Source organism: Mercenaria mercenaria, chromosome 11 (genome assembly GCF_021730395.1).
Source record: "Mercenaria mercenaria strain notata chromosome 11, MADL_Memer_1, whole genome shotgun sequence".
NCBI classification, from domain to species: domain Eukaryota; kingdom Metazoa; phylum Mollusca; class Bivalvia; order Venerida; family Veneridae; genus Mercenaria; species Mercenaria mercenaria.
Genome location: NC_069371.1, coordinates 44,011,081 through 44,132,982, shown reverse-complemented (window position 1 = coordinate 44,132,982; position 121,902 = coordinate 44,011,081). Strand labels below are relative to the sequence as shown.

The 121,902-nt window shown below is 34.9% G+C and overlaps 7 protein-coding genes and 1 pseudogene across 11 annotated transcripts; 6 read left to right on the top strand and 2 right to left on the bottom strand.

Annotated features, from left to right (window-relative positions):
* Nucleotides 1–10,663: 10,663 nt before the first annotated feature.
* On the bottom strand, nt 10,664–44,409 carry LOC123530719 (WAS/WASL-interacting protein family member 1-like). Of its 2 annotated transcripts, XM_045311474.2 has the most exons (8): nt 44,235–44,409; nt 36,961–37,159; nt 36,250–36,375; nt 34,900–34,986; nt 28,943–29,044; nt 24,113–25,042; nt 20,625–20,732; nt 10,664–18,681 (listed from the first exon to the last, which is right to left on the bottom strand). In XM_045311474.2, the coding sequence occupies exons 2-8, from the start codon at nt 37,136–37,138 to the stop codon at nt 18,644–18,646; spliced, it is 1,569 nt and encodes a 522-aa protein (XP_045167409.2). In that variant the 5' UTR covers nt 37,139–37,159; nt 44,235–44,409; the 3' UTR covers nt 10,664–18,643. The 2 variants fall into 2 exon arrangements, with proteins under 2 accessions (XP_045167409.2, XP_045167410.2); XM_045311475.2 differs by lacking the exon at nt 34,900–34,986.
* Nucleotides 44,410–45,318: 909 nt separating this feature from the next.
* LOC123531857 (BTB/POZ domain-containing protein 6-like) lies at nt 45,319–57,898 on the top strand. Of its 2 annotated transcripts, none has more exons than XM_053517301.1 (3): nt 45,319–45,948; nt 55,465–55,761; nt 56,478–57,898. In XM_053517301.1, the coding sequence occupies exons 2-3, from the start codon at nt 55,499–55,501 to the stop codon at nt 57,517–57,519; spliced, it is 1,305 nt and encodes a 434-aa protein (XP_053373276.1). In that variant the 5' UTR covers nt 45,319–45,948; nt 55,465–55,498; the 3' UTR covers nt 57,520–57,898. The 2 variants fall into 2 exon arrangements, with proteins under 2 accessions (XP_053373276.1, XP_053373277.1); XM_053517302.1 differs by lacking the exon at nt 45,319–45,948 and adding an exon at nt 53,503–53,583 and having other exon boundaries at nt 56,478–57,897.
* A 9,874-nt stretch (nt 57,899–67,772) lies between these two features.
* LOC128546554 (BTB/POZ domain-containing protein 6-like) lies at nt 67,773–69,033 on the top strand (annotated as a pseudogene).
* A 6,367-nt stretch (nt 69,034–75,400) lies between these two features.
* On the top strand, nt 75,401–79,914 carry LOC128546553 (BTB/POZ domain-containing protein 6-like). Its single transcript, XM_053517295.1, has 3 exons — nt 75,401–75,460; nt 77,296–77,567; nt 78,791–79,914. The coding sequence occupies exons 2-3, from the start codon at nt 77,317–77,319 to the stop codon at nt 79,833–79,835; spliced, it is 1,296 nt and encodes a 431-aa protein (XP_053373270.1). The 5' UTR covers nt 75,401–75,460; nt 77,296–77,316; the 3' UTR covers nt 79,836–79,914.
* A 6,702-nt stretch (nt 79,915–86,616) lies between these two features.
* LOC128546552 (BTB/POZ domain-containing protein 6-like) lies at nt 86,617–101,707 on the top strand. Of its 3 annotated transcripts, none has more exons than XM_053517292.1 (3): nt 86,617–86,675; nt 99,364–99,660; nt 100,217–101,707. In XM_053517292.1, the coding sequence occupies exons 2-3, from the start codon at nt 99,398–99,400 to the stop codon at nt 101,259–101,261; spliced, it is 1,308 nt and encodes a 435-aa protein (XP_053373267.1). In that variant the 5' UTR covers nt 86,617–86,675; nt 99,364–99,397; the 3' UTR covers nt 101,262–101,707. The 3 variants fall into 3 exon arrangements, with proteins under 3 accessions (XP_053373267.1, XP_053373269.1, XP_053373268.1); XM_053517294.1 differs by lacking the exons at nt 99,364–99,660; nt 100,217–101,707 and adding exons at nt 89,036–89,310; nt 92,424–95,278 and having other exon boundaries at nt 86,627–86,675; XM_053517293.1 differs by lacking the exon at nt 86,617–86,675 and adding an exon at nt 92,873–93,351.
* On the top strand, nt 92,868–93,479 carry LOC128546767 (BTB/POZ domain-containing protein 2-like). Its single transcript, XM_053518072.1, has one exon. It carries the CDS (start codon nt 92,868–92,870, stop codon nt 93,477–93,479), a length of 612 nt encoding a protein of 203 aa, XP_053374047.1.
* Nucleotides 101,708–105,669: 3,962 nt separating the features above from the next.
* On the bottom strand, nt 105,670–110,121 carry LOC128546765 (prostatic spermine-binding protein-like). Its single transcript, XM_053518071.1, has 2 exons — nt 109,804–110,121; nt 105,670–105,768 (listed from the first exon to the last, which is right to left on the bottom strand). Exons 1-2 carry the CDS (start codon nt 110,119–110,121, stop codon nt 105,670–105,672), a joined length of 417 nt encoding a protein of 138 aa, XP_053374046.1.
* Nucleotides 110,122–111,874: 1,753 nt separating this feature from the next.
* On the top strand, nt 111,875–120,256 carry LOC123532001 (BTB/POZ domain-containing protein 6-like). The gene is made up of 3 exons (XM_053517291.1): nt 111,875–112,006; nt 117,824–118,098; nt 118,521–120,256. The coding sequence occupies exons 2-3, from the start codon at nt 117,845–117,847 to the stop codon at nt 119,572–119,574; spliced, it is 1,308 nt and encodes a 435-aa protein (XP_053373266.1). The 5' UTR covers nt 111,875–112,006; nt 117,824–117,844; the 3' UTR covers nt 119,575–120,256.
* Nucleotides 120,257–121,902: the final 1,646 nt, after the last annotated feature.

Here is a 121,902-nt window from a genome sequence, read left to right as displayed (position 1 = left end):
CGAAAATGTTATCAATATTGTGATTTTTCCCTATGAAAACTTATGTGAAATCCAAATTTCTCATACAGGTCTAGCAAAAAATCACGTTCATGACCATATCATTTTTATTTGCCATATTTTCTAAGTATATTCTGAATATTTGGAAAATCAGGATTTAATAAAATTCTACTTTGTGAAAAAAAAATTTGATCTGAACGTGCAGAATTACCTTAATAAGTGTCATTAACAATATATTTGCATGACTGACTATTTGAGTTTAATTACGGTCCATCCTCCCTTTCAGACACAATGAAGCATATAAATGCCACGTAGAGTATAGACCACGAACATGCCCCTTATCATGTTCTTAAAGTGTGTTTTGGTTCTAATGTAGGGATATTGATTACCTCTCTGCAATTCCCAGAGAGTTTCGTCCAAAGAGCATGAATTTAGTAGCCAAATTGCAACTGTAAATATAGTGGCCAATGAGACCTAAACATACTCAAGTCCAGATGTAACAGTCTGTTTGGAAAGGCAAGCACTCGGACCGGACCGGACAAATGTTCCTAGCATAGACAATATAGCAGGAGTAGGAGAAGGTGAGCCACTCTGTTGATGGGCAATATATTTGCATTTCAGATTTAGTTGTTAAGTAACTGTCGGGGGGCAGAGTTATATGGGATGCTGTCATGAAAGGAGCGGCAATTACTGCATGTTTTATTTTCAGATTTAGCATTGCAGTGAATGCATGTTTTATTCTCAGATTTAAAATTGCAGTTATTTCATGTTTTATTCTCAGATTTAGAATTGCAGTTATTGCATTGCTATTCTCAGATGAAGTGTAAAATGAGCAAGATGTCATTTTGTACAGATGAATACAATGGGAATCTAATTTTTCTTGGATTCAATGGTCGTGTCTTTCTACAAAATTGAATTCTTGTGAAAAGAGAGCATTACTATTTATTCTCACTTTTATATCAAATTTGAAATCCATCAATTTTTCTCGCCATGAAATAACTTGTGTTAGGAAAAACTGGCTGTACAAAATTGTCCTCTCATTCTTGAAGTTCCATTACTTGGAGCAACTTTTATTATAAATATGTATTTTATGGTATTATACAGCTTTTGTGAGTACAATTAAACTGCCAGCTTTTGTTTGCTTTTGTTATCAGATACGATTTTCATTTTGAGAAATCTTGCCTCTTTTGTACCATGCTGTAGAGACCGTACCATAGCTCTTCGCATACTTTGATTTTTCAAACTAAAGTGATTTTTACAAGTGCACCGGTTACGATAAAAATGTAAACAACGGACTCTGTCTATGAAACTTTGAAATGAATGAATGACAGTCGATCTTAGTCATAATACTGATTGACAGTGAATGCTAATGACTCCATGTGTTGCAGAAAGGTATTTAGTTTGTAACTGTAATTTCCCATTAATTGAAATTCTCTCAAAACTGGTAAAATAATTACTTATATTTGGACAAATCTTATCGTCTTTGCCGTTCGGCAGCTGCAAAAAGGGCAAATATAAAATATTCAGTGTAAGTAATATTTCACTGGTACTGCCAGTTAGTAAGTTCATACTCTGAACAACACGTCAGAGGAATTTGGGCAGATTTGACCAATTATGACGTTGGCAGCATTAGATTATATTTTTTCTTTACACAAAAAATGCCGTTAGGTAACAAAGCGAATACGCCGATAATCCGGAGTTCACCGATTATTGTTCCTGTTCACGCAATGTAATCCAGCAATTAAACTGCATAGCTATTAGCTACTGCTGTTATAGGGAAGTGGTAGAGTGTCTTCCTTAGGTGTGAGAGGTCCTGGGTTCGAGTCCCAGTTAGAGCTTAAATATTTAGATTCTGCTTAAGCATAGTTCTTCTGTTAATAGACTGTTCCAGATGTTCTAAATTTTTAGCATACAGTATCATGGATCAGTATTTAGCAATCCAGATCAAAGTTGAATGTTAAATCAAATGCACCCAATTAGAAAATATTGACTATATTATGTCCCTTTGATGTTTACGCTCTCCATGTTCAAGAAGAGTTACATGTCCTTGATCACAAAATTTTCGTTATCATGAAAATATTAAATGCACATAACTCCGCACTTCTGGTTAAAATATTGTCTATATTTCTGTGTTTGAGAAATATATGGACATTTGTCTTCATTTCAAAGCTTTTTAACTTCAAACCTATGATTTGAAAAACTTAGGTACTATCTCTACATGCTGCCAAATTGTATAAAAAAAATGTAGGTTTATTTTTATTTTCCAGTTCAAAAAGGAATCCTTAGAAAATAACTAGAACAGTAAGCTCTGTTTCGGATATTTTATTAGCTCACCTGTCACAAAGTGACAAGGTGAGCTTTTGTGATCGCGCGGTGTCCGTCGTCCGTCGTCCGTCCGTCCGTCCGTCCGTAAACTTTTGCTTGTGACCACTCTAGAGGTCACATTTTTCATGGGATCTTTATGAAAGTTGGTCAGAATGTTCATCTTGATGATATCTAGGTCAAGTTCGAAACTGGGTCACGTGCCATCAAAAACTAGGTCAGTAGGTCTAAAAATAGAAAAACCTTGTGACCTTTCTAGAGGCCATAATTTTCAATGGATCTTCATGAAAATTGGTCAGAATGTTCATCTTGATGATATCTAGGTCAAGTTCGAAACTGGGTCACGTGCGGTCAAAAACTAGGTCAGTAGGTCTAAAAATAGAAAAACCTTGTGACCTCTCTAGAGGCCATATATTTCACAAGATCTTCATGAAAGTTGGTCAGAATGTTCACCTTGATGATATCTAGGTCAAGTTCGAAACTGGGTCACGTGCCTTCAAAAACTAGGTCAGTAGGTCAAATAATAGAAAAACCTTGTGACCTCTTTAAAGGCCATATTTTTCATGGGATCTGTATGAAAGTTGGTCTGAATGTTCATCTTGATGATTTCTAGGTCAAGTTCGAAACTGGGTCACGTGCCATCAAAAACTAGGTCAGTAGGTCTAAAAATAGAAAATCCTTGTGACCTTTCTAGAGGCCAAATATTTCACAAGATCTTCATGAAAATTGGTCAGAACGTTCACCTTGATGATATCTAGGTCAAGTTCGAAACTGGGTCACGTGCCATCAAAAACTAGGTCAGTAGGTCAAATAATAGAAAAACCTTGTGACCTCTCTAAAGGCCATATTTTTCATGGGATCTGTGTGAAAGTTGGTCTGAATGGTCATCTTGATGATATCTAGGTCAAGTTCGAAACTGGGTCACGTGCGGTTAAAAACTAGATCAGTAGGTCTAAAAATAGAAAAACCTTGTGACCTCTCTAGAGGCCATATATTTCATGAAATCTTCATGAAAATTTGTCAGAATGTTCACCTTGATGATATCTAAGTCAAGTTCGAAAGTGGGTCACCTGCCATCAAAAACTAGGTCAGTAGGTCAAATAATAGAGAAACCGTGTGACCTAACTAGAGGCCATATTTTCCATGGGATCTGTATGAAAGTTGGTCTGAATGTTCATCTTGATGATATCTAGGTCAAATTGGAAAGTGGGTCACGTGCAGTCAAAAACTAGGTCAGTAGGTCAAATAATAGAAAAACCTTGTGACCTTTCTAAAGGCCATATTTTTCAATGGATCTTCATGAAAGTTGGTCTGAATGTTCATCTTGATGATATCTAGGTCAAATTCGAAACAGGGTCATGTGCGGTCAAAAACTAGGTCAGTAGGTCTAAAAATAGAAAAACCTTGTGACCTTTCTAGAGGCCATACTTGTGAATGGATATTCATAAAAATTGGTCAGAATGTTCACCTTGATGATATCTAGGTCAAGTTCGAAAGTGGGTCACGTGCCTTCAAAAAGTAGGTCAGTAGGTCAAATAAAGAAAAAACGTTGTGACCTCTCTAAAGGCCATATTTTTCATGGGATCTGTATGAAAGTTGGTCTGAATGTTTATCTTGATGATATCTAGGTCAAGTTTGAAACTGGGTCAACTGCGATCAAAAACTAGGTCAGTAGGTCTTGAAATAGAAAAACCTTGTGACCTCTCTAGAGGCCATACCCTTGAATGGATCTGCATGAAAATTGGTCAGAATGTTCACCTTGATGATATCTAGGTCAAGTTTAAAACCGGGTCACGTGCCTTAAAAAACTAGGTCAATAGGTCAAATAATAGAAAAACCTTGTGACCTCTCTAGAGACCATATTTTTCAATGGATCTTCATGAAAATTGGTCAGAATTTTTATCTTTATAATATCTAGGTCAAGTTCAAAACTGGGTCACATGAGCTCAAAAACTAGGTCACTATGTCAAATAATAGAAAAAATGATGTCATACTCAAAACTGGATCATGTGGGAAGAGGTGAGCGATTCAGGACCATCATGGTCCTCTTGTTTTGATTCTAGTGAAATATCCAACTGACGTTTTATACGTTAACCTGCTAAACTTCTAAAATGGACTGGTCCATCATTCAGTTTTGGCAATACCATTATTTGAAGGGGTGTTTACTGAAAATTTACTGACTGAATAGCGAACAGTGTAGACCATGATTAGACTGCATGGATGTGCAGTCTGATCATGGTCTGCACTGGTTGCAGAGACAGAATCACTTGGTGCCAGCAGGTTAAAGGTTAATATTAGAATATGATATGTTGTTGTTACCATTGATCAGAGTATAGTAAATACTAGAGATTTCTGCCAAATATAAGTGTAAAGGTTTCATGAGATAAAAATGCATTTAGCCGAGATATTGTGACATTTTCCTGGTATACTCTTATTACACAGCTGTGTTTAGTATAAGTGTAACTAAAATATTTTGTAAGTGTTCAGTATTAGTGTTAATGTTTTGTAATGCTATCATTGGATTCTGTTTCTAAGTCTTTTTAATTTGCAGTTACAATTTACAGTATTTAGGCTGTTTTGTTTTTGTTTATTACTCCCTGATCGCCAGCCAAGGCCCAACATTTTACTCCAGCTTCTTTATCCTATTAAATATTTTGGCTAAATTGGAGCATATTCCGCCAGGCTACAGCTATAAGAAAGTAAGGTGTATGTTCTCTGTGATGATCAATTGAATAATTATGTGTATTGAGAAAGGGGATCGGGCAATGGGATATAGGAGACAGCAATGGGGAAGGAATCTTTAGTGGTACAAGGGAGAGAGCAAGAGAAGATGGTAGTGCAGCAATGTAGGAACAATGTCTTTTTGGTAGAGGTCTGGGTCCACTTTCGTCAATCTTTTAAGCCGGAAGCTTTGACTATAAAACGCTTGATATTCTTTTTGCTCTGTCATTGTTATAAAAGCACATACAGAAATGAAAGTTTGCTGCACGAATTTCTTTCTGAAGTATGCTGGACACGATTGATTCTTCATTGTTCGCCATTCAGGCAGTATCTTTTAGGTAGGCACCTCTTTAACAGTGAATGGTACTGTCGAAACTAGAGCATGGACAAGTTCATTCTAGAAATTTAGCAGAGTAAGGGTTAAATATATTCCTTTGTGAAATGACAAACAAATACAGCTAACAAAACATAAAGATAACATTTGTTGATTTCCATGCAAGACCTGTGCTTGCATTTATTTCCTCAAAATTTTCCATCAAAAAGCAAATTTTTTTTGCTATACTTCTGCTCAGATGTACTGAGGATTTGTTAGTGGTACTGTCCTAATTGAAAGATGGACAAGTTCATTATAGAGAAATTAGCAGGGTATAGGTTAAGTTTCAGACTTGATATGTCGATGAATATGGACTGTGTGTGACCTTGTTCATTATAGTCTTAGGGTTATATTGATGTAGTAGATTCAGGGGCTGGAGGAGGCAGGAACTACCGTATTAGTAAATCTAAGTCATACTAAATAGCCCAATGAAATCTAAAGATTTTTAATGTCATACATTCATTTTGGGGTTCGAAGTTTTTCTTAAAACTATGAATATATAAGCCATTTTAACTTTATTTTAAAGTTGGAAATTAATTTTTGTATTTTCACTGCCCATGGTCAAGATTTTTATAATTTGCTATTTATGAATACTCTATAATATGAGCCGTGCCATGGGAAAACCAACATAGTGGCTTTGCGACCAGCATGGATCCAGACCAGCCTGCGCATCCACGCAGTCTGGTCAGGATCCATGCTGTTCGCTTTCAAAGCCTATTGTAATTAGAGAAAGTTAGTGAACAGCATGGATCCTGACCAGACTGCGTGAATACGCAGGCTGGTCTGGATCCATGCTGGTCGCAAAGCCACTATGTTGGTTTTCCCATGGCACGGCTCATATTATTGTCTTCTGATTTGTTAGTATACTATGGTTTGAGAACACATTCAGATTAATTTCTGTGCCAAGTTTTGTATAACAATAAAGTGAATTGCGTCATTCTAGATCTTAAAAAGTGATGATTAAAAAGTTCTTCATTTTCAGGGTTATTTAATTTTAGCCGAGGAATGTTTTAAACTTTAGATAAAGTATTAAGCTGTAAGTTTTCTTTCTGTTGCACCTGCTAGATGAGGGCCCTGTATCGCTCACTTTACCCAGTTCTTGCCCTAGATAACGTATTAGTACATGTATATAATTTGGCCTAGATTTCATAGAGACAAACATTTTGATCATGTTTTATGTAAATGTCACCAGAATGGCTAATCAGTAAACTATGCTTAGGAGCAAATCTGTGTGATCTTGACAGAATTAAAAGTTTCATTTGCAAATGTTTGCATAGATTAGAGCAGACGTAGGCTTGTAGGTCTAAGGTCAAGGTCATTCTTGAGAAAAAATACATTTCATGTATGGTTCATAAATCTGTCATTTGTCAAGAAAAGTTAGCACTGCCATTTCTAAGATACCTTGCACATGAAATGGCCAAAATGGAAATAGAAGTCTTGAAGACAAAAATATACCTATTTTAGATACAGTCGAACTTAGTCCACCCTTAGCTCAAACAGGTCAGAGCCGGGCAAAATCCCTATATAATGAATATTTTGTGATGGTTCGAACTACCGGTAACTTGAACATTTTGCTGATCCTGTCAAGTTCGAGTAAACGAGGTTCGACTGTAATTTATACACATTATAAAGGCTCAATGTTCCCTAGTCAAAGAATGATTTACCTTCTCAAGAGATTTTTTTAAAAGCTACAAAAAATCGTATTACATAACCTTTAGTTATTTTGTGATATAATTAAACCTTTCTGTACAGGTTTTGTTATAAGTTGTTATATTGTTTATTTATTGTATTTTGTTATTTGTATTGTTTTATAGATATCTTCAGATGCTCAAATTATGATGATATTGTAAAGAGGAATTAGTAAATAAAGGAAAAACAGGAAAAATGCTGTTTCTTTTTTCATTGTATTAGAAGTGTGACGTGTATTAGAACTTCCTACAGATACCGTTGTATTATCTAAGATTTTATCTGGTCCAAAATTGAATACTGCTTTGGGTAATCTAAATATTGTAATTTACAAAACCAAGGTACAGCAAGTGTTTTGTTCCAACAACAAAAATGTACAGTGAGTGTTTTGTTCGAAGATACCAATGAGTGCTTTCTTCCAAGTTGCCGTGTTTTGTTCCAAGATACCAGTGAGTGCTTTGTTCCTAGGTACAGTGAGTGTTTTGTTCCAAGATACCAGTGAGTGCTTTCTTCCAAGTTACAGTGAGTGTTTTGTTCCAAGATACCAGTGAGTGCTTTCTTCCAAGTTACAGTGAGTGTTTTGTTCCAAGATACCAGTGAGTGCTTTCTTCCAAGTTACAGTGAGTTTTTTGTTCCAAGGTACTGCGACCTGGTGCTTTGTTCCTAGGTACAGTGAGTGTTTTGTTCGAAGATACCAGTGAGTGCTTTCTTCCAAGTTACAGTGAGTGTTTTGTTCCAAGGTACCAGTGGGTGCTTTCTTCCAAGTTACAGTGACTGTTTTGTTCCAAGATACCAGTAGGTGCTTTCTTCCAAGTTACAGTGAGTGTTTTCTTCCAAGTTACAGTGAGTGTTTTGTTCCAAGATACCAGTGGGTGCTTTCTTCCAAGTTACAGTGAGTGTTTTGTTCAAAGATACCAGTGAGTGCTTTCTTCCAAGTAACGGTGAGTGTTTTGTTCCAAGATACCAGTGGGTGCTTTCTTCCAAGTTACGGTGAGTGTTTTGTTCCAAGATACCAGTGAGTGCTTTCTTCCAAGTTACGGTGAGTGTTTTGTTCCAAGATACCAGTGGGTGCTTTCTTCCAAGTTACAGTGAGTGTTTTGCTCCAAGATACCAGTGGGTGCTTTCTTCCAAGTTACAGTGAGTGTTTTGTTCCAAGGTACTTCCACCTGGTGCTTTGTTCCTAGGTACAGTGAGTGTTCTGTTCCAAGGTACATGAGTGTTCTGTTTCAAGATACAGTGAGTGATCAGTAGTAAATTATAAAGAGATCAAAACATTACTTTCTGATGAGATCTTTTTAAAAGTCCCCGATACTGTAAAAGCACATATTTGCTCTGGGTCAAAGTTTTCCTAATTTGAAATTTTGAGTATGTCCATGACGTATAATATAGGGCCTCGTGAATATAGCGAAAATTAAACTCTAACAAAAAACTGGTCTTTAGTTTTACATAGACTTGTATAGGGGAAAAACTTTTAAAATTTTCTTGCCTGAAACTGCAAGGCCTAGGCTTTTGATATTTGTTATGTTGCATTGCTTTGTGGTCCTCTACCAAAATTGTTCAAATAATGCCCCTAGGTTGAAAAGAGGCTCTGCCCTGGTGTTTCCAAATTTAACATAGACACATGTATATAGGGAAAAAAAAAATCTTTTTGTCTGAATGTTGAAGGCCAAGGCCTTTTATATTTGGTATGTAGCATTGCCTAGTGGATCTCTAACAAGATTATTCAAATTATGCCCCTGGGGTGAAAAACAGGCCCTGCCCTGGAGGTCACTTGTTATATTAGTTATATAGGAAAAATTCTTCAAAAATTATCAGATCATATTTCTTAGACCTTTAAGTTATAATTACCTGATGACCCCAAGTGATTAGGTGTCACCTGACTTTGACCTTGACCTACTGACCTTTCTTGATTTTTAAAATACATTCTTGAAATTTGGATCACATGTACAGTTTTGCCCACCAGTCTTAAAACTGACTTTCATTGACCATGAATGTGACCTACTGACCTACTTTCTTAATATTTTAACATCAAGTTTGATATCTGAAACATGTAGCTCATGTTACTCAGGTAAGCTATCCAGGGTCGTCATGACCCTCTTGTTCAAAATTAGACGAGCAGTTTAGGTGTTCGAAGCTAGGTATTTCTGTTTTTACTTATGGCATCCAATGTATCTGGACAAATTGATATGATAAAATGACCTCAGTTATGGATCACTCAGGAAATGTTTGTTTGAAATTATTTGGAAATTGGACCAGCTGTACCCAAGATCCAATGGAATACAGACATAAAGGGTTAATAAATAAATGAGGGCCCTATATCCCTCACCTAACCTAGTTCTTACCCTAGATAACCTGGTACATGTGAGCCGTGCCATGAGAAAACCAACATAGTGGGTTTGCGACCAGCATGGATCCAGACCAGCCTGTGCATCAGCGCAGTCTGGTCAGGATCCATGCTGTTCGCTTATAAAGCCTATTTGAATTGGAGAAACTGTTAGCGAACAGCATGGATCATGACCAGACTGCACGGATGTGTAGGCTGTCTCGATCCATGCTGGTCGCAAACCCACTTTGTTGGTTTTCTCATGGCACGGCTCATGTACATAATTTGGACTAGATTTCATACAAACATTTTGACCATGTTTTATGTGAATCAAGTAGATCATTAACCAAGTTTTTCTATGACATAGTTCTAAAACCAGATGACCCAATTATCCTAGATTTTAAACACACAAATATTTTAACCGAGTCTAATCAAGATCAAGTAGAAAATGCACCCTTTTGAGTGTTAATGTCTTTTCTATGATTTGATTTAGTGGCCTAAGTTTTTTTGATGGACACTGGGTAATCACAATAAAAAAAGCTCTGCTGAAAATGCAAGCCTTCAAAGGAAACAACCTTTTCAAAAATTTGAAAGTGAACCGTCCAAGGAATAATCCTGCTTAGTTTGGTTGCAATTGGCATAGTGATACAAGAGATACTGCTTGAAACACACTCTCCATTTTGTGAAGATGGCACATAAAAAGTAACTTAGCATTGCACTTTATTCGCTCTGTAATGAAGGTCATTTCAAGGTAGACCAATGTATGTTGAAGTTATAAATTCTGTGAACTCAAATCATGTTGGAAAATTTTGTCAGTAGTGAAAGGTAACGTCAGATCAGAATATTGAAGACACAATAAAAATTTGAAAGCGTTTGACCCAGCAGTGTTTGTGTAACCTGCTTACATGCAAAACTTTTGAGACTGACACCGTCAATGACGAAAAGGTGACTACAATAGCTCTACTGTCTGAAACAAATTCAAAATGGTGCTTACAACTACTGTGGAATCATTTTTATTCGCTTAGGACGAATTTTCGCGTATTTCGTGCTAGGACCGATGCGCGAATTTAAGACCGCGCTATTATTATTGTTTTATTCTATTTTTTTCATTTCTAAAATTGAAAATGCGCGAATTAAAACCCGCGCGAAACAGTCTTTTTTCATGTTTGCGCGAAATTTCATGCCAGTGAATTTAATTGATTTCACAGTATATCACTCCAGCAAACAAACTAAACACAAACTCATTTATATTTACATTTTTATTAGCTTTCATTTATATACATATATCAAAGAATTAAAAAACAAAAAATTTCCATTTTAACAATCGGGCTGATAAGTCTACACACTATATTTGATACAAATAAATATTGGCGAGGCAATAGAATCTATATTTACACAGATAAGCTCAGGCTGTCTTGAAACTTGGCATAAATCTGATTAAAATATATCCGTAATTTAAAACCTAGGTACTAATATTTTCAATTCATCCAAGTTTCAATCCAGCCCGAAATTGGAATGGCTAAAATCCAGGCACAATACTACAAGCATGCATATATATGTAGATATATATATCACGTTAAAACATCCTCTACATATTATCGTAAGCAATTTAATAAAATACCGCTGCTAATTAAGCAAGCTGGCAGTATCTGATAAAAATTGTGTAACAGTTAGCTTCTCTAGTCCAAGTTTGATTTATTTAATGGAAGACAACTTGGTCATAATAAAAATAGGATATTTCTTTGTTTCAGTGTAAGATGAAACTATCGTTCACATCTGAACATCAGGCCCCGTGTTCACAAAACATATTCAGTCTCAGCTGAGTTTGATAACGAAACTTTATTTGTCATTTATATCTAAGTAGCATGTTTAAAATTAGATTTTAAGTTAATAACTATTTTCAAGTGACTAATTAGTACTGATGGTCAGTCTCATTTGGAATTTAACCATGAAGTTTTAGTAAAACTGATATTTAAATTTCAAACTCAAACTCAGCTGAGACCGAAAAATGTTTTGTGAACACGGGGCCTGATGCAATATTTTCACAAGTGGTCCTGAGTGAAAATGTAAGGTAAGGAGTTCATGAGTGAAAGATATTTTGATCTTACATGTAAAACAAATTTTCTTTTCCTTTCATGTTTCGACTAAAATTAACCAATTTTATAGTTTCAAATCAGTAAATATCAATATTTTTCAATGTGAAAATACCAGATTTGTTTCACTCTAATATTTCAATAATTCACTGAAAAACATGTAATAAACATGTTGCTTTGACACTATCAAACTGATCGGCATACTGGCTGCTTAAGACTGGCTATAATTAAGGCAGGTTCAACTGCACAGATTTTTTTTATTTTGCAAAGTCATTAAAACTACAGATATAACCAAGGTTTCTGCAAACTTGAATAAATGACATATGGTTTACAAAATTCTGTTGGATTACAAACAGCACTCTCTAAATCCATTATATTGTAGGAGATTTTCGTCTACATACATAAGAACGTGGGTATACGTAATACAAACAGACAGCGCTAATTAGTATAACATACAACATGACCGAAAACAAAACTGATATGGCTAATTCTTAAGACAGAAAGTTGTAAAAATAAAATTGATATAATAATAAACATTAACCAAATATAATAATACAGACAACGAACTCTTAACCCTTACCATGCTGGACACAACTGATTCTGCCTTTGCGACCAGTGTAGATCATGATCAGCCTGCACATCCATGCAGTCTATCATGATCAGCACTGTTCGCCATTCAGTTAGTAACTTTTTGGTAAGAACCCCTTTTAACAGTTAATGGTACTGTCGAAATTGGAACATGGACAAGTTCATTCTAGAAATTTAGCAGAGTAAGGGTTAAATATATTCCTTGTGAAATGACAAACAAATACAGCTAACAAAAAATAAAGATAACATTTGTTGATTTTTCATGCAAAACCTATGCTTGGATTTATTTCCTCTGATTTATTTTCCTTCACAAATCAATTTCTTTTTTCACTATACTTCATTTCCTGAAAATATTCTTTTACTATTATAATGAATATCAGCACTTTATGTTCAAGGGAGAAGACCAGTTCATGGAATGAACTGAGAGAAAAGTGACCACTTCGCAAATTCAACCACCATGGCTCAAGAGTGTTATTTCATTAGACCCGAACAAAGGCAAGAACATTTTTTACCAAAATTTTATTTGTTTTTTAATTGTAATAGGTCCCGAACATCTGACCGATTGTCAGCCACAGTCTATCCAAGAAATATACACTACATTGCCTATTTAAGCTACAAATATAGTATTCCAAGGAATGAAAGCAAAACCAGATGTAAGTGCACAAGTCTGTATTCATGCACACTTAGAACACTATCGCTCTCACCCTTTGATTGCCTAACTAGTTCAATAATGTATTACTTGTATCACTGGTATCAACAAGAGGACCATGATGGTCCTGAATCTCTCACCTATCCCCACATGACCTAGTGTTGAACTGAGTACGACGTCGTTATTTCTATTATTTGACACAGTGACCTAGTTTTTGAGCACATGTGACCTAGATATCATCAAGATAAAAAATTCTGACCAATTTTCATGAAGATCCATTGAAAAATATGACCTCTAGAGAGGTCACAAGGTTTTTCTATTATTTGACCTAATGACCTAGTTTTTGAAGGCACGTGACCCACTTCTGAATCTGACCTAGATATCATCAAGGTGAACATTCTCACCAATTTTCATGAAGATCTCATGAAAAATATGGCCTCTAGAGAGGTCACAAGGTTTTTCTATTTTTCGACCTACTGACCTAGTTTTTGACCGCACGTGACCCAGTTTCGAACTTGACTTAGATATCATCAAGAGGAACATTCTGATCAATTTTCATGAAGATCCATTGAGAAACATGGCCTCTAGAGACATCACAAGGTTTTTCTATTTTTAGACCTACTGACCTAGTTTTTGACCGCACGTAACCCAGTTTCAAACCTGACCTAGATATCATCAAGGTGAACATTCTCACCCTTTTTCCATGAAGATCCATTGAGAAATATGGCCTCTAGAGAGGTCACAAGGTTTTTCTATTTTTAGACCTACTGACTTAGTTTTTGACCGCACGTGACCCAGTTTCGAACCTGACCTAGATATCATCAAGGTGAACATTCTGACCAATTTTTATGAAGATCCATTGAGAAATATGGCCTCTAAAGAGATCACAAGGTTTTTCTATTTTTAGACCTACTGACCTAGTTTTTGACCCCACATGACCCAGTTTCGAACTTGAACTAGATATCATCAAGGTGAACATTCTGACCAATTTTCATGAAGATCCATTGAGAAATATGGCCTCTAGAGAGGTCACAAGGTTTTTCTATTTTTAGACCTACTGACCTAGTTTTTGAACCCACGTGACCCAGTTTCGAACTTGACCTAGATATCATCAAGGTGAACATTCTGACCAATTTTCATGAAGATCTCATGAAAAATATGGCCTCTAGAGAGGTCACAAGGTTTTTCTATTTTTAGACCTACTGACCTAGTTTTTGACCGCACGTGACCCAGTTTCGAACTTGACCTAGATATCATCAAGATGAACATTCTGACCAACTTTCATAAAGATCCCATGAAAAATGTGACCTCTAGAGTGGTCACAAGCAAAAGTTTACGCACGCACGGACGGACGGACGACGGACGCCACGCGATCACAAAAGCTCACCTTGTCACTTTGTGACAGGTGAGCTAAAAATAAACCATATTTCATGTCCCCAATATACAACTGAGCCGTGCCATGAGAAAACCAACATAGTGGGTTTGCGACCAGCATGGATCCATGCTGTTCGCTAACAGTTTCTCCAATCCCAATAGGCTTTAAAAGCAAACAGCATGGATCCTGACCAGACTGCGCGGATGTGCAGGCTGGTCTGGATCCATGCTGGTCGCAAACCCACTATGTTGGTTTTCTCATGGCACGGCTCAACTGTAGATGTAATTTAATGCATTCTATACATAAATTCAGAACTGTAGATGTAATTTAATGCATTCTATACATAAATTCAGAATCCAGCCTGAATTCAATTATCAATATTCATAATCAAGTAAAATTTACAAATATTTTGTCATTAAGTCTTTTTATTTACATAATCATGTAAGTAGTGTATATGCATGTACATTCTTGCAATTTTATTTTATCACACAAAAGTCATTCTGACATAACAAAATTTAACAAAAAATATTACTGCAAACAATGTACTGTAAACATGTTTTTTTTCTAATAGGGAGATTTTAAACAGAGAAAACTGTGGATATTCTACTGAACCGATCGCTCATATTTTGAACTTTGGCCATATTTGCCAATTTAGTGAACGAGCTACGAACAACACACCTCAGACAGATCAACAAGAAAGGATAACCAATCAATTAAAATCGAAATAAAAACTAATTTTTATGAAATAAAAAAAGTGGAAAACCACAGGTCGCCCTACATGACATAAACAAAAATGTTGCAGGCTCGGTTTGATTGAGCCTGTTCATGAAAATACGGGCAAAACAGTTTAAGGCAATATATAGCCAGGGTAAAGACGAGTGATTACTGCAAAATCAATAATTTTCGTGAAGGAATAATTTTTATGGCTGCCTAAATCCACAAGATCAAATCTAAACAAACATAAAAGTCCTATTCATTTTATCTGTAAAATTGAAATGTATATCTCACCCACCCCCACCCCACACCAAACCCCAAAATAGCCATCTTGGCCAAAACCACGAAACTTCATGCCCACGAACTTAAAGCATATTGTAAAATGTTGTCCTGACTGACGAGCGTTAAAGATGATATTTAAAATCGATCGCATGACAAGGAAAAACTTTTGTTTACAGAGACAGGTATATAAAACAATTCCTGATGCAGATAATTTTATATTCTTCAATGTTTAAGCAGCTAAAAAAAATAACACAGAAAACAAAACAAATATAAATATAAAGGGTTTGAGCATATTTTTCCAGAGAACTATTTTCAGATCGGTTATCATCTTACTGGCAGACTGACACCTCAACTCAAATTGGCTTCTATATATTTATGTATGTATATATATTTAAAATAATATATAAATAATAACAGAGTTTTACATCAAGGCGGGAAAAATATTGCTTGCACTGTACCGAGTAAATACTTTCCCAAACGATCTGGGATATTCTTGTAATAATCGCCGATATAAACATAAAACCAATAATTACTAAAAAAAAGTTGCAATGTAATTCCAAGAATTCAAAAATCATGCATAATGTACTGTATACATGGCTCAATACATGGAAATTTATGTTTACTGGTCTGCCTTGTCAAAAATGTTCATATTCTAAAATTTTGTCTTGTTTAAGTTTTTTTGGGGAAAAAATCTGGTTAATGTATCTGTAAAATTTCTTTTGACAGTCACCGGGCTGTAACAAAAAATGGATTCAAGATTTTTTTTTTTTTAAATTTCAAGTCCAAGAAGGCAGATCCAAGGTTATAAAACTGAGCATGGAGATCAGTCTCGAAACTCTAGCATCTGACTGGTTAACACTGTTTTTGAACTGACCAATGGCAAGTCTGCATTCTGTAAATGGTTTTCAAACTGAGACTTTGTTTATAACCCTTGAAATCACTGAATACTCCAATATGGGAGATTCTGAGAATTGAATAGTACATAATTACAAAAAGATTATTTGAAAGAACATTTCATTAAAATATAAAAAATGCTGTACCCTGGAGAAATCACAGATTTACCACTAATTTGAATATCAAACAATTTAAAGACAAGATAAAATTCAATGTCCTTCATGCAAAAGAAACTAACTTTTAAAAATTATCAAGTAACTGAGCAAGCACTGTTTTTTTTTTTCTATTTATATCAGCAATGACTTCGACCCTAAAGGCCCCATACGTATTCCAAGAAGTTGACCAGAAATTACGAAACTTAATATTTCGTATCTTTTGATCTACAAAAGTTATTATTTTCATGATTTAAACTGTTCTATAAATATCTCTTCAAGCCCTTCAATTTGGTAAAGTTTATTGAAGTAATACTTCATTTTGAAAAAAAAACAAAAAAAAAACAGGTCTGTGGATGTTACGATGATACTGCTATAGAATACGTCCAGGTATTAACCACAACTGCCAATCACCAACTTCCAGCCAATTATATACACATATCAATATATTTGATGATTAAGTTATACACGATCAAATTCCTCTCTGAAAATAGCACATGAATGTAAACAAAGGAATGCTTAAGCAAGAACATAAAACACATAAAAAAAGCATACTGTGAAATCATTCATATTTGTGGGGGATTGATTTTCGTAGATTTTTTGGTGAAGTAAACCCAATTTTTGTGGATTTTATGGTTGAGTAAACCCAATTTTCGTGGACTTGTAGTTGAGTAAACCCATGAAATTAATTCCAAACAAATACCGGAATATCAAATTTCCATTCATTTATATTCAAAATTTTAATTTTTAAATCTATGAATTCATATCCCAATGGAATATTTGTTTTGACCAAAACTATGAAATTTTGTGCCCACGAAATTAAATGATTCCACAGCACATAATAAATGTTCTACAAAAAATGCAAACTGCCATTTTTATATGCCAACTCTAGGAAGAAAGTATCCACATGTATTGAATCATGGTAAGAAAATGGCTGATTGGTAATTGAACATGTGTTATAATCTATGATAATCAGTGTATGAGGTCTATGTTATGTATTTGAAATAATTTCTGTATGCTTTACTAAGTAATGACAGTGCACTGTTAACAATAACAATGATATTTAAATAATAGTTTTGTTAATGCAGATATCAAATTGCCATTAACATTTAGGAAAAAAACTTAAAATCAGATCCAGGTATTCTGCGAACTACTTGTTTGTGCGTAGAAGCTGTTCAAAGGGAGCACGTTTAAACTTAAGCCCAAATATGACATGCTAGATAACAGCTACTGAAATTTAAACTTAACTAAACACTTTGTTTTCAGTGTCAAGGTTTAATGGAGAATTCATTTATACTCTACTGTAACATGTTCGATCTTGAATTTTTCCCATCATTGTCTACCAGTATGTTTATAGCTCCTTTTTATTGTGATTTTTTGCCAAATAAGGCAAAAAACAGCAGTTTACAAAATGTCAATATAATTAACATCTTTTAATGATTTCGTACTTCCCCCTATATATGATAACTGGAATGAACATGACTGAATATCACTTTCTTTCAAATCTATAAAAGTCTATGTAAATATTTGTTTTCATTCTATCACTTCTGCCCAGCTGCATTTCTTCTCCAAGAGCTATTTTGTTATGGAATATATTCATTCCCTTGATACCCGGTTATTCCAGTTAGTGTATCGGATTTAACTTTAAAATTCATATACACTACTGCATGCCATTCCAGTGTCTCCTCTGAACTTTGACTTTCATTTACTTCCTTTTCCAAAAACTTTTCATGTATTTATTATTAATGACAAACAGTTTCTAGTTTTGTTCAGACATGAAAATTCCGTACAATATCCAGGTGTTGTTAATCCTGATTTATCTAATATCACATTTCAAGTGTTGTTTATGTTTTAAAAGCCCAAGTACCTTCTACCAAGCATTTCTTGAACGAAATGTTCCTTTCTATCACATTAGTTACAAACACAGGTAAAACATTCCGGTTAAAGGCAGTACTATATTACAGCACCAAACTCTACAAACCAGGTCAGACGCTTGGCCACAATCAAGCTTCTCAGTGAATAAGATCTGACATAAAAAGGTGTCAATTCCACACGTGAACTGCAAGTCTCTTTAACACATTTTTAAAAATTCAACATAAAAACTTGGTTCTGGCACTTTTTCCCTGACCTGTACCGGTCTCGTTACCATAAATCAAATACGCAAAGGAAGAAGTTGTGCCATTTTTTTCCCCATTCAAAGAAAGCGAAATCGCTTTCCATATGTGAACGACTTGCATTTCTTCCAAGTTTTAATGACATCGGTTTTTTTCCAGGCATGAACAACTGGCCAATTTGGCACAAACCTTCTTTCAGTCAGAAACTGCAGTACTGAAATGTTTTTCTATCAAATGCAAGCAGTAGATTCTCATGTACCCAAGAAAGTTACTTATAAATTTTATCATGAATTCATGGTCATGAATTCTATATTTAGAGTTTTATGATTGTTTCACTGCCACTATTTCTATATTTAGATATCAATGGCCTGGCGGAGGTGGAGGTGGAGCTCTCCTTTCTGAAAGAGAAAAATAGTAAAAAAAAGAAGTTTTTTATCATTATATTCATTATTAAATATAACTTCTGCATTATCATAATAGATGTATCATAATATTGATTTACTATTTACATAATTATGAAATTTTGTGTCTGAGAGTCGCACTTAATTTACAATTTGGGAAGAAAATGTATTAGCAGCCTATAACATTGTAGATTAAAAGGTGCACAATGGAATGGCATTCTGAGACCAAAAGTTCAAGACCCTGCTGCTTGCGGATTTTTTCTCATCTTGTGACTGTATATGTATTGGTGGTAGAGTAGACTATTTTATACTTGTCAATACTTAAAAATAATCAAATTCAAAATAAACTAGAGCTGCTTTTGAGAAAAGCGCATGTCTCCCACAACTGCCTAATCATCTAAATAGTATGTCAATCTTTATATACTGTTCACTCACTACAAATATACCTTTGAAGAGTAAAAAGGCTGATTCTAGGTAATTCAAGGGCCATAAATTCAAAGTGCCCGGGCCGATTTGGCTGTTTACCGAACTTGGCCTAGGACTTATAGTCAAACACATTTTGTTCAAGTTTGGTGAAGATTGGATAAGAAATGTTTGACAAAGAGAGCAGACAAGAGTAAAAAGGCCGATTTTCTGTAGTTTAAGGGCCATAACTCCGAAGTGCCTGGGACGATTTGGCTAGTTATCGACTTATGGTCAAACACATTTTTCAAGTTCGGTGAAGATCGGATCAGAAATGTTTGACTTAGAGTGCAGACAGCAAAAGGGCCAATATTCGGTAATTCAAGGGCCATAACTCTAAAGTGCCTGGGCCAATTTGGCTAGTTATCAAACTTGGCCGAGGACTTATGGTCAAAAAACACATTTTGTTCAAGTCTGGTGAAGATCGGATGAAAAATGTTTGACTTAAGAGTGCGGACAAGATTTGTGACAGACACATACAGACTGGAGCAAATCAATATGTCTCCCACACCACTGTGAGGTGGGAGACATAATTAATTGCTTAAAGATGCATAATTTACAGAGATGAATATAAACTAGAGCTATCACTAAAGGTGATGAATGTACCCCCCGCATGCACTGACACAGTACATTGCAATATGACGCACACAAGATTGCATAATTATGTGGACTGTATGTATATAGACTGTATGTATACAGTATAGTAACAAAAAACAAAGTTCCATAACTATGCAGAATATTTATCTAAAAGAATGTAACATGCACCATGCACAACTAGGGTTGGTACTGATCACTTGTGTGAAGTTTCATTAAATTGTGCGCAAGGGTTTGGTAGATTAGGCACGCACAAGATTGCATATGCAGACTGTATGTACATAGTATGTTAACAAGAAACAAAGTCCCATAACTCTGCAATTTTTGTCGCTGAAAGAACCTAACATGCCCCATGCACAACTACTGTTGTTACTGATCACTTGTGTGAAATTTCATTAAATTGTGTCAAGGGGATGAGGAGAGATTGTGCGCACAAGATTGTGTCTATGTATATAGTATAGTAACAAAAAACAAAGTCCCATAACTCTGCAAATTTTTTTTCTGAAAGAACCTAACATGCCCCATGCACAACTACTGTTGTTACTGATCACTTGTGTGAAGTTTCATTAAATTGTGTCGGGGATGAGGAGAGATGGTGCGCACAAGATTGTGTCTATGTATATAGTATAGTAACAAAAAAACAAAGTCCCATAACTCTGCAAATTTTTTTTCTAAAAGAACCTAACATGCCCCATGCACAACTACTGTTGGTACTGATCACTTGTGTGAAGTTTCATTAAATTTTGTCAAGGGGATAAGGAGAGATGGTGCGCACAAGATTGCGTCTACGGACAGACAACCTGAAACCAGTATACCCCCCCTTACAACTTTGTTGTTGGGGGGTACAATAAATATGATCACAAAAATATTATAGAAGATTTTACCATTGTTTGTTTTCACGTTTTTACTAGGGTAAGTTTTGTTTTGTCTTCCCATTGGTTCAGGAGGCGGGAAGTCATGTGCAGCATGGAAGTGAAATCGAACTTCAAAATCTGAAAATAAAAATATCTGGTATTGCAACTTGTTAACCATATGAAACAAGAGGACCACGATGGTCCTGAATCGCTCATCTATCCCCACATGACCCAGTGTTGAACTGAGTATGACGTTGTTATTTCTATTATTTGACACAGTGACCTAGTTTTTGAGCACATGTGACCTAGATATCATCAAGATAAAAAATTCTGACCAATTTTCATGAAGATCCATTGAAAAATATGGCCTCTTGAGAGGTCACAAGGTTTTTCTATTATTTGACCTAATGACCTAGTTTTTGAAGGCATGTGACCCACTTTTATCTCTGACCTAGATATCATCAAGGTGAACATTCTCACCAATTTTCATGAAGATCTCTTGAAAAATATGGCCTCCAGAGAGGTCACAAGGCTTTTCTATTTTTCGACCTACTGACATAGTTTTTGACCGCACATGACCCAGTTACGAATCGACTTAGATATCATCAAGCTGAACATTCTCACCCATTTTCATGAAGATCCATTGAGAAATATGGCCTCTAGAGAGGTCACAAGGTTTTTCTATTTTTAGACCTACTGACCTAGTTTTTGATCCCACATGACCCAGTTTCGAACTTGATCTAGATATCACCAAGGTGAACATTCTGACCAATATTCATGAAGATCTCATGAAAAATATGGCCTCCAGAGAGGTCACAAGGTTTTTCTATTTTTAGATCTACTGACCTAGTTTTTAATCCCACGTGACCCAGTTTCGAACCTGACCTAGATATCATCAAGGTAAACATTCTGACCAATTTTCATGAAGATCCATGGAAAAATATGGCCTCTAGAGAGGTCACAAGGTTTTTCTATTTTTAGACCTACTGACCTAGCTTTTGACCGCACATGACCCAGTTTTGATCTTGACCTAGATATCATCAAGGTGAACATTCTGATAAATTTTCATGAAGATCCATTGAGAAATATGGCCTCTAGAGAGGTCACAAGGTTTTTCTTTTTTTAGACCTACTGACCTATTTTTTGACCCCACATGACCCAGTTTGAACTTGATCTAGATATCACCAAGGTGAACATTCTGACCAATATTCATGAAGATCTCATGTAAAATATGGCCTCTAAAGAGGTCACAAGGTTTTTCTATTTTTAGATCTACTGACCTAGTTTTTAACCCCACGTGACCCAGTTTCGATCTTGCCTAGATACATCAAGGTGAACATTTTGACCATTCATGAAGATCCATTGAGAAATATGCCTCTAGAGAGTCACAGTTTCTACTTTAGACCTAATGACCAGTTTTGACCCCACTTGACCAGTTTCGAACTTGACCTAGATATCATCAAGCTGACATTCTGACCAATATTCATGAAGATCTCCTGAAAAATATGGCCTCCAGAGAGGTCACAAGGTTTTTCTATTTTAAGACCTACTGACCTAGTTTTTGAAGGCACGTGACCCAGTTTCGAACTTGACCTAGATATCATCAAGGTGAACATTCTCACCAATTTTCATGAAGATCTTTTGAAATATATGGCCTCTACAGAGGTCACAAGGTTTTTCTATTTTTAGACCTACTGACCTAGTTTTTGACGGCACGTGACCCAGTTTCGAACTTGACCTAGGTATCAAAAAGATGAACATTCTGACCAACTTTCATAAAGATCCCACGAAAAATGTGACCTCTAGAGTGGTCACAAGCAAAAGTTTACGGACAGACGGACGGACAACGGATGCTGCGTGATCACAAAAGCTCACCTTGTCACTATGTGACAGGTGAGCTAAAAACTTACTGAAGCTAGACAAAAAGAAAAGTTAGATTAACCAAATACACATTGTACCATCATTTTGATAAGTAGAGGAGACACACTAGTCATAGAAAACTAACAAGATTTTAACTGCATCTTTATTTATTTTTGTTTGTTTGGGGAAAATGCTTTCCAATATTAGTTTTTTCCCCTGATTTCAAACAAAAGGTTCCAAATATGATTTTTTTCTCAAATTTGCGACAAGGACGTTGAAAATTATTCTCTTTTAAAATCCATTATTTCATTGAGGTCAGACAATCTTTCCAGGATCTTTTTGTTCAGACTTAAAAGGTCCTATATTTACAATGTAAAAATTCATAGCTGCAGTTATTGTGATTACAATGCATCATTTTGGAAAAAAACTGGAAAAACACTTCATATTACAACATATCATCTTAGAAAAACCACTACAACAAGTAGTAGCAAAGTCTTGTATGGTGCAATGAAAGCCTGTTAAAGGTAAATGGGTGTGTAATTTTCAGTCTCAAGTAAACTGTGAGCTTTTCTTTTAACCTAATAACTGGTTTTCTACTGGCCAAATTTATTTATTTATTTATTTTGTTGGGTTTAACGTCGCACCGACACAATTATAGGTCATATGGCAACTTTCCAGCTTTTATGGCGGAGGAAGATCCCAGGTGCCCCTCCATGCATATTTTATCATGAGCAGGCACCTGGGCTGAACCACCAACCTTCCGTAAGCCAGATGGGTGGCTCTTCGAACCCACATCAATGAGGGGCAAGTGATTTGAAGTCAGCAACCTTAACCACTCGGCCACGGAGGCCCCTCTACTGGCCAAAAGGATATCATCCTGGTAAGTTTTACTGCTGTATGTTCAAGCCCTTTCCAGTAATTAACTGAATGCCATTTTAAAGACTAGTGTGACCTTGACCAAATAACCCTTTAACAACAGGGGTCCTAACCCTATCAAGTATAGAGGCTGTATGCCAAACCAGTTGTTGCCAAATAAGTTTTCAGTTTACAGGTCAAAAAACATTATGAGCAATGTATCAACCGTATGTAATAATCCATTTATATGCTCTCTAGAAATAGTTTGAAATCATATTCAGCCTCTGTGTTACTATGACCTTGACTTACTGACATCTTATGATCATGCACAATAATCCTATAAAGTTTGATGATATTAGCCCACACATGCTATACTGAATGGAAATTCTTTTCAGACTCCAGGCCAGCATGACCTAGACCTCTGACCAACATGTGTTGACCCTTTACTGACCACAACTAATTTTCCTATGAAGTTTGATTGCCGTGCGACAAGGCGTTCTTTATTTACTGAGCAGAAACCATTTACGATCACTCTTCATTTAACAACAGGAAACCATTTTTAGTTAAAAGCCTTGTCCTTTAAACTGCTGAACCAAAAAAGGAGAAAGAGGGTCATCTACTGACCAGAGAAAATCACCGAACGAAGTTTGATAAATGAAGGCCCAAGCATTTTTTAGCAACTGAAATGAATCAAAATGGTCTACCAACTGATATACAAACCAACACATGCAAAACAATATACCATCTTCTTTGAATAGGCATAACCGATATAATCTAACTAAATGTTGTTAAAAGATACTTACCATCAGGTCCTCCAGATCCTGAGTAGTGTGATGAAGATCTTCTCTCCGGGGGTGGAGGTGCATGGGAATGTGGCGCTCTGGATGGGGGCGGGGGTGGTGCACCTCCCCTCCCTGACCTTCCAATTGTACCATTAATTGGAGTTGTTCTTTGTGGAGGGGGCGGGGGACCTGGTCGACTTGGGGGATTAGAGGGAGGAGGGGGAGGATGATGCCCTGTTTTGGAGGGTGGACGAGAAGATGGGGGAGGTGGAGGAACATTTGAAGGAGGGGGAGGGGGAGGATATCTTGACTGGGAAGTTTGCATGGGTGAGGGAGGTTTACTTGCACTGGAAGGGGGAGGCGGAGGTTTGTTTGCACTAGATGGAGGGGGAGGAGGTTTATTTGCACTAGAAGGGGGAGGAGGAGGTGCAAATTTGTTTGAATTTGGGGGTGGCGGTGGAGGAAATGATCCACCATGTTTGTTTCCTAACCCCGGTGAGGGAGGAGGAGGCAACGGGCGACCAACCATACTTGGAGGCCTCGAATTTGGAGGCGGAGGTCGATTAGAATTGGAAGCACCATGTGATGCAGCACCACTAGGTGGCGCCGAAGGCGGTCCTCTGCTAGGTGGAGGCGGTGGTTGCGGCTTGGGTACACTCGGAGCGGCTCCTGAAGTTCTCTGATGTGACCCCGTTGATGGTCTACCAGAATGTGAATTTGAATTGATATTTTCACTACTTTTGTTAAAGTTAGCTATAGAATCTGTCACTGATTTATGAATATTAGATAAGTCTGTTTCACTGTGAGCATGTGTTGGTTTATTTGTTGTAGGGGGTGGGGGCGGTGGCCCTCCCCTTGATGGTCCATTAGCTAAACTATGATTTACACTATTGCTATTAGTCTGTACTGGCCTATTTGCTCCTGGTGGCCTTAATGGTCCTGATCCTGGCGCTGAAAAATAGAAAGAGAAACAATTCATCAATGGCCATGGTAAAATCATACAAATACAATAGTTCTGATAAACCTGTTCCATATGGACCAGAAAAAAATCATCATTTCTACAAGGGTTGTTCCAGAAAATCGCAAATTTTTTTTATTATTTCAAAAATAAGCGACGTGTTCAACTAGAATTGTCACAGGAGTGACGAATTATACCCCCACAATATGGCCTTGTCACAGAACTAAGCCAATGTCAAAGCCGAACTAGCTTGACCTTTGACCTACTGACCACAAAATCAATAGAGGTCATCTGCTAGTCATGATCAAGCTCCCTATGAAATTTTATGATCCTCCGCCCAAGCGTTCTCAAGTTATTGTCTGTAAAAGGTTTAAATGACCTTTGACCTTTGGAACTCAAAAACAATACGGGTCATCTGCCTGACATGACCAACCTCCAGATTAAGTTTCCTGATCCTATTCCCAAACATTCTAAAGTTATTGTCCGAAAACTGTTTAAATGTTCCGGGTCACTGTGACCTTGACCTGTGACCTACTGACCTCAAAATCATTAGGGGTCATCTGCTAGTCATAATCAACCTCCAGGGACTGCGTTTTAGGCGAAGTTGAGCGATAACTTCGCTTTAAAATATTTCACTTCGCCCTTCCCGCCCAAAAAAGCGAAATTCAAGTCGCCCTAAAATTGGATAAAAGGAAAACATAATCGGCAATAAAGTGTGCCGAGATTATACATCTCGGTTATGTTACGCAATACACAGAATGTCACCGGGAGGCACGCGCGGCGAAACGTGTCCATGACAACAAAAGATGATCACTCGATTTGAGATTAACGCCGCAGGATAAGCTGCTAATTGTTTGCATTTAATGTGATTGCAGTAAACGATAATTAAAGAATGAAAGAGTAATAATTAAAGTTTACCGACATCGGAGATCAGAGAGCCCGAAAACTTTGTAAAACAGCGATAATTAACTTCCGAATTACAATCCTAATTACGTGTCAGTCGGCGCGTGGCGTGATTGACATCTCTCAGTAGCTAATTAACATACGACGCTCCGCCTACTGTCATACTTCCGTTTGTGGCGGTGAACAATTGAAATTCACCGAGCAGAACTTTCGAACTCGAGACGCATATCGCGGATCGAGCCGACGCACGAGACACTTTTTTTTGTACCAACTTTGATTTTTTCTTGATTTTCGCGGGTAAAAACACGAAAGCTCGAGTCAACCGAACGTCCTCGGTATTTTATAAGGAAATATCTTATTCAGTAATTCTTGTTTTTGGATAAAATTTGTTTCAAAACTTTTTATTGCCATGACAATGTAGACTACCCGTTACTCCCGACGTTTATTTTTCAATCGGGATCTGCTTACTATTCATTTTAATCTGCATTTCTCTTTCATTAAAAACATACCAGTTAAATATAAGGCCTTTGACAAACTATTAAATTTGTTGTTTGATAAAAATAGCAGACAACTAAATGTGTTAAAGGGAGGTAATGCATTTAACCAATTTTTAGATTTTTTATGTCAAAATACGTACTTTTAAAAAATATTGCCCCTGATTTTTAAGCATTTTATCTACTGATCAATACAAATAACATTTCATTGTAAGTTTCAGTTTTTTAAACTCTGTAGTTTGTCAGATTGAAGGAACTACATATAAAATTTTTAATCTCAAAATGCTCACATGCGTGAAAAAGCTGCTCTAGGAAGGAAGAAATCCAAGAAATATTAAGTACTGGTTATATGAGGAAGGATTTGTTGTGCCAAGTTGTCAAACATTTTGCAGTAAAACAGTGCAAATATTTACTGTATTGTTGAAACATTGCACCATTTTTTAATTAAATCATAACAAGATAATACTACAAATGGAACTGAATAAACATTATTATTGTTATTTAATGCATGTAAGCAATGTCCTGTCTCGCGTTAGCCGAACTTCTCCCAAAATTTCAAAACAAAACTTCTCCCTATTTCCCCAGGAGGGAGAAGTCACTTCTCCCTAAATTTCCAGGCTAAGGTAGTCCCTAAACCTCCCTATCAGTTTTCATGATCCTAGGCCCAAGCATTCTCAAGTTATCATCAGGAAACCGTTTAACTGTTCCGAGTCACTGTGACCTTGACCTTTGACCTACAGACCTCAAAGTCAAACTTGACCTGCATTTCATGATGTTACACCTGTGTACCAAAATTTATGATCCTAAGCCCAAGCGTTCTCAAGTTATCATCCGGAAACCGTTTAACTGTTCCGAGTCACTGTGACCTTGACCTTTGACCTACAGACCTCAAAGTCGTGCTTGACCTGCAATTCATAATGTTACATCTGTGTACCAAAATTTATGATCCTAGGCCCAAGCGTTCTCAAGTTATCATCCGGAAACCATTTAACTGTTTAGACCCCAAATTCAAAACTGACCTGTATTTTCTGATGTTACACCTGTGTACCAAAAATTGTTAAATCGGTCAAGCTTTCATGAGTTATCATCCGGAAACTCATGAAAACCACAGACCAACCGACGACCAACAACGCCAACTCATCCTATATACCCCCATTTTTGTGGGTAATAATTATTTAACTGATGTACTTACCTCATGACTATACTACCTCAAGTGAACTACTCATTATAGTTACCTTGTACCAATACGATCTAGCCCACTCCAAGTTCACCGAACCGTTACTTCAGCACTGTGACCTTGCATTGACTACGACCAATTGAAACGACTTATTTGATTACACTGTACCAAATGTTTAAATTGGTCAGCTTCAGATTTCATCGAACCAGAAACAAAGACAACCGCCATCACTCTTATACCCCACTGTTGTGGGTATATAATAATTAACGTTTTTCAATGTATACTCAGGACTATATACTTTATGTGTCAATGTGTTTCTATGATTTAACATAGACAACTAGGTTTTAAACTGAAGTGACCCAGTTTAGAAACGGCCACTGAGTTCATAACAACGAACATTCATTCTAACAAAATTTTACGTAAATCAAGTAGAAAATGGTGCCTCTACAGTAAAACTGCAAACCAAAGACAATCTAAACTATGCTAACAGATAATCCTAAAATTAACTGAAAACTGTGTTAAATCATTTAATTATTTCACTGGCATAAAAAGTTGTGGTTCTGCCCAAAATTAAATGGCTATTTCATTGGAATATGAATTTGTGAATACGAACCTATCAATCTAAATGTAGGAAATGGAAAATCTGCTTGTTAAGTGATTTAATTTCCTGGCTTGACTAAACCAAGAAATCCGAAAAAATTGGTCACCAACTAATATCAATGAATTGAAAGGTTTCATTGATTTTGCAAAATAACTACAAGTTGAGACTGAGCTCAAAATAAATCAGTTTATCATGGTTATGATTCAGAGAAATAAATGATAAAGAAATTCAGGAAGGTGATTACTTGGCAAAATAAACAGTTACTGCATATCTTCATAAAGCAAGAAGTGTAATAGTCAAAGCACCCTGAATTAAGCAGCCATTTACAATAAGCAGTGACTATTCCAAACTGACTCTTTGTCCTAATTTCAACTTTTCTGAAGCAATCTTTTACCTTATGCAGCCAGACTGTGTTGTTCCATGAGCTGACAGCTTTAACCTTTAGACTGCTAAATTTCTAAAATGGACTGGTCCATCATTCAGTTTGGGCAACACCATTTATTATTTGAAGGGGTGTTCACTGAAAATTTACTGACTGAATAACGAACAGTGTAGACCATGATCAGCCTGCACAGATGTGCATGCTGATCTTGGTCTGCACTGGTCGCAAAGGCAGAATTACTTGCTGCCAGCAGGCTAAATTTTAATACAGGTTTGACTGTAATTGAAATATTCGAAGCCATTATACTTTAAAAGGATGGTGTGTTGATAAACTAACCTCTTGGTGCTCCACCTGCAGTTCTCCCACCTTTGTTCGGTAACCGCGGTATACCACCAGCAAATAAACCACCTAGACCCCCTACAGGAGGTGCCGGGGCAGCTGTAATATATAAACATACACAACTTTAAAACTCTGGAATAACCTAATAGAAGGTTCAAACTTTGGCATATATAAAGCCTACTTTATATTTTACAAACATATTAACAAGATCGAGTTCATACTCTGGAATATATAAACATACAAACCAAATATAAACTTCAAACTCTGGAATATATAAACCTGACAGAACTTCAAACTCTAAATATAAAAACATAATATAAAAAACCTGGTAAAATGTACAACTCCTGCTTGAGGTTATACAAATTTCTAATCATATAAACATACATAAGAACCCACATGACCTTTGAATTTATTTACTTAAGTTAAAAATGTTCAAAACCGATATTTTAGAGGTACCATCTTAACTGTAACATGATAATTCAATAAAAAAGATTCTACAGTGGAAATATGTAACTGTCTCGTAGCAAGAAAGGTCACTAGCTCGAGACCTTTCCAAGCTGTGTGTGTGTGGCTGCTGTGTATATCATTTACAAAACACACTATTTAAGCAAATTTTCTTTTAAACCATTAACCTCTCCCTACAAGAAGTCTGTAACAGCATGTATTATCTGCATATATCTATCATATCTTGTATTTCATGCATTCCAATGTGCTGTTTTTCATTTCAATCTATCATTTATCATCTTCAAAGTGCTACAAATTTTAGCTATTATCTGAAAGGAATTTATATCAAACTGTTAGATAGACAATAACATGAGGTTTTCAACATCGGAATCAGCTGATGTTCATAATATATAATCAATAATAACGAAAACACTTAGGGCGACATGTACCAGTATACACAAAATGTACTCTCGATTTATTTTATAACACTGATGAAGAAGTTCAAACATAAATACAACATTAACTGTTTGGGACAGGAAACAATTAAGAGCTCTATTCAATTGTTTCAGCACACTTACTTCATCACAACATTATATCTGATAAACAAAGACGTCACAAGTTACAATGTGGGTTTCTATCAGATAACTATTTTGCAGCCTTTCGATTTATAAATAATTATTTTGTAGCCTTTCGATTTGTAAATAACTATTTTGCAGTCTTTTGATTTATAAAACTGCAAACTTCAATCATTTCCAACCTTTTACTTTGTACTTATATTTTATAGAAGAACAAAATATAGAAATAAATTAAATCAAGCAGGGTCGCATTTCTGATACAATGAATTCAACCTTCTTAAAGACAAAAATGTTGTGTCTATCGACCCGAGAAGAAATTAATCTTTCCTGCTTGTGGTATATTTACAATACCAAACAAACAAATACAATATTTGACAGTGTAAACAAACTGAAGCTGTAATCAGTGATCTGTAGTCATATATCATAGCAGGCAATAAACACTGCAAGACTTGAAGTGATGCAAAATGCTAATCAAATTAATTAGGACTGAAACTCTGTCGAAAAAAAGGCTCTCATGTATCCCTTGAATCAAAAACTGAATGTAATACCCCCATGACACCACTTTACTACAAGGACGGTTTACTAAACTACTTTACCCAAAGTTGCAGCCATTAACAAATGCTGCTAACAGGAACTGTTGAAAGGGAACAAGTTCAACTATTTGAAACCTTTCTGCAAAATATACCAGCTTAATGCTTTCATATATTATACTAAAACATTTCCGAGTTAGAAAAAGGGGCATAATTTTGTAAACTGTAATCAGAGTTACAGAACCTGGCCAAGCGCTATCATTAATGATTTTATGATACTGAAGCCTTATGACGAAACTAAAAGCACATTCAGAATAAAGGTTTCTGGGAAAACCTGCTTAGTAAAAACATGCCAAACATTCATCAAAACTTCTTAGTAAAAAACGGGGCATAATTTTGCCAACATGTGGAACTTAAAAGCGAGGTCATCTAAAATGTAATCTTGACAAAATGTAAGCCAGAGTTGTCAAAACAATTCTGTAAATCATCTCATTTTTAACAGTATTTCAGTTATCCTAACCAGTGTTCCTGGATTCTATATCAGTACTTACCTGTTCTCTGCAGGTAAATGCCAACTTCTCCACATGAATCAGAGGTGGAGCACAAATGATTTTCGACACACTATCTTTAATCAAACCATCAAAAAGAGCAGAGCAGTCCAATGTGTCTATTAAGACAGAACACTTTACTATTTTGAAGCTTGTTAGTGAAATATGGCATATCTGAGGAAACTAGAGCTATCAATGGAGTGATTATTACCCCCAATGTTGCTGATGATGCTTTACAACATTATAAGTTGGAGTTTCACAACTTAGTAAGAACAGAGTTAGACTGACAGTGCATCAAAACATTAACCAAAAGTTTAAGTACAACAGGGAAATTAACTTCACAGAATATTTTTGTCAGAGTTCTAGTCTTTAGGTTGTTTGTGGGTGATGATGTGGAACAAATATTTTAAGTCTGAATCAAATTCATTTAATAACAACAGAGATAGAGTGGAAGAACATCAAATCTTTAACCTGAAACTGGAACTAGTTATGGACCTTGTGTCATATGATGTCAATAAAGTTTCATTAATATTAAGATATAAAAAGAATGTGCATAAAAAAATACCATGAAATTCTAAGTAAAAGAAGCAAAAAGTCATGAAGTATTGGTGTATCTAAATAATGTATCATAATGATGTGGGTGATGATAAGGAACTGGTATTTTAAGTTTGAATCTAATACATAAATTTAGTAATAGCCGATACAGAGTGATTTGACTTGAAATTCATGTACAAATTCCACTAACATCTGCTGTTACAGTGGTTATCAAAAACCAAAGTTAATTAAAAAGCATTTATTGCAAAGGATTTATTACAAACATATACAATTTATAGAATTTTCCAAAGTTTATCCAATATAAAACTTGCATACAATACAATACAAGCCATATATATTTTGACCTAAAATTAACCGCACCAAGATCAAATTTTCATAAAGTTTAAACACATCTTAAGAGATAAATTGGACCTTCACTGATCAAGTTTCTATCTTTATTCAAGTGTATTTCAGTCATCAAAGGCTATCTGTATTGTGAAACACTTCAAACTTATTTCCTCAACGGAAATCTGGGGACAAAATGAACTCGTATATTAATACCAAAAGCTTAAGGAAATTTTACATTGTACACAATTATCATTATTATCTTAAAGTTTCCAATATCTTCCTCAATGTCCTTTTACAATAGCAGAAATTCTCTCTATCCTCAACAGGTGTTCATTTTTTCCTTTAATAGACAGATCCATTTTTTACAATATCTTTAATAATGTCAATTTTATGGCCCAAAAAGTATTTTTTCCCTGTTTTAAAGATTTATTTATTAGAAACTCTACCCATTTTTTGCACAGAAAATATACTTGCTTTTATACTAACTATATGTAAACTGAAAACTTCCGAAAAAATGCAGTCAACACTGAAAATTTCAAAATGGCTGAAATTAACAGTGGAAAATATTTTACCCAAATCTTTTTTGACGATAAATTCATCGTATTGTCATATATTGTACAAGAAATCATGGAAATATCTTGTTACAGACAAGGTGGACCAAACAGTCACTGTTGTCGTGAGCACTAATTCTCAGAAAATCACGTAAATTTTCATAAATTCAGTCCAATGCATAGCCTTTATCCCCACTGTCCACCCCAAATAAAATCCCTTTCTATTTGTTTCTTGTCATTAAAACCTGCAGAAAAAAATCTAGTGTACAATGCATTTAAAGAACAACTCAGACGACACAGTTTTGTTTGATTTCGCCTTCAGTTTTTCAGACAATCGAAGTAGAATGTTTGGGTCCATCATTCTTTCTTGAAAATTAAACACAAACAAACACAACTTTATCACAGAGGTCCATTTTTTCAAATACTGAAAACTCTATAATGTGGGTTTATAACTATAATACATGTAATTATCATATCTTTAATCTGTGTTCTCCTTTCACTTTTGGGCAATAGGCCCACAACCCTTCATCACTTTTTAAGCCACATGAAAATGGAACCAAAACGCTAGTGAATGATAAATAATTCCCATTTTCTCAAAATTCATGAAGGCTTAGGGCAGAAAATTGATCTTTTTGCACCAAAATTTGTATTTAATATCTAAGTGGGTAATGTTCAGGGGGAAACAAGTACTAGTATTCCTTAGATAGAAGAATGGGGTCCAATTTCCTTTAAAAATACCCCACATAATTCTCTTATTGTTTCCTACATGTACATGGAAACAGTTAAACTACTGCAAGGTTTTAACTTCCTTGTTTTGTATTGTAAAATACATATATATATATATATATACGGTTATGCAATTTTACACAATGAACATAACTTATTCAATGATCTCTTATAAAAGTAATGACTAATTTCAAACTTGAATATACCAAATAACCTAGCTGACACTTTCCTCATTGTTCAAGCTATCATTGTTTTACTGAACTTTGCGTGTCGCCAACAGACCTGGGGTAATCATAATCAGCTGTAATGATGACACACACACACACGCACACACACGAGTAAATCAATATGTCTCCCACACCACTGTGTGGTGGGAGACATAATTAATTCTTTCTGAATCTTATTGAATTTAATTCTACTTTTTAGTGATTTTTACCAATCTTATACATAGTAAAACAACAGTATTTTTGTTCAAATGTACATTTAACGCATAAATGCTTCAGGAAGCAAACAAAAAAAGTTTTGCGGACATATAATCACTTTTTTTCCATCAAAATACTCATTAAAACAGCTTTAATAAGTCTAATAACATAACAAAAATATATATCATTCAAACTTCATAACAATCAAAAATGTCATACTAATTTCATGAAAGTACTCGGCACTTACTTAAAAGCATGAACCAAAACAAACAAGAAAAATGATGCGAGACAGAAAGTCATACTTTGTACATCTGTTCATGCATTTTGTGCTACTTTTACTCCTATGCTACTGTCTAGAAAATGGAGGTAATAAGGTCATTTCCCCAAATTTAAGCTCAGCTTCTCTCATTTCAATTATTTCAATATCTTTCTTCAGCCTGATTTGATGCACAATAACAAAAAATATTAACTCTGAACATTCTGTCATACATACAGGCTATCCAAACTATATCGAACCTATTATTTGGACAAAAGAATTGCTTCTGTTCTGTGAATTACAATATGGAACATTTTAGATCGAAGAACAAAGTAGCTTGGACAGCTGATAAAGCATTATTATCACCATATCATGGCAATTCGAAAATCGTAAAACTTTGGTAAAAATCAAATTCACTTCCCTTCTCAGGCGGTGAAGTTTCATACGGCAATGCTGTCACATATCAAAATGTGTATATATATTCAATTAAGAGGTACCGTATTAACATGTCTATTAGACAATCCTTCTTTAACCTTTACCCTGCTATATTTCTAAAATGGACTGGTCCAGATAAATTTGGGCAATACCACTTATTTAAAGGGTGTACTGACAGTAGTGAACAGTGCAGACCATGAACAGCCTGCATGGATGTGCAGGCTAATCTTAGTCTGCACTAGTCTCAAAGTCAGAATCTCTTGCCACCAGCAGGCTAAAGGTTAATACAGGTGCCTTTAAATACTTCAAAATCAGCAGCATTTTGTAGACTCTTTGATATATATTGTAGATCAATGACACTGTTTCACTTATAAGACTATGCCACACATTAAGTGTTCTTTTTAGGAAAAAAAATCTTAGGCTTATAGGTGAGTAAATACAGTCCTCAAAGTTGATTATGTCGGATAGCCTGTTTGCCATAGTTCAACAGAAGAGCCAAAATAGACAAATGCAAAGCTAAATGTAATAACAACATACAATAACAAAAATACTGAAACAACATGATGACCACTATAGCTATTATACCATTAGTTGGACGGGGTGGGGCTGGCACTGTTGGCCTCCCACGACTAGATTTTCTTTGAGGTTTTATGATATGGTTTGAGCCATTACCTGAAAATCACACTTGATATATGAGCCGCGCCATGAGAAAACCAACATAGTGGCTTTGCGACCAGCATGGATCCAGACCAGACAGCGTGTTCGCTTTCAAAGCCTATTGCAATTAGAGAAATTGTTAGCGAACAGCATGGATCCTGACCAGACTACGCGTAAGCGCAGGCTGGTCTGGATCCATGCTGGTCGCAAAGCCATTATGTTGGTTTTTTCATGGCGCGGCTCATATTGTAACAATTGAAACAATTTGTGGCAACCATGAAATAATCTATATTAATTTTTTGTGCATAGGACCATTAAAAATTCTGCTTCAAATTTTTGGACTGCTGAAAATCAACACATAAGTAAGTGGTTAATTCTTTTAGAAAAATACCAGTATCTACAAAATTCAGTTTGGTTTATAAAATGAATTATGCCATACATTTATCATTATTTCCACTTGTGTGGAAAGATACTATCTATATACAGTCAATGATCATACCTAACAACCACTCAAAAAATTAATAAAACTAAATATTTCCAATGATTCAATATGTCATTTTATAGAAGTTTTCTACTTTTCATACTATAAAAATTTAATTAAACTTGAAACATATGAAGATGTATCTCATAAAAAAAAAAATGTTACCTGTGACATAACTGTCAATTTTACTCAGATAAATTGATTTTCCTATACAAGAACAGACAAACAACTTGGTGTATGGCATTCTGCCATGAATTAAATGACAATCTTCCACAAGTAACACTTGTAATATATTCTACAATATTAATTAAATACTATGTTAGGTATGTTAGATATATATGCTTTATCACCAGCATCCCTTCAGGATAGAAGCTGCATCATGATACAAATGTAGTTTCTTTGCCCTGGTGTTATCATAGAAGAAATGACATGGACAGTCATTTATATCAACCAACTATACATATTGAGGGCTTAACGGAAAACTGTCATATATATACTCCTTTTTTATTTTATAATTACATGAATTACGACAGTTTTCCTTTTGTTCATTTACACAACACTGCAGTAAGAATTCTTTTTTTAAGTTTAAATTATTTAACAGATTTAAGAAACAGAGTAAATATATATAATATAAAAGGAACTGCATAATAGACTAGTTAAATTGCCCTTGAATCTGGTGTCTATTTCAAAAGGCCCAACTATGTAAAATATTAAAACTGAGACCTTTTGTCTTTTTTTATGTACAAAAATACTTAAGCTGTAAACATGGTAATAAAATAATGAAATTTCTAACTTACAATCATCCATAGATCCTCTCCCAAACGGAATAGCTCCATGAGAGCCTGAACTTGGCCTACTTGCTACAGTATTGAACTTCCCCGGCCCACCTCCTCCGCCCATACCCATAGGGGAGGGCTTGTTACCTGAAAGTATTGTGATGTTAACATAAGCATAGTCTTTTCCAACATATTACAGTCATTGCGAAATGCGAAAGAGTTTCAAGACTCGTCTAACATCCGGCCAGACGACTCCAACTGAAAATATGTTTTGTTATGATGTTTTGCCGGAAGTAATGAAAAATTAACAGGAGCGTAAGAAAACTGTTGTAAAAAATAATTTAGCGGTAGTAAAAACCGACCCACTCTGTACTGTATCGGACATACGGTATGACGCCTCAACCCTCCATGTCGGACCTCGTCTTTTTTTGTGGGACAGGTCCGACAGGATTTTGCCCAGACTGATATTGCATTACAATGACATTTCATAAAACTTATGCTAAAAGGACACACTTCGAGATTTATACCAGTATTTTTTCCTCCTAACGCACCCTTGAAAAATGAAATTCCTATTTCAGTTCTGAACTCCACCTTTAAGTCTGAAGTGCGGCTGTGCATGGAATTTCTAAAAATTATACAAGGAAAATTCACTTTGCTCTTGTATGAGGACATATGTTTTCAATTTTTATCATTACCATGGTGATAGAGAAAGAGACAAAACATCAAATTTACTTGTAATTGGTGCACTTCTATCATTTGTCACTGTTTTCTTTAACTTGGCTCCTTTGTGGATATCACCGAGAAGAGCCCCTCTGTTTGGTTTCGCTCCTTTTGATCCCCCAAGTTTTACTGCCGGGGCAGCTGGGGGTGGTGGTGCCCCTGGTGGCGGTGGTGGGGGCGGTGGCGGCATGTTTCACTCCTCTATCTTACACTGAAAACATCAAAGAATCAAGTTTTGGTGGTAAGAAGAGTAGTACTGAGTACTGTCATGATGTTTAAAAGAAATTAAAACACAATCACTTTGCTATCGAAAACATGTTACATCTGTAGTTGTTTGGACTTAATGCTGATTAAAGTGTTCTAAAGTAGTTTTAACTTAATGATACTTCAAAGTGAAATTTTTTGAACTTTATGATAATTTAAGTTGAAGTAGTTTGGACTTAATGATAATTTAAAGTGAAGTAATTTGGACTTGTCTTAATTCATGATAATTTTAAACGAAGTTGTTCGGACTTGATGGTAATTTAAAGCGAAGCAGTGCGGACTTAATGATAATTGAAAATTCAGTGTGAAGAACTTTAGACTTAAAGATATGTGACCGTCGGTTCGGCGGCTCCAAATGGTTGCAGGGGAAATTATGCTCAAGCGGTAACTGACCACCGAAGACCGATCAGTCAACAGATATTTTGGAGTGGGGTCATTGCCCCTGTACGGATGCACAAATGATGAACTCCATGTTTAGTTCAATTATTTAGTCCTTTTATTTTAAGTAGAGTTATTTCAATATATTTTCATATCATCCAGTGTTCAAACTATAAGTAAGATAAACACATCTGAAGACAAGCACCAAAGTAAATTCTAATGTCAAATTATTGTAGATGTTTCTTATTCGAAATTTCAAAGAAGACTCATTTTAAGTTCTAAAACAAAATTATAAGTTTCCAAGGACAATCTCTAGGGTAACCATATTAGCCAATAAAAATTTAAAAGTAATTTTATATTTAAACCAATGAAAATTATTGTAACAAAAAGGTGAAATCATTTACTTAAGAATTTAGAAGTTTACTTAAGAACATGCCTGGGCTTCACACTTAATCAGCCAAGGAAGCCAAGGTGTTTGTTAACAATAGCACCTAATGCAAAGTGCTAAAAGCAAAATCTGTTTTATAATCAAAATTGTTTAGAAAGTGATAAAGTAAAAATTTCTGACATGTTTAAGCAGGAAAAAATAACAAGTTAAGTAACACTTGTCCAAGCAAAGAATGTTACAAAATAGAAAAATCAATTTTGAATAATTTTTACTTAATTCACAAAATATTGAAATTAAAATTTATCATTAAAATTTTATGAAAGAATTTGGCTAATTTTATAGCCTGGTTACAGATACTTCAAAGTGAAGTAGTTCCGAATTAATGAAAACTTAAAATTTCAACTCTGATTAAACAGTTTCCAATGTAAATCAGATACTGTGACAAAAGAAAATTTAACAAATTAACATTCAAATGTCATGATCATGTTATTCATCTGCAATTATTCTAAAGAAATCTTAAAGTAAATACAGAATGCACAATGTAACAGACTTGCAAAAAGGCAGTGGGATACTAGTGTACACAGGCATTTTGGGCCATCCATCATTCCATCTGAAACCGTATCTATGACATGGTATGGTGTATTTAAATTAAACATGGTAGAAATGTTAATTGCTACAGGGAAACGCCACCCTGCAAGTTTCAGTCAGATTTCATGAGTAACTTACTATGACAAGATTTATGGACTTTTGTATGCGTATATGTATATTGCATATACATATAAATTTATTCCATTTTCTATCCGTTTAGTCCAACTAATTGTTCGCAAGTCGTGATATTGTGATAATTTTTGCTTAGGTCAATATCTCTCCTCCACGTACAAACCACTAACCATTCAAAACAATGCAGAAAGTTTTCCTTCTATGTGCATATAAACAGTGACACAAATCGCGTCACTAACTTTGGAGGCTTCAAATACATATTTAACCCCAATTTTTCACACTAAAAATAATAAGCTCGTTCCAAATACAATCATTATGTGTCCTTACTAACGAGAAAACCTCCGTTTTGTTCTCAGAATGATCAATCTGTAGGCAAAACACTTTTAAATTGCATGTATGTCAGTGTGTTTTCTGCTTACACCATTAAATTTCTACATCAGTCATGTAAAGCTATGTGTGTATCAATCGGTTTATTTTTTTACCCTGTTATACGCTCTGCGCATTTCATTGGTTACACGTTTATACATTTTAAATTTTCAATATGTATACGGAAGGTGTCATGGTAGGTTTAACGTGCCATTTTTAACTTTTGTTTATCTTTGGGTGTTTGGTTTTAAATCATTGTTTGTTTTCCTAGTGAAAATAACCACAATAGTCGAAAAAAATGTGTATGTAAACTATACATCATGCATTTTTTTTGGGGGAATAATCAGTCAGGGGTTAACTGTTTTAAGTTATGTAACCTATTTCAGTTACTTTTTCAAGCATTTTATAACCTGTATTAGTTATAAAATATGGATAACCCAGGTAAGTTATTCAAAAAAAGCCTTTATTGCTGTTCTCCCAAATTGACCTTTAAAGTGTGATTAGTAGCAAATGGTGGTTAATCAAATTCTCTTTTAGTTTGATCATGGCCTGATGAGCATAATGGGATGTTAAGAGTTTTATAGCTTTAAAACCATTTGCGTAAGACTTTATCAGCCTTGCGTAAAAAAATTTACTTCATAACTGGAAAGATAAAAGACCAAGGATTCAGGAAATGATTGTATTAGTCACATTCAAAATAAGGATTTGGCACAGGAGGGCTTTGTAATATTTTATGATAACTGAAACAATTTATGAAAGTGAACGCAATAACTCAAATGGGTTATAAAATGTGATAACTAAAAACAGTTACACCCCTGACTGATAATAAAGGTGCCTATGCCCACTGAATTGGGAAAAATAAGCGCGATTATTACCAAAATTGGGAAAAACAGAAATATGTCAGGGGTTCCATCTGACCCGGGAGATTTTCAAAAGACGCTCAAAGGACCCGGCAGAATACTTGCCTGTGCGTCCTTCGGGACCCGGGGGCATTTTCCTTTGATAATCCTTTCTCTTATCATTAATTTCCTTCAGTAAAACTATTTCCACGATAGACAGGTGTATTCAAAATAAACACTCGCGGTCATGCTCTCCTGCCTTTGATCTCTGCTAAATCCCGCCCTTTCTCCTGTAGACATGCCTCGCTGATTTTTTATCAGCAAGTTACGTCACGGTGAGTGCACATAGGTAACAAGAAATCAATGAAGTGTTGAAATTAATTGATAAAGCGAATCCTGTGTACTGTCAAAAAAGGCGCCAATTATTAAATTATCGTAAGCAGCTGATTACCGAGCATGTGAAAAGTGCCCTGCAAGATTTTTTCATGCCAACTTTAAATTAGACCATTGTTTAGTGATCATATCGTAATTTCAACATGAAACTTCACAAATTTTGATGAATTTCGAAAGCAAAAATAAGTTTAGAATGTCCGTTCACGGGTCTAATTACACCCGATGTCATATGCATATTTCCAAAATTCCTAAAAAAAACCTGACTTTCAATGCCGTTTTTTATGATAAGTAGCATCATTATTTGAGGAACTATCGCTGATTTAGCTTAGTTTGCCAAATAGACTGAGCAAAAACTTCTTTCCGATGACATTCTGAAAGTGTAACAGTATTCGGATAGTACATTTTGGATACATTTTTCTAGAGTGTTATAGCACTGTTCTGTTATTAAATATGAAATGAAATATTGAAGAGAAACCTAATTAAAATAATATGAATTTTGATAAATATTAGTTTACAATATGAGACTATGTGATCTGAGACTGACATTTTTATTATGCTGTAACATGATCTTGGGTTTATTGTTTTCTTAGGTAAAGATCATAACTTTATCATGACATCACAGTACATTAGGGATTCTAATTGACCAATCAGACAGCTGCATTTTCGAGTACCTGCCAGTTTCCACTTGGGTATAACAAAGTATATTTACAATGAACATATAGTGACTTTAGAAATAAATATCACACTATTTTAGAAATCAGATTAAGATTTCTCACTGCACATGCCCCAGATGATGCTACAAACAACAAAACTTTGAAGTTTCATTGAAATATTATATCAATTTAATACTTTTATTTTAGTTGAAAGTTTGGGATTTTACACAGGGAGTCTATGATAAAGTCCGAGTAAAATGTAATCATTACCCAAGTGAAATTAGTATCATTCCGCAATGTTTTGGACATGTTAAAATTATGAATTACTGAATAAAAAATATAGTAAATTATATTGACGTGTTGGGACAGGACTCCTGTATTTTGGAAAAGGACCCTTCAAAATTTGGGCCCAAGGGTCCTGGGACTCTTGGGTTTTCGGGTCTAGTGGAACCCCTGTATGTTTAATTTCCATACTAAGTGATATAAATCTCTACCTTTCCTACCTGAATGTTTTTTGAAGGGCATTTTTCAAAACCACTTTTGGATTTAAAATCATGAAATTTTAGGGTGATAAAATTAATTAAGACACCAATACAACTTATAAGAACTGTATTTTTCCATTTTCAGTTCATGCCCTTGAAATTTGAAAACGTCTGACTTTTTGACTATCCGAAAATCGGTACAATCGTGCAGATTTTGAACTCCAATTCTTCAAAAACTAGGAGATGTTGTCATTTTTCAACCATAAATGATAAACTGGCACAATGGAACATATTTAAACCTACTGAAGTCCATCGCCAATGTTTTCCTTGTCACGTACTTACGCGACGGTAACCTTAATGCGATTTTGACCTCAAAAAGGATGTTTTTGATGTCATTTCTGCCAATTTCATGTTAGATATCGCGGACCTCACGCCCAAATATAAACTGATACATTTTTGGATAGAAAATCTTTTAATTTGAGGGTGAAAACATCTCTTTGTCGGGGGAAAATTGACGATTTTTGGGGAGAAAAATTGGCTATTTTGGCGAGTAGAAACTGCCGAAAATCGGCAGTAAAAATACGCAAAAAAATCACTGCATCAGGAGTCATATATCAGACATGATTGGAGGATTTCGATAAAACTTGCTAGAAATTTTAACCTTTTCTTCATTCTCATAAAAACTTTGTCTTGATTTTCAACAAAACCTTATCTGAAGCCCATTTTATCAAAGGAAGTATCTAGCCGTCCGGTAACCGGACGCCTAGCCTGCGTTCTACCGTTCGGTTACCGGACGTCTAGCAAATCCTCAGGGGATTTTCTAGCCGTCCGGTTACAGATTTCCTAATGAATAAGTAATGATTTTATATAGTTTTAATGTTATATACAGGGTTTTCCCTCGGGTTTTTTATTTGGGAGTACATGGACTCCCATGGCTGCTAATTTAAGGGTCCCTAATAATTTTTGGGGGTCCACAAATTATTGATATTGAAAATGGACATTATTACTAAAAAAAAATTATCCTAAAACCGAATGAACTTGTATCTTTTTAATTTAGATAGCAGCTGATTCAGTATTTGAACTATTTCGGAATGGTATCTTTCAAAATGGCATGAGCTTCTCAATTCAGACTGATAACAAAAGGTGTGACAGTCTTTTTGTTATGATCAAATAGCCAGTAATTACCGGCAATTAAGTGTCAACTCGTGTCAATTATGTTGTTCATAGTTTGATCTTAGTTAAAGATAATACTCGATCCTTAATTAGTATCATAATTTTTGTGATTTATTAATATTTTTCATCAAAATACTTTAAATTTATATGAAATTAATTTTGTTTAATAGAAAAATAAACCATTTGATCTTTTACGGAACGTAACGGCAATCTTAGATTTTAGCGGTGTCAGATAGCGCGGAGAGTAGTTTCCCTTTACCAAAATGGCGAACATTGGTAACAAAACTTGTTTTGAAGTTGGAAAATCGTCTATACCTGTGTATAATGAGCACCCACAATTCGGGGATGGTCCCGGTGGTAATAAACTGCGCATTTTACATGGGTATCTGCGCAAAGGAGTTTCGTGACCGATTTTGCGGGTCCAGTGGACGCAGAGGCACTACAAAATGCGAGTCCAAAACAGTCAAAGCGCGTCAGGGACGCAGAAAACCTGCGTCCGGGAAAACCCTGTATATACTTTAGGTATTGATACTTATCTGCAAACAAAATTTTGTGTGAATACATACTAAAGATTTACAATAAACCTCTGCATTATTCAGCCGATAAAACAAAAGTTTGCCGAAATCAATGATGGCGAGATTGCCGTGACGTCACTCATTAAAATTGGTTCATCTGGTGGCTTTTATGTGATCTGAATTTTTAAATTTTAACAACCTTTTCACTGGATTTTCAAAATTAAAACAGTTTTGAAATACTTACAATTTTAATATTTTAGTAGTCAAATATTTTTTTTAATGAATAACTGTTTTAAATGACATTTAATTTCAATAACAGCAGTGTGATGTTCAAAACTTTTAGAAAAACATTTTAAAGCGTTCATAATTAATCCATTTTATTTAGAAATAATAGTCAAAATTAATTAATGAACTGCTTGTTTTTTAAGCTTTCCATTCTTCAAAAAATATATACCGGTATATATAAATTTGTGTTTTAAGAATTAAAGTTTAGACTGTTAGAAAAACTCTTTTTACAAAATAACATGGGCGATCAATGTTTTATCATTTAAAATAGAATATCAACGGATTTGTATACAAACACGATCTCATTCGTTTTATCGACTCAAAAATCAGATAAGTATTGATACCTTAAGTATATAACATTAAAATTATATAAAATCATTACTTATTCATTAAGAAATCAATTACCGGACGGCTAGACACTTCCTATATCAAAATAAATCACTTTGTGGAATTGTGAAAACTGTATTGTTTGAAAAATGTAAATTAACCACAGACCATTTAGAGCTTCTTAGTCCTCTGATGACAGGACAACCTACCCATCACTCTGTCAAGCATCATAGAGCCATTACATCTCTTGGGACCAACACATAAAATTCTCACGTCGCGAAAATTAATGATATTGACAAGGAATGTTAATTACGCTATTTTGCGATGACGATTTCAACACAGCTTTAATGTTTACTACATAATCATTCCTTAACAAGCGTGCAATCGTCCACACAATCTTGTTTTCGTATTTTTGTACAGATTTATTTGAAATGAGGAAATAATATGACCGGAAAACAAGCAAAAAGCCGAAAGAAAACAAACACAGTCTTCTGCGATTTTACCTGAATTTCATAATATTCCAGATTTCTGTCATAACTTCAACAACCAGTGCAGAAAGACAAATTAATTTACAATAAAACACTTTGAAAAAAACTCCGCGATCGTTCCAAAAACTGCGAAAATTTTCAATCAGGAACTGTTTTGGTTTTGTGTCAAACAGAATCGCGAGCTATTGGACCAATAGGGGTTCTGTAATTGGCTAAACTGATAGCCCACCATTACTTGTCGGCGCAAATGTTTCTACGAACCTATAACTCCATTTTTTTTTGCAGCAGGCGTGAGCCCGGCACTGACTGCTTATTTCTTAATGCAAAATGTAGAGTTGCATTCTTTTCTCATAAAATAGACCAAGAACATAGTTCTACTATATATCTACGCATCTCAACAAATCACCATTGTAAACATCTCTTGAAGATAAACAGGTCTACAATGAAACCGTTTAGGACTGGTATTTCAGATCAGGATATTGTATGTGCTTCTGTTAATATTAGACCAAAATTCAATAAAAAGTACAGATGAACAGTACAAAAAGTTTGTCCAAATGATACGCACCTAGACAGGCCCAGAATGTAAATGTGTCATGCGTTAATTAATAGCTAAGGCCTAAAAAAATCTTTGTTTCCGGTAACATGGTCAAAAAAATTAGGGTAGGTAGGTCGGAATTTTTTTTTTGGAAATTATCTTTATTAAGGGAGACTTTTCGGAAATTATTTTTTTGTCATAAAAAGGATTACAAATAAGGGGGTTATGCCTTTAGAGCATCAGTGAGTTCATTTCTAACATCACTGGCCATATTTAAAGCATAAAAAGTGCAGTTTTGCAACTTTTTGTTAAAAAGTTGAAAAAAATATTCTCCAAGGCCATAAAAACATTTAGGGTCGGGCCAAAAATTTAGGGTAGGTCGGGATACCGGAAACAAACAATTTTTTTACGCCTAAGGATCGCTTCGTCTGTTGCCCTGCGCGCTTTGCACCTGCTTACTTTTATTCCTTTTTTTAAAAAGTTATAGCCTGCCATGTATGATTTCTTTGCAATTTGCTTTTTGCGTTGCTTTTATTCAAATGATTGCTTGTAGTATGCTTTTTGAGTCGGCTAAACGATGAAATCGTTTTGACGAGTCCTTGCTATCCAGCGATTCTCTAAGTCTAAATGGACCAAATAACACAGTGAAGGGATGTAGTTCCATTAGATTTCTCAAACTTCAAACAGTTCACTGCATGAATGAAGTTAAGTTGTGTGAATTCCCTTTGCTATGACCAATATACGATGTAATCTGTCATATTTATGACTTGTAATTGTGCAATACTCGAATGTAACTCATTAAGCATAAATGTGCATTTTATGAATTGCGCAGGCTTTCAAAGCTTGCGTAACATCCAGCGAAAGACAAAAAATAGTTCCACAGGGCTCCAGATAAGATGCGTATTAGCGTAAATTACGTATAGAAATAATGCAAATACGCATGTCTAATAATTTCTAAGCGTATAAAAACGTATATAAAATTACAGAAATGCACACAATGCTTTTTTAAAAACAAAATCTGAATCGTCTGGATGCGTTAGGTAACATAGCCGATCCCGATCACCCTTAATTCTCCCACATTGAACGTATACACGCATCGTATGATTTCTATAAACTTTGCGTGGGTTTCTACACACACACATGAATTTTGCAGTCAGTAAACGGATAAATTATCGGAAGAAGAAGCTCTTACTGGTGTGTTTAGTTACTACAGATATTAAAAATGATTTTAATTCTTATTTTTCGAGAAATAAACAAATCGGCGAAACATTAAATTGTATTTTCTTGTAGTTTTTGAAATCGAAAGTAGATCGTCTATGTTTGGCGAAAAGAAACAACTTTTTTATGAAATAAGAGGTAATTTAACCGTAAACTTCAATGTCAAATACTGCCAATTGCTGCTAAATGTCTTCGTATCATCACAATTTGTAAAATATATTGTTCAAACTGGAGAAAAGTGTAATCGTATCCGGATATAATATTTTGGGTAAATATCGAGCTGTGTTATGAAATTTTAAGAAAAAAACTAAAAACAAACTGAAACTGGTAGACTATACTGTCAGTACATCAATCATTAGCCGACTCAGGCCATTCAGGCCTTTGATTTTTCCTGTTGCCTGACACTGATGCTATAGAAATTCAAATGTCAGTAATATCTTGAACCAGTTGATCTGGTTGTAAGCAGTAGTCTGAGTAGAAACAGTGTTTTGTTTGTTTGGTTTGTGATGTTTTAAATATAGTTTCATGCGCTTTCTTTTATGTTCATGCTGGAGGATGGTGCTAATAGGCCACACCAACCTGTATGAGTACGCCTTTAACATTCATTAGATAAAAATGCCCCTTCTTTTTTTTTTTGCTCAGATATAGTACAGATCTATATATTTTATATTAATTTTTTTATCCCTACTGCCAAGATTAGTACCTTCTATGCAGTTATCTCAATCCGAGGCTCAATCTCAATGGTGATACTTGTCAACATCCAATTGTAGACATATACGCCAAGGGATGACTTTACGGGTGTGTATTGTGAAGCGCTCGGGAAAATAAAAACTATATACATTTGTATCTCACACGATATTAGTGTATTATATGTCTCTTTATTTTACTTTTTCTTGTTCTTCATTTTTTTACAGGTCTGTGCTTATATGTGCTAAATATATGTAAGTTTGCTTTTAATCAAATAACCACGTTATTCCTAATCATTCTAACATATTATTGTAATACGCTTTAAATATTCGTTTATCTTTACGTTTTGCCGCTTTATTCTTGTTAATTTCGGTTTTCTGTTGTTTGCTGGGAGATAGCTCATGACCTAATGCTTTTTGTTATATATATATATATATATATATATATATATATATATATATATATAATATTTGACGTAAAATCAAGTTTCTTGTATATTGTATCTTGTAAACAAACCCCACTAAAATACACCTTTTCAAGAAAGCAAACTGGGGTCAGTTTAAATTATACATTAACACATTATTGAAAAGCAGACATTTCGGAAAGTCATTACTTATCAGTGGAAGTGATTTGGGCGCACTTTAAAAACTTCATCCACACTGGCATTCCAATATATGTACCAGTAAAAAGATAGGTAGTAAACGGTGCCTTTCTTGGCTAAGTAAAGAAATTAAAAAGCTGAAAAATGTTAGGGAAAAGCTGTATCAGAAGCTTAACAGACACATGTCTGTTATGACTGTACACAAAAATAGAAATCCACCAAATCATTAAATAAGGGAAATACATAGAAAATTCTTGTCATGACACAGCAAGAAAATATATTTGTAATATACATAGCAGCACTCTCTCAAACAATTTTTCTAGTGAAAGCCTATATCACCACATGAAAAACTCTGGGCAAGATTTTCCGGTTATTGCCCTTCTTAAAGATCCGCTTTCAGGTAGTCTTTAATCAGACAACGTACTGAAGGTCAACATATAAAATGGACAGTTCCAGTCTATCTCCCCTAGCTGTCTCTTGGCTAGTCGTAATTCTGTAAAATAAGATTTTCATTTTCAGGTACAGATGCCGGACATCAATATATCAAACAAAAGGTATTCTTAAATAACTCTCCAGCCTTAAGGTAGATAAAGCCACTGGTCCTGATATCACCAAAACTCTTTATTTGCAAGAACTGAGGGAAGAAACTCCTGTCTGTTTTATTTTCCAAAAATCCCTATCTACTGGTTCTCTTCCATTAGATTAGACCAAAGCAAATGTGACACTACTGTTGAGATGGATAACACCAGTGACCCAGCAAATTAAAGGCCCATTTTCCTGACTTGTATTCTATGCAAGTTTCTAACCTCTCCTCTCACGTTACCAGACATAACACCCTTAATGACGTGCAGCATGGAGTCCGGGACGGACATTCTTGTGAAACTCAACTCCCTGAATTCTATTATAACCTCATCAAAATCACTGAGTGAGGTCAAACAAACTGATCTTGACCTTCCGGACTTCTTTAAAGCCTTTGACAAGATTTACCATCTAAAACTTTTATATAAGATTCAAGAGCATTGTGTCTCTCCCCAGGTAAATAACTGGATTAAATATTTTCTTCTTGGTCGTTCTCAAACTGTTGTCCCCGACAGCGTGTCCTCTGTTAAAGTTTCTGTCACTCAAGATTACCAAAAGGCCGTGTTCTTTGTCCTCTTTTTTCTGCATTATATCAATGACTTCCCTTGTTCTGTTACCCCTCAGATGCGTCTCTTTGCTGATGACACTACAGTTTATATAATCATGAACCCCATTTCAGACTGCAAAACCCTTCTGCATTGCTCTCCAGCAAATGAAAAATGGAAAGGACTGTGGGACTTACGTGTTACTTGCAGAACGCAAAATAGCTAGGAGTATGTATTTCTATTATCTTGGAACATACACACCAGTAAAGTCAGCACACAAAGCTACAAATCATTGCGGTTCATCCGCTAAAACATTGTTACTAAATATTAACATGTCGTCCGGTCCTTTGCTTATCAATCCCTAGCAAAATAATGGTAGTTCGCAATTTGAGTACGCATCAACTCTCTGGTCACCTCACACTAAAAAGAACATAAATAAGCTGGAGATGGTGCAGTGCCGTACATTTAGTTAAGGGTAAATGTCCCTTGAATACCGTAAAAAAAATGATGATAGGATTATTACGTTTTATAAAATTTACAATAACTTGGTTGCAATACAACTTCCCGTTTTCTCCAACCTCCTGTAAGGATTACCCTTATTGTCTCTATCAGGTTTATGTTGGCACAGACTATATCGAATTCCCTTTTTATCTTCAAAAATACCACAGTACTCTGGAATGGTCTTCCTCACAACATTGCTGTTATGCTTAGCTTTGACTCTTTCAAGCAGACTGTCTCAAATTTCAACTATTAGGTCAGCGAAGGAGGTTTTAAACTCCTATTGTTACTACATTAGTATTCACTAATATGCTGTCTGCTTTTATTTCACATTCTCACTGTCTGCCAGGAACTTTCCTTGTAGTGTTTTAATATTTCATTTCACTAATCGCGACACGCACCCCTGTCCATAACACTCGAAAGAGGGGTGTGGCAGTAAATAGGGAGCAAGTTGTGTTATAGATAGTTATTAGTACTACTTTTTCTGCTGTCGCTGACGTTCTTAGTGCCTTTAATTGAGATCTGCCTCTCGTAAAGTACAAAGGGTATTTAAATGTGCACGTGACGGATGTACAAATATATTGACAGGTGAACTTTTTTCCAAATAGAGTTCAGGAAGATCCTAAATCTACAGTGTACTGCCAAACAATCAATAACGTTTAGGTCTTGGAGGCATTTTGTCTGTGACAAACTGTTAAAAGTGTTGTGTATGCTCATTAGGCGCAAAGTAAAAAAAGAGCTACAATGTACATATTACTAAGCATAAAAACATATACGTTCTTGGAATGGTCTATCCGAGTCTCAGTTTAAATAATTTCACTTGACGGCTGACAACTCTTCATATATGTTTTTATGCTTTGTAATATGCGCATTGTAGTTCTTTTTGTCGAGCCCGCTTGCGGATGCGAAGACATAGTTGTCCAAATGGCTGTTCGGTGTATGTGCGTGTGGGCGTGCGTGCGTCCGTGCGTGCGTCCGGATTTGTTTGTCCGGAACATAACTTTGACATGCATGGAGCAATCTTGTTTATATTTGGCATGCATGTTAATCTCAGTGAGACGGAGTGTCATGTGCAAACCCCAGGTTCCTATCTCAAAGGTCAAGGTCACAATTATAGGTCAAAGGTCAAATTCAAAAATGACTTTGTCCGGAGCATTTCTTATTCATGCATGGAGGGATTTTGATGTAACATGGCACAAATGTTCACTATCATGAGACGGAGTGTCATGCGCAAGAACCAGGTCCCTAGGTTTAAGGTCAAGGTCACACTTAGAGGTCAAAGGATACAAGAATGACAACTTTGTCCGGAGCATTTCTTCTTCATGCATGGAGGGATTTTGATGTCGCTTGGCACAAATGTTCACCACCATGAGGCGGAGTGTTAGGCACAAGAACCAGGTCCCTAGGTCTAAGGTCAAGGTCACACCTAGAGGTCAAAAGTCAGATATAAGATTGACTTTGTCTGGAGTATTTCTTTTTGATGCATAGAGGGATTTTGATGTAACTTGGCACAGTTGTTCATCATCATGAGACGGAGTGTCATGCGCAAGATATTAGAATTACTTCCCTTTGTTGTTACTATAAATAGCTTATATTCGTAACTTTTTTATTACTGGTCGTAGGGAAAAATCAAGACCACTTTTCTGTAGTACAACATGCATGTTACATCCAATTTTCAGGTGAATTTTAACCTATCTCTGCTGGTGAGGATTTCTGTGTGGATCTCAATGAGACAGGGAGTGTCTTGTGCAACTACCAGTCCTTTTGACAGCTGGCGGGCTCGACATGTTGCCTGTGGGCATCTAGTTTTTTACTTTGCACCTAGTGGGCATTCTCAACTTTTAACAGTTTCTCACAATTTCAAATGTTTTCAGAACAACTATTAATACTTCTAAAATGATGGTTTTCCCATTGTTTAAAAGAAAGGAGTCAATCGACTTATGTGCCTAATTAACGACAGAGTCTTCACGGGCACCGAATTAATACAATTCACTGTCACATTCTTCCATTTCGCTAATATCTTCAAGTACCTCTCCATATTCATTGTCATGATTAGAATCGTTTTATATCTTAAAGTGTTTCTTGATTTGAAAGCGACTGACTTGTCAAAAGTTTTATTTGGAATGTGATTTCATTTTTATGACCTATATTTTGATCGGTGAACAAACTTTTAAGCCCGGCCTTTTTCAAAGTTTTTGAGTGGCGGTATTTTTGGGGAGTATGTGTTCAGGCTGTAGTAATAATGTTCTTACGCGGCTCTATAGTATTCTCCGAATTTTTAAATAATTCATATCAATGAAAATGTAACGTAAAATATAAATTTTACTCACCTCTTTACATTTTGAAACTGGTGATAGCTGCACCACGGAAATGTCGATAGCTCTTTCCCTTATCACCACTTTTTGGTGGTGGCGCTAGGGTTTAGTAGCCGTGAGAAACGATCCTACAACTTTCTGTGTCAGAAAATTTATCGAGTATCCGGGGATCATGTAATGTTGTTAGAAGTTGTTACCGAACCATTTGCTTTTGTTTTGTTTTGATTTTGAGTCTGTGTATGTATATATAGGCAATAAATTTATGGTCAAATCAGTCAAAGACTTTGGAGAAGTCCAAATATATACAGCCCACACATCTTACCTTCACGTTCCAAAACCTCTGATCAATGCTCCAAAGCTTCAATGTGTGTGGCGGCCATAAGATGTATTCCCATTCTTGGATCAGTGTTCTAAATTGTTTTGTTCCCTTGAGATCATGGATTCCATTCAATGCATCGTGAATGGTTGCAGTATATGCAGCCAAAGAATTGTATTAATTATCACAACAGCAGTCTTTAAGTGACATGTAGCGGCCGTAAAAAATTATCTCTGAACTTGGACTCAATGTTGTTATATTTTCTGGTCCTTTGAGATCATGCGTTCGTATCATAGAATTTCGCTTAAGTCGATGCTAGGGGGCGTGAGAGTTGTAACACATTTCAATATCACCGTCATGAACACAATTATTCAGACCGAGTCTGTTATTACTTTGCTTTGCTGCGCTCTATACTTTCAAAGGATCTTCTGATGGACTTTTTTAAATAAGTATTAAATGGGTCCACGACTCGTATAAAGGACGCAACGACGATAAAAATATGTTAGTGAGAAAAATACATGACAACGAACAGGAATCAAAAAGAAGTAGCATGGTAAAAAAGTACAACAGTAAAAATAAACAAGTATATTATAATAGCAATATGATAATGATTTCGTTTTACTGCAGTAATATGCTTTTTAGCTCTCCCTAGCACGATGTGCTCATGATGAAGTTTTAGGATACTTTAAATGTCCGTCATCAATAATTTCTTTTAACAACATCTCCTACGAACCAACAAGTCAGTTTCAACCAAACTTGACCGGAATGTTTTTTTTTATGGATGAATCTGGTTCAGATTTCTTCAAATCTAGGTCATCCATGCAGAATTCTGATTGCCATGATACCCAAAATGAAAATATTTCAAAATCTTCCCCTCGTGGTTGTGGTCATGTTTTCATTTACAAATGTACATATATAGTGACAGTTTCAAAATCTTGTCTTCATCGTCCAAATTGTCTCGAGCTAAAAATAGAAATCCATACAAATGACACCTCTTTTAACCTCCATACCAATTTTGGAATAATTGCAAATGTTTTCAGTTACCTTATAGTATCAAGTCTGTTCGAATTATTCATGTTTGTGAAAAACATGACCAACAGAGGCAGTAATCACATTCTCCTATATACATGTACAGTGCACACTGATAATACAGAACCTAGCAAATTATAATAACTACATTATTTATATCAAATATGTCAACATCTTTCATATTTATATATGGAAAAAAAAACACAATAACAACCGAAATGTATATTTACATATTTCGTATAAAAAAAGTGGTCTGGTATTGTCTCAACGCAATCATCAATAAGATGTGCTTATCCGTTTGCAACATTTGGCATATGAGCTCACAATTGCTTCTCCAACGTGGTTAACCTACTCAGCCTTTTTTTTTTAGATTAAATCAGCATCCCCCGATTATTTAATTATGATCAGGCGAACTTCCCCGCGAAGGCCCTTTTTATTTTCATCAGATTTTTTTTGACAGGTGTGCTCTGAATAATTGTTTATAGCAATGAACGTATGTTGTTTACTCAAAGAAAATGCCTGTTCTCGTGATTGTAAAATTTATTTTATGTAAATGGACGAATCGGACCTACGACAAATGAGTCTGAACAGAATATATAATCTGCCAGCCTAAGCTCCTCTAATTTTCTAACGATCGTCCCTTAATTGTTGAATATGAATAAAGCCACCGCCAAAGAGAGTTTAATTTTGCATTTTCATTCCCTGGGTGTCGGAGACTTGTGAGGCATACGTTAATAATAATTACCTATCCCCGATGAGTCCATCCATCCTTCGCAATAAATTGTGTTTCCTGCTCCTTTTACAGTTTTTATTCAATTAAATTAAAACTTCGTATAAATCATTACCATTAAATGCACATATTATCGTCGGGAGTTTTTTTGCGGACACACCTGTTTTGACTTTTGTGTCATTCGTTAAAATTATTGCTATGTCCAGTGTTTTGAGAAAACCCCTCGAAATCGACATTTAAGTAGATTACCCGAAAAGTAAACCGGATGTTAAATTAAATTGGACAGGTGAAACTTGAACCGAAAGTAGGCAGTAAGTTTATTTGATTTTCTTGTATTCTCATGATTCTGCATATTGCGAGTATAATGCCTAGGTTTTCTAATTAAAAATATCTATTGGTATCGCAGTTTTGAAATGTAAACAAAGAAAAGAATAACATAGGTAACGTTTCCAATGTAAACACTGTAAATTGTAATGCGCTCCGTGTCGTACTCTTTCCTCGTGAGCTCGATTAAGTGTGTTTCAACACTTTAAGACTCAACGAAGAGCTCTAAAGTTAGTAAATTTGGTTAACTGAAATACGTCATTACTAACACGTAAAATTTATGTTTTAATACACTTCGCTTAAAATATGATAATGATGTGCTCTCCTGTGATATTTTAAAGTACAACTGGATGGTTTTATAAATTTTATGACATGTTATACTTCACGTTAAAAAGCATTGTCCGGTCATAATTTCGGTATTGATACTGCGGCGATTTTATACGAAAATGAAAATGAATAAAATTAGTAACCTTACGTAAAGTATGTAATGCAAAATAAAAAAAAAATCTTTGGAAGGATGCAAGATTCGAACCGTCAAAAGTATCACTACAAAATGATCACAGTTCTATCCACTCATCCCCTGTGCCAACAAGCCAGCTGTTACAGTCATAATTTTTTTTTAAACGACTGCTACTGTTTGTTTATTTACTTATTAATATTGCTAAAAATAGAAACGCCATAATATTGTGTGGTAGTTATACCATCGGTGGTTAGTTCAGCAGTGTACGAAAACCACCAGTAAACAATTAACAAATAATAGATATACATCTATTATACATATATGCTCATATATATTGATGGCCTCCGTGGATTTTAAACCTCGTTTGGAGTGTAGAATTTCTTCACACGAGGAAGGCATCCAGCTGGCTTACGTAAGATCGTCGGTTTTACCCAGGTGCCCACCCATGGCTAAAACAAAGCCGGATGGGCACCTGGGGTATCATCCACTATCAAAAGCTGGATTTTTTAAAACTCGCCATATGTATGTATATATATATATATAGTAGAGAGAATTTATACGAACTAAATCACCACCACAGTATACGAGACCAATTACGGCAAAGCGCCTAGCAGTACAAACGAACACGCACATATATCAGTTTCGATGCTGCTTTATATACGAGCCCGAATTGTACTACACATTCGTACTGGTTCAACATTTGCATATATACTCAAATCTCTGTTTTCATGTCTCACAAATCAGTAGTGACATTTTAGTCATTTTAACTGATTGGGACCAGAGAAGCTATATTTTCTCTCTCTGAAAGTTAACTGGATCTCGAGGATACATTGAATATATATATATATATATATATATATATATATATATATATATATATATATATATATAGATAATTTTCATTAAGGGATATAATTATATTCAGAACAGTTGACTTTCCCATACGTGAGATCCGCTAGGATACAAGTTCGCATTATAAATTATTATATAGTAGAGATAAACATAAATAACTAAATTTTTGTATTTCACTGCTTATAAAATTGTGGTAACATTTTATCATAGTTTAGTAATAGCACTGTAATGGAATAATTGCTGTCATTAATTGATGATATGCAATGGCACGCACAACACTGGACATAATTGTAAATCGCATACGGCAGTACTTCATTTTTAAAAGACGTGTTCATTTGTTTTTACACAAAATGATTTAACCCCGATAGAAATTAATTTTTAAATTGATATATACTTGAGGACTTTTCTTACTAGGCCCTTTTGTGTTCCAACTATTTTATATATAATTTATATGTCCTATCATAAAATCAAATCATTTGGTAACTGATGATGTGTAGTAGTTTGTGTGAATTCAACAAACCTTTGATGAAACTTTGTACACTTTTCTATTTTCTAGATTTTCCTGGACCTAAAACTGTCAGTTATCTAGAATGGCAAGTCAAACGAAAACGTTAGCATGGCAAACTGAACGATCGTTTGAAGAAACAAACAGGCACATGTTACATGACGGTGTACTTTGTGACGTAACTTTTTTGGCGGGAAGTAGCAAGAAAGAAGAAGTGAAAGCTCATAAATTTGTCATGGTGAGTAGAAGTCCTGTGTTTTACGCGATGTTCTGTGGTTCACTTGCAGAATCCAGCAGTACTGTACAAATTCCAGATATTGAACCTGAAATATTTCGAGAGTTATTAAGGTATGTTTGAACATTTTCTTTCATGTAATTTATTATCTGCAATTAACGTGACATGTCATCAGCTATTTGAGAATCTCCCTGAAAAAAATATTGCTTAAGTCTTACAACACTTTGACATTGTTGCAGGGTATTTGTTGCTTTTTCATTCTTTTGTTTTTATTAGGCAATCATGTTTGCCGATAAAGGAGTATTAAAATGATTTATTCCAATGCCAGACTTCCTCGACTTTTCGTTTCTCAGATTCCTCCTGCAATATTTTTTTTGAAAACTGAATAAGAAAAATTAAATTTACACTAAGTTTCAAATGCTCTCACCATAAACATTAAAGAAAAAATAAATTCAGAAGATTTTTCACGTATTTTGATCTTTGTGATTATATAGAATTTTATGTATCTACGCCGTTTCACGTATCGCATTCATATTTCATTTTTAAAACTAGTCAATTTTTAATCAGTGAAACATTGTGAATAAATGCAAAAAAAGTTACTGCCCTCCTCCCATGGATTGTTTTTTTATCGTAGAAAACAAAAGAGAGAAAAGAAAACTCTAACCTAAAGTAACATTGTATTTAAAGTGTTTACGTTGTTGCGTAATTAGTAAAGGAAACCATATATTGAACCTCTTGCGCTAAAGATATTTTGCACGAGTAAATAGAAATTTTTGGGTTATACATTGTATTTTGATATTAAGATTGTGATTTTTGTTCTATTTTAAAGGTTCATTTATACTGAAGATTGCACAATCAACGATGACAACGTCATGTCCCTTTTATACAGTGCGAAGAAGTATGAATCCAACCGTCTTGCAGAGAAATGTAAGGCTTACTTAAATACCCAGCTTTCTATCGACAACGTCTGTGTCATATTACAGCATGCACACAAGTTTGATGAAGGTGAACTAGACGAAAAATGTCTTGAGTTTGTTCTTGAGAATGGGGATGACGTAATAAAATCCGATGGGTTTTCTTCTTTATCAAAAGCAGTTCTTCAAAAAATCATCGAATCAGATAAGCTGAAAGCAGACGAGTTAAATATTTACGATGCATGCAAGAGATGGGCACTTCAGCAGTGTGAAAAGAAAAGTGACAAACGTGAAATTTTACCTGCTGATTTGAGAGCGAAACTTGGTGATTTGATCTACTTGATAAGGTTTCCTACAATGTCTATTGACGTGTTTTCAAAACACGTGTCTAAAGATCACATTTTAACTGCAGAAGAAAACGTGTCTGTTTTTCAAAGTATAGCAGAAGGTAGCTCAGATAATAACAAATATTCCTTTTGCAGCGCAAAGAGAAATGTTTGGGCCTCAAAAGAAAGAATAACAATAACAAGATGCAAATTGAATAAAACAAGACAATGGGCTCAAGGAGGATGCCCAGATGTTATAGATTTCCGGGTATCCCATCAGGCTAGACTTTTAGGTGTGAGTCTGTTTTCGCCTAGAACCGCGGGAACATTAGTAGGAAAACTCAGTTTGCAATGTTGCAGCTCAATATTAACATCAAAGAGCGATTTAAAGATATCGTTTCAGGAGTCAAAGTACAGCGAGGAAGTTTTATTTGATAATCCACAGATAGTAGAACCTGAGAAGGTATATTCAATTTATGCAGAACTTAAAGGTCCTAATACATATAGAGGCCAAGACGGTCTGGCGAAAGCTTCCTCAGGTTCACTTTGTGTGTCGTTCTTCAGCAGTGAAAAGAGCACTAATAACACAAATGTAACCAATGGACAATTCTATTATCTCATTTTTGATTAGAATGTATTTTATGAGAATTAGACAAAGAAAAAGTATAACGTTTGTCACACAGTTTGTTTAGAAACTTAAAAATAACATCTAAATTATCTCATAAAATCGATTCCTGGAATATGCGATGATTAAATCGTAGTGGAGTGGTGAGATATTATCTTCTACCAGTTACATACGTTTGTTCTGTCAAATAAAAAATGGCCTTTATGTGCAGTCTTTTTTTAAGATAACCACAAGTACAAATAAATCTGTACTTTGATGCTATGCATAAATACTGTCATATAATCATAATAAGGAGAAAGGCTAATTTGTTCTTATGTTTATTCGACTTAAAAGTAAGAAGGCTATGAACATTTTAATGTTTGATCAAAAGTGCAGTCATTTTGTTTCCACGGCAATGTAAAACAAAAAGGTATTTAGATATTCATTTTTGCTATGTTTTCTAATTTTGAAAAAAAATCTTTACCTTTTCCAATTAGAATAAAAGAAACCATACCGCAGCCGCATTAATGCTTTACATCTATAACTATAAACTTATACTAAAATTTAAAAGCCTTTTAGGGCATTTGTCAACCAATAAGCCATTTACACACTTAATGGCTGCATACAATGTCTCCTTTTATAAATTCAGCCTTATCTTTTTCAACAGTGGTCCGATTTTAGAAGTTCTTTCAACTTTGCCGAGTGATAGCTTTCATATACAAGAGCTGTCGGAGGACAGCAACGCTCGACTATTCAACAGCCTTGTCAATTGAATGAACACAAAAGTTGAAAAAGGGGCATAATTTTGTAAAACTGCGAAACAGAAGGGCTATGTAACCTGCACAGTGCTTATCAGCTCATGACAGTGGAAAAGTGTGTAAAGTTTCAATCCATTCCCATTAGTGGGTACAGATCTCGAGATACCAGCTTACATATAAGAATTTAACCAAAAACTGCTAAATTGAAAAAGGGGCATAATTTTGTTAAAATGCAAAGTAGAGTTATTGAACCTTTGCATTGCATGTCATATCATGACAGTGAACAAGTGTGTGAAGTTTCAATCGTTTCCCATTTGTGGATACTGAGATACCAGCTTACCTACAAAAACATAACCAAAAACTGTTAAGTGGAAAAAGGGGCACAATTTTGAAAAAAAATGCAAAATAGAGTTAAGGGACCTGCATAGTGCATGTCAGATCATAACATTGAACAAGTGTGTGAAGTTTCAATCCATTCCCAGCTTACATACAAAAATTTAACCAAAATCTGCTAAGTGGAAAAAGGGGCTTAATTTTGAAAAAAGTGCAAAGTAGACTTATGGGACCTGCTTAGTGCATGTCATATCATGACAGTGAACAAGTGTGTGAAGTTTCAATCCTTTCCCGTTAGTGGATACTGAGATACCAGCTTACTTACAAAAACTTAACCAAAAACAGTTAAATGGAAAAAGGGGCATACTTTTGAACAAATGCAAAATAGAGTTATGGGACCCGCATAGTGCATGTCAGATTATGACATTGAACAAGTGTGTGAAGTTTCAATCCATTCCCATTAGTGGATACTGAGATACCAGCTTACATACAAAAACTTAATCAAAAACTATTAATTGGAAAAAGGGGAATAATTTTGTAAAAATGCAAAGCAGAGTTTTGGGACCTGCATAGTGCATGTCAGATCATGACATTGAACAAGTGTGTGAAGTTTCAATCCATTCCCATTAGTGGATACTGAGATACCAGTTTACATGCAAAACTTAACCAAAATCTGCTAAGTGGAAAAAGGGGCTTAATGTAAAGTAGAGTTATGGGACCTGCTTTCATATACAAGAGCTGTCAGAGGACAGCAACGCTCGAATTTCAACAAGGATTCGAGGTACAGGGCTAGCGCATAGGAGTTTTATGGTAGTTGAATGCTATATAGACTATAGCAAATATAGGCTGAGCATCGGAAAGCTGAGACAGAGACCCAGAGTGTGGTAATCTACTGAGAGTAGGAGAGTTCCAGCTTATAGACGGTTCAGCGTTATTGGCGAAGTACAGCCAATGCATCGGGGATATACCTATATGGTAGTTGAATGCTACATGTGATAGTATATAGGCGCTGAGCATCCAGGGGTCAGGGCAATTATATAGAGTTGCAACTTCAATTAAGAGGACAGAGGCCGAGCATCTATACGATAGGACTCGTATGTTATTGATTCAAAGACATTGTCTGACGGGAACTTCAACAAAAAGACTAGTCAAATATAGAGTCTCCAGCCTATAGGAGTTTGAGCTAATTATTGTTAATTGAAGACTGTTAGTTTCACTTTGAAACATTTAGTGATTTGCCTGATACCTGAAATTATCCAGCTCATAACTGAAATCATTTACGAATCGTTGGTACACGAACCATTTAGGCAAGGTAGCCAAAGGTAAATTTATGTATGAGATATTTGGTCTCACCATCAATACGTTTTAAAGAGAATTCCTATAGTTTTTTTTCTTTCATAGAATTTTTTTAAATTCACATATATGATAGGAAAATTTGTGCTGAAAACAATGAACAAATAAAAGCAATAGGTCACCAGGCTTGTTTTTGTGAAAAATTGTTTTGAACACACCCACTGTTGCTGAAACTGCTAGCGATTTTTCAACATTTTCATAATTTTCTGCATTTTTATAAATACCAACCAAAATATATATCAAGACAGCACAATAAAGTTTTTTTCTTTTTACAGATTTTATCATATACTTATTTGATATCATAGTCATATTTGTAATACTCTATCCTTATATTAATGGGTACAAATGAAAAAAATATTGTTTCATATTTACTTTTGTGAACTTTTTTCAGTGAAAAATACGCATAGTGAAGAATATTTTTTTTTAATTTTGAAAAAATTCTTTCATAGAATTTTTTCCTATTTTTGTTGTGTATAGATAATTGTATTGTGAGCATAAAAATGGCTAAAAATGTATGGGTCACCAGGATAAATTTTATGTTAAGACCGCTAGAATACAACACCTGTTCGGACGGAAAATGGCGCGTATCTGGCCAAATTGATTACATGTATGTCTGCTAGAAGTTAAAAAAAAAGTTTTAAAAATTCTTAATTCTTTCTATAATTGAATTCTAAATAATCTGAAAGGTGATATTGTCTTATTAGTACTAAGTCAATAATCTTACATTATATGAACAACACTGTCTTTGTACCAAAATGCGATTTGAAAACACAACCACAAAAATAGCAAGATACCTGTCATGCATGATACTTGTCAATACAACATAAACCAGTATCAACATTTGATTACTGATAAAACTTATCAAAAATGTTATTTCATTCAAGATTCCTCATATTTAAGACTGTCTGTAACATGTTTCAACAAATGTTGACTTCAGTTCAGTTTTCCATAGAAAGTGTCGGCTGCGCAGAAAGATGCGCATAAAAAACTATCGGAATTCCTTTTAACAAAGGACATTCTATATCGTTTGTCAGCTAGTCTTAAGACATAGTCACCATAGCGATTGGACCCATTTCATTGTCCAAGATACTAAAGGCGTAGGCACTTCCCTGTGTCATATAACTCGTATCCTGACAACCAGCTTACATACAAAATTTAACCAAATCGGGACGCCGACGCCGACGCACGGGCGAGTCCAATAGCTCTACTATTGTTTGAATAGTCGAGCTAAAAATCAACTCAATCAAACCCGAGTCTGCTATTATTTTGCCTGGTTGCCTCCTACTCTTCAAATGATATCCTTGTATATTCTATTGTAATATGTCATTTTCCCCCTTTAAACGTTTACTTCCCCTTTAATTAACGTATTATGTAGGTAAGTCATCAGAATGGACAATGTGAGCTTAAACATTTGAATAATTATCTGACCTTCAGTCGAACGTGTGGCGTTCATAATACTACAAGTGGAATGTATCTGCGAAAGGCACATAACATACACAAATTATCAATAAACGAAATACATGTGGTTTCAAGGGAACCATGATTACACTATATCGCTCACCAGAGTTTCACAGCTCAAATACGTATAGCACGAAATATTTCTGTCAAATTACTTTCTAAATTGGTCTGCATATTTAGAGGAGAAGATTTTCAAAGTTTTCCATAGAGTCATATGAGTAAAAACCAGATCCGTCCCCAGTATCCATGTTTATTTCCGATGCCTAGGCACCCAGAGTTCTCCAACTAACTAATTTACTGTAAGAGGACCATCAAAGAAACGTTATTACCAAGTTTCATCAACTTCAATTTTGGACGAAAGGTCATTTACGGAAATGTTTACGGACCTCAGACGGGCGGACGGACGGTGAGTGGCTACAATAGCTCCCATTAAGCACGCTGTGACTGTGGATAGTTAAAAATAAAAGAAATACATATCGTACACTAATTGTCCACTTTCTATTACATTTTTGAAAACATTGTCAGACTAGGCGGAAAATGGCCTTCACATTTATTTGACTGAATACTACTGTTCACCAGGGGTCAAATAACATTTTACAACTACAACTACACCATTTGCTCATTGTCCGTAACCACAACTACACCGTTTGTTCATTGTCTGTAGTGTCACTCAGAATTAGAGTTTGGAAAAAATCACCAAACATATTTAAGCAGCTTAGAATACATTCCTCACACGAACTGTTCTAACATTTAGCGAAACAGAAGTAGAACCATCAATTTTGGAAAATAGGCACAACTACATGAACGGACACGTATAACATGCAGAAAGGTGTCATATTTACAGGAGAAAAGGGAAAAATTACGTAACAAATCAAGACATCTATTTAGTTTTGCATCTTGGATATCGAGATGGATCAAACTAATGACGGCATTATACGACTTGGGCACTCATTCCACGAAGGGGTTTTGAAAAGCAAGAACGTAATTTTCACATATAGAAATGCTGACAACGGTTAGCTGCATGATATAAAGTCAGCCCAGTTGCTATGGACCACAGCAATTCAAAGCTTTAACTTGGGATATTAATATTGAAATATTTAAGTGGAGTATTTTCAAAGGAAAATGTTTATATCAATGTAGTTTTCTTTAAAATTGCACCGATCAGATAATTTGATAAAATAAAAGATGATTTCAGAGTATGTATGCGATGTTTGAACTGCGTGGCTTCTTAGATATTATTTGCAAAACCCAGCTTCCCTCAGTAATTTCATATAAGTTATATGACACTAATTCATTTCTTTCCTTATTTCATTTAAACGATTTCATATACAGAAACCACATATACTAGTAGTCGTTTAGTATAACAAGTCTACTTACCAAACATATAAAAAAATTGAGATGTTATGCTTATTTAGTTGAGAATGTCACGAATATAAATGCGTTTGCAGTTGAGTAGGATTTATACTCCTTTTACTTTCTTATGTAGGCAACGTTCGCTTAATTTTGGTTTTACAAGAAATACATTTGTAATATTTGTAAGCTGTATTTGATGTGCTCTAAGTACACACTGTTGTGCTTTAGTGTATTTATATCGTGAAAGCTGATGCATATAAAATATCAGCTGGTCCTTGTTTTCGGCAACTTTATTAATGCATAGCGTAAAAATACTATTTGTTACGTATACGGCCATATTCTGCGTAAAAGCCGAATAACCAAAAGTGCTAGGGTTGCAGATAGAGAATCCTTTTTTGAATAAAGACTTTACATGGAAATTAATCGCTTGTTTTTAATTTCATGTTGTTTGACCTACGAGAGATCACACCGAGAATCATAAAAAATCATTACTTGAACTTCGAGCCACATATATCTATAGGTGTGTAATCTTGTTTTACATATGCAAAAGTCTTTGCCCCCCCCCCCCCCCCCCCCCCTATAGAGACAAACTTTAACATATTTTACAAGAAAACATTAAATGAGCCACACCATGAGAAAATCAGCATAGTGCGTTTGCGACCAGCATGGATACAGACCAGCCTGCGCATCCACGCAGTCTTGTCAGGATCCATGCTGTTCGCTTTCAAAGCCTTTTGGAATTAGAGAAACTGTTAGCGAACAGCATGGATTCTGACCAGACTGCGTGGATGCGCAGGCTGGTCTGTATCCATGCTGGTCGCAAACGCACTATGTTGGTTTTTTAATGGAGCGGCTCAAAATCATAGAACTAATGTTCAGATAAAATGAGCTCACAGTTAAGAGACAAGGTTTCACACGAAAGTATCTTGTAAATTGAATAAAATTTGAAAATTTCAAGAAATAATGTCATATTGTGTCATCAAAGGATTAAATGTTTCTTTTTGTACGCTTAGACGTGTATAAATTACGCTTAGACGTGTATAAATATCAAGAGGACATTGCAAATCCACGAACCGCATTAACTAATTAATCTGAAAGGACAACGCGGATACATGCAACGCAAACGCAAATACGAATAAATCATATTTCCATGCCAGACCTTCTTACAGTACTGTTATAATTTTACATTTAGGCCTAAATTGTCCGTGAACAAGTAAAGTGAAAATGAAGAAATACTTTCAATTGAAAAATGCTTTCATTCACAAAACATCAACGGCAACAAGAAAACAATACTGATATCAAAGAACGGGATGAAGGTGTATGTATGTAAATGTTACATCTGTCACTCTTTAAAGACATACTACAAAATCTGGAGTGGAGAACTAGAGTTGGAGTGGAGTATGGAGTGAGATTTTGGAGTGACCTTGGAAAGAAAAAAATCGTGGGAGAATTTAGAGTCAAATTAAATGATTTTTTTTCATGTCAGATATGAAGGTCATTAAGTAGTGGAACGAAGGTGATGTCAGGCAAATATTGCTACGTTAGTTGATGATGATGTTCATGCAAATTATGTTGATATTGCCTTTGTCAATGTTTTTATAATGCTGATGACAATATTGATAGCACTTATGACGATAATGATAATGTTGTTGTTGCTATTGTGCTGTATTTAGAAAGTGAGCGAAAATGATGAAATGTAGTTATGCTGCTATTTTATGATGATTTTGTTTTGACTTTGTTTTTGTTGTTGTTGCTGCTGGTGACGATGAGAATGATGATAATGATGACAGTTCTGTGAGGAAGGTTTTAATGTTAACGATTTTAGCGATGAAGATTTTTTCATGATAATGTTGTCAATGAAATAAGAATTGCATGTATATGATAATGATGATGATTTATATTGTTGTTGTTGATGAAAATTAATGATATTTGTTATGATAACAGCGTTATTAAAACGTTTGGTTGAGTTGAGACCTAAATTCACTGTAATAACAGAATATCAATCTTTAATTTTTAAATCATTATAATCACCAACATCGGCATCAGAAAATATATTATGTTGTTTTTAGCAATATTTAACTCGAAACCTCATAATAGAATTTTTTTTTAAAATTATTATAATATCAGAATTGAATTTCTCAACAAAATATCATCTTACCAATTTGACAATAGTTTTTTTTGCAGTAGACTTATAAAAACATTAGCTGCGTTTACATTATGCATCAAACAAACACACTGGGCTTATCAGTGCAAGCCATTGCATTGTTCCACGGCTGCATGCTGTGGGACTCCTCTATCACCCATCTAATTACCATGTCGTCTGATTCAGTAAAAATTCTTGAGAGATAACAGGCAATAATAGATAAAATTTGCTTTTGGTGTAGAAAAAGGTTTTACCCATAGAGGGCTTTTAGGTCAATATTTGTTTTGACATTTCCCACGTGTATTAATGTTTCAACTGCAAACTGTTTCTTTAATGTGTGTCTGATAAAAACTCATTCACTGTGTACTCCTTTATGCTATGATGCATTGAACTTGAAGTGTCACAGAAATTTGAATGGTATTATGTAAATTATTGTCATCATCATTTACCTCCTCACCACTATCATCACAACCATCATCATCACCACCTTCAACTTCATCATCACCACAACTATCACCGCCATCATCATCATCACCACTAAACAATCATCTCCAGCACAACCAAAATCACCACAATCATCATCATCACCAACATCATCACAAAGATCATCATCATCACCACCAGCATGATTATTATCATTATCCTCATTACCATCAACGACAACAGCAACACCATCATAAACATCGTTTCCAGCATCAACATCAACATCATCATCACAACCACTGCCGTGATCATCATCATTTGTCATCGCATCATCATCATCATCATAGTTAGTTTTACTTAAGTTTTTGCTGATGACCAAGATTAAAAACATTGTTTTGTTGGAAGATAACGGTTTGTTGTTTTTATTGTTGTTGATGATGACTATGGTGATAGAGGTGTTTGTACTGTTGTTACAGATAATGATAATGATAGAAAGTATAGACGATTTTGTTGCTTAGAATATTTCAATGATTTGTCTATCAATGATGATTAATTGGTATTCAGGATAACAATGATGACGACAATGGTGACGATGACGTAGTTGCTGATCCTGAAAGACACAAACAACATTCCAGTAATTATTAGTATAATTATTAGTCTCGCGTTACATTAAATTTGATTCTTTATCCCAGCAATAACCATTTCTATAATAAACAATATCCTCACCATCTCAATAATTATTAGTATCACTACAGCAGTGTGACTTTGATGTGATTTTACAGTAAGCAAATGCGACAAGAGAAATCTCTCTTAGAAGATACATGACCCCTACTTTTCTCTTCATTTTATGTCAGTTTTATCATAACTCTTTAAAATGAAGTAAGAATTTGTTCTCTAAAATGGGTCTAGCTATGTTTGTTAGCTCATTAAAAATGTCAGTTTTATGTAGAATATATAGGGAATACTATTTATGCTACTTTGACCAAGTATGCCCTCCTGCTTCCGTAAACCGGAAGTTAATTGTTAACGTTGAGAATAGACAAATATTAATATCGAAAGTAGGCTTTTAAATGTAAGCTTAATTGATTTTCTCCTATCCTGATTCTTTAGATAAAGATTTGTGGATCTTGGGGTTTTTACTCCATAAACTTGAACATCTATAAATATGTTTTATTGATGTAAATAAGTAAACATTAACTGTAGTGTACTCGAGGTCTTCCGAACCAGTTTTCAGAAAATGAAAATGGGACTAATGCTTCAACATGTACAATTTTGGTTTTTATACGTTAATGAGTAGACCTTTAAATTGACAATAAAAGTACATAATCAGATTTACGAAATATCGCTATTACCTAATATTTAAATTTTCCCGATCTCAATGAATTCGGCTATTTCGAGTCATTTCCGGGTATTCCGAATTGCTGTCATGTCTACCTACTGACACTGGCATGAACGCTGTAACATTTTACCGTAATTCAATGTCATACATAGAAAGCATGTAAAATGATCCAGATTAAGCCTAACAAAAATTGTTTGTTTCCGGTAACATGCTTAAAAAATAGGGAAGGTAGGTCGGTAATTTTTTTTATTAAGTGGGACTTTTCGGAAATTATTTTTGTGTCAAAAAATGAATACAAATATGGGGGTTATGCCTTTAGAGCATCAGTAAGTTGATTCAAACATCACTGCATAAAAAGTGCAGTTGTGCAACTTTTTGTTAAAAAGTTGAAAAAAAAATCACCAAGGCCATAAAAACATTTAGGTCGGGCCAAACATGTAGGGTAGGTTGGGATAGCGGAAACAAACAGTTTTTTTCGGCCTTAACTGACATGAGTGCAAGACATTTTGAACGGGTAACACTGGTGAATATTCAAGGTGATGCACAGGTTATAAATAAACAATTTGGTGCAGAACAGAGCAGGAAAAAAAGTATAGTGATTCGAAATACCCCATATTTAATGTTTTTGCTTAATAAAATCTTTTTAATATAAATATTTCAATACCCATGTATTATATATATGCATTCAAGGAAGCATCTCTTTCTAAAAGAGTGTAGGTTTATATTTTTTGGCAAAACTTCTCCAGTCAATATACAACATTCTTATATTGTGTTTATCGCTTGCAAAATAGGTAGCTATAAAAACCTATGCTTGTCTAATGTGCACATATAGATAAAGTCTACAAAAATAACTATTTTCTAATTTTCGCAGGAGGGTTTGTTTTCATCAGCTAATAAACATTTAGAGTGACGCGCATTATAGACTGATTCGGAATACCGGAGTACACTGTACCCATCTGAAATTGTGTAAAAGAAGGACGATATCAAACGTTTTGGAGAAAATGGCCTCGAAGTACTACTGGTATAGCGTTTGATACCAGTCCCTGTGGTGTTGACGCTTTGGTAAATCCAATAAATATTGGACAGAACGTTGGCATAGTTTTCAATTTTGTAGATTTTCTGTGGCTAATTTAAAATGGCAAGTCCTACAGATTGGCAAACGGAAAGATCATTTGAACAGACAAACTGGCACATGTTGCAAGATGGCAGACTTTGTGACGTCACTTTCTTAGTCGGGAATGAAAAGAAAGAAGAAGTTAAAGCTCACAAATTTATCCTGGCGAGCAGAAGTCCCGTGTTCTATGCTATGTTCTGTGGTTCACAGAGTCCAATATTACCATACAAGTTCCAGATATAGAACCCGAGATATTCCGAGTATTATTACAGTATGTTTGGACAAACTTTGCACTATGTTATCTCCCTTAATACTTTTTTTATAATTCAATTTGAGTAAACCTGAGATTTTTTCCTGCAATCCGCTGAATATTATTTCATATATTTTTCTCATCTGGAATTTCACGTTATCAGCTATTTTGAAAATCAGAACGATTGCTTTAATTGTATGTGCATAACTGTAGCGTATTTTAAATAATTTTGTACACCACTTTGTTGCACGCCACTTGTTGCCTTTTCATCCTCAAAATTGTTTTATTTATTGATAATTCAAGTATACAATATTAAAAATGGTTGTTTATAAGGCTGGACTTCATTGAATTTTCGTTTTTCAGATGCCTCTTCTTGAACACTAAAATTAGAAATAATTAAATTTGGAAATTTTCAAATGTTTTTGTAAAAGGAATTAGTATAAAGAATTTTCACGTATCTAATTTTGTACGTATTTTATACACAATTCATTTATACAACTAGTCATTTTCTGTGTATGAAACATTGTGCGTAAATTCAGTAAAATTTAATAAATTTCGACTGTCTTATTCATTACTTTTTAAAATTAAAACCTGCGGATTTTTTTAGCAAGAATCTGAGAAAAAAAACATAAAATCGCCGGCCTAAGGTAACAATATATTGTGCTTATATTGATATCAGAACCTGTTTTTTAAAGCAGACCGGTATTTTGCATAAATAAACATTCCATTTATATTTAGATATTATGATCTTTGTTCTATTTTAAAGGTTCATTTATACCGAAGACTGCACAATCAACGAGGACATCGTCGTGCCCCTTTTATACAGTGCGAAGAAATACGAAACCAGCCGGCTTACAGAGAAATGTAAAGATTACTTAAATACCCAACTCTCCATCGACAACGTTTGTGACATCGATGAAAGCGGACTGCAAGAAAAATGTCTTCGGTTTATTTTTGAGAATGGAGAAAACGTACTAAAATCCGATGGATTTTTTTCTCTACCAAAATAAGTTCTTCATAAAATTATCGAATCGGATTATCTCAATGCTGATGAATTAAGTATTTACGATGCATGCAAGAGGTGGGCGGTTGAGCAACCGAAACCAAAAAGCAAGAAACCAGAATATTCCGAAACTGAACTTAGACAGGAACTAGGGGAATTAGTATATTCTATAAGATTCCCTACAATGTCGTTTGAAGCATTTGCAAAACGTGTAGCTGTAGAGGACATTTTAACAACAGAAGAAAAGGTCGGTGTTTTTCAACGTTTAGCAGGTGTCGAAACTGAAACGCAGATCTATCAATTTCATAATAGTAAACGTAAACGAGTACAGAAACAACACTTGATGTTGTCAAGATTCGATTCAAACTACGGCAGTATTTGGGGCTATAGTGACTCTCCAGATGCAATTAACTTTAAAGTGTCCAATAAAGCTAGACTTTTAGGTGTGAGTCTGTTTGCCCCAAGTTTGGAGGGAAAGGTAGAGGGAGAAGTTAGTTTAATAAATGGAACTTCGACTTTAGCATCTAGAAGTGATCTTAGGATAGAGTATGAGCAGTCGAAGTACGTCGAGGATGTGCTGTTTGACCAACCATATACAGTTGAACCAGGGACGGAATATACAATACATGCATTGCTGAAAGGCGCACAAACATATCGCGGCAATAATGGCAAACAGAGGATTTCCTCTGGTACATTTGATCTGTCTTTCTTCTCAAGCGATGCAAGTACAAATGGCACATCCGTAGATAGAGGACAAATTAATTCCCTTATTCTAGAAGTATCTACTCCTGTATGAAAACACAAATTAAAGGGGCCGAACTCTAGAACTCAGCTGCAATGAACTTTTTTAATTGAAGTTTGGTTATATTATGAACATTAGAACATGTGTTTTTGCTTCTAGACTTTGTTAATCAACAATTTAAATTGAGTCATGGAACTGAAACTACTTGAACACCACACTATTTATGAATTGACAAAATTTATCGTATGCAGCTGAAAGAATGTATGTTAAAATCAATTTTCGTTTGTTTCTATATCGGTCAGCTTGTATCCATGGCAATAATTTTATCGACTGAGTCAAGTCATGTTCATGTGATGGCTGATGGTGTTGACTTGGTAATAAATGTTGTTGCTATGAAAGGGTGAAAGGGCCAAAATCATAATTAAATCCAGGAACACTTTGGAATATTAACAGGAGATGATTTTATGTGAAAACCATCGTCCAGTCATTCATAATGCCTTACGAATTTTACAATTCGGCCAACAAATTAAGAAAAGGGGTTAGAAATGGCTAACATGGAGACAGTTATTTTATTGTTTATAACGTTATTTACACACTGATGAATTTGCAACATTAGTTTCTATAGTTTCCTGAGTTAAAATGAAAATCATAACAATTTGTTTCGTTCTGGTGAATATATTTTTCAAAGCTTTGGAATACAGTTCAACTTAATATTTAGAAAAAAACATTAAATCCGCCAGTTTTGTTTACGTAGCCACAGAAGCATGGAAATGCTACGGTTGCCATTATGATAAGAAATGGAAACGTTCATGACTTTCTTATTTTAAGAGAATTTTGAAAGTTCTTTCACTGCCTTTAATAATTTCATGGTATGTACACTCACAGCAGATATTGAGCATTCGAACAACGTCGCATTCCAAACTAAAATACTTCAGAAACCAACAAAACAAACCTTTGACGCAAACAGTCAGTTTGAAAACACATGATATTTTGCAGAATCAATGTATTTTTCACAATATCTTCTAAATCAGTTTAGGAGTATTTATTAAACTAGGATGAAATATTAAATGATAACATACAGAAATCGTAGAACAATTAAGTAGTCAAATGTTTGAGCACTGTTTTTTTTTTCTTTGAATCATATATTTGATATACTGAAAAAGTAATGTTCAGTTCTTCGATGGGGTGACCACAATGAAAACTGAGATAATCTCGCGAATGGTGTCTGTGTAAAGGATGTTATAGATTTCCGGATATCGCACCAGGCTAGACTTTTAGGTGCGAGTTCGTTCTAGCCCTACGCCACGGGAACATTAGACACTAAAGTCAATTTACAGTTTCGCAATTCAATATTAACATCGAAGAGCAATTTCAGAATAATGTTTGAACAGTCAAAGTAAACTGAGGAAATTTTATTTGGTAATTCACATATTGTAGACCCTTAGATAATATTTGCAGAATTCAAAGGTCGTCTGACTTAAGGAGCCAATAACTTCCGGGAACAAGTTTGTTCAAACTCATTTGTTGTTTTGTTCTTCCGCAATGAAAAGAGGACTAATAGCACAAATGTAACATCAGGACAGACTTTCTCTCTCCGTTTTGAAGTTTCAATAGTTTTCGTTATTTAGACACCAGAAAAAAGAACCACGTTTTCCATACACTCAGTATGTTTAGAAGATATAAACATTACGTAACATGTAGCTCATCTTGCCAAAATCAGTTCCTGCATAATAATATGCTAAGATATAATCGTAATAGACTGAAATATTATCCTCTTTCGTTTAGAAACAAGTAAGCACGACCTTTTTAAAAGAAAACGTTCACGTGAATTCATTTTGTTTTAATATTAAAGTTCTGCCTTGGTCTGCCGATTTAAATTACAAATATCGCTTTACTCCGACGTTATGTACAAAGAATAGCAGCGTGGGTTCCTATAATGATATAAGCACGTGCTATGTCTTTAAAAAGACTTTGTCTTTAATTGAACATAAATTCTCTCATGGAAAGTCTTTGTGAACGCAAACAATGTACAAAAATCAACGTATGGAATAACTTAAGTAAAAAGAAATGTATGCATGATAACACTTATTACTGTTATTTTGAATCAATAATTTACAGATATCATTTAGCTAACAACAATCAATATTTTCAAACCACATCTTTCTTACAATGAAAGCGCAAAAGAGGCATAGATACACTTCCCAGTCTCTCCTTCAGATATGTTCTGTTTTGTCCACAGCATTTTAGCACAAGATATCTCTTCTTACTCATTGTTTTCTTTCAGAATAACAATCAATATCATTCGTTACATTTGACCATACATTTAAGGACTCCCGGTTTACGACTTGCTGCTATATTAATGGCGTCGTTCGTCTGTTCAATGGAAAACCTATGTGTTACAAATGGATTAACGTTGATCTTACCAGACGCTACCAAATCTATGGCTATAGGATAGCTGAAATTCAAATGTAGTTGTAAATAAGAAATATAAGTTTCCATAGTATTTTGTAAACGATTATGTTAATTGAATCTATTAGCAACGTTTGAAGAAGGCCGATAAAGCAGTTCATGAGAGAAAAAGTTATTTAAAGTTATTTTTATTTTAAGCTATGACAGCAAAAAATGGGACCGGCTGTACCACTTGAACTAAAGAACTAAATTGGGAGAAGACTTTATAATGCAATTACAGGCCATGTTTGATGAATATCCATAAATGGGTTCATGAGAAGGAAGTGTTTAAATATATTTCTATCGTTAGCTCTAGTGGCCCATCAAAGGGACTGAGCTCCCTAATTTGAACCTTTTTGGACCTTCTATTGTAACAATGTTAAAAATCAAAATTTGATGAAGATCAATCAAGCAGTTCATTAGCAGACGTTATTTAGATGTATTTCTATTATAACTCGAACGGCCCCCTACACGTTCCCGAGTGTCCCTATTTGAACAATGTTGAAATTTGGTAGGGGACCTTAAAACAATACTGCGAACCAAGTTTGATGAAGGGCCATCAAATGGTTCGTGAGAAGTAGTCCTTTAAATGCTTTTCTATTTTCATCTCTAGCGGCCTCTGAAAATGTTTAAGCGGAACCATTTGAACATATTTGAGAGAGGACCTTGCCATGATCTACATGCCAAGTTTGTTGTTTTAAGTTCAGAGCAGAAGATGTTTATGTAAACTGCGGACAATAGCTGCCGGTGTCCGTTGCTTAACCTATAAAAGACCACACCAAGAATCATAGAAGAATAATTATTGGAATTTCGGACCACAGAGTGCAGACATTTTGTACATATGCACAAGTCTTTGTCATCCTATGGAACATTAGTATCGTAATGTCGCGTCGCACTTCTCCATCGTTTCTCTGTTTATGTATGAACCGATTTTAATCGAAACTTTATCGTATAAAATTAGTATTTAAACATTATTTTTGTTGATCTAAAATGAGTTATAATGTATTTACATTTAGTTATTACTTTTTTTAGAAAGTATTGTTAAATAAGCTCTTATTTTTCAAGCCACGAAACATTAAAATATTTATTGTCAGCTTGAAATAATAAAACAATACACTCATGTTTAAATATTGTTTATATCAAAACTATTCTTAATTGGTAAATTCCATAAACAAGTGTACAGTCATGTTAACAAAGTCTAGAATAAAGTTGTTTGTTTTCGCTAACCCGACCGACCCTATGTTTTAACATCGACCCCGAAGTGTTTATTGAAAAAAAAAATCTAGATCTACTTTAAACAAGATTATTAGTAAAAAAAAATGACTCCAGTCTGACTAAGTAAATAATTTGCTATTGAGTGAAAGGCAGATGACAATACGAGGTGAAGTGCGAAGGTGCGATGTTCAAGCGCAACAGAACGATGGCAAAGCACGACGTACGATTGCGAAGCGCGACAGTACGATGGCGACACTATGATGGTGAAGCACGACAGTACAATAGCGAAGAGCAACAGTAAGATTGTGATACTATGTTGGTAAAGCACGACAGTACGATGGCGAAGCACGACAATACGATGGCAAAGTGCAACTGTATGATGGTGAAATTACGATGGTGAAGTGCAACAGTGCGATGGCAAAACACGACAGAAAGATGGCAAAGCATAACAGTGCGATGGCGAGGTAAGGCAGTACGATGTACTCTCATCATTGTTCTATCGTGCTTCGCGATTGTACTTCCGTGTCATCGCCAGCGTATTGTCGCGTTATGCCATTGTACAACAATACCTTCGCTTTCGCATTCATAGGGAGCCGGCTCTGGCCCTAATGGAACACTCAAGTTAAAGATTAAGAGGAGTACATACAATGTAAGTTGATGATCGGCCTCAAGTATTATAGAAGTTGAGGACGCACCTGAGAGTCAGATAATACACTAGACCTTTATTAAATAGGAAAACATTCTATAGAAGTTGAGGGCACATCTCAGTCAGCTTATACATTTTATTTGGACTCTTTAAAAAGACTGCATTCTATAAAAGGTGTGACGCATTCCAAATAAAGTTTATACATGTGTAAAGGCTTCTTGTAAAAAAGAGTACATACTATAAATGTTGCCGACGCGCCTCAGAGTAAAGTTATACATTAAGTCAGTGTCAAAAAGGAATATATACTATAAAAGTTGTTGACGCATCTCAGAGTCAGTTTATACATTTTAGACTTTTTAAGAAATCGAGGACGCATCTAAGATTTAGTTTATTCATTTGGCCACTAATGAAGAAGATTACGTATTATAAAAGCTGCGGACGCATCTCAGAGTCATCTTATACATTAAACGTTCTATTAAGGAGAAATAAACAGCATAGAGGTCGATGACGCATCCGAGAGTCATTTGATACATCTTTCTCCCTTTCCTCGCTCCCTTTCTCAATAGCATCGTGTTTTGTTTTACTCTACCGCGTTTCAGTATGTATCACTTAGCATTCTATAGAAATCGTCATGTTCTTATCGCATGCTAGGTAAATATGGCGGCGTAAGAATTTAATGTCTCGAAAAGAGATATTGGAAGAAGCGAAAAGGAGTAAATTCAGCGGGTTGTATTTATCGAACAGTAGATTTCTTATATAAACGTTATAGCCGGGGAGCATAGGCATGAATAATGTAATAAAATTTGAGATATTGCTTGCGCAAGGCTAAATTTCGCGTATTTTTTTAATGGGGGTGACTTGTAATAAATGCTAATTTCTCTCGATTTTCTTAATATTTTGCAGCGAAACTAGGCTGATCATTGTGAAATAGGTGTGCCTGGAGAATGGATGCTGATTCTTGAAAAAAAAAAGAACCAACATTTTTTTCTTATAATATTAAGCAGATCTCTACCAAAGTAGTCCAAATATGAATAATGCTAATCTTTTTCCCTTTCCTCGTACCCTTTCTCAATAGCATCGTGTTTTCATTTACTCTGCCGCGTTTCACTTAGCATTCTATCGAAATCGGCCTATTGCTAGCTAGGTAAAAATGGCAATGTCTCGAAAAGAGAATTTTCTTATATAAAAACTAACACCTCTTTTTCTTTTTGTTTTTCTAAAGTAGCTTATAGTTCTTTATGAGAACATAAGTCTCTGAAAACTGACATGCTAGAAAATGTCGAAAAACCGTTATAAAGTAAGTGGATTTTATATGAAATAAAGAACAGCCGGATTTAGTGGTATTCAGCCTATAGACAAAAACATTGAAATCGAAAGTAGGTTTTAAAAGGTAAGCTTAATTGATTATTATTTACATAAAGGTTTGTGGATCTTGGAGATTTTACTCCATAAACTTGAACATCGATAAATATATGTTTTATTATTGTAAATATGTAAACATTGACTGTAGTGCACTCGGGTATTCCGAACTATTCGGACAAATGCTTCAACATGTACAACATTCCTGAGTAATACCTTTAAATTGCTTAGTATCTCCTACGTAGGGCTTAGTATTTCATACGTACGAGTTAGTATCTCCTACCTAGGACATACTATTGATATGACTCAGTATCTCCTGTGTAGGACTTTATCTCCTACGTAAGCAAGGGCGGATCCAGGAGGGTGGCGCACCCGGCGCGCATCCCCCCGCCCTAAAATCGCCGGAGCATAGGTAATTTGTCTTTCGTTCTTGGTGAAAAAAAAGTGCAAATATGCATTTTTTCGCTCGCTACGTAATTTATCTCTTGTTCTGGGTGAAAAACTATAAAATATGCATTTTTCTCGCTCGCTACGCTCGCATAGGTAGTTTATTTTTTGTTATGGGTGAAAAAAATGCATTTTTTATCACTCGCTACGCTCGCACAATAAAATCCAACTAAGTTTGCATGAGCTCCTATAACGCTCTTTACCATTTCTACGTTAATAGCCCTTGGTAACCTCTCCCCATAAAATCCTCAGAAATCGGGCTAAGCCTTGAAAAAAAAATCGTGTCCGAGATACTTACGCAAGAATAAGTCTGACAAGTCATAATAAGCATGTTATTTGCGTTGCTTTTGTCACAAAACCTGTCCTTTTTCAATACCAATTAAAGTACCCCAGAGCGCCCAGAATGCACCAGATGGATCCATTGTTTTCAAAATTTTCAGTGGGAGCATGCCCCCGGACCCCCCTGCTTGCTCTACTACAAAATATTGTGCGCACCTTTTAACACCAAGTTCTGTGTCTGCCCCTGGTAAGACTTAGATACTAACTCCCACGTAGGAAATACTAACTTTGACGTAGGATATATCAAGTCCTACGTAGGAAATACGTAGAAATACTATATCCTACATAGTATCTCCTACGTAGGAGAAACTATATGTCCTACTTAGGAGATTCTAACTCCTACGTAATACTTTAAATCTTCTGTGTGGGAGATACTAAGTCCTACGTTGGAGATACTAACTCCGACGTAGGAGATACTAAGTCCTACGTAAGACAATATCAAATCTCTCTGCTGGCTCCAGGACGCTGTCATATAAAGTAATCCAGATTAACTGACATGAGTGCAAGGCATTTTGAACGGGTAACACTGGTGAATGTTCAAGGTGATGCATAGGTTATAAATAAACAATTATTTGGTGCAGAACAGAGCAGGAAAAAGTATGGTGATTCGAAATATCCCATATTTAATGTTTTTGCTTAAAACAATATATTTTTCACTAACATTTCAAAATGTAGATAGGTTTATTATATAGATATATAGATATTTTATTGAACAAAAGATCAGAGACCCATGAGTTCACATTGTATATAAACAGTGCATAGTATATTATGTTCAATGGTGGTAAAATCATATGAACATGTTATAAATAAAAGTTGATAATCACCATATAGCTTCATTAACAGTGTAGATGAGGCAACGTAAAATATAACAGAAATGTACCTGCACATGATAAGTCTTGATATACAATTTAAAGCAAGTTTTACTTTTTGATATAAGATAATAAGCATGCAAATAAATTTCGCATACAATGTGACATGTTCTTCCTATTCTGAGCGTTTGATACCAGCCGCTGTTGTATAGAAGCTTTGATAAATACAATAAAAATTGACAGAACGTTGGCATAGTTTTCAATTTTGTAGATTTTTTGTGGCTAATTTAAAATGGCAAGTCCTACAGCTTGGCAAACGGAAAGATCATTTGAACAGACGAACTGGCGCATGTTGCAAGATGGTACACTTTGTGACGTCACTTTCTGGGTTGGGAATGAAAAGAAAAAAGAAGTGAAAGCTCACAAGTTTATCCTGGCGAGCAGTACAGTATTCTATGCTATGTTCTGTGGTTCTCTCGCAGAGTCAAGTAATACCATACTAGTTCCAGATATAGAACCTGAGATATTCCGAACATTATTACAGTATGTTGAAACAAAATTTGTTATCTCACTTGATAGAATTTTTATGATTTAATTTGAGTAAACTGGAGTGTTGTTTTTTGAAAGCCAGTAAATATTATTTCATTTCTTTTTCTCAATTGAAATTTCACATGTTATCAGCTATTTTGAAAATCACAACGATTGCTATTATTTTATCTTAAATACTTTTGTACACCACTTTATTGTACGCCACTTTTTGCTATTTCATCCTCAAATTTTTTTTATTTATTGATACTTCAAGTACATTGCTTTCCGGTATAACAGATGTATAGAGGGTAGGCTGATAAATTTTGTATTTAGACTTTAATTATTGTATACATTTTCATATCAGTCTTTTACTGGCATGCAAACAGACATTCTGACATACATTTGAAATGCCTGCTTTTTGTGTTGTTTTTTATACGCCATCAAATGAAAAAGGAAGCTATCCTTTACTGACTAAATCAGTATGCATGTAATAAACATAAGTAAATGGAAACTATTTGATAGAAATTTAAAAAAGCTGAGTGTTTTTGAAAAGATGTGGAATTTAAACTAATAATGTTAACAATGACCAAAGTTATCCTGTACACCCTAAAGCAGCACGTATGTAAACAATGGTATGGGGAGAAAAAACACGTGCATTTCAATTAAAGCTATTTTTCTAAAAAAGAATAGCTGTTTACTGACTGATATACAGACAAAAACTACTTTTCTTTGAATTGGAATGCTGCAAAAATTAGTTAGCTATCCGATATACCCTAAAGCACAGTAAACAATATTGAAAATGGTTATTTCTCTTGATTGATCTTTCGTTTTTCAGATGCCTCTTCTTGAAAATTAGCAATAATTGAATTTGTAAATTTTAAATGTTTTGTACAAAGAATTAGTATAACAAAGAATTTTCACGTATCTAGTTTTTTTCACGTATTTTATACACAATTCCTTTATACAACTAGTCGTTTTCGGTATATATAACAATGTGCATAAATTTAGTAAAATTTAGTAATTTTCAATTGTCATTTTCATTTCTTTTTAGAACTAAAACCTGCGGAAAGTTTTTGTGTAAGAATCTGAGAAACAAAACATATAGTTTTTGGCCTAAGCTAACAATATATTGTGCATATATTGGTATAAGAACCTGTTGTTTAAAGCATATTTTGCATAAAGTTAACAAAAATATTCCATTCATATTTCGATAATATGATCCGTGTTCTATTTCAAAGGTTCATTTATACCGAAGACTGCACAATCAATGAGGACAACGTCATGCCCCTTTTATACAGTGCGAAGAAGTATGAAACTAAAAGGCTTACAGAGAAATGTAAAGATTACTTAAATACCCAACTCTCCGTGGACAATGTCTGTGTCATACTACAACATGCACACAAGTTCGATGATGGTGAACTAAAAGAAAAATGTATTGAGTTCGTTATTAAGAATGGGGATGACGTACTAAAATCCGATGGTATTCTTTCGCTGTCAAAAGAACTTCTTCAGAAAATTATTGAATCGGATAATCTGAACGCCGACGAGTTGGATATTTATGATGCTTGCAAGAGATGGGCAGTTGAGCAGCAGGAAAAAAAATGTAAAACACAAGAATATCCCGAAACTGAACTTAGAAAGGAACTAGGGGAATTAGTATATTCAATAAGGTTCCCTACAATGTCGTTTGAAACATTTGCAAAACATGTAGCCGTAGGAAACATTTTAACAGCAGAGGAAAAGGTCAGCGTTTTTCAAAGCATAGCAGATGTCGACACTAAAACGCCAATTTGCCAATTTCATAGTACTAAACGTAAACGAATCCGAAAACAACACTTGAAGTTGTCAAGATTCGATTCAAACCAGGCCTGGCTCAGCGGTTGGGGTTATGGTGGCAAAGTAGATGCAATTAACTTTAAAGTGACCAATAAAAATAGACTTGTAGGTGTGAGTTTGTTTGCTCCGTGTTTGGAGGGAACGTTACAGGGACAGGTTAGTTTAAACACAGGAACTTTTTCGTTAGCATCTAGAAGTGATTTTAGCATAGAGTATGAGCAGTCGAAGTACGTACAGGATGTGCTATTTGATCAACCGTATACAGTTGAACCAGGGAAGGAATATACAATACATGCTTTGCTGAAAGGCACACAGACATATTACAGTAATAATGGCAAACAGAAGATTTCCTCTGGTACATTTGATGTGTCTTTCTTCGAAACCAATGCAAGTACGAACGGCACATCCGTAAATAGTGGTCAAATTCATTCCCTTATTGTAGAATGAAAACGCAAATTGAAGGGACTGGACTCTTTTTGCTTACATGATCCTTTTCTGAAAAAATAAAATGTGGTCATATTATGAACATTGGAACATGATTTTTAGTTTCAAAATTTAAAATCAAATCAAGAAATGACGCTTACACTGAAAACATTATGCCGAGTTCTTGCTATGAGAAAGCAATTCGAATGTCAAAGAGTTCACCGTTTATGCAATTAGATTTTGTCAGATTTATTTAACATGACCAATAAATGATGTTTTTTTTTCCAAATCTATGAAGTGTATTTTTCGCGTATGCGAATAAAGCCAAAAATTTATAAATTGGGGAAAGAGTCCGCTGAAGTCCAAGCCAAATTGTTTTTAATCGCTTAAAGGAACTCACACAGAATACATCTGTACAATATTAATTTTAATTTGATAGTAATATCATTAATATCTGCCGTTAGAGGATGTCTCTAAATTTTATTTTGGTACTCGTAACATGCTCAACTCGAGGCTAGATGCATGGACAATAGCATGCATTTCCATTAACAGGCTATATTATATTTTTGTTGTGTTGGTTGGCCTCAGGAATTTTCAACTTTTCCTATTTCTGTCATCATCACTCTGTCTTCTGTCAGTCCATTTGTCCTTTCTTTCATATGTTTTTAAAACAACATTTCCTTCATCACCTGATAGAAGTTCAAATGTTCCTCTAACGGGTTGCTCTATTGCACAAAGTGGCAGCAGATAATTCATAAACAAGAAATGAATTATATCTGCTCAGGGTATAGCATACTTATTATATTCAACAGATATTTTGGCGTGTGGGCTAGTAACTTAGAGATGGCAGTTTTTTAGTTTTGCAGTACATGTATCTTTGGGGGGTTTGAATGCGGGCAAAGTATTTTTATACTGTAAGCCCTCTTTTGGTAAGCACGTTTAGTTCGACATGTCCAGATATTTCAAAAATCATAATTGAATCATAATTTGCGATTATGTTATCTTTTCTTTATTCTTTCAGGGAAACATAGACCAATTCCCCTCATAAAATCCGCATATGATCGCCCTATAGTTAGTAGAAAGCATTCCTTCCTCCTAAGTTCTTATTATCATCAAGTAAAACTCAAACTGTTTTCAATTAAACAGAATATGCTTATAAATGATAACAATGTAAAACTTACACGTAAAATGATCAAAACACATCGTTGAAAATGACAAGAATATCCTAAAAACAAAGCCACGTTAACATATATTATGTTTACAGTCAAACTAAACGTGCTTACTGAGTTTTCCCTCAACCAAAGGAGGGCTTACAGTAAAAGAAAATACACAGTTACCTGACTGTGAAGACAATATTGCTAAAGAATAGGCTTTGCGCCAGAGCACTTGCATTTTTATTTTCTGAAATATAAAGCAAACACCCACTTGCGTAAGACCACAGTTACTTTTACTTTATTCTCTGTTAGACGCTGTAAACTACTGCAAGTTTGCCTGCATTCCAAACCCCAAAAGATGCATGTACTTAACAGAACTATTCAAGAGAAAATTCCCAGCCACAATAAACATGGGGTGGCCGGCTCTTTTTCCAATCTTGAACAAAATCGCGTATGAAGACTACTCTCTCAATGACCACAAACAGGCAAAAACTAGCCCTATCAAAAAGTCATGTTTTGCATATCCTTACATTCTTTTTCGATCGAATTGTACATACTCCTACTATGTCATATCTACTCCATTAAATTATGCCATTTGTTGCAGGTCTTTCACTCAAAACTTCATCAATATTCATTATCTAACAGAGGAACAGTCGGCATTTGATTGTACGTACGCATTAAATGGACACTATAAATCTATGTTTAACATAACCCTAACCTTCAGTCAGTACATTGTAAATTTTACAACATCCAGTAGACGACAATTAATAAAGTAATTTTGGCGACATTAAGGATGTTGGTAACCAATTCCATATTATTGCGAGTGGGGGTATCGCGACAGGGGATTCCTCTTCCTACAGGTATGGGTATTGGCCCCTCCCTAAGAAAATGTTTATTCCCCTGCTGGTGGAACACCTGAGGTGACTATAGGAATGCCCTCCATCCGTCCGTCTGTGCGTCCTCAAATCTGGATCCTGCAATAATAACTAGATCACGTTGAGTTAAAATGATGCAGAATGTTTTTTACAAAACGCTGATTCAGAAATGTGTGAACATATTGCTTCTAGAGGGTGAACAGTAGTATCCAGTCAAATAACTGTGAAGACTATTTTCCGCCTAGTCACATATGTAATAGAGAGGATACTGTCAGACAATCGACCTGCCGTGTGTGATTGCTGCAACACACAACTGCACCGTTTGCCTATTGTCCGTAACTTCACTCGAAATTAGAATTTGAAAAAAATAGTATCAACCATGAATACATTCATCGCGCAAACTGTTTCTAAATTACGCGAAACAGCTCAGTTACTGGCATTCCATACATATTACCAATGATTATCATATCTCAAAGAGGGTCTTATGTCAATTTGTCTTTGGCGCATCAGCACTAAAGGTAGGGTCACTTCTTCTGCCCAAAAACCTACGATAGCGACACATCCACCTGGTATTGTGGACTGCAAATAATGTAAGAATATAACTTTTATCTTTTATTTCTGTCCGTAGAAATGTTTCTATAGATAAATTGTATTACCATTTATATGTGTATTTAAACCAACTACTGTTACCAACTTTCCTAAATGGAGAAAGAAGTTTAGCAGTTTATCATGCACGTATTAGAAATCGTTGCATTAATCTTCAATGCAGATCTTTGTATAAATGACATGTGGATTATTTTTAATTTTGTTATTGCGGAAACGGTACTGAGGATGCAGAATATTAATTTTTAACTCAACTCTGGATACATAGTTAAATTATAACTTTCTTACGCAGCTCTATTTTGCACATCTCCAAAAGCGTCTCAAGTAGATTTGTCGTAGGCACATCACTGTTAAAGGTAGGATCAGTTCTTTCTCTACATACCTTCCAATGGCGACACATGCAACTGATATTTTAGACTGTAAGGTAGAAGGGCACACTTAGATTCGAAAATTTTGGGCATGGCCAGGCTTACATGTAGCTAGCCGCAATACTGTACTTCCCTAATGAGCAGAATCAGGGTGGCCATTTTATAAATTGCGTGAATGTCTTTTGCGTATAATTAATGGCAAGATCAGGACATACAAGAATACAGAAAGTTATTACACGAAATTCATTTTGAATAAATAACAATAGGACATTGCAAATCCACGAATCGCATTAGCTAATTTGTGCGAAAGGACAACGGAGAAATGCCCATAAATCATATTGTCATGCCAGACATTCTTACAGTACTGTTATAATTTTACATTTAGGCCTAAGTTGCCCGCGAACAAGTAAAGTGAAAATGAAGAAATACTTTCGATTGAAAAATGCTTTCATTCACAAAACAACAACGGCAACAAGAAAACAATACTGATATCAGAGAACAGGATGAAGGTGTATGTATGTAAATGTTATATCAGTCACTCTTTAAAGACAATACTACAAAATCTGGAGTAGAGTACTAGTGTTGGAGTGGAGTGCTGGATTGAATTCTAGAGTGAGACTTTGGAGTGACCTTGGAGAGAAAAACTCGTCGGAGAATTTAGAGTCAAAATTAAAGATTTTGTTGTTTTTTCATGTCAGATATGAAGGTCATTAAGTGGTGGAACGAGAATGATGACAGATAATTATTGCTACGTTAGTTGGTGATGATGTTCATGCAAATTATATTGATATTGCCTTTGTCAATGTTTTTTTTATTATGCTGATAACAATATTGATAGCACTTATGACGATGATGATAATGTTTTTATTGCTGTTTTGTTTTGTTTAGAAAAGGAGCGAAAATGATGAAATGTAGATACGCTGCGATTTTATAATGATTTTATTATGACTTTATTTGTGTTGTTGTTGATGCTGCTGGTGGCGATGAGAATGATGATGATGATGGTAATGGTGACATTTCTAGTTCTGTGAGGATGCTTTTGATGTTGACGATTTTAGTAATGAAGATGTTTTCAGGATAATGTTGTCAATGAAATAAGACTGACATGTATATGATAATGATGATGATTTATATTGTTGTTATTGATGAAAATTAATGATATTTGTTATGTTATGATAAAAGTGTTATTAAAACATTTGGTTGAGTTGAAACTTAAATTCAATGTGATATCTGAATATCAATCTTTAACTTTTGACTCATTATAGTCACCAAAATCGGCATCAGAAAAAAATGCTGTTTTTAGAAATATTTAACTCGAAACCTCGTTATAGAATTTCTTTTCAAACGATTTAGTATTAGATTTGAATTTCTCAACAAAATATCATCTTACCAATTTTGACAATATTTTTTGCAGTAGATTTATAAAAACATTAACTGCGTTTACATTGTGTATCAAACACCCTGGGCTTATCAGTGCAAGTCATTGCATTGTTCCACGGCTGCATGCTGTGGGACTCCTCTATCGCCCATCTAATTACCATGTATTCTGATCAGTAATAAGTCTTGAAAGATAACAGACAATAATAAATAAAATTTGCTTTTGGTGTAAAAAAGGTTATTACCAATAGAGGGCTTTAAGGTAAATTGTTTTGATATTTCTCACGTGTATCAATGTTTCATCTTCAGATTGTTTCTTTAATGTGTGTCTGATAAAACTCATTTACTGTGTACTCCTTTATGCTATGACGCATTAAAGTGCCACTGAAATTTGAATATTATTATGTGAATTAATGTCATCGTCATTTACCCTATCACCACAATCATCACAAAAAATCATTATCATCACCTTTAACTTCATCACTACCACATCTATCACCGTCATAATCATCATCACAAATAACACAATTATCTCAAGCAAGACCAAAATCACCATAATCATCATCATAAGCAACATCATAACAAAGATCATCATCACCATCATCATGATTATTATCATCATCTTCATTACCATCAACAACAACAGCAACACTATCATAATTATCGTCACCAGCATCAAAATATACATCATCATCACAATCACCACCAGCATCAAAATAATCATTACCACTGCCGTGGTCATCATCATTTGTCATCGCATCATCATTTTATCATAGTTTTACTTACGTTTTTGCTGATGACCAAAATGTTGTTTTGTCACAAGATAACGGTTTGTTGTTGTTATTGTTGTTGATGATGACTATGGTGATAGAGATGTTTGTATTTTTGTTAAAGATAATGATACTGATAGAAAATTTAAATGATTCTGTTGCTTAGAATTTTCAATGATTTTGTATATGAATGATGATAAATTGATTTCCAGTATAACAATAATGACGACAATGATGACGATGACGTAGTTGCTGATCCTGAAAGGCACAAACAGCAAGCCATAATAAACAATATCATCAACATCTCAATAATTATTAGTATAATTAATAGTCTCGCATTACATTAAAGGTGCAAAATAAAGGCAAATGAATAGACATAAATCTTTAAAAAAGACTACACATTTTGAAATATAGTACTAAACATTACGATAGCCGTGCAATATTCCCTTGAAATCAACACATGTACAGAGAAACAAATGATTGTTTCTGTATTTTCTTAGACTGACATGGGGGGGGCATTTTGTCCTACTTTCGTGTTTATCGCTTTTCCGTAATCGGTCGGAAATTCTTCGGGATCACGTGATTTAAAATTGTTTCAAACGAATATCCATTTAAGACGCGCAACAAAATAACTGTGTTTCCATGATGGTAATTATGCACGACTTGCACGAAAAATATGAGATGTACAGAATTTAAATTTAAAATTGACAGTGACATATATAAGGCCAAGACAATGTGTTTAATGTCTAAAAATCTTATTAAATTAATGTAGCCATGTGTACATAAATAAGTGTATTTAGGTAAATTTCAATCATACTTTGTTTCTGCAGTGTAAGACAGTTACTCATTTACATTCTTAAAATTATACTGAAAAGAGATTAACTGAAAAAGTTTACAGACGAAGTTGTAAAAACACTTTTATTCGGGAAGGGCCTGAATTGTCCTTATGAAAACTTGTAGTATAGCTGTATATTACCTGTATTATAAGAATGATTTTCATGAAGTTTTGTGAGTTACAAAATTGTTGAATTCCATGTGCTAAGTTTGTAAAGATCACGTTATCGTTTTGGCATATGATATATTTTGCATCTATTAATAAATTATAGCCTCGTTTCGGAGGATTCTTCCGAAAAAGTCCGAAGATGCAGACGGGTTCGTAAGCAGTCGGAAAGCATACTTTCGGTTTGACATAGGCAACATTTTTTGTTTATTTGTTAGTTATTCTTAAACATATTCATGACTATTTGGTCAGAACCGATGCAGTGGTCCATATTTTCAGTAAATAGGAAGTCTCAGCTACAAACTCTGGTTTTCATATAATACTCGTTCGGGTTTTAGTAATGGACCTTTAAACTTGATTCATTATCCCAGCAATCATCATTCTTCTTACTGTTTGCAACAGCCATTAATTATTATTACTTCGTAATATGTGATTTCACTAATAATACTATTGCTTTTAATCTAAAAACTTTTTAAATTTTGGATGAACAACTAAAGATAGACTCCAAGGTCACTCCAAAATCACTGAAAGACTCCACTCCATATTTTGTAGTATGCCCTCCATAGCGTTAACCGGAAGTTAATTGTTAACGTTGAGTATCAATCGTGCAACATCGAGCATTTCCGTATACTCCGGTAAATGCGTAGCATAAAGGCCGAGGTGATCAGATTGCGTTGAGTATAGACAAATATTAATATCGAAAGTAGGCTTTTAAAGGTAAGCTTAATTTATTTTCTCCTATTCTGATCATAAATGATTACTTAGATAAAGGTTTGTGGATCTTGGGGATTTTACTCCATAAACTTGAACATCTATAAATATGCGTTTTATTATTGTAAATATGTAAACATTAACTGTAAAGTTCTCGGGTAGGCCCTATTCCAAACCAGTTTTCAGAAAATGGAAATGGGACTAATGCTTCAACATGTACAATTCGTTTTTATAGATTCATGAGTAGACCTTTAAATTGCCAATAAAAGTACATCGTCTGATTCACGAAATATCGCATAGTTCACTTATTTAAATTTTCCAGACCTCCACGTTACTCATATATGTTGTATCAAATATGACTATATACGTAGTAAACTGTAGCATACAATACACTGACTACAGTTAGGGTTAGGTAATAACTACCACCAATAAGTGAGTGAGTGAGTTGGGTTTTACGGTGAATCGACACAAAATGGTCATATATCGCCGAGACCACCAATAAAATCAGTACTGCATCTAGAGCTAACACGGCCTCTATAAACTCGGCTATTTCCTGTCATTTCCGGAATCACTATTGCTGTCACGTCTACCTACTGACTCTGGTTTAGTGAAATTGACTTAGAAATGATGTAAACTTTGTGACCATGCAAATAACACAAAATGATACGTTTGTAATGAACGCTGTAACAGTTAACCTTAATTCAGTGTCACACATAGTAGCATACATGTAATATAATCTCGATCAACTGACATGGGTGCAAGACATTTTGAACACAGACACTTGGGGTCTGGAACCCCCGACCCCTCCAGCCCAAACTACTACGCACCTGTATATATTTTTATCATCATCATTGTATATCCAGGCACAGACTATAAACACACAAGCAATGTTAAACTTATTTGAACTAATTTGAAAATATATATAATCTCCCACTAGCTTAAAAATACACAAGATATAAATGTTCGCCAGAAATATCTCGCACATCCACCTTGAAAAGTTGTCCCATGTTTACTATTTATGCAACTTTCCCATAGAATTTTGGTGTTCTTTAATACAATACATATTTTTCTTCACGATGATGTTCATGATAATACTTTATCTTCACTGCTGTCAACAAAATACGCGAGAAATATTACAACTGTGAAAATTTTTGTTCCATTTACAAAATCTTTCGACTACGTAAGCTGTGGCTTCCGGCTTCGTACGATAAATACACATCGCGTAATGAATGTGGGAACCAGCTGGTACCAGTTTTCACTGCGCGAAAAATATTTACCATACGAAGCCGGCAGCCATAGCTGACGTAGTCGAAAGATTTTGTAAATCGAGCGAATTTTTTGACAATTGCAGAATTCCTCGCGTATTCTGTTGACAGCACTGAAAATCCAGTACTATCGTGAATATCATCTTGCAGAAAAATATGTACTGTACTGAAGAACATCAAAATTCTATGGGAAAGTTGCAAAAATAGTAAACATGAGATGATTTTTCAAGGTGGGTGTGCGAGATATTTCTGGCGAACATTTATATCTTGTGTATTTTTAAGCTAGTGGGAGATTATATATATTTTCAAATTAGTTCAAATAAGTTTAATATAGTCTGTGTCTGGATATACAATGATGATGATAAAAAATATATACAGGTGCGTAGTGGTTTGGGCTGGAGGGTTGGGTGTTCCAGACCCCAAGTGTCTGTGATTTTGAACGGGTAACACTGGTGAATATTCAAGGTGACGCACAGGGTATAAATAAACAATTATTTGCTGCAGAACAGAGCAGGAAAAATGTATGGCCCGATGATTCGAAATATCCCATATTTAATGTTTTTGCTTATTACATTTTTTTCACAAACATTTCAAAATGTAGATAGGTATATGATAAACATCATACCCATGTATTATTTATATGTATACATTACCAGACAATCAAGTAAGCCCTTTTTCTAACAGAGTCCAGGTCTTTGTTTTTTTCACCAGTCAATATACAACATTCTTATATTGTGTTTATCGCTTGAAAAATAGGTAGATGTAAAAACATATGCTTGTCTAATGTGCACGTAAAGTTAAAGTCTACAAAAATAACTTTTTTCTAATTTTCGCCGGAGGGTTTGTTTTCATCAGCTGATAGACTCTTAAGAGTGACAGGCATTATAGACTGATTCGTAATACATACTCAAGTCTGATAAATTGTGTAAAAGAGGGACGGTATTAATTGTTTTGGAGAAAATGGCATCTAAATACTACAAGTATTGTAATATAGTAAATATCGGTCAACCCAAAAGCATGATACCGGGCCCTGTGGTGTAGAAGCTTTGGTAAATCCAATATATATTTGACAGAACGTTGGCATAGTTTGCAATTTTGTAGATTTTCTGTGGATAATTTAAAATGGTAAGTCCTACAGCTTGGCAAATGGAAAGATCATTTGAACAGACAAACTGGCACATGTTGCAAGATGGCAGACTTTGTGACGTCACTTTCTTGGTGGGGAATGACATAAAAGAAGAAGTGAAAGCTCACAAATTTATCCTGGCGAGCAGAAGTCCTGTATTCTATGCTATGTTCTGTGGCTCACTTGCAGAGTCAAGTAATACCATACAAGTTCCAGATATAGAACCCGAGATATTCCGAGCGTTACTACGGTATGTTTGAACAAATTTTGCACTATATCATCTCCATTAACAGAATTGTTATAATTTAATTTGAGTAAACTTTCAAGAGTATTTTTTTTTTACTGAAAGCCAGTAAATGTTATTTTCATCTATTTCTCTGAATTGAAATTTCACATGTTATCATCTATTTTGAAAATGACAACGGTAACTATTTTATGTACATTAATGTACAGCATTTTAAAATTTAGTCGGGAATGAAAAGAAAGAAGAAGTGAAAGCTCACAAGTTTATCCTGGTGAGCAGAAGTCCCGTGTTCTATACTATGTTCTGTGGTTCATTCGCAGAGTCCAGTAATACCATACAAGTTTCAGATATAGAACACGGGATATTTCGAACATTATTACAGTATGTTTGAACAAATTTTGCACTATGTTATCTCCCTTAATAGAATTTTTATAATTCAATTTGAGTTTTTTTCTGAAAGCCAGTAAATATTATTTTATGTCTTTTTAGCCCACCATCAACAGATGGTGTGATATTCAAATCACTCTGCGTCCGTGGTCCGTCGTCCTTCCGGCCGTCCGTCCTTCCGTCCGTTAACAATTTCTCGTTATCGCATCTCCTCAGAAACTATCGGGAGGATTTTGACTAAACGTTGTCAGAATGATGTATTGGTAACCTAGTTGTGTCCCCCTGAAAATCAGACTGCTTCAGCGATTTTTAAGTGAGTTATGGCCCTTTGTTTATTTTTATAATTTACATAGAATTACATAGGGAAATTTTTTGAAAACCTTCTTGTCCAAAACCACAGGGCCTAGGGCTTTGATATTTGGTATGTAGCATCATTTACAGTGGTCCCCTACCAAGATTGTTCAGATTATTTCCCTGGGTCAAATATGGCCCCGCCCCGGTGGTCACATGGTTCATATAGGGAAAAACTTTGAACATCTTCTTGTTGAAAACCGCAGAGCCTAGGGCTTTGATATTTTGTCGATTTTCCGCACGAGTGAAAATATTTTATATAGCGCAAAGAGGAGCCCTTTACTTCATTTAAATGTATGGAAAAAGTATTATAGGTATTTTAGCTTTGCAAACGATGTGATAATATTCAATGTATTGTTTTTCTTATGAATATTTTATTTTTAAAATGAATTTAAAAGAAAATGGTCTTTTTTGCGTATACTTTATGTCTGTCTATCTACAATTAGATACATAGTTAAGTATGGATAATTTGCTGAAATTTCTTCTGTTTAACAAAGAATAAATAGATTCTTATTAGCCCTTGAAGACCATTGCAAACGGCATAGTAATCTATGTTCATTTAGCTTTTGTTTCATATTAACTTTAGTTTTCTAGGTGAAGAAGAAAATGGTCTTTTTTAAGTATTTTGCAGATGAGTATAGGTTTTTTTCGTTATCGAAAATACTCGATCATTCTCGTATATTTCCGTCAATTCTCTTACGGAAATTAAGCTCCTTAACGGTAAAGAGTAAAGACTGATTTCTTCTCACCCGCTTAACTGCACACATGTGCGGATTTATAAATTAGTCGACGCTCCATAATATGATTTTGTTTACAGCCAATAGTCAATTTTAAACAGCTTGAGGATCGAAATTCAAAATTTCAAATAGAAGAATTTCGTGTTTGCATCTAATTTGGATCTTGCTCGGAGCTCGAAACTGAAATGTTCAGTGTTTTATTCAAGCAAGCATTGAACACCGATTCTGTCGAAAATGGATACTTTAAGAAACTGATTTCGAGCTTGAATTAAATTTCGAGCGTTTAAAAAGAAAAAAAGACTTAAAAGTTTCAAAACGTTGAAATTTGAGGCGGCATATTTTTTGGACAAGTTAGAATTAGAAGGTCGAAATTCAAATTTTTGAAAGGATGACATTGAATTTCACTTACATTGAATTTCGCACAAACTCGGAAATCGAAATTAAAATCAAACGAAATCATCGAATTTCAAAGCAGATTTGAAAAAAGAGCCAGCAGGGAAATTGAAATTCAAATATTTTGATGGGTGCGGTGGTCTAGTGGATACTGCGTCGGCCGCTCAACCCAGGGGTCGTGGGTTCGAGCCCCACTAGGGTCACGACCATGACTTTTCATGTGACACCAGTACTGGCTTTTTCAGGAAGCGGAATCGATAGTGGTTACAATAAGCTTGAAGCTTTCATCACAATCGAGCTAAAACAGATAAGCATAAACTAAACTAAATATTTTGAGCTAGCATGAATTTCTAGTCAGTCGGCATTTTAAAAATAAATAAATTGCGATCTTTAAACTGGCTCTTAATTCAATACCTGCTCGATATTCAGATTGAAATTTGACGTTGATTTTCGAACTTGTTCGACATACAGTGCGAAACGTTGTTCGATTAATGCAAGATCGAAATCCGGCGGTTTCAAATTTGATTACACAAAAAAAAACTATTTATAAAACCTTTATTTCATAATCATGATCATTAAACAAAGTATTATAAAAGCGAGCTTCCATGTGATTGTAAGATAGTAGAAATTATTTTGGCAAAGTGATTGTTCGGTTTTATAATAATGTGTTTGTTAAGAACACCTTTATCAAGGTATTCTGATTAATCTACCAAATACCATTTAGGTTCCGATTAGTCCCAATAGTTCACATGGTTTATATAGACTTATACAGGGAAAAACTTTAAATAAAAATCTTCTTGTCCATAACCTAAAACATTCAAATGTGGACCATATGTATAGTTTTGAGTGGCTAGATGAACCTTGACATGAGTTGACCTTGATTTTGATCTAGTGACCTACTTCACATTTCTCAAGCTACAGCTTTCAAATTTAGACCACATGCATGGACCACATGCTAAGTTTTGTGTACTGAAATGAACTTTGGCCTTGATTTTGACCTTGAGCTAGTCTTAAAATTTGGAAAATTCAAAAATGGCTCAATGGTGGGCGCCAAGCTCACTCTGTGGTCTCTTGTTCTCAATTGAAATTTCCCCGAACACACACACTCAATTGAAATTTCACATGTTATCATCTATTTTGACAACTACAACGGTTGCTATAATTTTATGTGCATTACTGTTTTTCTGATGCCTCTTCTTGAACACTTAGATTAGAAGTAATTAAATTTGGAAAATTTGTTCTATTTTAAAGGTTCATTTATACAGAAGATTGCACAATCAACGAAGACAACGTCATGCCTCTTTTATACAGTGCGAAGAAGTATGAAAACAGCCGGCTTACAGAGAAATGTAAAGATTATTTAAATACCCAGCTTTCTATCGACAACGTCTGTGTCATATTACAGCATGTACACAAGTTCGATGAAACTGAACTAGGACAAAAGTGTCTTGAATTCATTTTTGAAGATGGAGAAAACGTACTAAAATCCGATGGATTTGCTTCTCTACCAAAAGAAGTACTTCAGAAAATTATCGAATCGGATAATCTCAATGCGGACGAATTAAGTATTTACGATGCATGCAAGAGATGGGCCGTTGAACAGCAGAAACAAAAATGTAAGAAACAGAAATATCCCGGAACTGAGCTTAGACAGGAACTAGGAGAAATAGTATATATTATATAAGATTCCCTACAATGTCGTCTGAAACTTTTGCAAAACGTGTAGCCATAGAAGACCTTTTAACACCAGAAGAAAAGGTCAGTGTTTTTCAAAGCTTAGCAGGTGTCGACACCAAAATGCTATTGCATCGGTTTCGTAATACTAATCGTAAACGAGTACGGACACAACACTTAAAATTGTCAAGATCAGATTTAAACTACATCTATGGTTGGAATTATGGTGGCTCTCCAGATGCAATGAACTTTAAAGTGTCCAGTAAGTCTAGGCTTTTAGGCGTGAGTCTGTTTGCGCCGCGTTCGACGGGAACGGTAGAGGGAGAAGTTAGTTTAAAAATTGGAGTTACTACTTTAGCATCTAAAAGTGATCTTAGGATAAACTATCAGCAGTCGAAGTACGTCGAGGATGTGCTGTTTGATCAACCATACACAGTTAAACCAGGGGTGGAATATACAATACATACTTTGCTGAAAGGCGCACAAACATATAGCGGCAAAAAAGGTAAACAGAAGATTTCCTCTGGTGCATTTGATGTGACTATCTTCCATTGTGCTGCAAGTACAAATGGCACTTCCGTAAAAAGTGGTCAAATTCATTCTCTAATTCTAGAAGTATTTACTACTGCCTGAAAACTCAAATTAAACGGACTGGACTCCAGGTTTCGGCTAAAATGATCTTATTTGGTCATATTATCAACATTAGGTCATGGGTTTTTGTTTATAGACTTTAAAAAAAAAGTTAAATCAATAAATAAATTTCTGTGTCGGGAATCGAACACGTGTTGCCTCGGAAATAAAAAATTCCTATAGGAGGAATTCGTACTGAACGCCTATTTATATAAAGCTTTATAATTTAGGCAGTTTACCTCCACTACCCCCTTACCAAGCGCTTCAGCTTAAAATGGAAAAAATAGCATATAAATTTATTTTCATGTGTTTTCATAACAAATTACCTATCAGTAACTAAGTTTCAAAGCCATCTTAAGAAATTAAGCATTAACTATCTTAGAAGTTTCTTTTTTCTTTGTTTTCCGTTCGAATGCGAAATCTTTAAACAGATGTGTCTTATAAAAACCTAGCTCATAACCTTTTGTAATGACATAACATGTGAAATAATAGTCAATTACACTCAAACATTAACTACATTTTCTCTGATACTGAATTCGCCCTAGCTTTATTTGGCTAGTGAGACAAACTTTCTTTGATTCAATTCCACAGTGTTCTAACAGGTGAAAACAGAAAAAAATCATGTTACCTGACGAAAAGGAGACCGGTCGTCCACAAAAAATTTCAACGAGGATGAGTAGCATCAAGTCTAAATATGTCATGTAATAATAACTTCACGTTTTTTGTTTTCTAAACGAAACCGACTGTTTGAGAATATCCACGCCTAAACCAAGCAGCAGTATTCAACTGTGACTCTAGTAAGATTTCGCGGGTGTGCAAAAACTCTTAAAAAGGCGATTTTAGTAGCATTTCATCCCTCCTTTTTTGCACTATCTTTTTATAGTGAAGTGGTTTGAGAATAATCTACGCGTAGTCTCATGTGCGGTAAATTACTTAATGTTCTATAAAAGTTGAAATCCACGAATTTGTATCCCCATGAAATACCCGCTTTGACCAAACACCCTCGAAATTAAATGATTCCACAGCATATACTTTGTTAATCATCACTTTGAATTGAGTCATGAATTTCAAAACTAATGTCTGTCTTATCTTGTTTTACTCACTCCGATGATTTATGTATATTCTATGTAAAACTGTCTCAAATGGCATTGTTTATAAAGAAGGTTAATATATATTTAGACATATTTTTTTTTTTTTTAAATTGTAAAATGAAGTAAAAAATCAAGATTTTGAGGTTTCTCCCATATATATATATACTTACATTTCAAAATGACCTGATACAAGGGCCGAGTGGTTGAGGTCGCTAGCTTCAAATCACATGTCGATGTGGGTTCGAGCCTCATTCGGGGCGTAGAATTCTTAATGTGAGGAAGCCATCCAGCTGGCTTATGGAAGGCCGGTGGTTCTACCTAGGTGCCCACTCGTGATGAAATAATCAAAGCTGGAGAATCGCCATATGACTCGAGGTTCATAACAAGATGACGGCGTCCATACAAAACCTCGCCCTACTCATGAACTGGAAAATGCCTACTATGAAACTTTTCATTTGTTTCCCGATCGGCCAGGTTTGTGTTCATGGCAGTCAAACCTTGATCGTACGATAGCTTATAGCGTTGACTGTGCAATAAATGTTGTTACTATGGAAAGGTAAAAGGTCCAATATCATAATCGAATCCAGGATCACTAAAGTATTGAACAGAACTCAATCAAGAGTTGATAATATATGAAAACCACCGTTCAGCCATTTAACATATTGTACGAATTTTACCAAGCGGGTCACTTTAGAAAAGGTTTAGAAACGGCTAGCATAGAGGCAGCTATTTTATTGTTTATTATGTTGTTTAGGTATTGCTTAACTACTATGATTAGTTTTTATAGTTTCCTGAGTTTAAAATGAAAAAAACAACAACAACAAAAAAAATCATGGCAATTTGTTTATCATTATTATTATTATTATTATTATTATACCAGATTTATATAGCGCCCTTTTCATTATAAACACGTTCAAAGGCGCTTTACTTTCGTTCTGGTGAATACTTTTTACTAAACTTAAAAGAAACAGTTCGGTTAAATATTTAAAAATAGATTCATTCCGCCATTGTTGTTATTACCGTTGCCATGGAAACCATGGAAACGCTATGGATGACATTATGATAAAAATGAAAACGTTCATAACTTTCTCATTTTAAGCCAAATTTGAAAATTCCTTCACTGCCTGAAATGATTTCAGGATAAGTACACTTGGTAGCTGACAGAATGAGAATTCGAGCAACGTCGCATTTCCCTTTAACTGACAAAGCTGAAATACTTCAGAAACCAACAAAACAAACCTACGACGCCAACATTCAGTTTGAAAACGCACGATAATTGCAGGATGATTTAGATTTTTCACAATTATCGTCTAAACCCTTAAGAGTATTTATAAAACAAGGGTGGAATGTTAAAGAAATAGAATGTTAAAGGATAAAATGCAAATCTCGTAGAACAAGTAAGTAGTCAAATGTTTGAGCACTGGTTTTGTGTTTGAACGACAAAAGTATGTCTTTCTATATGCAGATATATATAAATTGACTTTGTGCTGTCTGTCTGTCGTATAAGTTTGTCAAGACTCCTCAAATTCAGAAGTACGAAGCAAAACTACACAAAATTACGGCTCCTGCTTAAATGAGAATTAATGAGAAAAGTAAATTCTTTTAGGAAACCGGTTGTGTTATCAAGAAGACAATAATGATATTATTTTGTTATATTTCGGCTATCATTGGAGCCACTCTTATGGTACTAACAATGCAGTGACATCAACCCACCCCACACCCACAAAACTGATCGTGCAAATAACGGTTGCTGGAGTACCGGCTTTGAAGTAACTGTTCTATGCACAAATAGTTTTAATGGGGAGTGAGCAGTAGAGCATGGGTAGTTTCACTCATATTTCAGCGCTATATGGTGCTACCACAGAGTCTTTGTTCAAATCCCAGTAACACAAATATATAGCTCTTGTTCCGATTGGATCATAACGCACGGTCAGTGCTAATCTGTGAGACGAAAGGCTGACGGAAGGCTATGGTAAATGATATAGAAAAATAGTAGAATATATAAAACTGGTCAGTCTTTCCATACATTTTGATATTTAAATAAGATATTTTATTTAATTTATTCTCGAGTTTTGATATGCTTGTAGTTTAGTAACATTAAAAACTATATCTATGTCGGGTCTAAATTAAACTATTGTGGGTGGTGAAAAGCTATATATAACTGTATGCATTTAGATTAGAACTTATTTCTTTTATGATTATTTAACTATTGTTGAAGTTGTTTATTTAAACTTAAAAAGAACAGTTGAAGAACATATCATTAAGTGTTTTACTATTGGAGTGGAAAATTCTACCATAATGCAGTAGTTATGTCTAATATTTCACCGGATGATCGGCTTGTTTTCTATAATAATTCTTACTGATATATGAACCCTTGTTTGTTGTTCGAATTTCAATGGATACGAAATACCGTGGGAATGATTTATCATTGACAAATGTATTCTATGGAATCCCGGTGCGACATGTTTTTTTGCTGTTTGATATTTGCTTTTTGCTTTTATTTTTTTGCTAACCTAAGCCAAAGGCTAAAGGTGAGCTATTGTGATCGCTCACCGTCCGGCGTCCATCGTCCGTCTGTCCGTCCGTCCACACTTTCTTTTAAACAACATCTTCCCCTAAACCATCAGGCCAATTTTAATGAAACTTTACAGTGATGTTCCTTGGATGGTCTTCTTTAAAAATTATTCAAAGAATTGAATTCCATGAAGAACTCTGGTTGCCATGGCAACCGAAAGGAAAATTTTTAAAAATCTTCTTGTCCAAAACCACAGGTTAAAGGGCTTTTATATTTGGTATGTAGCATCATCTAGTAGTCCTCTACCAAGTTTGTTCAAGCTATTTCCTTCGGGTCAAATATGGCCCCGCCCTGGGGGACACATGGTTTACATAGACTTATATAGGGAAAAACTTAAAAAATCGTCTTGTCTGAAACCAAAAGACCTAGGCCTTTGGTATTTGGTATGTAGCATTGCCTTTTGGTCCCCTAACAAAATTGTTCAAATTATGTCCCCGGGGTGAAAAGAGGCCCCGTCCCGGGGGTCTCAAGTTCTACATAGACTTAAAAAGGAAAAAGGACAAAAAAATGTTTAAACCTACAAATCTAGAAATACTGTAGCTGTTTTTGACTAAAGACTCTGAAAATTTATACCAACGAATCACTGATTTCATGGCACATAGAAAAGATATGTACTGCGTTTGTCACGTAATAAAATCAATAAAGGTCATAATTTTTGTATATTCATATCAATATTATGAAAGATTAATCATGATTCATTGATAAAGCCATTGACAGTCAGTCGGTCGATAAAGTAAACCGAAATTAGATATTAACTTTGGGCTGTTGAAACTTGAATAGACAAATCAATATCAAAAGTAGGCGGTAAGTTTATTTAATTTTCTCTTATTCTCATGCTTCTGCATGTTGTGATCAGAATTATTTCACTTATATAAACGATACCGAGCTTACTAAGTAAACAATAACTACAATTGGTGCTTATTTCAGCCCGGGAGAAATACTTACAGTTAATAGATGCATATCTAGTATATATATATGTTCATATATATTAGGTGCTCCGTTGTTAATGTCGTTGATTTTGAATCACTTTCCCCTCATCTATGTGGGTTCTAAACCTTTTTAGGAATGTAGAATCTCTCCAGATAATGAAGCTATCCCGCTGACTCTACGCTAGATTGGTGGTTCTACTCGCTTCACGACACCGGAAGGGTACTTCGGGTCTTCCTCCACTGTCAAAAGCTGGAAAAGTCGCCATATGATTTAAGCTCTGCCGTTGTGACTATAAAGCCAACAAAAGATACCCCGGTATTACAACTGATAAATATGTTATTATAATTACATAACTATTTGTTTTCAAGATAAATATGTAATCATAATTACTTCCCTATTTGTTTCTATGAGAAGTGGAACGTTTCATCGTAGTTTAGTACATAGTTATAATATACATTTTAAAGCAATTTAAAAGAATTAAAGGGCCCTATTTGCTCCTGGCAATACAGAAAACTCGTTTTTCCAGGACATTATAGACCCGTCAAACAATGTGTTTGACCGATAAACTAATGCACACGTAGGAAGTACAAAAACAGTGCGTAATAATAGTTGTCATAATATGATGATGCAATGATACCCATAACAAATGTATATGTAAAACGTGTTTTTATTGGCAACGAAGGCAATCGTTCTTTTCCCAACGAGTATTTTACATTCAAACAAGCTATCAGCCCAATAGAAATGAAATTTAACAACTACTACAATTTGATATATTGACAGTGTAGGTAAAGATCCCGCTGCAAAGTGGTAGCGTTTCAGGAGACGATAAATATGTAATGATTTTCTCTGTTATAGTAATGGCGAGTCCCTTGGAACAAAAGTCCTTAGAACTAGTTTTTTGTTAATAGTATCTAATATGGTAAAATAAAATGGCTGACTAAATTTCAAGTTGCATAAAACCAGTAAATGGTTACGCCGAGTCAAAACCCCGTATGTGCACCCTTCTGTAAGAGGTAAAAATCCTGAAAGTGAGAGACGGGTAATGTTTAGACAGAAATGAGCGGGAAATTTTGCATATATCATTTATTAGAAAAATATTTTGTGACAAATTTCAGTTACGGATTTGGATTGACACCGTCGATATACTTGAATATTTTTCCAGCTATATTTGATATAACTAATATATAATGTCATAAAATCTAAACCTTTGGTAGCTGATGATGTTAAGCCGTGTAATTTGGTGAATTCAATTAATATTTGATACACCTTGAAACTTTTTTCAATTTTTTAGATTTCCCTGAACCTACACCTGTCAGTTATCTAGAATGTCAAGTCCAACGATAACTTCAGCTTGGCAAGCTAAACGAGCGTTTGAAGAAACAAACAGGCACATGTTACAAAATGGTATACTTTGTGACGTCACGTTTTTGGCGGGAAGTAGCAAGAAAGAAGAAATGAAAGCTCATAAATTTATCCTGGCGAGCAGAAGTCCTGTATTTTACGCGATGTTCTGTGGTTCACTAGCAGAGTCTAGCAATGCAATACAAATTCCAGATATAGAACCGGTGATATTCCGAGAGTTATTAAGGTATGTTTTAACAATATGCTATCTGAAATAATGAACTTTTTTGTAATTCAAGTAGAGGGAAAATGATTTTTTTTCAGAAAGCCAGTATGTATTCATGTAATTTTATTATCTGTAATACGACATTTTTTCTGCGATTCTAAGAAACACATAGAAAAGATTGCCAAAGCCAACACCACTTTGTTGCAGGGTACTAGTTGCTTTTCCATCCTTTTCTTTATATTAATTAGGCAATCATTTTTGTTGATAATAAGATATTAAAATGGTTTATTGTAAGGCCAGACTTCCTCAATGCAGTAAATTTACTGTCATATATAGATTTTTCCCTCCTCTTGTGGATTGTTTTTTTTTTAATCTGAGAAAAAAGAAAGAAAAGAAAAGGAGAAAACTCTGGCCTTAGGCAACATTCTATTTAAAGTGTTTATGTTGTTGCCTTATTGGTCAAGGAAACCATATATTGAACTTTTTGCGCTAAAGATATTTTGCACGAGTAAACAGAAACTTTGGGGTATACATTATATTTTGATATTAAGATTATGATCTTTGTTCTGTTTTAAAGGTTCATTTATACAGAAGACTGCACAGTCAATGAAGACAACGTCATGCCACTTTTATACAGTGCAAAGAAGTATGAAACCAACCGGCTTACAGAGAAATGTAAGGCTTACTTAAACACCCAGCTTTCTATCGACAACGTCTGTGTCATATTACAGCATGTACACAAGTTTGATGAAGGTGAACTAGAAGAAAAATGTCTTAAGTTTGTTCTTGAGAATGGGGATGACGTAATAAAATCCGATGGATTTTCTTCTTTATCAAAAGCAGTTCTTCAAAAAATCATCCAATCAGATAAGCTGAAAGCAGGCGAGTTAAATATTTACGATGCATGCAAGAGATGGGCACTTCAGCAGTGTGAAAAGAAAGGTGACAAACGGGAAATTTTACCTGCTGATTTGAGAGCGAAACTTGGTGATTTGATCTATTTGATAAGGTTTCCTACAATGTCTAATGACGTGTTTTCAAAACACGTGTCTAGAGATCACATTTTAACAGCAGAAAAAAACGTGTCTGTTTTTCAGAGTATAGCAGAAGGTAGCTCAGACAATGTCAAAAATTTCTTTTGCAGCGCCAAGAGAAATGTTTGGATCCCAAATGATAGAATTACAATAAAGAGATGCGACTTGAATACAACTTTATCATGGGGGCAATTAGGACCCCCAGATGCTATAAATTTCCGTGTATCGCATCAGGCTAGACTTTTAGGTGTGAGTCTGTTTTCGCCTAGAGCCGCGGGAACATTGGTAGGAAAACTCAGATTGCAATGTTGCAATTCAATATTATCATCAAAGAGTGATATAAAGATAACGTTTCAGGAGTCAAAGTACTGCAGGGAATTTTTATTTGATAATCCACAGATAGTAGAACCGGATAAAGAATATTCAATTTATGCAGAACTTAAAGGTTCTAATACGTATAGAGGCTTAAACGGTCTGGCGAAAGCTTCCTCCGGTTCATTTTGTGTGTCGTTCTTCAGTAGTGAAAAGAGCACTAACGGCACAAGTGTAGCAGAAGGACAATTTCGGTATCTCATTTTTGATGTGTAATTGTATCTTGTGAGACCCTGACAAAGAAAAATTACAACGTTTGTCAAACAATATGTTTAGAAAATTAAACATAACATCTTACTCACTTCATAAAATTGATTCCTGTAATATGTGATGACTAAATCGTAGTGGAGTGGTGAAACATTATCTTCTGCCGGTTAAATAAACGGAACTTGTTTCTATCAAAGCGAAAAAAATGGCCTTTATTTGCAGCCTCTTTTAAAGGCTGCTCCAAGTACAAATATAGCTTAGATGCTATGCACAAATACTGTAAGATAATCACAGTAATCTATAAACATTTTCGGTTTCTTTTAACAAGGATAGAGGCGTGGTAGTTCTTGTGTTTATCCGACTTAAAAATAAGATAATGTTTGATCAAAAGTGCAGTCATTTTGTTTCCACGGCAGTGTAAAAGAAAAAGGTGCAATTCATTTTATATTTAGATATTTTGTTTTTGCTGTGTTTTCTTATTCTAAAACAATCTATACCTTTTCCAATTAGAGCAAAAGAAACCACACCGCATCCGCCTTAATGCTTTACATCTATAACTTAAAAAAGTGTATAAACTTATACTAAAATTTAAAAGCCTTTTAGGGTATTTGTCAACCAATAAGCACTTAATGGCTGCCTACTCTGTCACCTTTTATAAATTTCAGCCTTATCTTGCCCCTCATCGATGTGGGTTCGATCCTCACTCGGGGCGTTGAATTCTTCATGTGAGGAAGACAACCAGCTGGCTTACGGAAGGTCGGTGGTTCTACCCATGTGTCCGCTCGTGATGAAATATTGCACGGAGGGGCACCTGGGGACTTCCTCCACCATAAAAAGCTGGAAAGCCGCCATATGACCTATAATTGTGTCGGTGCGACGTAAAACCCAACAAAATAAATAAATAAATTTTCAACAGTGGTCCGATTTTAAAAGTTCTTTCAACTTTGTCGAGTGATAGCTTTCATATAAAATCAGTCAAACCGAGTCTGCTATTATTTTGCCTGGTTGCCTCCTACTCTTCAAAGAATGTTCTTGTAGATTTTATTGTAGTAAGTCATTCCTTCCCCTTTAACGTATTATGTAGGTAAGTCATCAGAACGGACAACGGTGGCTTAAACATTTGAACAAATATCTGATCGTCAGTCGAACGTGAGACGTTCATAATGCTTCGTACAAGTGGAATGTATCTGCGAAACGCACATAACACGCAAATTATCAATAAACGAAATACATGTGATTACAAGAGGACCATGATTATCCTATATCGCTCACCGAAGTATCACAGCTCAAATACGTATAGCAAGAAATATTTCTGTCGAATTACTTTGTACATTGGTCTGCATATTTAGAGGAAAGATTTTCAAAGTTTTCCATATTAGGAAAACCAGACCCGTCCCTAGCATCCATGTTTATTTCCGATGCCTAGGCACCCAGACTTCTCCAACTAACTAATTTACTGTAAAAGGATCATCAAAGAAACGTTAATACCAAGTATTATCAACTTCAATTTTAGACGAAATGTTATTTACGGAAAATGTTAAGGTACCTCAGACAGGCGGACGGACGGTGAGAGGTTACAATAGCTCTCTTTAAGCACGCTGTGACTGTGGAGAGTTAAAAATAAAAGAAATACACACATATCGTACACTACATGTCCACTGTCTGACAGTATCCTTTCTATTACATTTTGTGAAAACATTGACTAGGCGGAAATAGTATTCACAATTATTTGACTGGATACTACTGTTCATTCTCATGAAGCAGCAAAAAGGGGCCGTGACATTTTACAACCACAACTACACCGTTTGCTCATTGTCCGTAACCACAACTAAACCATTTGCTCATTGTCCGTAATCTCACTCAGACTTAGAATTTGAAAAAAAGTATTCACCAAACATAATTAAGAGCTTAGAATACATTCCTCAAACGAACTTTTTTTAAATTCAGCGAAACAGCTAAGCTGCTGGCATTCTACAAATATACCAATAATTATCATATATCTCCGAGAGGGTCTTCGGTCAATTTGTCTTTGCAACAACAGTGCTAAAGGTAAGGTCACTATCACATCAACCTGGCATTGTGGACTGCAAATAATGTAAGAATATAAATGTTATATTTTTTTTTCCGTCCGTGGAAATTATTCTATACAAATGTTGTATTATTATTTATATGTTTAACTACAGTTCCCAACTTTACAAAATGGAGAAAGAGGTTAAGCAGTTTATTATGCGCGTATTAAAAAAGGTGGAGTAATCTAAATGCAGATCTTTGTAGAAATAATTTACGGACTATTTCCTTCTGTAATTATCGGAAACAGTACTGAGGATGCAGAACATTATTTTTTAACTCAACTCTGGATTTATGGTTAAATCATAATTCGTTTGTAAACGCAACCCTATTTTGCACATCTCCAAGAGGATCGCAAGTGGATTTGTCGTAGGCACATCACTGCTAAAGGTAGATCACTTCTTCCGCTCCATACCCTATAATGGCGACACATGAACATTGTATTATATATAAGATTACAACTTTTATATTCAAATTCTTCTTAAGAAATATTTTTAACAAATAAAATTTTTCTCTAATATTCTTTATAGTGGTCACGTATCACTCGGCAGTAGTTATTGGCCATTCGGCATTGGTTACATATATACATTTTGTACTTGTCATTTGTCAATTTATATTTATATGCAGATACAAATGTCGATCTATTCGTAGCTTACTTTTTTACTGTAAATAATGGTCACAAATATTAATAAAGATATCTCAATGCTTTGTATAGACAACTAAGTCATAAGATGCTATAAATGAAATACTACTAGCCACTAGCATTTAAATGATTGTCTTTCACTGCACAACGGCGAGGTGGCGCGCACAGCATTATCTTCCTTTAAATCATCATACGGTAGTCAAGAAACAGTGTATTCCTGACTTTAAAGCAGCTGTTGGAATCCAACAAGAATTTTAGTGGAGATATATCACCGGATTTCTTGTTAACCAGCCTAAATATGCATTAATATCCACACAAAATCATGTAAACAAGCAGGTCCAGTATTTATGATAGTTCTATATAGCTATCGTAACTTAAGTTAACTGACTATACTTTTTGTATTTTCTGTTGGTTTGGTCGCGTCCATAACAGTATTCAAACGTTTCTGAAGCTGAAATGTTTTAGTTACATTTCAGATGGGTTTTTTTGTTGTTTTTTTTAGTTATAATGAACCGAATCAAATTGGGACGGGCACGGGCTAGAAACAAATATTATGTTATGAACAAAACATTTAAATTAAATGAATCGTTTTGCGTGTAGGGCTTACTTGTTTTGATATTTTGGTTGTTAAGTAATTTATTTTCACATTTTCTTCTGTTTTTTTTCTGAATAGAAAACATGATTATGATATATTTCAATTACAAAATGCTTTTGAATATGCTTTATTTTTGCATCTTGGATATCGAGATGAATCAGACTAGTGACGGCATAATACAACTTAGGCACTGATTTCACAAAGATGTGTTGAAAAGCAAGACCGTAAATTTCACGGTTAGCTGCATGATATAAAATAAGCCCAACTGCTATGGACCACAACATTACAAAGCTTTAACTTGAGATATTAATATTGAAATATTTAAGTGGAGTATTTACAAAGCAAAAGTTTTATATCAACGTAGTTTTCTTCAAAATTGCACCGAGCAGATAATCTGATAAAATAAAAGATGATTTCAGAGTATGTATGCGATGTTTGAACTGCGTGGCTTCTTAAAGATTATTTGAAAAACCCAACTTCCCTCTAATTTTATATAACCAAGATAGCAGACAGGCGTTGGCCCAACTGCAGACTCTGTTAGCCCAGCGAAGATTGCCAACTTTGGCCCAACGCCATTTTGCTAATTGGCGCAACGTTGACCCAACGGTTGGCACACCGTTGGCCCAACGATGGGTATCCGACACTTATCGTTGGTCCTCCATTGGGCCAACACCTGGTATCCTACACTTATCGTTGGCCCGTCATTGGGCCAACAGCATTTTTTCGTCTATTATGGTTGGTCCAACGTTGGGTCTACTCTATTTCTTTGTTGGCCAAAAGAAGGATACCAACGCTATCCCAACGATTACGAATTTGAAAAAAAATTAACTAACACTAATATTATTATGTACATGATTTATTTTCAAATGATTATGATTTTGTTTAACATTTAACAAAAAGAAATCTAACTTTTATTTAAAGTTTGTTTGAAAGTTTCCTGAAGAAATATAATCGAATATTTGAACATCACTACAACACGTCAAATATTGATTCCAGCCTTTTAAAAGTCTAACTGAAAAAAAATATGTCATTTTTCTTTCTTCAGTCAATGGTTATATCCAATTAAAATGAATTACTGTCTGTATTTTAACTCATTATATATCCAAGTTCTGTCAGCACAAGTCTGATTGTTTTCTTTTCTCACTGAAATTGCAGCTTTCTGTCTTTTCTTTTTTCCTGTGCACTACATTATTACTCTCTTGAACAGCACCCTGTAAAAATTGAAAATCATAATGTTGATTACACCAAATATCATCAAATTTATAACAATAACTATACTGATGCAAATAAACGTCTGGACATAAACTTGCGTAAAGTGTATGAAATTTATTTTTGCCTGTATATAACCGAGAAAAAAATGTGTTAAAATTAGTGAGAATATGAGTTACGAGGGGTGTTCCAAAAATAATGTCATTTGTGTTTTATTTCGCGGAAATCGTGTCATGTGTACACAAAACCACCTCGTGTCGATAGAACGATCACTGAATCGTAACATAGGTAAATATCGCGCTCACACGTTCACTGACTTTGGTACAGTGTACATTGCTTTATAGTGTATTCATTACACTTTACACAAAATGACTGGGAAAAGAGCTGAAAATGTGCTTGAAATTAGGGCCTACATAAAAGGTAGGTCGCTACTCGGCATGAAGCTTGTAGATATTCACCGTGAGGTGTGCGACATTTATGGGGAAGGTCAAATGTCTCATAAGACTATTTGTAGGTGGGTAGCTAAATTTAGGACCGGACAGCAGCAACTCAAAGATGCTGCTAGCACAGATCGTCCTGCAACAACTACGTCGAAAGGTAACATCGAAAAAATCCTCAATTTGCTAAAAGAGGATGCCGGATTCACCGTAAGGCAATTGGTCCGACTGACAAACTTGTCGTTAGCACGAGTTCATGGAATTTTGAAGAAACACCTAAAACTTAGAAAAATAAATGCAAGATGGATACCCAATTTGTTAACAAATGAACAAAAGAGGACCCGTGTAACAATGGCAAAAAAACTTCTGAACATGCACCTAAAATACAGCAAAAAGGTTTTTGATAATATAGTTACTGGTAATGGAACCTGGGTTTATTATTTTGAACCAAAGCGGAAGTATTACAACCGAATCTGGGTCACCAAAAATGCGAGACGCCCAAGTATTGCCAAACGAATACGAACGGTGAAGAAGATTTTATATGTATTTTTTTCACTCATAAGGATCCAATCATTCAAATTCCGGTACCAAAAGGCGGTACGGTCATAGGAAAATTCTATAAAAAAAGTTGTTCTAAGAAAATTGAAGAACTACTACAAAAGTCGCCGCCCCAAAACAGGACTTAAGTACCTCCGACTTTTGCATGATAATGCCCCCGTTCACAAGGCACGCATTGTGACCGAGTTTTTGGAGTCAGAGGTTACCGTCATTCCACACCCTCCGTTTTCGCCAGACCTGGCCCCCCTGCGACTATTTTCTGTTTCCCAAACTTAAATATCATCTGTCTGGAAAGAGATACAAATCGAGAAATGCCCTTGGATCTGCAGTTTATCAGTATCTGATGGGTGTTCCCATAGAAGAGTATGAACAATGCTTCCAAAAGAGGATTGACCGGCTCAAAAAGGTGTATTCAGGCTGACGGAGAGTATTTTGAAGGGCAGAGCAAGTTAAAATGATCAGAACATTTGCAGTATAGGAGAACCGATGCAAGTGACATTACTTTTGGAACACCCCTCGTATTTTATTTACAGAATTAAATACTCAACACTAGTGCCATCCACGAGTTTTAGATAAAAGTATTTAGCATAGATTCAAGTTACATGGATACTACATACAGATACAGGCTATAAAAAGAGATTCTCTTTAAGAGTCCACAACTTTTTCAAAAATATTCAAAAACGTCTACATGTACTTACAGTTTATAGCTAGTAGACCGGATTTTTGTTAAATCTAGATCTATCACATGTATAATAGTTTCCTTTACTTCACGTGTCTATGCAGCGCGCAGTCTGATCAGGATCCATGCTGCTCGCTAACGGTTTCTCTAATTGCAGTAGACTTTAAAAGCGAACAGCATAGATCCTGACCAGACTGTGCGGATGCGCAGGCTGGTCTGGATCCATGCTGGTCGCAAACCCACTATGTTGGTTTTCTCATGACACGGCTCAATTTATATACTAGTAGTCGGTTAGTATTACAAGTCTACTTTTACCAAACATTTAAAAATATTGAGATGTTATGCTTATTTAGCTGAGTAAAAATAAAAATGCGTTTGCAGTTGAGTAGGATTTATACTCCTTTTACTTTCTTATGTAAGGCAACGTTCGCTTTTTTTTGTTATACAAGAAATACATTTGTAATATTTGTAAGCTGTATTTGGTGTGCTCTAATTACACACTGTAGTGCTTATATTGTATTTATATCGTGAAAGTTAATGCATTTAATATAAAATATCAGCTGGTCCTTGTTTTCGGCAACTTTATTAATGCATAGCGTAAAAATACTACTTGTTACGTAGACGGACATATTCTGCGTAGAAGCCGAATAACCAAACGTGCTCGGGTTGCATATAGAGATTCCTTTTTGGAATAAAGACTTTACATAGAAATTAATTGCTGGTGTTTAATTTAATCTGTTGCTTGACAAAGAAGAGGTCACACCGAGAGTCATAAAAAATCATTACTTGAACTTCGAGCCACATATATCTACAGGTGTGTAATCTTGCTGTACATATAATATGCAAAAGTTTTTGCCACCCTATAGACAAACTTTAACATATTTTACAAGAAAACAATAAATGAGCCGCACCATGAGAAAACCAACATAGTGCGTTTGCGACCAGCAGGGATCTAGACCAGCCTGCGCATCCGCGCGGTTTGGTCAGGATCCATGCTGTTCGCTTTCAAAGCCTATTGGAATTAGAGAAACTGTTAGCGAACAGCATGGATCCTGACCAGAGAGGGATAAAGGTGTATGTATGTAAATGTTACATCAGTCACTCTTTAAAGTCATACTACAAAATCTGGAGTGGAGTGTTGGAGTGGAGTACTGGATTAGAGTCTCGAGTGAGATTCTGGAGTGACTTTGGAGAGAAAAACTCGCGGGAGAATTTAGAGTCAAAATCAAATTGTTTGTTTCGTTATTTTTCATGTCAGATATGAAAGTCATTAAGTGGTGAAACGAGAGTGATGACAGGCAATATTGCTACGTTAATTGATGATGATGTTCATGCAAATTATAATGTTGATATTGCTTTTTATTTTGTTAATGGTTTTATAATGCTGATGACAATATTGATATATAGCACTTATGATGATGATGAAAATGTTGTTGCTATTGTGCTGTATTTAGAAATGGAGCGAAAATGATGAAATGTCGTTATGCTGCTATTTTATGATGATTTTGTTGTTGCTGGTGCTGCTGGTGACGATGATGATGATGATAGTGATGACAGTTCTAGCTCTGTGAGGATGCTTTTGATGTTGACGATTTTCGCGATGAAGATGTTTTCATGATAATGTTGTCAATGAAATAAGAATATTGGCATGTAGATGATAATGATGATGATTTATATTTTTGTTGTTGATGAAAATTAATGATATTTGTTATGATAAAAGTGTTATTAAAACGTTTTGTTGAGTTGAGACTTACACTCAGTGTAATAACTAAATATCAATCTTTAATTTTTGAATTATTATAATCCCCAAAAACGGCATCAGAAAAAAATAGTATGCTGTTTTTAGCAATATTTAACTCGAAACCTCGTAAGAGAATTTCTTTTTAAATTATTTTAGTATTAGATCTGAATTTCTGAACAAAATATCATCATACCAATTTGGACAACATTTTTTTTTATTTTTTGTAGTAGACTTATAAAAACATTAACTGCGTTTACATTATGCATCAAACACACTGGGCTTATCAGTGCAAGTCATTGCATCATTCTACTACTGCATGCCGTGGGACTCCTCTATGACCCAACTAATTACCAAGCCTTCTGATCAGTAAAAAATCTTTAAAGATAACAGGCAATAATAAATAAAATTTGCTTTAGGTGTAGAAAAAGGTCTTACCTATAGAGGGCTTTTAGGTCAATATTTGGTTTGACATTTCCCACGTGTATCAATGCTCCACCTGCAAATTGTTTCTTTAATGTTACCTGATAAAACTCATTCACTGTGTACTCCTTTATGCTAAGATGTATTGAAATGTCACAGAAATTTGAATGATATTATGTAAATTAATGTCATCATCATTTACCTCACCACCACTACCATCACAACCATCATCATTACCACTTCCAACTTCATCACCACCACAACTATCACCGCCATAATCAACATTGCCACTAACACAATCATCCCCAGCACGACCAAAATCACCACAATCATCACCATCATCATCATCATCACCAACACCATTACAAAGATCATCATCATCACCATCATTATGGTTATTATCATCATCCTCATTTTCACCAACAACATCAGCAACATTATCATAACTATCGTTACCAGCATCAACATCATCATCATCATCATCACAGTCACCACTGCCGTGAACATCATCATTTGTCATCGCATCTTTATTATCATAGTTTTTGCTGATGACCATGAGTAAAAACATTGTTTTGTTGGAAGATAACGGTTGTTGTTTTTATTGTTGTTGATGATGACAATGGTGATAGAGGTGTTTGTATTGTTGTTAAAGATAGTGATAATGATAGAAAATTTAAACGATTCTGTTGCTTAGAATATTTCAATGATTTTGTCTATCAATGATGATAAATTGGTTTTCAGGATAACAATGATGACGACAATGATGACAATGACGTAGTTGCTGATCCTAAAAGACACAAACAGCAAGCCATAATAAACAATATCATCAAAATCTCAATAATTATTATTATTCTATACCTATTTTATCTGTCCAATCGCGAACGTTCATTTGCAACACGTGACCGTACAATATATTACGGTATTTGGATGCACGTGCGTACAAAAATCCTGTATTTTCTGTATTTGTACGCACGCGCGTACAAAAAATCCTGTATTTTCTGTATTTGGACGGTGTTAAACATACGATAAAGCCCGAAACGCGTGAAAATGTTCCGAATGTAAATCGGATGAAGTAGGCGCTCTATGTACAGTGTTTGATTATGCGTCTTGAAATCTGGATTTAATTTGAGTTTTTTTTTGTTTACAACACACAAAAACGATTCAAGGGATAACAATGCTATCTGATTTAGATATCAAAACGTTCGTAAATAATCAAAAAACTTAAAAATACAGTAAAAAGGATCATCAGATGTTGGAATATTTGAAAAGTCGCTTAAAGAAACCGTTCCGGACGAAACCTAGAAATTGGTATCAGCCCTGACTGTCTGAATAGCTACCTCAGCAGTTTTTATTTAACGGTTAAGAAAAAAAAATGGAGGAGATTATGAATGGCAACGGACGGGCGGTCAGCATCCAAAACATGTCTGCTCTATAATTCAGTTTTCATCGAATCTTCACCAAACTTGCTGACAATGTTTGTGGGCATTACATCTCGGCAAATTTCGATAACCAGCCAAATTGTACCAGGCACTCTTTGATTATAGTCCTTGAATTACTCGAAAAACGGGGAATTTAGCCGCTCTTTTAAGTCGAACAGTTTTCATCCGATCTTCACCAAACTTGCTGACAATGTTTGTGGGCATAATATCTCAGCCAAGTATTATTACCACCCAAATCGCATAATGGCTGTTGTAGGGAGGTTGCACCATATACTTTTTTAATGATGATACGCAGAAAAAACAACGAATTACTTATATACCGTATGAAGTGAAATAAATATAGAATAAAAAGGTTATTTAAGGTCTAACATTGTTCTGTATAATATATATTTGCACTCATACCAAGCTGGGAAAAACTAGAAAAGGCAGGAATACAATATTCAGTAAAACATTTTTAATTTAAACTATTATTATAGTAAGATAAAATAGATATAGAATAAAAAGGTTATTTAACATTGTACTGTACAATACGAGATATATTTGGACTCGTACCCAGCTGAGAAAACCATATTGAACTCGCCTAGCGGCTCGTCCAATATGGTTTTCTCAGCTAGGTACTCGTCCAAATATATTTCCGTATTGTACAGAACAATGTTAAATAACCTAATAGTATAACTACCAGTCTCGCGCTACATTAAATGTGATTCTTTATCCCAGCAATCACCATTCTTCTTATTGTTTGCAACAGCAACAGCACCAGCCATTAATTATTACTTCGTCTTATGTGATTTCACTAATAATACCATTGCTTTTAATCTACAAACTATGAACAACTAAAAGTAGACTCCAAGGTCACTCCAAAATTCACTGAAAGACTCCACTCCATATTTTGTAGTATGCCCTCGCTATCGTTAACCGGAAGTTAATTGATAGACAAATATTAAAATTGAAAGTAGGCTTTTAAAGGTAAGCTTAATTGATTTTCTCCTATCTGATGATTATTTAGATAAAGATTAGTTAATCTTGGGGTCTTTACTCCATAAACTTGAACATCTATAAATGTATGTTTTAGATTCTATTTGTGTAAATATGTAAACATTAACTGTAAAGTTCTCGGGTAGGCCCTATATATTCGAAACCAGTTTTCAGAAAATGAAAATGGGACTAAAGCCCTCTACAGACGGTAGGTTTTTGTTCTACAACACCAGTTATCTCAAAGATGTACAATTTTGAAATTGTACATTTTTCACATACAGACAGTATTCCATTCCCATATAAATCACAGAGATTTACTTAGTAAACATAGTGCATCAGGTAGGTACTGAAAAGAATGTAACCATTAATAATAAAAAATAATATTCACCTTTTTATGTCCCATGAATTTTATTACTCATGACACAAATGAGCCGCGCCATGAGAAAACCAACATAGTGGCTTTGCGACCAGCATGGATGCAGACCAGCCTGTGCATCCGCAGTCTGGTCAGGATCAATGATGTTTGCTTTCAAAGTCTATTGCAATTAGAGAAACCGTTAGCGAACAGCATGGACCAGACTGCGCGGATGCTGGTCGGAAACGCACTATGTTGGTTTTCTCATGGCGCAGCTCAAATCATTTAACTTTTCAGTGTCATCCTTTTTCCTTTATGCATTAGAAGCCATTTTATATTCAGATTTGGGTTTATTTTTTGGGCAGTTGTTTCTAAAATTTCATTCACTTGCCTCTTATCAACTAATTATTTACCAATTTGTTGCTTGTCAACTGGGTGGTACGTAAGGCAAAACTTACGAAATAGAACATGTCCTAATCTGTAAGTCAAGACTTATGATTTACGAAATCAAGGAATAGCATCATACACACGATAATATTTGGCTGTACATCCTGAATTTAATTGGTGTTGTAAAACAAAAACCTACCGTCTGTAAAGCTTCAGCATGTATAATTCGTTTTTTATACATTCACGAGTAGACCTTTAAATTGCCAATAAATGTACATCGTCTGATTTACGAAATATCGCTTACTTTACTTATTTAAATTTTCCCGACCTCCACGTTACTGATATATGCAGTATCAAATACGTAGTAAACTGGAGTCATACTTTACTACCACCAATAACATCAGTACTGTAGGTCAAAGGGAGCTAACAGTTTTCCCATAGACTTACATTGTAATGTTTTGGGTTATAGCCCTTTCCTAACATTTAAACTTTTGATGCCTCCTACACAGGGTGAAAGAACTATTCAAGACCTAAAAGAAAACAGCCAGAAATATACATGCTGACCATAATTTTTGTGCACTTTTTTCACCCGCAAGTCAGTAACCCCCAGTCCGGCAGTAAATTTTTGTTTACATATCATGAAAATACTATATCACTAAAACAAGCAAAATTTTCAAACAAAATGCACCTTCAAATATGTTTTCCTCCATTAATCATGGCTTAGAACTTCAATTTAAGAAATAAAACAGTTTTCAAACATATTCAACAGATATTTCACCAATGAGAGCCCACTTTACATCTTAAATATTTGTCTCGGAATACCATATACTGTTTCAACCAATCAAATGCCCTGTTAGTTATTTCCCTTTGACCTATGTAGCGTTAACCCGGCCTCCATGAACTGGACTATTTCCTATCATTTCCGGAATCACTATTGCTGTCATGTCTACACCTACTGACACTGGTTTAATGAAATTGGCCTTGCAATGATGTAATCTTTGTGAACATGCACATAACACAAAATGTTACGTTGGTAATGAGTCACACATAATAGCATGTAATATAATCTCGATCAACTGACACACAGTATATAAACGAACTGAACCCCAACCGGATCTTGCGAGCATATTTCAGGATGCAACTGACGAAAATAGGTGGGACTATCTAAATAATTATAAACAACTTGTTGCAATGATGCTAAGGCGGTATGTAAACGATTGTATCATATCAAGAAATACTTTATCCTTCCGGATAAATTCAGTCTTTACCAGCTTTCGTCCTATAATTGCCGATAAAACGCTGTACTCTTCTCAACGTGTTACTTTTATTTCAACACTCGCCGATTACACAAGGAATTTTATGCATAAACTCGTTTATCTATACCAATACTCGTGTTTAAGGTATTGTTTAATGTATTCCCTTCACTAAACAGGCGACATATACCTACCAGGCCATGTTTGTTATGTAGTAAATTCTGGAAAGTAAACAAGGCAACTGTTTGAATACTGAACCCGTCTTGCAAATATCAATCTAATGATCTGTACCTCACTTGTGAGTTCACTGAACCATATCTTGCGAGTCACGTAGGGGGATTTCCATTGTCTTTATATCCACCTTTTGTCTTTTGTCGTACCGAATCTGAAGTTTCTGTGTCCACAACAATTGTATGGCGCATCTAAAGTGTTTTCGGGTACTATACGTACTCAAAGAGCTATAAAAATAATGTATTTTATACTTCTTTGACGTACTATAAGTAATGTTATAAGCATTAGCTGCACATAGACTGACTGATTATTGCCTAAATGCATCCCTACCTGGAAACAAAAATATTTACATATGAAGCTGATAATTAATTATGGAAAGAGAAATTATATCTTGATATGATATAATAACTACTAGTAACATGTCTCCTCTGCGTTTGCAACAATTGGTCTTTTGTTCTTTAGCTCGACGTTCAATGAATAGTCTAAGCTATTCAACTCATGTGTTCATGCATCGTCGTTGGTGTTGAGGCCGGCGTAATGCTTTGCTTACTTTTTGCATGGAACTTTATCTCCAAGAAAACTGAAGGTATTTGGTAGAAACTACGCACATGTCTTTGGGGTCAACAGTATCTTGCCATCAAGGACCATAATCCCCTTTCTACATAGAAATGCTGGTTAAGGTATTAGGCCCCTAATAGTAATGTTTAAAAAATGGCAATTGCTTGGTATATTCTTACAGTTGACCGTGCTTTACATTGTGTTGCAAATTTTTAAAAAACTTTTACCGTGCCGTTTTTTATAAATTTTGTGTAATTTATGGTATTTCCTCAAGCTCAAGTGGCGACAAATTTCAAAGTGATGAAAGAAACATCAAACTATTGGTAAACAATTATAAAACTTAAAATAAAACTGCCAGTATGATTTTTCTTAGGGTGCCTCAAGTAAACGGGTTTAATGCGTTCTAAATCCACAATAAAAAAAAATAAGGTCGAATGCTGTGAATCTGTTTTGAATTTTGCTCACTTCATTCAAAAATAACCTTGGGGCAGAAGTAAAACCTACCTACTTTTTTCCACAATATGTAATCTAAGGATTGAAGGCAAAATAAAGAACTTTTACCGTCTGTAATTCAGTATTTTTAAGGATGTCTAACTCTACCCCTTCTGTTTCAGAGGTAAATTCACTTTGAACAGCAAGAAATCGCTTATCAAATGACTTTTTTTTTCCATTTTTATGCAATAAATCAATAACAAGTCTTGAAAGAAGTGAAAACTTACTAGAAAAAAAGGAAAATATGGAAAAAAAATGGTCCCAGTGGGGTTTGAACCTACCCCCTCCCCCCCCCCACCCCACGAAAATTGCAGACAAAGTAGGTTTATAGTAGGAATTAAATACTCTTCAAAAAGAAGGTACTCTATTATGGGCTTAATACCTTAAAGTTTTGCATGCCACTTCATGTCTTCAGTACTATTGAAGGTAATTCGTTGAAACGATCGAAGGGCAGTGTCATACCGTTAAGAAACATAACTTTGTCAGACATATTTACTGAATTACCCCGCTTTTTGCAGTTATAAAATATTTATCCGATGATTGCTTTCAGGTTCATATATTAAAGACTACTGCAGGCTTTGTTTGGACGACTTTGTTTCAGTTTTTCAGCCAGATGAGATATTTTTCTAGACAAGTAAGTGATGGCACAGTGAAAGTAATGACAGAATCTTCTGGTCGACGAAGGAATCTTCCGTACCGCGAGTAATGTTGTAAAATTTATGTAACATTTCCAGTTGATTTTCTGATTTAAGGTAGTCTAAAACATCAGGGAGCTGTTGAATAATATTTTCACTGGTGAACATATCAGATTCTTCGCATGGGTCTGTGCTCAGGACAAAGCAAGGGTCTGTTTGCGTTGAAGATGTGGATTCTAGCAAAGTCATATTCTGGAAAGCAAGCTGCATAGTATCTTCATCTTCACTTGAACTCTCAATATCCTCAGATTCTTCCAGCAATTTGTGAACATCTTTCTCTTGTGCTTTTGGTTTTGGAGCTTTTTAATGGGAGAAACGTCTTCTAGTTTTGAAACTCTCACTGTTTTTGGTGTCATCATTTGGAATTAAAGTCTTTTTAGAGTGTTTTAAATTGTTTGGCAATATCTTTGAAGTCTTTTGAGTATGTAATAATTTCCTTTCTTTTTAAGTCGAATTTTGACATTTTGATCTTTAGATTGTTTACTTCATGGGTTTCCAAATTGTGAAAAATGATTTCCCCAAAGTTTGTCGTCCGGAACTTGCAGCTGAATTCTTCCATTTTGCCTGAAAATAAACAAAAAATGCTTTGAATAATAAATTTCTTCCCCCAAGAAATGTAAAGCATCTTTGAAAATACTCCCAAGACATGGTACAGATAGATCGCGTAAACTCGCAAGTGAGGTTCAGAATCACCGGCAAGAAACGTACAGTATGCCTATTTTACCCCCAGTCTTTAAATCTTGTTTTTATGTTCAAAATCGTTCCGTCATATAACAAATAACCGTAATACTTTTTGTAATTAATTAATTGCTGTGGTACAAACTCAAAACTCCGTCTTCAACCAATCTAAACTTGATAAATCTCAATTTTCTTTCGTATGTAGTGACGATTTCGTTCAAGCCTGCGGCGAGTTTCATGAATTTTATTGTCTTAATGTTAAAAATTATAATGTTGCATATCATAGGTCAACAATAAAGTTTTTTGGCTACAATTTACATACAGATTGACTTACTTACCGTTCAACAGTATCCTCATGAACACGATTTTTTAACTCAACTGTCTCGACGCAAAATGGCCAACACTGATTTTCGCTCGCAAGATCCGGTTGGGGTTCAGTTCGTTTATATACTGTGGACATGGGTGGAAGACATTTTGAACAGGTAGCACTTGTGAATATTCAAGGTGGTGCACAGGGTATAAATAAACAATTATTTACTGCGGAACAGAGCCGGAAAAAAAGTATGGCCTGGCGATTCGAAATATCTCATATTTAATGTTTTTGCTTAATACATTTTTTTCACAAACATTTCAAAATGTAGATAGGTATATAATAAACATCATACCAGTGAATTATTTATATGCATACATTACAAAACAATCAAATAAGCCCCTCTTTCTAACAGAATGCAGGTCTATATTTTTTGGCAAAACTTTACCAGTCAATATACAACATTCTTATATTGTGTTTATCGCTTGAAAAATAGGTAGATGTAAAATACCTATGCTTGTCTAATTTGCACATATAGTTAAAGTCTACAAAAATAACTATTTTCTAATTTTCGCCGGTTTGTTTTCATCAGCTGATAGACATTTAGAGTGACAGGCATTATAGACTGATTCGGAATACTCATGTTGACTGTACCAATCTGATAAATTGTGTAAAAGAGGGACGGTATTAATTGTTTTGGAGAAAATGGCCTCTAAATACTACAAGTATTGTAATATAGTAAATATAGGCCAAACCCAAAAACATTTGATACCGGCCCCTGTTGTGTAGAAGCTTTGTTAAATCCAATAAATATTTGACAGAACATTGGCATAGTTTTCAATTTTGTAGATTTTCTGTGGCTAATTTGAAATGGCAAGTCCAACAGCTTGGCAAACAGAAAGATCATTCGAACAGACAAACTGGCACATGTTGCAAGATGGTACACTTTGTGACGTCACTTTCTTAGTCGGGAATGAAAAGAAAGAAGAAGTGAAAGCTCACAAGTTTATCCTGGTGAGCAGAAGTCCTGTATTCTATGCTATGTTCTGTGGCTCACTTGCAGAGTCCAATCATACCATACAAGTTCCAGATATAGAACCCGAGATATTCCGAGTATTATTACGGTATGTTTGAACAAATTTTGCACTGTGTTATTTCCCTTAATAGAATTTTTATAATTTAATTTGAGTAAGCTCGAATATTTTTGTTTCTTAAAGCCAGAAGATCTAATTATTATTTTATGTATTTTTCTCAATTGGAATTTCACATGTTATCAGCTATTTTGAAAATTACAATGGTTGCTATAATTTTATGTGCATTACTGTAGCGCATTTTAAATACTTTTGTACAACAGTTTGTCGCACGCCATTTGTTGCTTTTTCATCCTCAAAATTGTTTCATTTGTTAATAATTTAAGTATACAATATTAAAAATTCTTGTTTCTAAGGTCGGACTTAATCGATTTTTCGTTTTTCAGATGCCTCTTCTTGAACACTTAGATTAGAAATAATTAGATTAATTTTGGAAAATTTGTTCTATTTCAAAGGTTCATTTATACCGAAGACTGTACAGTCAACGAGGACAACAACATGCCCCTTTTATACAGTGCCAAGAAGTATGAAACCAACCGTCTTGCAGAGAAATGTAAAGATTACTTAAATACTCAACTCTCAATGGACAATGTCTGTGTCATACTACAACATGCACACAAGTTCGATGAAAGTGAACTAGGAGAAAAGTGTCTTGAATTCATTTTTGAGAATGGAGAAAACGTACTAAAATCCGATGGATTTGCTTCTCTACCAAAAGAAGTTCTTCAGAAAATTATCGAGTCGGATAATCTTGATGCCGACGAATTAAGTATTTACGATGCATGCAAGAGATGGGCAGTTGAGCAGCAGCAACAAAAATGCAAGAAACAGGAATGTCCGGAAACTGAACTAAGAAATGAACTAGGGGAATTAGTATATTCTGTAAGATTCCCTACAATGTCGTTTGAAACATTTGCAAAACATGTAGCTGTAGAAGACATTTTAACATCAGATGAAAAGGTTTGTGTTTTTCAAAGCTTAGCAGGTGTCGACACTAAAACGCAGATGTATCAATTTCATAATACTAAACGTAAACGAGTACAGAAGCAACACTTAAAGTTGTCAAGATTCGATTCAAACCACGACAGTGGTTGGGGTTATAGTGGCTGTCCAGATGCAATTAACTTTAAAGTGTCCACTCAAGCCAGACTTGTGGGTGTGAGTTTGTTTGTCCCGTATTTGGCGGGAACAATAGAGGGAGAAATTAGTTTAAAAATTGGGACTTCCACTTTAGCATCTAGAAATGATCTTAGGATAGAGTATGAGCAGTCGAAATACGTCGAGGATGTGCTGTTTGATCAACCATATACAGTTGAACCAGGGACGGAATATACAATACATACTTTGTTGAAAGGCGCACAAACATATTACGGCAAAAATGGCAAACAGATGATTTCATCTGGTACATTTGATCTGTCTTTCTTCTCAAGCGGTGCAAGTGAAAATAAAACATGCACATATAGAGGACAAATTCATTCTCTTATTCTAGAAGTATCTACTACTGTATGAAAACACAAATTAAAGTGACTGTACTCTAGATTTTGACATTTTACATAATAATATAAACAAAATTAGCGTCTTTAAGAAAATCGTTTAACTGGCATTGAAGTATATTTCTAGATAATATACTTTGACTGTAAATTACCTAACACTGTAAATAATGTGAATCTATTTTAGTAAAAAAAGTCATTTTTGTATACTTTCATTGTACTGTATTTACAAAAATGTATCTATAAAGGACATAATGAACAAAACGTTCGTGTGACGTTAACACCATAAATGACGTATCTAGCTTACCAGCAGAAATGAAATGTAAATTTACAAAAGAAATCTAACCCATTTTTTAAATTTTATTTACTTGTTCAGAAATAGTTAAAGAAGAATATATTTGAAAATCAAGAACTTGACCGTTCCGTTTTATTTTATATCGGCTAAACGGCCATGAAATACATTGAATATTTTCGTTATTTTTCCCAACCCCTACTACGGATATCTCTTTATTTAAGCATTTTCAAAATGAAATAATTTACAAAACGCAACAATAAACAATAAAACTGAATTTAGCTATATTCCTGAGTTTGGAAAAATGTTTTAACATTACTTCTAATGCCATGAAGACAGGAAAACGGCGACTTCCGTTGAAAAATACATCTGCCACTAGGGGGCGCTCCTCAATAAAAATGTTGACTCGGAACATTTTTATATGTTCTCCAAATGAAAGACTGGAGATGTTTAGTACATATCGGATATCAGTCTTATATCTCATACTTCGAAATTTTCGTAGGGACCCGCGAACCGGAAAACGAACACATTTCAATTTGGAATGGAAAAAAGTAAAATAACTCATTCTCACGTGTTTCCATGACAAAAAATCCGTCGAAGCCTTCTGAAGAAACATAGTAACAATTATCTTTACATTTTCTTTTTTTCGTCGTTTTTGTACGATCTCGAGGCCGGTCACTAGTCTTTAAGCTTGAATACGAAAACAAACCTTTAAACGAATTTATGTAATGAAGGTCTAGATCTTAACCTTTTGTTATTCGATGACTAGTGAAATGCAGTCATTTACACTTGAAAATTAAAGATATTTCCTCTGATACTGGATTCGCCTTTGATTTATTTGGCTAGTAAAACAAACTTTCTTCCTTTCAATTACATAGTGTTCTAACAGGTAAACAACTTTGATACTTGAACAAAAACTTTTCAGAAGAGAATTAATCTATCTGAGGATAAGTAGACCGGTCGTCCACAAAGGAAACTGAATTTGCAATAAGTGCAATAAGTGTGGGAAGAGTCAAGACTAAATAGGTCATATAATGATCTCCACAGCAAATAATCGAGCCAAACTCGAGCAGCAGTATTCAACTGTTATTCCATTGAGAATCCCCTCTTAAAAGACGATTTCAAGATCATTTAATCCCTCCATTATGCACTATCTATCTACAGTGAATTAGGTTGATAATAATCTACATTATTTTAGCCTCATGGAATGTACAATCCTTATTTCATATTCTAAATTTATGTAAAATCCAAGAATTTATATCCCGAACTCAATACATGTATTCGCTTCGGCAAAAACCACGAATTTAATGTTTCAAAAGTGTATACTTTGTAATTGAGACTAGTTAAACTTCACAACCGTCCTGAACTGGCGAAATGCCTGGTATGAAACTGGGAGAATTTATTTTCAAAGCAGTTTTCATTTGTTTCCAAATCGGTCAGGTTTTATTCATGACAATGGTATTGACTGGTTCAAGCTCTTTTCAAACGATTGCACATAGTGTTGACTGGGCAAATAATATTGTTGCTTTGAAAATGTGGAAGAGTCAGACTCATTAATGAATACAGGAACACTTTTAGCACACACTTAGGAGTAGAGGGGTGACCTGCTTTAACTTGATTTTCTCCACATTATATGTAGCATACCAAAATGAAGGTGAAAGTTTGAACTATACCATGATACTATTTTAATAACATTTTATGCATCATGATTCTTTTCAGATATGAAAATATGTAAAAGTCAATTGTTATCTACAAACAGATTCAAATTTCTCATCAGTACTTCAAACGTCTCTGAGCAGTTTGGAGGCCCACAAAGTGTATCAAAATTTTTAGTCTGGTTCCCGTTGTACTATGCAATCGACATTAAAGGGGCAGGTAATCCAGACTACACAAATTTTCCCTAAATTGCCAGAAAAAAAGAGTTACACACGAATTGATTAAGTTTCGGTATCTTTTTTTCTTCTCCAATGAATTAATATAAAAAGTGATATAATTCAAGTATGGGTTCATATATTAAAAACAAATTGAGAACACCCTCGAAAGGAACAGACTATC

Excerpts from the sequence above, each read along its gene's own strand:
- LOC128546552 (XM_053517292.1), top strand. The coding sequence starts at position 99,398 with ATGTCAAGTCCAACGATAACTTCAGCTTGGCAAGCTAAACGAGCGTTT. Across the intron at positions 99,661-100,216 it reads ATATTCCGAGAGTTATTAAG|GTTCATTTATACAGAAGACT; the intron begins GTATGTTTTAAC and ends TCTGTTTTAAAG.
- LOC128546765 (XM_053518071.1), bottom strand. The coding sequence starts at position 110,121 with ATGACAAATGATGATGTTCACGGCAGTGGTGACTGTGATGATGATGAT. Across the intron at positions 105,769-109,803 it reads GTGATGGTAGTGGTGGTGAG|GGTGCTGTTCAAGAGAGTAA; the intron begins GTAAATGATGAT and ends CAATTTTTACAG.
- LOC123530719 (XM_045311474.2), bottom strand. The coding sequence starts at position 37,138 with ATGCCGCCACCGCCCCCACCACCGCCACCAGGGGCACCACCACCCCCA. Across the intron at positions 29,045-34,899 it reads CCCACCCCGTCCAACTAATG|CTGCCCCGGCACCTCCTGTA; the intron begins GTATAATAGCTA and ends TATATATTACAG. Across the intron at positions 25,043-28,942 it reads TGCAGGTGGAGCACCAAGAG|CGCCAGGATCAGGACCATTA; the intron begins GTTAGTTTATCA and ends TCTATTTTTCAG.
- LOC128546767 (XM_053518072.1), top strand. The coding sequence starts at position 92,868 with ATGTCGTCTGAAACTTTTGCAAAACGTGTAGCCATAGAAGACCTTTTA.
- LOC123531857 (XM_053517301.1), top strand. The coding sequence starts at position 55,499 with ATGGCAAGTCAAACGAAAACGTTAGCATGGCAAACTGAACGATCGTTT. Across the intron at positions 55,762-56,477 it reads ATATTTCGAGAGTTATTAAG|GTTCATTTATACTGAAGATT; the intron begins GTATGTTTGAAC and ends TCTATTTTAAAG.
- LOC123532001 (XM_053517291.1), top strand. The coding sequence starts at position 117,845 with ATGGCAAGTCCAACAGCTTGGCAAACAGAAAGATCATTCGAACAGACA. Across the intron at positions 118,099-118,520 it reads ATATTCCGAGTATTATTACG|GTTCATTTATACCGAAGACT; the intron begins GTATGTTTGAAC and ends TCTATTTCAAAG.
- LOC128546553 (XM_053517295.1), top strand. The coding sequence starts at position 77,317 with ATGGCAAGTCCTACAGCTTGGCAAACGGAAAGATCATTTGAACAGACG. Across the intron at positions 77,568-78,790 it reads ATATTCCGAACATTATTACA|GTTCATTTATACCGAAGACT; the intron begins GTATGTTGAAAC and ends TCTATTTCAAAG.